The 144,179-nt window shown below is 39.6% G+C and overlaps 1 long non-coding RNA gene across 1 annotated transcript; it reads right to left on the reverse strand.

Moving 5' to 3' along the window:
- Positions 1-9,989: 9,989 nt before the first annotated feature.
- Positions 9,990-79,268, reverse strand: LOC135227787 (uncharacterized). Its single transcript, XR_010317956.1, has 3 exons — positions 78,549-79,268; positions 64,151-64,653; positions 9,990-12,631 (listed from the first exon to the last, which is right to left on the reverse strand). It is a non-coding gene; the product is annotated as an uncharacterized LOC135227787 (long non-coding RNA).
- Between the last annotated feature and the right edge of the window lie 64,911 nt (positions 79,269-144,179).

The following is a 144,179-nucleotide window of genomic DNA, read 5'->3' on the forward strand; positions in this document are numbered from 1 at the left end:
GGATCCACAATCAACACCCATGTAATCAACAGTCAAGAAATCAAGACATGCAGTGTATTGGGCAAATCAGCTGCAAAAGACCTCTTTAAAGTGTTAAAAAGCAAAAATGTCACCTTGTAGACTAAGGTGTGCCTGAGCCAAGCCATGGTGTTTTCAATCGCCTCATATGCATGCAAAAGCTGGATGATGAATTAGGAAGACCTAAGAATTGGCGCCTTTGAATTATGGCATTGGTGAAGAACACTGAATATACCATGGACTGCCAAAAGAACAATCAAATCTGCTTTGGAAGAAGTACAACCAGAATGATCCTTAGAAGCAAGGATGGCCAGACTAGTCTTACATACTTTGAACATGTTATCAGGAGGGATTAGTCCTTGGAAAAGGCCATCATGCTTAGTAAAGTAGACAGTCAGTGAAAAAGAAGAAGACCCTCAATGGGATGGATTGACACAGTGGCTGCAACAATAGGCTGAAGCATAATAAGGATTGTGAGGAGAGCGCAGGACTGAGCAGTGTTTCATTCCATTGTTCATAGGGTTGCTATGAGTCGGAACTGACTAGATAGCACCTAAAAACAACAGGCTTGCAACATTACAGGGGCATAAGTGTTTCTTTTCTGAAATATTCACAAAGAAAAAGTGTGAAAATATTCACTCAAAAAAAATTAAAATGCTTATTCTTTCCTATTGAACATATTTAAATATAATTAGGTCAAAAAAAAAAAGAACTTTAGCATAGGTATATACCCAATGACTTTTTTTTTTTACAAATATATGTTTTAAATATTTTTGTCATTTTATAGGACTTAAAATGTTACCTTTATACGAGGATGTCTTTTTTCAGTAAGATAAATTTTTAATTACATTATTTTAAAGAAAAAGGATGATTGTTCTAATCTGGTTAGTGTTTTCATTCAACAATCTATATAAACCATTGTCCTTCAAAAAACTTTATTACTAACTAAGAAACAGTTCATCCCCAAAGAGGAAGAAACTAACACATAGATAAATCTCATAATCTTTCTAACTATAAACTGATATGTTGGACAAAATATGCTGTCTGTATTGTTTCTATCATTTAGTTTAAATCCATGATTTTAGAGCTGCAACAGAAATTACCATAATATTCAGAAAGCCAAAAGCATGTACATTTGAATCAAATATAAAAGAAGAGTGAAAGCAATGAGAAAAATTCCCTCTTGTCCTTTCCCAGGTTCTTAAAGAACAGTCTCATAGCACTGGCCCCTTCAGCCGCAGCAATGCAGCCATTCAGCTGAGCATAAAATAAGCATAATTTCCAGGTGGTCTTCATCAGTGGAATAGCATTCAACGATGATTTACATTTTCCAAGAAGACATTTCTCAAATAAGAAACTTCCACAACTGAATTTCTGCCAAGGCAACTACGAAAGGAAGATGGGAAGCTGATGTCTATCTACCACCACCATCATGCATTCCAACATTTTTTAAATGAGCAAACTTAATAATAATAAAACTAATTTTACCACATCACACTAGGAGAGGAAGATATTCTATAAACTTTTGCTATTAACGGTTAGGATATTCTGAAACTATTTACCATTAAGAGATAAGCACAATGAGAAATGTAGGTTTTAAAATACAGCACTGAATGTGGAAATAAAACCAGTGATATAACAGAATTCCAGTGTAATAGCATTTGCAACAGTCGCCTTTATATTAAGGTTACAACTCAATTTCATATCCCTGTTTCACTCGCTCATAAAAACTTGGTAGAAAGTTCTTCAACACTGAAACTTTTCACACATGGTTTCCAAGAAAATGAATGGCAAGCATGAATATTTTTCAATTTTAGTAAAGGATTTTTATTTTTTTCTTCTCTTTCTCCAAGGACAATATCCATACAGAGGAACTCAGAAAAATAGAGTAAACAATAAGGAATTAAAAAAGTATAAATCTTCTAATTTAACTTTAAACATTTACTATGGACTCTTTTCTCTTAAAAAGCACCTGAAGTTCAAGAAATTTAAAAACCTCCTGACAAAGCACTAGAACTGGAAAAAAAAAAACTATCTAGATCCCAAAAGCCGCTGTCAAGTCTCTGTTTTTTTGCACCTTTGTTTGTCTCGTCATGTGATCTGCCTAGCCCATCACATTTTCTGCTCACACAGATATTCTATCTTGCAGAAATTCATCAGTGTTCATTGTACTCATAACAAATCTTAGTCTGGCAAATTTTGTTTTCATTTATTCAAAGATTATTCATTGAGCAAAGACATGAAGGAAGCAGGGTAAAGAGCAACATGGCTATCTGTAAGAAAAAAGTTCCAGGCAGAAAGAACAGCAAATGTAAATAGCTTTAAAGAGCATATTTGGTCTGCTCCAGAAACAGCAAGGAGGCCGGTGGGAATGGTCCAGAAAGAGCAAGAAAAGATAATGACAGAATAGGACACCAGAGATTAAGTGGGGGTTGGAACTTTAGATTTCCTTATTTTGAAGTCCTGGAAGATTTTGAGCAAAGAAATGTACACTCTGATCTATGTTTTGTTTTATTTTATTTTATCTTTTAATTTTGGTGAAAATATATATAGCCAAACATACACCATTTCGATGATTTCTACATGTACAATTCAGTGACACTCATTATATTTTTCAAGTTGTGCTACCATCCTCACTATCCTATTCCAAATTATTTCACCACCATCCTCTTAAACTCACTGCTCCCTAAGCTTCCATCCAACCTTTCAAGTTGCCATTGCCAATTTGATCTCACACAAATGATTCTTTAAAAGATCACAATGTTCAAAGCAGACAAACTTTACTAATTAAGCTATTTTTTTGTTTGCTTGTTTGTTTTTTGGTACAAAGAAGACTTCAGGAGATCGTTTTGGTTTAAAGTTTATAGATTATCTCAGGACAATAGTTTGGGGGGTTCATCCAGCCTCAATGGCACCAGAAAGTCAGGATTCCATTAAGTATTTGAATTTCTGTTTTATGTTTACCCCTTCTAATCAGGATTCTTTTATAGAATCTTTGATCAAAATGTTCAGTAATGGTAGCCAGGCACCACTGTGTTCTTCTGGCCTCATGGCAAAGGGGGCAGTTGTTCATGGACTCAACCAGACGCATATTTGATTTCCTCCTCTGATTCCCGACTTTCTTTCTTCCTTTGTTGCTTCAGGTGAATGGAGACTAGTTGTTGTACTATGGATGGTTACTTGTGATTTATGTTTTTAAAGAATCACTCAGGCTGTGTGCAAAGAATGGATTCAAGGGGGCAAGAACTGCAAGAATGAAGACGGTGAGAAGAGGTTATTATAATAGCCTAGCCAAGAGGTGATGGTGGCTGAGACTAGACTGGTACAGCCTAATCTAGAACCCACTGAATAAGGAAGTGGAAGAATGGGTATAAAATTTTTTGAGATATGAATGCATAGTACAGGAGAAATTTGTTGGAGGGCTAAATTTGCAAATTTCAATATTTTGGGGTAGATTATTTTTTTATGTTTAATTGTAAATGCCATGTATAAAAAAAAACAAAAAACAAACCCATTGCCATCGAGTGGATGCCACCTCATAACAACCCTATAAGACAGTAGAACTGCCACATAGGGTTTCCAAGGAGCACCTGGTGGATTTGAATTGCTGACCTTTTGGTCAGCAGCCGTAGCTCTTAACCACTACACCACCAGTGTTTCCATGCCATGTGTATAACTTAAAAGATCAAATAGCCAGAAAATAAGAGCGTGGAATTCAGAGAGGAAAGATCCTAATTTCATTTTTTGGTTTTTTTATTTTAATATTGTCTCTATTTTACATTTTTGTGTCATATCAGTATAAATTGGATAGGAAGTACAGTTAAATTATTTGAAAAATGTTGCCATCTTGAAAATGAAATTTGGAACAAAGCTAAGCTGAAGAACATTTTCATGTGAAAATTCTGTAAAGATTTCATCTCACTTATTGAATTTTCTGAAACTGCCTGAATACTTTTTTCCTTTTAATTTTCTTGAAGAAAGTCATGGTTTTTTTTTTTTTGTTGTTGTTTTGTTTTGTTTTCCCAGCCATTGCTTTAAAAAGAAAGTGAAATCATAGAATTATATATATATATATATATATATATATATAGGGTCACTATGATTTGGAACCAACTCGACAGCCATGGGGTTTTGGTTTTATATATATATATGTACTTATGTATATATATTACAAATATATGATTACATATCCATATATATGTTGTGCCTATGTATTTGGTATGTATTGAATCATGTTGTAAATCCTTATCCCTATAACTGTGGTTATAATTCCATTTGGGAATGGGTTTTCTTTCTTATGTTAATGAGACAATATTAGTGTAGGATGTGTCTTGAATCAATATCTTTTGAAATATAAAAGCTGTAGATTAGGTAAGCAGAGATGGGGGAAGAGAGATGCCAAGCCATATGAAGATCACCAAGAAACAGAAGCTCAAAAGAGACAAGGACCTTCCTCCAGAGCTGACAGAGAAAGAAAGCCTTCCCCTAGAGCCATCAACCCAAATCTGGACTTCTAGCCTCCTAAATATGAGAAAATAAGCTTCTGTTTGTTAAAGGCACCCATCTGTGGTATTTTTGTTATAGTAGCACAAAATAACTAAGGCAATATCTATATACATATATATATATATGGCTATATAGGATATATATATGTAGAACCCTGGTGTTTCAGTGGTTAAGAGTTCGGCTGCTAACCAGAAGGTTGGCAATTTGAATCCACCAGGTGCTCCTTGGAAATCCTATGGGGCAGTTCTACTCGTCCTGTAGGGTCACTGTGATTCAGCATCGATTTGAGGGCAATGAGTTTTTTGTTGTTGTTATATAGGCTATGTAGCCTACATAGTTGTATATATATCCTCCAGACCAATCTTATGTCAGTAGTTTCTTCCCAATAAATATGACTTGAGATTGTCTTTCACTATGCACGTAACTCCTCCTAAGAGAACAATTTTAATTTCACAAAGAATGTGCCTTAGCAGAGGGTTAGATGACATCTCTCTGCCAAAGTTAGTAGCATAATTAAAATGTGTATTGGGTTTTTTTGGGGGTATGAAGCAAATAGATGGCAATCGACTCTCTGTGCTTCTCTCTGATACAGGTTCCCTCAGTCACAGGCCTTGGCTATGACTGGAGCAGTGTGTTGCCTTCTCACTAACTACCTTTCTCACAATCACAAGCACTGTGCCGGTGATGGAGTTTGCCTCATCAGTAGCAGGAAATCAGATGCAGTACAAGGCCTATATGCCATTTTTCATGTTTCCTTTAATTGAGAATATACAATCACAGGGAAGCTCCTAACTCACAGAATCCTCTGAAATAAAATTTAGAAGGTAAAATGATAGAGTCTTCTAAATAAGCTAAAGGTACTCATTTAGCAAAAGCAAGTTGCTTTGGATACCACAGTGTAATGGAATGTCACCCGAACCGAGCTGCGTTGGTGAGAGCTGTCAATTCTTAGCAGAGGAAGACAGACTAAATGTCGATAGTGGAACATGAGGGTTGCAAAGCCAGACTCGCAGAAGCAGAGCAAGAAATTTAAGTCTTTAGGAAGGAGGGAAGTTTGGGTAAATGGCTGGGAAAAACCTGTCTCCGTATTTACTATGGTTGAACAAATACGTGACTCAGTATATCCACTCCCAAATATATATGAACAATAGACATGGTGCTCATCACAGCACCATTCATAACAGCTGAAATACTGAAAACAACCTAAACAGAGAAATAGTGGTGTATTCATGCAACTGAAATATATACAGCAATTAAAATTCATGAATTAGGGCTACATACAACAATATGAATGAATCTCACACAGCTGGGTAAGGGGAAGAAACCAGATACAAAGGTGTTCCTACTGTGTGGCTCATTTGCAGAAAACTGAAAAACAGACAAACCAGCAGTATTGGCAGTTTGGATGCTGGCTGCCTTTAGGGTGGAGGCAAGGGGGTGTGATTGAGAAAGTTTACATACAGGTACAGCTTCTGGGTTGATGCCAATATTTACTTATTGGCCTAATTGATGTTTACAAAGGTATTCCTTGAGTATAATTCAATTAATTGTCCTTTTTTGTTTGCTTATTATTCTGTATGTGTGTTATACTTCAATAATAAAATATTTTAAAAACAAAATAGAAAAGTCTATTTGAAACAAAAACAGTCAAGTTCTATCTAACAGAAATTTTATCTGCTGCAACAACGGGCTCAAGCATAACAAAGACTGAAATTTTTACAGTGATCATCTGTGTTTTATAATTTAAAGCAAACCAAAGCACTTTTTTACAAATGAAAAAGAAAGTCAATCTAGCTATCTAAACTCATTTAACATATATCCCCTGGCCCCATCTTTAAGAATTTTTGGAGAGCCTGCTAGAGGCTGTCAAAGACAAAAATAAAGGAGAAAAATGGCCAGTTTTGACACTGCACAGGACTGGGCAGTGTTTCATTCTACTGTACGTAGGGTAGCTATGAGTCAGAACCAACTCAAGGCACCTAACAACAACATTTACCCTAATTTGTTGTTAGTCCGAAGCTACAGTGACAGAGATAATAATAATAATCCTCTACTTAAGCTAAACTGGAAACCCTGGTGGCGTAGTGGTTAAGTGCTACGGCTGCCAACCAAAGGGTCAGCAGTTTGAATCCACCAGGTGCTCCTTGGAAACTCTATGGGGCAGTTCTACTCTGTCCTATAGAGTTGCTATGAGTCGGAATCGACTCAATGGCAGTGGGTTTTTTTTTTTTTTTTTAAGCTAAATTAATGTCAAATCACAGAAAGGAAAATTAGTTTGTGACAGCAGACATTTTTGCCTGTTAGAAAATGGAGATATTCCTCCAGGAAAAGACAACTTGTTGGGGGGAAAAAATCAGCTGTTTTGGATATAGAATGTGAGACCAGCACTGGGCACAATGTAGAACGAGACAGAGGGAGATGAGCTGCTCTCCCTGGAAAAATATCGGCAATGGAACTGGGGTAGCTGAGAAGCTGGAAGGTGGGAGAGGAAGATGGACTGAGAGACATACAGGATGTCTCTGTCCCTTCAGTAAAGTTTAATATGCATAATGGGGGGATGTATTTCCATTTAGGTTGATATGGAATACAGAAAAGAAACAGCAAGAAGAGGCATAGGATGGTCAATACTAAAAAATAAACAAAGAACAACAGGAAATAATGAAGCTCAAGAAGTAACTAAAAAGAGCAACGCGAATCTTTGGAAAACAAAGCAACAACAAACAAAAATAAACTCTAGCAGTACCAAGACAGGAGTGGGCAGCCCTTCATATGTGAGAGGGGGTTTGAGCCACTTTATTTAAGCTTTAAAAGGCAGGGTGATCTCACCAGGTTAGAAGATTTATTGGCATTTGAGTTATGTAAGAATTTGTATAGTATCTCTGTTCACATAATACTTTTCACTTTTCATCCACACCAAAATCCTGTAAGGTATTTATCTTTGACTTTATTTTACAGATAAAGATGTAGACACAGGTCAAACAAAGAAAGGCCATGCAGTCCAATTATCCATGAGGCTAGTATGAGATGGAGTCTGAAATCAAAATAAGTCTATGCTCTTCCCACTGTACTCAGTTATCTAAAGAAGACCAACAATTTCCTAAGACTAATTTCATGCAAACTAAATTTATCTTTATCCGTGAATATTTCACTGTATCCTTTAATTGGATCCAGGAGTGGTACAAATTTATTTACTCTGGATTCTTTGAGAAATCTTCAGTGTGATGTTTGGTAAACCCAGAAAATAATTTAAAAAAGAGAAAGTCTGTTCATTATTCTCATAATTCAGAGACATTTTATAAATATACAGAAAGACAGCTAAACTATCAATCTAGGTCTCAGCCTCCATAGCAATTTTAAGAAAGCAAGGAACATTCTTTCTCACAAGGTACTACTGCCTGAAACTAAATTAGTAAGAACATCAGTACTTTAAATGTGAAATTTTTTAAGCATTCAAGTTCCCCTGGAAAAAGTAACAGATTAAATGAGCAATCACGTTAATAAGGAGAGACTCAAGCTTTTCACAGGAACATAGAGCAAGGTTCAGGCTTTGGAGCTGGACTTCGGTTAGAAGGCCAGCTCTATCACTTACCATTTGATTTTCAGCAAGATCAATTCTTTAGGCTTCAGTGCTTTAGGTTCCTTAATTACAAAAGGAGAAGAATAATACCTACTTAATGGAGTTGTCATGAGAATTCAAATTTATAATGTAGTAAAGCAACCTAATCTAATACCTGGCATATGAGGGTGGTCAACAAACAGTACCTGTAATTGAACAAAATCATGTGTAATACTGGGGGTTCTCTTAGGGGGGCAAGAAATAGCTCATGGGACAAAATCTGGGCCACTGACTGCTTTTGTCAATAAAGTTTTGCTGGAACACAATTACATACATTTGCCTGTGCCTTGTCTGATGGTTTTGTGCTACCATGGCAGAATTGAGTGGTTGTAATAGAGAACTCATGGCCCACAAAGCTGAAAATATTTACTATCTGGCCCTTAACAGAAACAGTTTGCTCATCCCTGTTCTAGAATATAAGAGTCACGAAGGCTGAGCTCTGCATATATGAGCCATCAATGTTAGAATTGTCCTTATAGAAGTAACATTGCCACTTAAAGGATCAACTGAGACGGCCCTGATTTCTTTAAGAATCATTAAAGTTAGAAATCATAATAATACTCAACCTGCCCAGAGTTCTTGCAAATTTTGGGCACTAGCATAAGAACAATCAGACATAAACTTGAATAATCAAGCAAAGTCATTACTATTACTGAGAAAAATAACTCAAATGTATTGAACATGCAAAAGAAGTGCTAAGCTAAGACTTCCTTTTAAAACCAAGAACGTTGCAGTTAGACCATTTGGTCATTATTGGCAAAATACACATCCTAAAAATAAAGATTCTCTACTATCTTCTGTTTGCATAAAAACATGTAAAATTGTATTATAAAGGTTTACAGGCACCATCAACTTTTATCGTTACTGTTTAATAGGAACAATAATATTAATTAAAATTTATGATACGCTTACTGTTTGGCAGTCTCAGAATTATGCACACATCTTCTAATTTAATAGATTATGTAACACACAATATATCCTATTTGAGAGAACAGTGTCTGATGTTTATTTTCTTTGTGTATTTCTATATCTTCTGAACCTTTCACAGTGATCATCCGTGTTTTATAATTTAAAGCATACCAAAGCACTTTTTTACAAATGAAAAAGAAAGTCAATCTAGCTATTTAAACTCATTTAACATATATGCCCTGGCCCCATCTTTAAGAAGTTTTGGAGAGCCTGCTTGAGGCTGTCAAAGACAAAAATAAAGAAGAAAAACCGCCAGTTCTGACACTGCCAGTGACAGAGAGCAAGAGACAGGAATAAGAAAAAGCAGCGTAAGAGGACTCTACTTAAGAAGAAACAAGGGACTAGAAGAACAATAGACAAGTAGGAAAAGGAAAGAAATGGAAACAATTCATATAAATCACAATGAGTTTGAAGAAGAGAGCCATGAAAATATAGTCGGCTTCATTAGTAGTACAGCAAGAAGCTAAGTGAAAGTAGAACAAAAGGTTGTCAGAAATCATTTTAGTGAGAATGTGATTGATACAACCAATTTGAAGTTGAAAGCGAAATGTATTATTTTTCGTGTTTGTATTTCAAAGAGAACTGCCATGTGGCTAGAACAATGGAATAAGAGATGTGTAAAATATAATTGAGAATAACTCTTATATTCCACATATGTGAGAAAGGAATGGAAGGAAGATGGGCAAGTTCCATAAAGTGTCATCAAGTGCTTCACTATTCTAAAGAAACCACACACACACACACACACACGTACACACATGCGTACATATCTTTTATTTTATTTTTAATTGGAGAAAGATAAATCATGACATGTTTGGCGCAGAATCCACACACAACAAAAAAGCTAAATCTTTTTATCTGGAATGTTCCAAATCACCTTCAATATTTTTTAGAAAATAATCTACTTTCTGTAACTGTCTGCTTGTTTCATTTTCTAGTTCTTGCAAAATCACGAGCTAAAGCTCTGTTACATGTTCATTCCTCCTTACTGAGAAAGTAAAACACTGTACTCAGTCTTCTGCCAACTGTGATCAAATAGGATCAGCAATAATTTCCTGAGCCATTTATTATCTGACCAAGGCTGTGCTCTACATACCACTTCCATTGTTTCATTAAAGCAAACGCACCCACAAGCACACAAGAAAATTAATTTATTATGGTAATTTGGGGGCAAAGACATACTTAGATTAAGTAACTCACCCCTTTTCACAGCTAATATGTGGTCAAATCAGATTTTGAGCCAGGTCTGCCTGGCTCCAAGAGCACCTGGTCTTAATTACTCGGCTATACTGCAAAAGAAGAAAACAAATGAAAAGATCTTTCTCCTTCTAAAACGAGGATTCTCAGACATCTGACTGGGTTTTAAGAAAAAAGATGAGCAAGGAACTTTTCTCTGAAGAGTGTTAGACTCCTTTATAAAGAATTAGTGTTAATAGTGCTTAGTAATTTATTTCTAACGATTAAAATAATGGAAAATTTAATACTTTTATTTGATGAGAGGTACAACTGGGTATTTATCAGAGAATATGAAAATGACTATCATTAAAAAAAAGGAAGCATGAAGAAAAGTAATGAATTCTAATTCAGTAGGATATGCCAAGCACATAACAGGGTTCCTTCTATTTCCCTCACATGGGCATTATTGGGTATTTGATCCATGTCATATAAAAGTTCATGTTCTCAATGAAGCAGTCTTTGACCTACAATCTTCAGTGCTATATTTACCACAGTAGAGAGAAAAGAAAATGACATTTGTTTTTGCGTTCCAGAAGCTTACAACCTAGCTAGGAAATAAAACACACTTGAAGAAAATCTGAAGAGTAACTTTAAATCAACAACATAGGCAAAGTAAGACAATCAGAACATACAAAATAGCTAATATACTAATTGAAAAAAATTCCCCTTAAAAATAATCATAGCATAATTGCCAGTGTAATATGAAATATCGCGCATGGAATTTTCTCAGTCACCAAGTCCATGACCTGCCACAAAATGAACCAAAAAAAGAAAACCAACCAGTTCATGCTTTGGTTCCAGCATAACAAATTCTAGAACTCAACAGCTATCATAAGGGAAATTAGTGATTTAAGTTCTAAAAAGTCAATGGATTTTCAGTGCCATGTTTATAGAGCTGATTAACTGCTTACTTCCCCTTGTCCCTGTGACACACTCACTTATCTAACCTCCAAACCTTTTGATAGTTGTACTGTATTTGTGCATCATTCACTGGAACATGTTTCCATAAATAGTTAAATTATTTCTCCTGAAAGCTTGACTCCTTAATGCTTCCTAAAGCTCGTTCTAACTTTTTCATTCCTAGCACTTTGACAGGTGTAATAAGGATTCAGACTGAAATCAATTGTGTGCTGGAATTATTGGGGTCTTTAGCATATATGTAATAAGTAAATAAGTACTTGAAGAGGTTTCCTGTGAAGGGATTCAAAATAAAATAAATGACAGAACCACATTCGAGGAAGCATATTATTTCTCACTAGGTGTTGTGGGAATATGGAATCACACTGTATTCTTTTTTTTCACTGCTTATATTCTGAAACACAGGGAAATGCCTCAGGAATGACATTAAGGCAAATAATGTATGCTGCACACATTATTAAACGATAAGCAACCTCATTAAGTAGCTTCCCATTGGTAGTCTCAATTAAAACAGCTGGCTTGACTGTTGGATATTGAAGAAAAAATAAAATTCGTTTTGCAACCAACATCCCTTTTCTCAAATACATAATAATAATTAAAAAAAAAAACAAAAAACTGAAACCTGTTGCCATGAAGTCAATTCAGGCTCAAAGCAACCCTCTAAGACAAAGTAGAGCTGCCCCCATATGGTTTCCAAGGAGCAGCTGGTGGATTCCAACTGCCTATCTCTGGTTAACAGGCAAGCTCTTAGTCACAGTGATAAATTCTTATTTAAAGTGACCTGAGAAAAACAAACTAGCCTAATTAAGGCTGACAATTGTAATCTGAGAACATTGCAATCAGATGTATGCTTTAAGAAGGCCTTGGATATTTTATGATAAGAGTAATAATTGCATTTACTGTTTTTTATGTGCCAAACGCTATTCTCAATGTTTTACTTTCATTAATTTATTTAGTTTTTACAACTACCTTGTAAGTATAAGTACATAATTTGAGGGCCTGGTGCAAAATAAAAATGCAGAAAACCTTGTTTAAAAAGGAGAAAGAACGCTTTTCCTTTCTTAAGCAATCTCTCTCCGGACAGGTCATGATGTTTTTTATTTGGTCCTTAATGTCATGCTCTTTTGGACATGAAAGTAGTAGCCTCATTTTAAAGATGAGAAAACTGAGGGCAAAGAATGTAACACTTTCTTCTGAATATAATAATTCATTCACACTGATATACATTACTCAGTCAGGGCCAATTAACATGATGAGACTTATGTTGGTAATCCTTGGAAGATGACTTTGTTTTTCTCATTGGACTTGAACATGGAAGGAGACGAGGTATGGAGCTTCTGCAGCCATCTTGCCCATGTGAGACTGAGCCTAAGAACAATAAAGCAAGAGACAGAACCATAAGAAGGTGACATTAACTGTGTCTATGGTATATTCGAATTCCTGGTAAAGACACAACTTCCTTTGAGTTTCTCAGTTACATTCACCTGTGAATTTTCATTTATAGTTGATTCCGGCTTCAGTTGAGTCTGATGTCTATGATAGGCAGAAGAATGGTCACCCAAAGATATCCCAGTCCTAATGAGGGCTTCGAACTGGGTCTTCCCAGTTCAGTCATGCCCAAGAGAAACCAGAACACATACAAATTGTTACAATTGGGTGAACTGGAACAATAACCAGAAAGAGAAAAATTACAGGTTAAAGCCCTGCTAGAAACCTAATCTTCTTCTTAGAAAACAAGGGCAGAGTACACATTGCATAGAATCCAAATCTCTTGCCCCTTTGGATTTTGAGCAGTGTCCTGCTCTAAGATGGTGGCCATCTTCGCCACTTTGAATGTGTGTCTCTCTCCACAGTCCTGCCAATAATCAAATCTCATGCATCAGGATCCTCAAAAAGCTCACTACACCTGTTGTGAGTCTCCCATCCCAGGGCTTTGGCCCATAGCTTTGCCCATTCCAGTTATTGTTCTGGATAGTAAAAAATTAGGTCTGTTCTGGTTTAGCTTCATTGGTCATGGCTGAACTGGTTCAAATTGATTCAAAGCCCTGGTCCTAATTCTTGGAACCTACAAAGACGTTACCTTACATAGCAAAAAAGACTTTACAGGTGTGATTAAATTAAGAATCATGAGGTAGGGAGATTATACTGGATTATCTCTGTGGGAAAATATAACCACCAGGGTCCTTATAAGAGGGAGACAAGAAGGTCAGGGTCAGAGAAGCGGCTATGAAAGCAGAAGTATAGGTCACTGTGATACAGGACCAAGAGTCAAGGAAAGCAGACAGCATCTAGAAGCTGGAAAAGGCAAGGAAACAGATTCTCCTTAGAGCCTCCAATACGAACCCTGCTGATTGGTTTTAGGCTTTGGACTTCTGGAACTTTAAGATGATATATATGTGTTGTTTTAAACCTCTTAAAAAAAAAAACAGCAAACTCATTCCTGTCAAGCCAGTTCTGACTCATTGCAACCTTATAGGATAGGGTTTCCAAGGTTATAAATCTTTGCTGAAACAGACTGCCACATCTTCCTCCTGTGGAGTTGCTGATGGATTTGAACCACTGACCTTTCTGTTAGCAGCGAAGTGTTTAACCACCATGCCATCAGGGCTTCTTTCTAAGCCACTAAGAAATAACAAAAATAAGCCACTAAGTATGTGTAGCCCTGGTGGCTCAGTGGTTAAGAGCTCAGATGCTAACCAAAAGGTCAGCAGCTCAAATCTACTACCCACTACTTGAAAACCCTGCTGGGCAGTTCTACAGTGACCTATAGGCTCACTATGGATTGGAATCCACTGGATGGCAATGGGGTTTAACTCTGTGGTAATACGTTATAGCAGCAACAGGAAACTAATACATTCCTTGCAGAAAGTCTTAACTAACACATATTTATATCAGGATACAGGCTCAGAGATCATAATCTCTATTTAAATGTAAAAGAAAAGAGGGGGCGGGCTTTCTGTCAGCCACACAGACCTAAGTTTTATGCTATTCCATTACAACATATTTCTAGAAAGATGGTTATATTTCTTGACACTTCACAATTAGAATTTGATTACAATTTTGCCCAATATTCAAGGTTTTTCTGCTCTTCGTGGTGGATGGAATTTATTGTTTGCACCACACTTAGGATAAGCAGTGAAGTCTAGTGATAACATCACCCTAAAAGATTCCGAAGGTTCAGCAACAGGCTCATTAGAACTGGTAATCTCAACCTTTTTCTGCTCCCAACAGCCCTGAGGGGTATAACGCACACATACAAAAAGTAAATTTCAGACACCTTGGCTTCCTGCCTTCCTGCCCCATTTGTGAATCTCATCATTAGCAATAACTGGTTGAATACACTCTTGCAGATTAGAACGAGAACAGAGAGGTCCAGGGCCCGTCTCTGTTAACTTGGTTACAGAAGCAGAAAAGCAGGTTATGTATGCACAGGGATTCTTACATTGAATGTTTACTGTGTGACCTGCTGGAAATATCTGGAGGATTGTTCCTGGAATCCCTGCTGGGACTATATTTGCATGAAGAATACAGAAGACTGCTAAAAAAAAAAAAAAAAAAAAAAAGAACATCCTAAGGAAAGAACTCCCAGCACCAAGTTGGCCATAAAGAGACCTTCTGTGAGTTGCTAGAGGAGAAAGAAATCCTGATGATAGCATGGAAAATGTCACTCAGATTTGTGTTCTGGTCGATTCCCATGGGCTTGGATATGGTCTTGGACAGAAAGAAGCTACAATTCCAAAAATATTGAAATAGCATGGAGTGACTTCAGAGGAAATAAACATGAGAAAGCACTGATATAAACTGGGGCGTTGGTACTGGCACTGGGGAGTCAGTCTTCAGCAGAGAACCTTGTAATACTCGGCTTTGACAAGCTGCAGCCAGCCAGAGTACATCCCCCTCAGAAGAATGGGACCCAGCTTCCAGCATGAGAAGAGACAGACCTAGCACAGCGGGGTGCCCGGTGCTCATTGCCGATAACTTCAACAACAGCAAGACTCAAGATAAGACATTGATGGTGAAGAAGATGCATTTCAGCAGTATTTGATGGGAGGAAAGAGTCAGAAAAATATAACTTGTTATCAGTCCTGTGACTACATTTTAACTCCCAAGGACAATTTAGCTCAAATAACATACACGTTACTGATGTGTGTTGTTTTTCCTTCTTCTGGTATACCTTACCGTATGCACATAAGCAACTCAACCTTGCCATGCCCCTCTCCTCGGCCATCTCTTCCTCCTCCTCCTCTTCATCTCCCTTTGCCTCTCTCAATTATATACTTTCATTTTTACATTCACACACATCCACACAGTTGAGTTGTCAGATTACGTCCATTCATATTTATTACTTCAAGAAGAATTGATAAGAATAGCAGCAGACCCTGGAAATAAACTCTGCCTTCCAATGAAGAAAACTGCTCTATCTGCTCCAGGGATAGGAATGGATAAAGACTGTTGCTGCTTAGACAGGAGAATTTGTTCCTATGTAGTCAGAGACACTTTTTCCATTTCAAGGCAGAGGGAGAAAATAGCAGAAAATAGTAGTGTGTTGTTCAGGGCTGGGGGTGATAAGAAAAGAAAGGCAGGAGGGGATTTAGTATTTTTCCATGTGCAAAATAAATTGATTATTAGTAGTAATAATAAGTTAATACCCCTCACTTGGAATCCATTGAAACAGCTAAGCACTTGACTACTAGCCAAAAGGTTGGCAGTTCAAACACACCCAGAGGCTCTTCAAAAGACAGGTCTGGTGAACCATTTTCCAAAGGTCACAGCCTTGAAAACCCTATAGAGCACAGTTCTACTCTGTGCATATGGGGTCACCACAAGTCAGACTTGACTCAACTGCAACTAACAACAATAACCCCTCATTCAGTCACAAGGGAGCCTGTAGGGCCATGTCTACTGAAAGCCTAGAGACTTCTTACCAGGCAAAGAAGGAGAACAGAAAGCCAAGACCCAATAGTGTCTTAGGACTCAAAATGGTGTGCATTCTGCTCTGATTTGTTAGTAAAATTATCGTTTCCTACATCCTGGGTAGTTTTCGATTTAAAAACAAAAAAAAAAAAGAAGGAAGAGAGGGAGGGAAGAAGGGAGGGAGAAAGGAAGAATCCCAATTCATAATGTGAGGGGTTGGGTCAGACTTTCCATAACCTGGAATCTGCACTCAGTATCTTGTAATTCCTATGTGCTCACTTAATTAAAACATTTTGGGGCTTTAGTCCTATCCTTTTCCCTTAAATGCTAAGAAGTCATCACATTTAGAGTGATTAGAAGAAATAGAATTGGACTCAGGAAGTATTTGAGCCAGGCATGCCCTCAGGCCTCTCCTTTTTTTGTCTTTTCTCAGGCTGTCTGCCTGGTCATCAACCCTCTCCCATTCATTTCTTCAACAAGAAATGAGCATCTACTTTACACCATGTGCTGTAATAAGCCTAGGGTTTTTATTCTTCCATGAAAATCTTAATAAATTCACTCTAAGATGCAAATTTTTCAGGACAAGGACATTCTCTAACCCCTCACGGGGGACATTTGTTTTAAAAAGTAACACATTCCTAATCTAGAGGAATAAAAATCTAGTTGGGTAATTAAAGTGGGGAAATGGAGACGTTGGAGGCACAAGTTGGATAAAATACCTGCCTAGAAAACACTGTGTACACAGCGATGTGCCTGAGCCTTCCCACAGAAGGAAGATACTTTTATACATTATTAAAGATGTCTACATTGGCGGTGGAGCCCAGATGGCACAGTGGTTAAGAGGTCAGGCTGCAAACCAAAAGGTTGGCAGTTTGAATCCACCAGCTACTCCTTGGAAACCCTAGCTGGCAATTCTACTCTGTCCAGAGAGTCAGTATGAGTTGGAATCTACTCGAAGGCAAGGCAAAGGGTTTGTTTTTTAGTTTGTTTGTTTTACATTAGTGACAAAAGGTCTAGAAGCATTTTCCTGTAGAGTCCCACTTTTTTAAATTTATTCCTTTTATTTTCTATGACAAGAAAACGAAGTAGTTGTCAGCTTGGCATTTCCTCGATTAAATCAAATTTCCACATCAATGCAAGTCAAAAATATTTTCCTCCAAAGAAAACCTTTAATAGCCTATCATTCATGTTTAAAGAGGGAAATAAAGAAAAGGAAAAAATAAATAAAACCGCATCTTATAAGAGAAAGATAAAATTCCATTGTGTTCAAGTGTTTCAAGCATTAAACCTTCTGAAATCCATTGTCACCTAATCATTCTGCTCTGTATGAGTAAACTTTCCCTGTTTGGAAAGCAATTAACTCCTTCCAGCCTCAGAGGAGAAGACAGGGCTCTTCATCATTCATCTTCTGGATTAGGTTTGAGGTGTTAGGGCTAGAATTCATCAAATTATCTCTTTGGGTTTGTTTTCAGGAGCCCTGGTGGTACAGGGCTGTAATTCTTCAAATTATTCCTCTGTGGAGTTGTTTTCAGGAGCCCTGGTGGTGGGTGCAGTGGTTAAAGCACTCAGCTACTAACCAAAAGATCAGCGGTTCAAACCCACCAGCTGCTCAGCGGGAGAAAAACGTGACAGTCTGCTTCCTTAAATATTTACAGCCTTGGAGACCCTACTGGGCTGTTCTACTCTGTCCTATAGGGTCACTATGAGTCGGAATTGACTCAGCGGCAGTGCATTTGGTATTTGATTTGAGATTGTTTTCTATCTTTAGGAGGGCATTTTGATGTTTTATGACAGCATTTTCTCCAGGGGAAAAAAACACATTGTAAATATTTGGGTGTTTCACACTGATAGTTTCTCTGTGGTTTCAGCAAACGGGTTTGGCAAGCTTCCTCATGTAATGGCTATATTCTAACACAGAGACTGAACCCACACTACCAAGGACAGTGAAGCAAGAACATGTAAGCTTTATAAAGAGCCCCATCTATTGCTGAAAATCTTTTAGAGATTAAATAAAACAATGTTTTCACCTTTTTGTGTTTTATTATTGCAAGCAACTGCAGCATCAATAAATAGGTAGGTGGGAAAAGTAGTTTAGTATAAAAATTAAGAGCATGGGATTTGGAGTCACACATACCTGAGATCATATCCCAGCTTCATCATTTAATCCCTGTGTGACCTTGGGTAGGTTACTCTCTAAGGCTTTTTTTATTATCCATAAAAGAGGGCTATTAAAACCTACCTCAAAATATTATTCGGAGAAAGAATGAGACCATGCAGGTAGAATGCCTTTTCACAGTGCCTGGCACATTGTAGGTATTACATAATTATCATCTCATATTATTATGTTGATCCAGTAGAGTTGATCTGAGGTTGTCATCATGTCATAAGAGAAATACAAGGTTGGAAAGCATGGCAGGCTACTCTCTTCTTAGTAAAATACTGAAATTCACAGGAAAGCTATTTGGAGCTTTGCTTCTATAACATGAATTAGAATGGGCTCAACAGTTCAGGTCCCTCCTGATATCAGCCCAGTCCTTGAGTGAATTAGGGTACCAGCCAGTCCAATCTGCTAGTACTGAAAACACATGACTGGTCTTGGAAAAATATACTCACGTCAAGGTAGCATTAAATCTCATCACTTAGGACCCTTGGCAAAAACAGCCAGGACAAACATATAAGTTAAAGGAGAAAAGAATTGTTCTATATCTATAATATTCAATATATAAATTCTTTTCTCTACTATGGCAACATGAACATATGAAGTGCTAGAGGACAGATTGAGAATACCGTATCTCCACAGAATAGCGTAAATGGGGTTTGTGAGTGACAGACAAGGTGACCATGACAGCTAAATCTTCTATGGCCTCAGAAGAGAACCCCTATTGCCACCCCTCCAGCCAAAAGAACAGTGTCCCTTTTAGACCAAGAAGTTCCAGTGTACTCTTTTACCAAAGTATGTGTTAATTGAACTCATTTCAGAAGGAGCTTTAAGACAGAATTTAGGGTAGCAGTTAAGATCAAAGTCATACAGTTCCAGTCTTCACTCAGCTTTGGACAAGTTTCCACACTTGTGAAATGGGTAATTAAAAGAAAAAAATACTGATTCCAAAGGATTGTTTTGAGTATTGAATGAGTTAATATAAGGAGCTTTCTAGGAACAGTGCCTGACACATAACAAATGCTCAATCAATTTAGGTAATTTCATCTGCTTTCTTTCTTGGTTCCTCGACTCAACATCTCTTCAACTTCCCTGGCTAAAAAGTGACCAAATCTCCCCGGTCACACCACCTCCACTTCTTTTTCACCTGCACCTGTGAACATCTCAGACCTTCCCCCAAAGGCTTCAATGATCCTCAAATAAGAAATTCTCGACTTTACCCATCACCACATTTCTGTTTGTTTTATGCCCTTCCCATGTTCAGACTTATCTTCAAATCCCCAGTACTGGAATCAGCTGATGAACCAAGCTAATCTCTTACCTATGAGTTTAAACTTCTTCTATTGCTCATCTTGGGCTACCTAATCTTTACCAAGTCCCCATGTAAACAAACTCTAATCAATCCCTCCTCAATACCGTCTCAACATGATTACCCATTTGATAAACATCTATTGAGCCAGGAAGCAGACTAGATGCTGGGAAATCAGAGGAGAATGGGCCTCTCAAGTGTTGGCTAAGAAAGTTAGCATGAGGTATCTATGTATAGGGGCATTGGAATTGCATAGGGCACCCTCAGAATACTTTCAGAGCTACTTCTTCATATAAAGTGAAACTGATTTTTTCATAACTCATACTTCTTAGGAGTATATGCTTTGCATAGTATGTAGGTGATTGCCCAGAGACTGAATCTGGCCCAAGGGCAGCAAATCGCAGTCTGGTTTAAAAAACTAAATAGACATATGTTATACATAAATGTGCAAATATACATAAACATGTATATGTATGTATGTATTCTATACCCTGCAACAAAAAATAAATGATTTGGGCCAATCAGGCTCCCCTGTAAAGCTGAACGATGCGTACTTGAGTCTATTAGTGATAGGAGGTAAGGTGGAAAACGCTATGAAAGAGAGTTTTGGGTCATGGCAAGCTGTGTTAATTACACATTACTCGCCTTAAGTGTTTGACCACTGAAAGGGTTCACAGGACTCAAAGGGTTTACACTCATGCAACAGTTTTATTATAGTCAAAGAATATAGTCCAGCAACAGCAGGAGAAGGATATACATTAAGAGAAGTTTGCAGAGCTCAGGCAAAGATTTCTTTGTCTTGTTGCCAGGCTCGGTTGCATGGGATCTGGTCTCTCTGCAGGTCAAAAACTATCACTAGCTTGCATTCAAAGTACCTGATTACCAGGAAACCCATATTCTGGAAAAAAAAAAAAAAAAAAAAATTGCCTGCCAGCCGATTCCAACTCATGGCAATCCCATGTGTTACAAAGTAGAACTGCTACTTATAGGCTTTTTGTTTTTTCTTTTTTTTCTGTAATCTTTACAGACGTAGATCACCAAGCCTTTCTTCTGTGCAGCTAGTGGGTTCATACCTCCAATCTTCAGGTTAGTAACCAAGTCCAAACCATTTACACCACCCAGAGACCCAGAGATCTTAGAGTGAAGTATTTGACCAGCTTTAAGCATGGAAATATCCCTGACCCAAATCATATACCCAATTATTATTGCTAATCAATGCTAACTGGCTAGTACATCCTGCTTATGGACACCTGGTAACAGAACATCATATATTTTTACTTAACACGTTTACAGGTACCTGGAGATAAGCAAGTGGTAAACCCAGACCAGCTAAGATCAATCCTTGCTATGCACAAGCTTAAAATATAATTAAGTAGTAACTATGAGGAAGCATGGAAACCCTGGTGGCATAGCGGTTAAGTGCTATGGCTGTTAACCCAAAGGTCAGGAGTTGGAATCTACCAGGCACTCCTTAGAAACTCTATGGGGGCAGTTCTACTCTGTCCTACAGGGTCACTATGAGTCAGAATCAACTTGATGGCAACGGGAACTGGATAAGGACGCTTGTGAGGCTTTTCAGCAAAAAAAGAGGAATGAAGAGGAGATGGAAGCTAAGACAGAACAATAACGAGCAAGAGGTAGGGAGTAGATATAAGTCTCTAGAGCTTTCTCCAGCTTTAGTAACTTCCCAGATGGCATTCTTTTTTCTCTGTATTCAAGTAGCTACCTGGACCTTGTAAAACAAAGACAAAAACAGCACTCGAGGCTGGCCTTTCTAGACATGGCAAATACATATCTCTGGTCTGGGGATTCTAAGGTAAACAGTAAGGCTTAATGGAGGCCAAATAAGTCCCTCCCCTTCCACTATGGATTCTGAACTAATTATACAATTAGCAGGAGTAAGAGACATCAAATATTAGTTTAAGAAAAGGTAGCAGGGGAAGTAGAAGATGGAAGAATGTACACTCTTCACAAAATAGTTACAAAAGGAAAATCCAGGAAGATGTGAGTTAAGCATGCTCAGTTCCTTTTGCAAGTCTCACCAATCAAATAAATCAATCCTCCTTTTTTGGAAAAGTGTGAGTTACTAGTAAATAAAAAGACTCAAACTGGTGTAGTAGCTGAAGTCCACTCACAGATACATGAGATAGAGAGATCAACGTTCCCTTAAAAAAGAAATGTATTTGACATGATCAAAAATATCAGTGACCATTAAAATATCACAGAGAGTAGCTTTACTTTGGAATGAAGCTTTTGTTTTCTGCTCCCTGCTTCCCTGAGAACTAGTCCCCTAGAACTTCCTCAAATTCAACAGCATTTAATAGTCTTCTCTAATAAGACATTGAAGAGCACCCCACTCACCCAGAATACTTTACATAGCAAAACACTGAAAGAGAAGTTCTGAATATCCTTTTGGTAGCTAAAGTTCTTTGAGTTTAGACAGAGGCAAGGATTTGCTCGTGGAAATCAATCTGCCACTTTTGTAACAAACAAAAAAATAATTCCAAAGTCAGCTCATTGAACGTTCCATAATTAGTCAGCTTCCCTTCACATTTTCCTCCCACTTATCTCTGTGCTTCCAAGAGTCTTTCTGACACCATGATTAGTGAAGTGGAAATACAGAAATAAAAGCCTCTACCACAATCACTTCTCTCTGGTTAAGAACACAAATTATTAGGGGAAATCTAGAAAACTGTCCCCGGAGATGTGTCTTCCAGTCCCTCGTAACCGACTCTTTACATAGAACATTGCCAGGGACGCTTATGGACTCTCCTAGTGTGCCCAGCCCTGTACCACACCAGAATCCTTCTGGTAATGTCCACAGAAAAAAGCGAAAAAAAGAGTTTTAGTTTCAAAACTGATTGCAATTATTAAGAAATACTCACAAAAGAAAATTTATATAATGCAAAGACTAGTCATTTAAGAACAATGATCTAATACTAAACTCCCAGTGTAACCAAGGTTTGGAAGCAAGGTAGGAGGTTAAGGATATAAAAAAAGGGGTACTAAATAAAGGTAATCCAAATGATACCAGCTTGTTCTTATTTTTTTAATAATTTCAGAAAAACAATTTAAAGATTTTTTTGACTTCAGTATGATTTAAAACAGGATATATAACTTTCCAAAGTTTACAAAGACAAAACATACCCTATAAACCAAATTACAAAAAAACAAAGGAAATAGTAGATGCAGGCTTTCTGACCCACTGTCTCCATAGCAGTGGGCGGTCGGAGTTTAGTTGACCTGCACAGACAGAAGCAGTCTCTGTTTGCAAGAGTGGAAGCACACGCTCTGCATTGCACGCAGAAACAGGCTTGGCAAGAGGGCCCTTCCAACTGTCTGTAACCCACCTTGCGGAGCCCACAGACAATAAAGGTACTTAACAGTTCCACAGTCTCCATGTCCCACTGCTACAAATTTTCAACTTGTCTTCTTCATCTATATTACTCATTTCTTCATTGCCTGCCCTGATTTAGAAATACTGAACTGTGCTAGGTACTTCACCCCCTTCTGCTATTACTTCAATTCTTCTGGAAGCCTATAGTCAAGGGTGCCCAGTGGTGTTACCAGTCCCGTCACCACCACCACCACCCACTGCCGTCAAGTCAATTCTGACTCATAGCAACCCCATAGGACAAGTAGAACTGCCCAATAGAGTTCCCAAAAAGCACCTGGCGGATGAGAACTGCTGACCTCTTCGTTAGCAGCCATAGCACTTAACTACTATGCCACCAGGGTTTCCAACCAGTCCTATAATATATATATATATATATTTTTTTTTCCAACCCAGCTGTAACCCAGCTACCTCATTTACCTGAATATATGCCAACCCACCAACTTTACATCCCCTTACCTTTTTCCTAGGAGTCCCTGGGTGCCACAAATGGTAAAGTGCTTGACTTTTAGCCAAAAAGTTGGTGTTTCCAAGGTCCACCCAGAGGTGCCTTGGAAGATAGTCCTGGTGATCCTCTTCCAAAATGTCACAGCCTTGAAAAGTCTATGGAGAGCAGTTCTACTCTTCAACACATGGAGTCACCACAAGTCAGAAACGACTAGGTGGAAACTAGAGATGGCCACAAAATTTTTCCTAAGAAACTGAAAATTTTAACACAGTGTATTCTTTCCTTTGTTGTGTCATTAATTCTACTAAATTATGACAATCCTTGTGTTCATGTTTTTCTTCTCCTTTCTGTTCACATACTTTCAGATACATCATCTTTTATCGATGTAAACATGATATAATAATTGCTATGATAAGTCTGAATCTCCTCACCACATTTCCAGCAATTTCTCAAATCCCTATCTTTCTAAAACCCAAAACTGTCCACATAGCACCACATCGTTTGGCCCAAGTCATGACTACCTGTCCACATCCATTAGTTTTATCTATTTATTTTATCTTGCAGGTGATCTAGATGCATACAGTAGGACACATGTTCAAGCAAAACTGGAAAGAAGCAGAATATAAAAGTAAATAAAAACTGTACTGAGTTTTAAGATGAAAATGGATAAAGCATACACGGATAAGCATAGAAAACAGACTGAAAAGTAACACATTTAAATATCTATCTTGCTATCTTGCTGGTGAGATGACACTTTTTTTTTTTAATTCTTGCACTTTGTATTTTATCTGAGCATAAAAAAAAAAAAATTTGTATATGAGAGGAAACCCTGGTGGCGTAGTGGTTAAGTGCTACGGCTGCTAACCAAAAGGTCAGCAGTTCAAGTCTACCAGGCACGCCTTAGAAACTCTAATGGGCAGTTCTATTCTGTCCTATAGGGTAGCTATGAGTTGGAATCAACTTGATGGCACTGGGTTTGTTTTTTTTGGTTTTTGGTTATGTGTATGAGTATTTTCTATGAGTAGGTGTTATTTTTACAATATGAAATCTTACACCACATATATATGAAATCTTATACATATGTCTGTGTAGTATAATATATAAAACATACACAAGAACTATAATAAGTAAATAATTTCTTAATAATTCCCAAAATAGGTTAATAAGTAAATCATGATAGAAAATTTATTTTATTATATCAGAAATAGAGTTAGTACATTTTCTAGAATAAAACAGGCACATAACACTGTATAGCTCACAATAACAAAGTCAATCTTACGATATCTCTTGAACATTCATTTTTTCCCCATCAACATTCAGAAAAAAATAATCAAATTTGTGTTTGCTCTCTGCCCAAATGTGAGATGTAAAAATTCTTTTACAAATCTCTTGAAGCTTGTCAAAATGCACACATTCAAAATCAGCATCATGTTTCAGCCTTTTAAATAAAAAAAGCAGCACCCTACACTGAACAGTTTAAACTGAAACCCTCACTCTTTTGAAATGAGGCAGTGTTATTAACTGATACAACAACAAAACCCTGAATTATTGGCTACCTTTAAGTCTAAAGCAAGACATCTCATATTGTGATTTATAATTTTAAGTGGATGGAGCAATTGTCCCTTCCAGGAGAGTTGAAATCAAATCCATCAAAGACAATTAAGGTAACCAATCAATTTTTCTAAGAAAAATACAATTCCCAAAAGTAGGTCGAAACAGTTTCAGGATAAGCACTCAAATAGAATATGTCCACACCTTCTTCTCACTATGACTAGACACAAATCCACATTACCACAGACACAAAATATTTTATCATCTAAATGCCAAGGACTAGCAATCTGTAAAAAGCAATACAAGAGAAGCCTAGTGGTGCAGTCTAATAAAAAACATTAAAAGTAACATCAGGGTTGCACACGCCATCCATTTTTTGATATCCAAGGTAAATTACTATTCCAAAAGGACAATAGCTCTAAATTCCTTCATTGATGAAGAAAGAGAATAAAGAAAAATAGCATTTATTAACACATTATTTATAAATGTGGAGGCACTGTTAAGGTTGGGGATTCATGACATTTCTGAGGAAGTTATCAGTCTTGGAGGAAGTACAGCCAGAATGCTCCTTAGAAGTAAGAAAGGCAAGACTTTGTCTTGCTTACTTTGGTTTGGACAAGTCAACAGGAAAGACCAATCACTATAAAAGGACATCACATTTCGTAAAGTAGAAGGTCAGCAAAAAGGAGAGAAACACTCATGGGGTGGATTGACACAAGAGCTGCAACAATGGGCTCAAACACACCAACGAGTATGAGGATGTGCAGGACCTGCCGATGTTTCATTCTGCTATTCACAAGGTCACCACGAGTGGGAGTCTCAACAGCTGCCAACAACAATAATGAGAAAGCTGCACAAGATTAAGAAATACAGCCAAATAGAAATACTTCCCACATAAACTCAGGCCCCCTCCTGCTGTCAGCCCAGTCCTCTTACTGACTTCTATGCTCACTGCTGCCTCCAAACCTTGGTCCACATCCTTCCATTCACTCTGTGCCACCTATTCAAATCTTACACATCTTAAAGACACACGTTCAGCCTCATCTCTTTCCTGAAAATGTCCCTTACCGCAACAACCCACAGTGATCTCTGCCTTTTCTAACACCTTCCATACCCTCTCATGGGAAGACAGCAGTCAATGCAGATAAAGGGATCTTTGGCTCCTGTGTGCAGGCCGTGTTTACACAGTACAGTTGTCAGCTGCCTGAAAGCAAGGACTCTGAATTCTCCACATTTCATTGTAGGCTACTTCGGACCATGTGACACCTTCTGGCTATAACTATAGCTCCGTCTCTATCGAACTATTCTAATCCGATCTCATAATTATTATCAATTTGCCACCATGTGTCAGAGTCCTGGGCACCAAGGAAGCATCAAGGAACAAGCTGTTGTTGTTGTTGTGAGATGCCGTTGAGTCAGTTCCGTCCCATAGTGACCCTATGCACAACAGAACGAAACCCTGCCTGGTCCTGAGCCATCCTTACAATCGTTGTTATGCTTGAGCTCACTGCTGCAGTAACTGTGTCAATCCACCTCATTGAGGGTCTTCCTCTTTTCTACTGGCCCAGTACTTTGCCAAGCATGATGTCCTTCTCCAGGGACTGATCCCTTCTGACAATATGTCCAAAGTGTGTAAGACGCAGCCTCACCATCCTTGCTTCTAAGGAGCTTTCCGGTTGGACTTCTTCCAAGACAGATTTGTTCGTTCTTTTGGCAGTCCATGGTATATTCAATACTCTTTGCCAACACCACAATTCAAAGGTATCAATTCTTCTTCAGTCTCCCTTATTCATTGTCCAGCTTTCACATGCATATGATTCAATTGAAAATACCATGGCTTGGGCCAGGCACACCTTAATCTTCAAGGTGACATCTTTGCTTTTCAACACTTTGAAGAGGCCGTTTGCAGCAGATTTCCCCAATGCAATTCAACATTTGATTTCTTAACTGCTGCTTCCATGGCTGTTGATTGTGGATCCAAGTAAAATGAAATCCTTGACAACTTCAATCCTTTCTCCATTTATCATGATGTTGCTCATTGGTCCAGTTGTGAGGATTTTTGTTTTCTTTATGTTGAGGTGTAATCCATACTGAAGGCTGTGGTCTTCAAGTCCTTTTCACTTTCAGCAAGCAAGGTTGTGTCATCTGCATAACACAGGTTGTTAATGAGTCTTCCTCCAGTCCTGATGCCCCGTTCTTCATATAGTCCAGCTTCTCAGATTATTTGTTTGGTATACAGATTGAGTAGGTATGGTGAAAGGATACAACTCTGACATACACTTTTCCTGACTTTGAAACAATCAGTGTCCCCTTGTTCTGTCCGAACAACTGCCTCTTGATCTATGTAAAGATTCCTCAGGAGCACAATTGAGTGTCCTGGAATTCCCATTCTTCACAATGTTATCCATAATTTGTTATGATCCACACAGTCGAATGCCTTTGCATAGTCAATAAAACACAGGTAAACATCCTTCTGGTATTCTCTGCTTTCAGGCAGGATCCATCTGACATCAGCAATGATATCCCTGGTTCCACATCCTCTTCTGAATCCAGCCTGAATTTCTGGCAGTTCCCTGTCGGTATACTGCTGCAGCCGTTTTTTAATGATCTTCAGCAGAATTTTGCTTGCGTGTGATATTAATGATATTGTTCTACAATTTCCGCGTTTGGTTGTATCACCTTTCTTGGGAATAGGCATAAATATGGATCTCTTCCAGTCAGTTGGCCAGGAAGATGTCTTCCATATTTCTTGGCATAGATGAGTGAGCACCTCCAGAGCTGCATCTGTTTTTTTAAAACATCTCAATTGATATTCCATCAATTCCTGAAGTCTTGTTTTTCACCAGTGCCTTCAGAGCAGCTCTGGACTTCTTTCTTCAGTACCATCAGTTCCTGATCATGTGCCACCTCTTGAAATGGTTGAACATCAACTAATTCTTTTTGGTATAATGACTTTATCTCTTCCTTCCAATCTTCTTTTGATGCTTCCTGCGTCATTTATTTTTTTTCCTCGTGGAATCCTTCACTATTGCAACTAGAGGTTTGAATTTTTTCTTCATTTCTTTCAGCTTGAGAAATGCTGAGTGTGTTCTTCCCTTTTGGTTTTCTATCTCCAGCTCTTTGCACATGTCATAATAATACTTTACTTTGTCTTCTAGAGCCACCCTTTGAAACCTTCTGTTCAGTTCTTTTACTTCATCATTTCTTCCTTTTGCTTTAGCTGCTTGACACTCCAGAGCAAGCTTCAGAGTCTCCCCTGACATCCATCTTGGTCTTTTCTTTCTTTTCTGCCTTTTCAATGACTTCTTGCTTTCTTCTTGTATTATGTCCTTGATGTCATTCCACAACTCGTCTGGTCTTCAGTCACTAGTGTTGAATGTGTCAAGCTTATTCTTGAGATCGTCTCCAAATTCCGGGGGGATGTACTCAAGGTTATATTTTGGCTCTCGTGGAGTTGCTCTGATTTTCTTCAGTTTCAGCTTGGACTTGCGTATGAGTAATTGATGGCCTGTTCCACAGTTGGCCCCTGGCCTTGTTCTAACTGATGATATTGAGATGGAACAAGCTAGCGGTGATCATATCCTTATAGGTGTTCACAGTCTCATATTAAAGGCTCTCCTCCATGAATGGAGGAGAATAATCAAACAGCATATTTCCAGGGTATCTAATTTAGCACTGGAAAACAAGGAAGGGTTCCTGTGGAAATTAGAAATTTTCTCAGCAAACAGGAAGAAAGTGAGAAGGAAAGAGAATCCCAAGGATAAAAAAGTTTCAAGACACTGAAATAAGACAGAACCCCGCAAGTCTGTTCAGGGAACTGAACGATGATCACCACAGCTAGCACATGAAGCACAAAGATGGCAGGAGCAACAAACAAGATTAGGACAGGTCCTCAGTGTCCAGGTCCTGAAGGACTTTATGTGCTCTTCGGATTTTGAACTTTATCCTAAAGGAAATGTAAAACTACCATTCTACCAACACTGTATGGAATGAATTAAAGGAGAGCAAGGAGCAAATGGGAGAAGGTTAAGAGAAATAACTCGAGGAGAGCATATAAACTGGCAACAGAAGTGTATCTTGGACAGAACCGTAAAGATTGGCAATAATTAAAGATTAAAGGCGCATCCAAAGGAGACTTAGACAGGAGCAGTCAGAAAAGAGGTAAAAGAGTACAAAAGTGTACTGTCACAGAAACAAAGTTAATAGTGTTTTGTAAAACAAGGACAGAGCAACCTAGATCCCAGATCTTGGTTTCTGATACCATTCTCCTGTAAAAAGAACCCAGACTCCCTGAACAAATGTTTGATTTTAGGGTTGGGTCAGAAATAGACAGTATGAGCTTGGAGCATTTTGTTGTGCCAGGAAGTAAGAAAATTCTGAAATAAATAAATACATAAACGAATAAACACACTCATTCATAAACAAATAATAATAAATAATCTCTACATTGTTGGGGTTATGTCAAAATTATACAGGAGCCAACTGAAAGAACACCTAATTGTCAAAGCTGAAAAATTTGATCAAGAAAATAAATGAAATACTTCTGGATTATAACTAAAATAAAGCAGATATCCATGAATCATTTTTTATAAAAATAAACGATTGATTGAATAAATAAATAAATAAACACACAAATAAATAGAAGAGAAGAGACAAATCTCCCATACAGAATTGCAACCATTTCTCTAGATGCTCTGTTCTCGAAGAGGGGCATCATAACTCCTCATTTCTTCAGTGTGAGCTGTGTACTTCCACAGAGTACAGTATGGAAAGGGATAAAACAAAGAGTAATTTTACAGTGAAGAAACTTGACAAACACTTCTTCAGCCAGATGATCAAGGTCAGTGCGAACAGCTTTAAATCATATTGAGAGTGTGTACCCTTAATATGATGTGTTATTTTTTACCCTTAATAGGATGTGTAGAAAATGACGATTTTTCTTTGCGATTTTTCTGCCCAAGCCCATAACCCTAGTCTAATCATAAGAAACACCAGTTAATGGACATTCCACAAAATACCGGACCCATAATCCTCAAAATTCTTCTGTCAGTTTCTTATACTGCCTTGGGTGTTGCTGTGATGCTGGAAGCTATGCCACAGGTATTTCAAATACCAGCAGGATTACCTACTGTGAACAGGTTTCAGCAGGTCCTCCGGACTAAGAAAGACTAAGAAGTAGGATCTGGAGGTCTACTTCTGAAAAAACTGTACTGTGAAAACCTTATAAAAAAGTGGAATATTATCTGACATAATTTCGGAAGATGAGCCCCTCAGGTTGGAAGGCATTCAGAATACGACTGGGGAAGAGAGGCCTCCTCAAAGTAGAGTAGATCTTAATGTAGCAGATGGAATAGTTTCCAGAACTTCATTTGCTGATGTGGCATGCTCAAAATGAGAAGAAACAACTGCAAACATTCATTAATAATCCAAATGTGGAATATAAGAAGTACGAATATAGGAAATTTGGAAGTCATCAAAAATGAAATGAAATGCAAAAAGATTGATACCCTAGGCATTAATGAGCTGAATTAGATAAACTGATATTGGCCTTTTTGAATCAGACAATCATATAGTCTACTATGCCAGGAATGACAAATTGAAGAGGAATGGTGTCAGGTTCACTGTTAAAAAGAACATTTCAAGATCTGTCCTGAAGCGCAACGCTGTCAGTGATAGGATCATATCCGTATCCCTAAAAGGAAGACTAGTTTACATGACTGTTATTCAAATTCACCCACCAACTACTGTTGCCAAAGATGAAGAAATTGAAGATTTTTACCAACTTCTGCAGTCGGAAATTGATCAAACATGCAATCAAGGTGCATTGATCATTTCTGGTGATTGAAAAATGAAAGTTGGAAACAAAAGAGAATTGGTAGTTGGAAAATATGGCCTTGATGATAGAAACAACACCAGAGATCACATGATAGAATTTTGAAAGACCAAGGACTCATTCATTGCAAATACCCTTTTTCAACAATATAAACAGTGACTATACACTTGAATCGACTCGCCGGCACTGGGTTTATACACTTGGAAGTTTCCAGATGGAATACATAGGAGTGAAAACAACTAAATCTGTGCAGAGAAGCTCATTATCATCTGTCAGAACAAGGACAGGGGCTGACTTTGGAACAGAGCATCAACTGCTCACATGCAAGTTCGAGTTGAAGCTGAAAAAATTAAAACAAGTCCATGAAAGGCAAACTATGACCTGGAGTACATCCCACCTAAATTTAGAGACCATCTCAAGAATAGATTTGACATATTGAAAATTAATGACTGAAGACAAGTTGTGAGATGACATCAAGGACATCATACTCGAAGAAAGCAAAGGGTCATTAAAAAGACAGAACAGAAATAAAAGAACAAAATGTATCTCAGAAGAGACTCTGAAGCTTGCTTTTGAACATAGAGCAGCTAAAGCAAATAAAGAAAAGGTGAAGTGAAAAAGCTGAACAGAAGATTTCAAAAGGCAGCTGGGAAGACAAAGTGAAGTATTATAATGAAATATGCAAAGACCTGGAGTAAGAAAACCAAAAGGGAAAAACACACTTAGCATTTTTCAAGCTAAAAAGACTAAAGAAAAAATTCAAGACTCAAGTTGCAATATTGTGAAGGAGTCTATGGTCAAAGTATTGAAAGATGCAGAAAGCATCAAAAGAAGACAGGAGGAATATACAGAGTCACTGTACCAAAAAGAATTAGTCAGTATGCAACCATTTCAGGAGATAGCATATGGTCAAAAACTAGTGGTATTGAAGGAAGAAGTAAAACCTATATCGAAGGCGTTGACAAAAAACAAGGCTCCAGGAACTGACGAAATACCAACTGAGATGCTTCAACAAGCAGATGCAGTGCTGGAGGTGCTCATGAATCTATGCCAAGAAATTTGGAAGACAGCTACCTGGCCAACCAACTGGAAGAGATCCATATTTGCATCCATTCCAAGAACGGTGGTCCAACAGAATGCAAAAATTATTGAACAATATCATTAATATCATACACAAGTAAAATTTTGCTGAAGATCATTCAAAAGCAAGCAGCAGTACATTGACAGGGAATTGTCAGAAATTCAATCATGATTCAGAAGGGAAAGTGGAATGAGAGATATTGCTGATGTCAGATGGATCTTGGCTGAAAGTAGAGAATTCTAGAAAGATGTTTACCTGTGTTTTAATGACTATGTAAAGGCATTCGACTGTGCAGATCATAGCAAATTATGGATAACATCGGGAAGAAAGGAAATTCCAGAACATATAATTGTGCTCATGAGGAACCTGTACATAGACCAAGTGGAAGTTCTTCAAACAAGGGAATTATTTAAAAAAAAAAAAAAAAACCCATTGAGTCAAATCCAACTCATAGCGTCCCTATAGGACAGAGTAGAACTGCTCCATAGGGTTTCCAAGGACTGCCTGGTGAATTCAAACTGCTGACCTTTTGGTTAGCAGCCAAACTCTTAACCACTATGTCACCAGGGTTTCCAAGGGGACATTATCAGGTTTATAATCAGGAAATGTTTGTGTCAGTGCTGTATCCTTTCACCAAATTTATTCAATCTGTATGCTGAGCAAATAATCCAAGAACCTGGACTATATGTAGAAGAAGGAGATGTAAGGGTAGGAGAAAGACTCATTAACAACCTAAGATATGCAGATGACACAACCTTGCCTGCTGAAGTGAAGAGGATTTGAAGCACTTACTGATGAAGATCAAAGACTACAGCCTTCAGTATGGATAACATTTCAACATAAAGAAAACAAAAATCCACATAACTGGATCAATAAGTACCATCATCATAAATGGAGAAAAGACTGAAGTTGTTAAAGATTTCATTCTACTTGGATCCAGAATCAACACCCAAGGAATCAGCCGTCAAGACTTGCATTGGGCAAATGTGCTGCAGAGGACCTTTTTAAATGTTAAAAAGCAAAGATTCAATTTTAAAGACTAAGATGCACCTGACCCAAGCCATGGTATTTTCAGTCACTTCATATGCATGCAAAAGCTGGACAATGAATAAGATTGATGTAGAGTTGATACCTTTGAATTATGGTATTCACGAAGAATATTGAATATACAATGGACTATCAGAAGAACAAATAAGTTCGTCTTGGAAGAAGTACAGGCAGAATGCTCCTTAGAATCAAGGATGGCAAAACTTCATCTCATGTACTTCGGAGATGTTATCAGGAGGGACCAGTCCCTGGAGAAGGACATCTTGCTTGGCAAGGTAGAGGGCCAGCAAAAGAGAGGAAGACCCTCAATGTGATGGATTGACAGAGTGGCTACGACCATGAGCTCAAACACAGCATTGATTGTGAGGATGGCACAGGGCCAAACAATATGTCATTCTCTTGTTCATAGGGTCACTATGAGTAGGAACTGACTGGATGGCACCAAACAACAGCGTCAACAAATTTTCAAAACTGTCAAGGTCATCAAAAACTACCCAAGTCTGAGGAACTGTTGCAACCAAGATAAACCTAAGGAGATATGAATACTCAATGTAATATGATATTCTAGATGGGATTCTGGAAACAGAAAAAGAATATTAGGGAAAAGAAGAGAGTCAATTATGTGAGCCCAAATTGCTATCTTTGGCCAGAACTGCATGTGAGTTCTACCACACCAATTACTGTTTTCGTGTTTTGTCAAGTTGATTCCAATTCAGTGGCTTTCTATGACAGAGTAGAACTGTTCCATAGGGTTTCCTAGGCTTTAATCTTTACAGGGGCAAATCATCAGGTGTTTTCCACAGTAGAGGAGCTGGTAGATTCAAACTACCAAACTTCTGGTTAGAATCCAAGCTATTAACCATTGTGGTATCAGAGTTTCTTAGCAAGTGAGAAGGCTTAAAGATACTTTCAGGTTGTCATGGATTGAATTGTGTCCCCCAAAATAAGTGTCAACTTGGCTAGGTCATGATTCCCCATATTGTATAATTGTCTTCCATTTTGTGATCTGATGTAATTGTCCTCCATTTTGTAGTATGGTATAATTATGTGTGGTAAATCTTAAACCTGTATATGTTAATGAGGCAGGATTAATGAGGCAGGATTAGTGTGGGGTACATCCGGTCACTCTGTCATATAATTCTTTTGGATGTAAAATATTGAACTAATTTTTAAAAGTTTGATGTCCTCTTATCTTCCTTCAAATTTAAGTCCTAAATTATTTCTTAATACTACTGTTTGTTGAAGGAAGTGATTTCCTCATGTCTGAAATTTTCAGTAGATTCTTTTGGAGCAGAGCCACATCTAAAGTCAGGCTAATGGGTTTCCTTATGACATATGATTGTAAGAACGAATAAGTTATTTTTGTATTAGTTTCTCTACAACAGAAACCCTGGTGGCATAGTGGTTAAGTGCTATGGCTGCTAACCAAAGAGTCGGCAGTTCGAATTCACCAGGTACTTATTGGAAACTCTATGGCGCAGTTCTACTCTGTCCTATAGGGTCGCTATGAGTCAGAATTGACTCGATGGCACTGGGGTGGGTTTTTCTCTACAGCTAGCTGAGATCACCTTTGCTGGGCTGCTCCCAATACAGGTTTTCTCAATTTTACGTTTCCTCACCAACAAACTACTGCCTACGAATATGGCTTCTGACACTTTTCACCAAAATGTGTCTAGGAAAATTCCCACCACCAGCCCACCAGTCCAGTTCCTGTTGTTTCCAACAAGGTATAGTTAAGTTTACAACTCGGGGTGAGTACCTTACTTTTAAGAATTTTGTTCTGGCTGGCTTTACTTGAGGTCTGCAGCCATGGCTATTTTTACTTGGAACTGTGTGCTGGTTCACCAGGGAGAAAACTCTGAGACTGAGATTGGTGTGTAGGACGTTTAAACACACATATAGGGGGTAGGGAGGTGAAGTCAGAGGGAGAAGTTATGTTACAGTGAAATCACAATAAAGATTCAGCCAAGTCTTCAGGAACTCCAAAATTAAAATGGACCAGCAAAGATGCTCCTCATTGCAGTGAGGGAGCCAGGTTTTTATACTCCCTTTTCTACCTGTCTCTAGATGCAGCCCCCAGGAAGGGATGTGGTCACAGGTGAGGCAGCAAATTCTGGCCAAGGGCTAATCGGGGAGGGCAGAGAGCTGAGGGCAAACTCCCAATCATTGAGCAAAGAGGCCCTTCAGTGCTGAAGGGAGATTGGGACAGTACATCACAGCATTCACTGTGCTTGGCATTCTTGCCACTCTGATATTTTCTGAACATGTCTGACTTTCCTTATATATCGATGTTGATGGTTGCAGGTGTCATCTAATTCATTTGTTTGTTTAGGATTAAATGTTCGCTTCTGGTTCTCATTCTCTTTTTTGCTCTGAGGTGATTTCTAAGAGTGCATGTAACTAGGACTTTGTGGGCAGTGAGCTGCTGCATTTCCATTAGCAGTGATACAAAAGTACACAGTTCCTATGGGCGCTTGAGGACCACATCGAAGGGCAATAGCCCTATGTCATCCTGAAAAGATTCCACTCAAAAAAAATTTTTACCTAGAAATTAGAAAAGAATTGCAGCCATACTGGCAAATTCCAAAGCTGACTCAGAAGAGGGGCAAGTAATTGACTGGCCAAAAGAGCTCTATACTCATGCCAGAAAACTGCACACAGAATCCCCAAGTCACCTTACTGTAAAAAATCATCCAGCTTTAGTAATCAAGGAAACATTAACAATTATCATCACCACTCCCAAAACAGGGAAAATTCCTCCAGAAAACTCTTCTCTCATATAAACTATTAACTCTGTGTCCACAAGGACACAATGTGCCAAGTGAAGGCACTTAAAACAGTGGCTTCTAGTCCACTCATTGGTACCATGGGCTCCATTAGTTGCATTGAAATAGTAATTTTCTAAATGATACCACAGAGGCTTTTAGAAGTCTATCGACCTTCAAAAAATGAGCCTTCTTCCTCCATTCACTAGCAGATCAGACATCATGTAACATATTTCAGCTCATATTTCAAGGAGAACAGCAGATCTGCACTTATGAAATAGCTTAAATGAGTGAATAGATGTTAAACAAATAAAATTTAGAGCAACATTAAAGGTAGAGGCTAAGCACTAGATAACAGGCTTTAGAAAAATAAAAATTGTTTTATCCTAGCAAAATCAGTGGATTACTCAATACTTCTGCTAAAGCAAATAAAGTGTTTAAGGTGGAGAGAAAAATATAAACAATAGACATAGGTTTGAGAGAGGCCAGGAACAGATGCACGGAAGTACATGAAGCTCAGTTTTGAGGGGTCCACATTGCCTCCCTGCCTGGGGTCCCTCCCAAGGTGCTGTAATTATTTTCAAAATTTTATATTCTTTTTTCATAAAGAGGTACCCCAAAGTTGTAGAAACCTAACCCACAAAAACCTAAAAACATCCCTGCTAGAGGCATTCAGATATACAAAAATCTAACATAACATGAATAGTTAATGAAAACTTGTGACTCATAATGATCTCTATCCCTCAGCCTACAATAGTCACACCTCAATATCCTAAAATACTGTGTCACAGAATAAACATATGGATTATGAAACACCTAACTCAATACTAAAAATGGCGTCATAGCAGGGAAGTTTAATATGCAGGTTAAAAGCTGAATACGTGTGAAGATAACTATGAAAAAATGTTCTATTTTCAAGCCATTATTTTTATCTGATACTCAGTTGAGCACACACTATTGGTCAGACAAAATGTCAGGCCTCCAGCAAATATTCATCAAATAAGTCTAAATGGCCAACAGAGCTCAAACGAAAAAAAATAAATAAATGAAAAGCACTTAATGTTTCAAGTCTGAATAGCTGAAATACAAAAACTACAGCTTTAACACTTGAGCCTATATTTTTGTTGTTGTTAAGTGCCTTAAAGTCAGTTCTGACTCTTGGAATCCTATGCACAACAGAACAAAACACTGCCCGATTCTGCACCATATTCACGAATTTTGTTATGTTTGAGTCCATCTTTGCAGCCACTGTGTCAGTCCATCTCACAAAGGGTCTTCCTCTTTTTCCCTGACCCTCTACCTTCCCAAGCATGATGTCCTCCAGGAAATGGTCCCTCCTGATAACATTTCCACAGTATGTGAGAGGGGCAGTGGAGCCATGATGGCAGACTAGCCAGATGCACTAAGCCATTCTGCTGCAACAAAGACACAAAAAACCAAGTAAAACAGATACAGGATTCAATCCTGGAACCCTGAACCTTAAATGAAGGGATAAAGTATTAGATTGGAAATCACTGAGGAGAAAGAGAAACTGATAGAAAATGGGGAAGGAATAGAGATACAGAGTGGAAGTTCCCAGTCAAATGGCCATCTTGGAATAAAGCCAAAAACCCACATGCAGAAAGACACCTCATAGAATTCCAACAGGAGATAGAGACAGAGCACAGATAAGACCACGTTTGCTGGCTGCAACTCAAGGAGGAGCCCAGACTGTCTCACCTGGTAACAGTACAGTCCTACAACAGCCACCCCTCTGGTGACTAGCAGCTATAACAGCCCCATCTCAGCAACCACAACTGCCAGGAACCACGGTACAAACCTGTCCTAGTGCCCTCCTCCATGTAGCCCCCTCTCTACTTCAAATAGAGAGGAAGTCAAAGTGATACCAAGTTACAAAAGACTAGTTCAAACTTAAGAAGGTAATTGTAAATTTCAAGGTAACTACAAAGAAAATTAACAAGCCTACTCATCAATATAAAGAAGAAAAACACAAAGTCTCAGTAAATACAGGATCTACATTAATGAAAGAAATGAAAGGAAATTTCACAAACAAAAGGCACAGGCAAATAAGAGGAACAAAGAAAACACCAGTACCACACACAAAAAAAAGCCACAAAGCACAACAAAATGACAGCAACAAAGACTGATAATCACACTTAATGTAAATGGCTTAAATGCACCTGTAAAGAGACAGAGAGTGACAGAATGGATTTAAAAAAAAAAAAAAAAAATGACCCACCAATATGCTGTCTACATGAAACACATTAGACAGAAAGACATGAATATATTAAAAATCAAAGGATAGAAAAAATATATATCAAGCAAACAGCTATCAAAAAAAAAAAAGCAGGAATGACAATAGTAATCTCAGATAAAATAAACTTCAAGGCAAAATCGACTATAAAAGACAAGGAAGGGCATTATATAATGATTAAAAGGACAATTCACGGTCATGACACAACCATAATAAATATCTATGCACCCAACAACAGGGCTCTAAAATATATAAACTCTAACAGCAATAAAAAGAGAAACTGAAAGTTTCTCAATAATAGTAGGAGACTTCAACATGCCACTGTCAGTAGAGGACAGAACATCTGGAAAGAAACTCAGCAAAGATACAGAAGACCTAAAGGCCACAATTAACCATCTTGACCTCATAGATATATATCAAACACTCCACCCAACAGCAGCAAAGTATACATTCTTTTCCAATTCACATGGAACATTCTCCAGAGTAGACCACATCTTAGGCCACAACGCTCAACAAAATCCCAGACATTGAGAAAATATGAAGCAACTTCTCTGATCACAACACCATAAAAGTAGAAATTAATAGCAGGAAGAACAAGGAAAAAATATCAAATGCATGGAAACTGAATAACACCTTGCTTAAAAACCACTCGGTAATAGAAGAAATCAAAGATGGGATAATAAAAAAAAAATTCTAGAATCAAATGAGAATGAAGACACATCATAAAAAACCTTTGGGATACAGTAAAGGCAGTGCTCAGAGGTCAATTTGTAGCAATAGATGCACACATCAAAAAAGAAGAAAGGGACAAAATCAAATTGTTAGCCCTACAACACAAACAAATAGAAAGAGAACAGGAAAAGGAGACCACAGCCACTAGAAGAAATGAAATGATAAAGATCAGAGTGTAAATAAATGAAATAGAGAGTGGAAAAACAATAGAAATAATCAACGAAACCAAAAATTGGTTTTTGAAAGGATCAATGAAGTCAATGTGACCACTGGCCACACTGACAAAGGAAAAATAGGAGAGAAAGCAAAGAACCCAAATAAGAAATGAAATGGGGGACATTATAACAGATGCAACTGAAATAAAAAAGATCATAACAGAGCACTATGAAACACTGTACTCCAACAAATTTGAAAACCTAGAGGAAATGGACAAACTTCTAGAAAAATACTCCCTAACTAAACTACTAAACTGTTACACACATATACACATACACAAAAAAAATCCAAACCTGTCACCATCTAAGCTAAAACAAATGGAGATAGAAAATCTGAATAGGCTCAAACAAGATAAAAGATTGAAAAAGGTAATAAAAAAAAGTCCTGGCCCGGATGGCTTCACTGGAGAATTCTACCAAACATTTAGAGGAGAGCTCATAACAATACTACTTAAAATATTTCCATGGGTGTTGATTGTGGATTCAAGGAAAATAAAATCCTTTACCACTGCAATCTTCTCTCCGTTTATCATGATGTTGTATATTAATCCACTTGTGAGGATTTTTGTTTATGTTGAGGTATAATCCGTACTGAAGGCTGTAGTATTTGGTCTTCATCAGTAAATGCTTCAAGTCCTCTTAGTTTTCAGCAAGCATGGCTGTGTCATCTGCACGAAGGTTGTTAATGAGTACTCCTCTAATCCTGATGCTGTGTTCTTTTTCATATACTCCAGCTTCTCAGATTATGGGATTATGTGCTTAGCATACAGATTGAATAAGTATGGTGCCTTAGTCACCTAGTGTTGCTGTAACAGAAATATCACAAGTGGATGGCTTTATCTTATTTGAGCCTATTCAGATTTTCTACCCTTTGTAAGCTAAAAGTCCAAATCTAGGGTGTCAGTTCCAGGGGAAAGCTTTCTCTGTTGGCTCTGAAGGAAGGTCCTTATCATCAATCTTCCCCTGGTCTAGGAGCTTCTCCGTGCAGGCACCCCAGGTCCAGAGGACGAGCCCTGTTCCCAGAGCTGCTTTCTTGGTGGTGTGAAGTCCCCCCTTTCTGCTCACTTCCCTTTCCTTTTATTTTTTAAGAGATAAAATGTGGTGCAGACCACACCCCAGGGAAACTCCCTTTACATTGGCTCAGGAATATGACTAGGGTAAGGGTGTAACAACCCACCTTAACCCTCTTTAACATGATCTAATCTTGCCTTATTAGCCACAGGCAGAGATTAGGATTTATATAACACAGGAAAATTACAACAATCACAAAATGGAGAACAACCACACAATACTGGGAATCATGGCCTAACCAAGTTGACACATATTTCTGGGATACACAATTCAATCTATGACATATGGTGAAAGCATAGCCTGTGAATTTGTAGGCGTCATGGAAACCCTGGTGGCATAGTGGCTGCTAGCCAAAAGGTTGGCAGTTCAAATCTACAAGGCATTCCTTCGAAACTCTATGGGGCAGTTGAATCCTGACCTACAGGGTTGCTATGAGTCAAAATGGACTCAACGGCAACAGGTTTGGTTTTTGGTTTACAGATAAAAATCTTTCTAAAGAACCATCTATAGAATTTGTTGCCTTTAGGGCTCTGTAAACACAGTTCTTATATCTTCTATATGTTTGCTCTTATATAGACATCAGTTTTACTATTCGTTCTGGGGCACTCTTCTGCATGGTGAAAGTGCTAAAGGCAATGGAACGCAAATGGATTAAAAACAAGTAAAACAGACATCCATTTACTCATTTTATTAAAAAAAAAAAATGTATGTTGGGCACAGCATCCACTATGTACCATGTGAATTGTGCCAGGTGCTATAGAAAAACCAAGGTGTAAGAAAGATATGGCCTTCGCCTTTATAGTCCTGTCTGAGAGATAAAATGAAAAGCAATTCCAATAGATTGGAAGAAGCTTTTATAGAAGGAGATATGCAAGAAGTCCTGAAACCATATGTGAGGAGTATGGAAGCTGTGGCCGTTCAAGGAAGACTTCCCAGAGAAAATGATACCTAACATGGACCCAAATAAGGGGAAAGTAAGTGAGCATACGTTTCCCATGAATTGAAAAATAGTCAAAGTAGCCAGATCATAGAATCGGGTGGGAATGGGTAAAGGGATGGAGTAAAACCATAAGCAAGGTCACCAAAAGTCTTCTCTTTCCGTTTCAAGGATTTTGAAATTAACCTAAGGGCTATAAGATGCAGATAGCCCTGAATTTATATCCTCTCTCCAATAAAAATTAGATGATGCGAGAAGGGACACATTATTTAACGTGTCAGAGCCTCATTTTTTTTCATCTGTAATGAACAAATAATAACTTATTATACAATATTTTCTGAAGATAATAGATGGTAAAGCACCGTGGAAAAAAATGTATAGGCATGTTCTACAACTATAAGGTGCCATTACTGCATAAATGATTGTAAAGTGTGCTTAGAAAATGACACCAATATTGAAGACAAAGTGCAGCGATATCCAAAGGCTACTCAACCAAGAGGATCTATGTTTCCTTCAGCGCAGTTAATGTATAGTCGGAATGAAGTCTGACAGCCCAGCCAGTGCAGTCAGCACATTCCACCGCATGGCAATACAACTGCGACTCTGTCTGATTCCAGAAAGGCCCGAGGATATTCAGAAGGACTCTTATTGCTGAATTTGCATGTTTTGCAATGTGTTCAGGCATGTTGGGAAGATTCCATCCATGATCTTATGAAGGTTACTATCATGGATTGAATTATGTCCCTCCCAAAAAAATGTGTGTATCAATTTGGCTGGTGATTCCTGGTATTGTGTGATTTTCCTATGCTTTGTGGATCCTGCCTCTAAGACGTTAATGAGGGAGGATGGGAGGCAGCTGTGTTAGTGAGGCAGAACTCAAGCTACAAGATTGGATTGTGTCTTGAGGCAATCTCTTCTGAGTTTTAAAAGAGAGAAGCAAGCAGATAGACAGGGGGGGCCTCATACCACCAAGAAAGCAGTGCCGCAGCAGAGCACACTCTTTAGGCCCAAGGTCCTCCTGTGAAGAAGCTCCTAGTCAGGGAAAACATTGATGAAGAGGCCGACAGAGAGAGAATGCCTTCCCCTGCAGCTGACGCCCTGAATTTGGACTTTTAGCCTACTTTACTGTGAGGAAATAAATTTCTCTTTGTTAAAATCATCTACTGTGGTATTTCTGTTATAGCAGCACTAGGTAACTAAGACAGCTACTTTTCTGAATTGAAAGGATAACCCCTATGGCCATATTAGGGTACTATAATCATAAGAATAATAAAAAAAATAAATAAAATAGTGGGTATCATTTATTGAGGGCATTCTGTGTATTAGGAAACTTGCTGAATGCTTTACATATATTAATATATTTAACCCTACAGTGATCCTAGGAGGTTGAAATGAATATTAACTTCATCTGAAGAATCTGAGCCTCACATGGGACAAGCAGCTTGCCTAATATCAAACCACCAGTAACTGTTAAAGATGGTATTTGAACCCATGATCATCTGACTCCTGCACCATAAAGACCTTTACCTAATAAGCTACCATACCATAAAAAATATAAGGAACTGTACTTCTGGGTCAAAAGAGTGTCTCCAAACCAGCCAGTCCCAAATTAGCACAATAATGTCAATGAAGACAAGGGAAAATGACAAAACTCTCAATAGTATTAAAAATTAAGATATGTAGAGAACATAGTACTACAATCTGGGAAGAATCTCCATTCAGTATAAAATTATACACACCTTGATTTTAAAAAACAAAACAAAAAACTACCAAGCTATGCCTTATGGCATATAAGGTCTTGGAGCCCTGGTGATATAGTGGGTAAGAGCTTGGTGGGTAACCAAAAGGTCAGCAGTTCGAATCCACCAGCTGCTCCTTGGAAACCCTACGGGGCAGTTCTATTCTGTTCTATAGGGTTGCTATAAAGACCTAGAACCATGAAACTGAGTGTGAGTCAGCCTAAATTCAGACTGGTCTCACTGCCATAGCCTCTTTTGAAGTGTTAAAAATGTATCCCTCTACACACCAAAGCTGATAATTTTCATTTTGAAAGATAAGGTTGATAGTATACTTCCATAAACACAGAGTATTTGGATTTTAGGAAGACATTAGACCAAGCTTTTTATTTTAGCCAGGTAGATATATTGAAGAAATATGAACTAGTACCTATAGTTCACAGCATAAATAATTCAACCATGTGCTCCATGGAAAACATTTAATGGAGCCGGTTTGTATTAGAGTGGCTGGTCTACACTGATATCCCAGAAAAGAAAACATTTGCCGAATTATAAAATGACAGCAAGTGAAGAATGCACTAGTTTTAGTGCTGAGTCAGTGTCTTCCAAGTGTTGGACAATATGAAATGTTAACAGGAATAAGTAAATGTTTCTGCTCTGAGACCCAAAAACTACTCACACAAATATGGGAATGAGAATCACTAACAGGCAATTATCCATATCAAGGGCTGTACATCAGAGAACCGAGTTGACAGGAAACCAATAGGCCTCTGCAGGCCTTGGGGTGAAGTTATTAATGTAGGCAATGACAATACAGTTGCTTCAATACCAAGACAGTGTCTGTGACCTAGAAACAATGATCTCACTCTCCCATGCAATGTTGTACTGTGTTCACCTCTAAAGACACTTGTGATAAATTAGTCACAAGAGAACAGGCTAATCAAGGACTGAAAATCAAGTACATAATTAGAACGTCAAGAAATTCTAGAAAGGAGGTAAAATCTTTAAAACCAGAAGCCAGAAGACCCTACTGCTTTTTTTGGATAATAAACCTACCTTCTCATTATGAATAAAGGGTTGTTTGGCAATGTCGATGTGGTAGCAGAAATTAGGAGGTCTTGGAAAATGCATAGCAATACCCAGTGAGCACCTCCATAAAATCCTCTGAATAAGAATTAGCGCATCACATTGTTTGATCTCATGAGGCTCCTAGGCTTCTAGGGTTCAATAAAATATTCTAAGATGGGCAAATGTGTCTGCCTTTTCCGTGTTACCCTGAAACCCTGAGGAAACCTATGTATAAGAGAAAAGCTCCTCACACGCATAACAAAAGGTATTCCATTAATATTTGATGAATGAATGAATGAGAGTTATTCTGCCAGGGAAATGGACAGAAATATTCATACAAGGCTATCTTAAAATTAAATGGAAACATTAAGATTCTAGCTGAATACTTGTTAAGTATGGTAAAGATGGTGTTTTTGTAAAAGATCAAGGGTTAAACTAGAGAAACTTTCTATGCCAAGATTCTTGGATGTTCCTGATGGCTATGAGAGGAGTTCAGAGAATCTCTTTCTGTCTCTCACACACATACACACACAGAAACAGAATCTGAGCCACTTTTAACTATAGGGAGGCCTCAGAACAATCCTACTCCTGCCGTAAAAATCTCCTCCCTACACAAAATCTCAGACCAGTCTCCAGACTACCGCTCTTGATTTTCCCACCCTTTCATTACCTCCAACTTTGGGCCTGGTTGTGTCATATGTTAAGGTACCCTTCAGCACAAGAGATTTCTCTCTGAAAATGTGTTAAGGAGAGTGGACGCCTTAGGGTACACTTTCTACTTGAAGAGAATTAGAGTAGTTGCTGGCATCGTGTGAATTTTGTGCGTCAGGAAGCCGGATCATTGACTCAAGGGAGGCAAGGGTCTCTCCCAGGATGCTGCTCTTCTTCCTTGGAACTTCCACTCTTCCCCTGTTCAAAATATTCTTTGGGAAAGAAAATTTACTATCATTATTGACAAATTACTTTGATTTGTATTCTTTGGATTGCCTCAGTCTTAGGTAGACAAAGGCTCCTTTCCTTCTGAAAAAGAAAGGGGTGGGGTGAGAAGGCTTTGCTTTTAAAGGAATTTTAGCTCTTAGTTGATTAGAATGTGTTTTATGAGGGAAGGGGTCTCTTTTTTCATCTTCTCACCCATTACCTGTTGCTGACTCATAGCTACTCCATAGGATAGAGTAGACTTGCCCCATGGGGTTAAGAGCTGAGCTCTTAACTGCTGCACCACCAGGACTCCTCATCCTCTCAACAGGGCCTAATACCCACACTATCTGTTGAGTCCTGTCTGTGGATAATTTAGCAGGTTCAAATGGTATACTGCATCAAGAACTCCCATTAATCTCTCATAAATTCTTGTGGCTACTGTGTTTTATTATTTGCCTTTATGTTATAAATCTCTCTGCTTATCCTTGCAGCAGAATTGAAACCGAACCTGGCATTTAATACTGAACACCTTGGTTAAACCTTTTCCCCAAGTTACCAGATCAGAAGAATGACTAGGCTTTAAAATTTCAAAGCCATTTCTGTATAAAAGCTTCCCAACCTGAAGGTCTTTTTTCTCAGCCTAGTTCCAGAAGGACTAGCTTGTAAGTTTTATCTTCCTGAGTAAAAATGACTGCAGAATAAGCAATATCTAAACAAGACATACGGAATTAAAAGAGAAACAAATAGAAATTAACAGAACTAAGAAAAGAGGCTTTCAGAGAAAAAGCTAAATAAAGCCCGCATGTTATTCAAAGAAAAAAAGGCAGTTGGTGTGTCTCAGAAAAAAACCTCTTCAGGAATATGAAAGACATGCCCAGAGCAGTGCATCCCATCAAGAGAAACAAAATACTGTTCGTAAGTTTCCTTGATACTTATTGAAGTAAATACTATTGTTTGTTCAATTTTAAGAGGAAAATTTATTTAATTTTAATTAAGGTTTGTAAAAAAAAATCAATTTAGTGACACACAGCATTTAAATCTGCATAATGTAAAATGCTGTTGCGAGTGAATATTTGGCTCATTATCAGTAATGCTCCAAAACACCATTTATTCCTTAAAGGTGGACTTCCTAAGCAATTAGGCATTGGCACATTCTAAGTAAAAATTACATCCGTGTCCAAATAAATATAACCAAATAGTCACTGTAATCCTCTGAAACGCGTTAACAGCTAGAAGAGTCTCTGGTTTTTACCACATTTTTTAAAAAAAATCTCACCGTCTATACAGTAAAACTTTTCTGAAAATACACTGAGAAATCACCTTTATTGGGAGTTCATCTGAGCAATGCTTTGAATTAAAGCGATGGTATGTATATGTCTTTGTTTTCTTCTTAATATAAGCTGTAAATTACAACAGCTATAAATCAAGCATGGGGATGAGTGGGCTTCAAGGAGGGCCAATGGGTTTGAGGTAGGACTGAAGGAGACAGGTATTAAGGTCCCTTGCAGTTACAAGATCTCTTAGCCTACCTAACCAGAATTACCAGAGAAAGCATTTTAGGTGAAGCAGGGTGGTGTGATTATTAAGGCCATAGAAGACTCTGGAGCCAGACTACCTGGTTTCAAGACTGGGTTCCACCACTAGTTAACTGCATGACCTTAGATAGGTCAGTTACTCTTTCTGTATCCATTTTCTTAGGGGTAAATGGGGATAATAATACAAACACTTCGCAGGGGTATTGTGAGGATTAAAGGAGCTGATTTACAAATACTCAAAACGTTTAAACTGTTGTTTAGATGGAAAGTAGGTTTGATGGCTTGGAAAGGAAGTTTGTGTCCCCTCAAAATACCTGTTGGAGTCCTAACCCCTATACCTGTGGGTGTGATCCTCTTTGGAAACAGGATTTTCTTTGTTATGTGAGTGAGGACATATCAGGGTGCAGTGTGTCTTAAACGTGATCACTTCTGAGTGATATAAAGAGCAGCGTATGTAGCGGGACGAGGGTTCTTGTCTTGTCCCATTAGCCGATGGAAATAAGAGGGACACCACACCACCAGTTGCGAAGGAAACAGAAAGTGGAAGTTTATTGCCTGCACAGAAAAGGAGCAACGTTGTCTGTGGAGACAAGAAGCAACGTGGGGTCTAGCGACCATAAGGCCACGTGCTCCTCGTCTAAGGGGGCTGAGGAGCATTTTGTTTCCAATGGCCTCGGGGGTTGAGTTTGGTACCCAGAACTCTCTGCCCTTAGCCCTTCCATGCCCATACTTGGAGGTCCAGATATTAAGCCATCCTCCATCGGATATGCATGTAGTGGGCCCCCTCACTTGTAAAATGGAATCGGGTGAAATCACGGGCTGGGAAATATCATCCTTTCTGGTGACAATCGGGTCAGGGGTGGGTTGAAGGATGTGATCTCTTCAATCTGTGCATGCTTCAAGGTATAGCTTGGGCTGGTTCAGTGGATGGAGCCACTACCTGCTACGACTTCCTGAAAAATGTTGCTCAAAACAAGCTTGTGGTTAGCAAGACAAAGAAGGGGTGGGAGGGGGGTGTTGACTGGGGTTTTCACATAGAGAAGCCCTGCTAACCAAAACAGGGGTGGTTTGAAACCCCAGCCACTCTGCGGGAGAAAGATGTGGAGTCTGCGTCTGTAAAGATTACACACCACCAAAAAACCAAACCTGCTGCCATTGAGTCAATTCCAACTTATAGTGACCCTATAGGACAGAGTAGAACTGTCCCATAGGGTTTCCAAGTCTGTCATCTTTACAGGTTGGAGTCCTGGTGGTACAGTGGTTAAGAGCCTGGTTGCTAACCAAAAGGTCAGCAGTTCAAATCCACCAGCCGCTCCTTGGAAACCCTATGGAGAAATTCTACTCTGTCCTATAGTGTCACTATGAGTCTGAATTGACAGCCATGAGTTACAGACATAGAGATGAGAGAGCACAAAATGCAGAAGACAAACTCTATCTGATGAAAATGGTGGCAAAAGAATCTACAAGCCCAGGAGCACCAAGGATTGATGGCTACTAGAAGCTGAAATAGACAAAGAAGGACCTCCCCCTAGAGCTACACTCTGAATTCAGACTTTTAGCCTCCTAAACCATGCCACCCACTTGTGGCATTTCTTTTATAGCAGCACAGGGGGCCCAAGACAAGAGGCACACAGTAGAGGACTGACTGGGGTGAGAGTGCAGTCCTGGGCCCGCTGCTCAATCGTGTATGGCCTTGGCAATGTTATTTAACCTCTCTGAGTTCCATCTTCTCATCTTCATTTGAGAATAACCCCAGCATCTACCTCACAGATTGCTAAGAGGCATGACATACTAAGTGCTGAATTCATTACTAGGAGTCAGGCTAAGTGTGAGTGCCCCCAGGAATGGACATAAGCAATCCCCAACAACTGTAGCTCAGGGGTTGGGTATTGTCTTAGCCTGCATATAACAAAGACCTTTAACCAAAGCCTTTGTATTCCTATGTTTCTTTGAATTCTTGAAGGCAATTTTATTCTTTTTTGCATAAAGTTAAAAGCAAAAAGTTGTGCTTCCAAAGATCTCCCAGGAATGTCAGCTGGTTTGTCAAATGCTGCAGCTGCCAGCAAATCATACCGAGACATGAAAGTAAAGAAGGCATAGTCTGTTCAACTCTTTGTCTTGGCTGAGTAAATTTAGAGTTTATGAAAGGTGGTCAAAGGCAAAAGAATTCATTGTGGGTGCCTCATGGGGAAGTTGTGGAAAGGATTTGGCCACCTCTGCTTAGCTGTCATATTGCACTCCTTAAAATGGTGATGTCATTTGGAACTGAAATCACCTTCTCCCAGCTAATGAATATGGCAATAAGTAAAATGTCACTTTATTTAAATTCTGAAGACTAATGTGCCTCCAACCAGACTGATCCAGAAAACACTAGAAAGAAAAGTCTGACTAGAAACACGATAAGGCTTCGGTGTGTCTGATTTGACCTCTAATGAACATAATCTTGAATCATTTCTGAGAATTTGGACACTTTCTCTGCAGAGGAAATGCAGCCAGTCCTTTCTGCACAGGCCAAATACTAGTATCAACCTGGCCAAGATTCCAAGCAGGTTTAAAGCCAAACCATATGAGGCATTTGAAAGAGACTCCCAAGCTGTTTTATCTGGAAGATTAGGCACTAGGTAGTTATTACACAGAACAAAACAGCAGTAGATAGATGAAGAATCAGAGATTTAGCAAATCCAGCTTCCCTTATCTGCAAGTGTGAAGTCATGCCTTCTGCCTCCATTTCTGCTTCCATCACTTACTGTTTACCTGGCTAAAGCCTCTTCAGGGAGAACTTTCCTCTCCAGGACAGCCCTCCCATCTAAGTGAGACTTTCTGTCTCTCTACTCCCTATGGTAAGCAGAATCCTAAAATGTCACACAAGAGACTCACCCCGATATGCATGCCCTGTGTAATCTCTAGGATTGACAAATACGATAATTACGGTTCTGTGGTGAGGGTATGTTATATGCCTCAGTTCACTTTAAGAAAGGGGCCTAATTATGTAAGCCCTTAAAAGGGGCTAAGATAGTACTGAGGAAAGAGATTCAAAGCATGAGAAGGGCTTGATAAGAGTGAGATATTCTCCCTTGCTTACTTGGAAGATGGAGGTGGTCGTTTGACAAGTGAATGCAGGCTGAGAGCAGCCCCAGTTGACAACCAACAAAAAAATTGCTGACTTCAGTCCTGTAACTGCAAGGAACTAAATCCTGGCACAACCACGTAAGCTTGGAAAAGGACCCTGAACCTCAGATGAGAACGCAGTCCAGCCAACATCTTTATTTAGCCTGCGAGACCCTGAGCAGAAAGTTCAGTCACATTGTGGCTGGATTAATGACCTACTGTACTATGAACTAAAAATGGACCTTTTTTTTTTTTTTTTAAGTCTCTAAGTTTGTGGCATTTTGCTATGCAACGCTACAAAACAAATACACTCCCATAGGACCTTGTACTTACCATTTAAAACACTTACCTACAGCATTATTTCTGGCTGTTGTTACTGGTATTAAGTGCCATAGAGTTGATTCCAACTCCTAGCAACCCTATAGGACAGAGTAGGGTTACCCTACAGAGTTCCCAAGGAGTGGCTGGTGGATTGGAACTGCCAACCTTTTGGTTAGCAGCCAAACTCTTAACCACTGCTGTATAGAGATATTAAGGTCCCTGGGTGGTGCAAACAGTTTGCAGTTGGCTGGTAACTGAAAACGAGATGGTTCAAACCTATCCACCAGCACTACAGAAGAAAATGCCTGGAAATCTACTTCTACAGCCTAGAAAACCCTATGGAGCAGTTCTACTCTGTAACAGAAGGGCTTGGTATAAATTGGAACTGATTCAATGGCACCCAACAGGAAGAACAACATCTATCTACCTATCTATCTGTCTGTCTATCTATCTGTCTATCTATCTATCTGTCCATCTGTCCGTCTATCTGTCTGTCTAATTATCTCCCACAATTGACAGAAAGCAGGGGTTGTATCTCTTATTCACCGTTGTGTCCCTAGACCTAGTCCAGGGCCTAGAATATGGTAGATCCTCAATAAATATTTGTGAAATGAAAAAGTAGATATATTAACTCATCTTTTCAAATCAAAATATTATCAGTTAGATAAACCAAAGTGTTCCTACCATGAAGTTAAACAGGGATGTTGCTTTTATTTACAAGAAATTATTTTATTCCATTTACATCCCTCTTTCTTCATCAGATGTGTTTCACTCACTGAATTTGGTTAATTTAAACAGGACTGAGGCTGCTCAAGTGTGGAATCAAGAGTCATGGCCATTACCTACAGGATACACCCTGCACTCATATTTTAACATCATACAGCATGCATATGTGCAAAATGAGTTTACATGGATGGCTAAGGCCACCTCAAGCAAAAGAATATATGATGCTTCCTTTAGGGAAGCCCTCTCCTTCTTTCTTTTCTTTCCCTCCCCTCTTAACTTTCCTTTCTTATCCACCCTGTGATAAGCTCAACACAGCCTGTCATTGCATATGGCATTCTCCTCTGTCCGTAGAGACCTTTATCATCCTCATTACATGAAAAATGTCATCTCATCCATCAAGACCAATATGAAATTCCAACTCTACTTCAAAACTTTGCTAGATCTTTTCTTCCGCTTCTTTTATATATAGTACTTTTGTTTCTACTATGACCATTCTATAATAGTGGTACAGTAAAACTTGTGCAAGCCAGAACCTGTGTAAAGTGGAAACCTGTCAGAGAAGGAAAACTCAAATATTTTCTACTAAAATAAGTGATAGAAAAATGGTAAGACTGCAACCTGCCAAAGATGGAGAACTTGCAAGACCGGAAAAACATGGCAGTCCTGTTGAGTTGGGACTTTCACAGGTTTCAATGTATCTGTTTACACACACCTGAATTCTCTCTGGACCATAATTCATTCAGGGTTTGGGAATGAGACATATTTCCTCCCATTGCCCCGCTACCATACAGCATCATGTCCAACGAAAGGTTCGCATATTCACCTATTTTTATCTTTGTTTATAGTTGAAGGATTTAAGGGTAGATCTTCTAAGAGCACTGATGTGTTAAATAATAATCCTTGAAGGCAGGAAGCCCTTGCTGTCTGGTTTAAGAAGAAATGTGTATTTGGTGACTGAATCTCTTGCTAACCTCCTTCCAAAGGAGGCAAATGAATGGACATTACAGTCTTACCTGACACTGGGATTTGTGTCTGCCTCAGAACTTCTGACAAAAGTCCATCAGTCCAAGAAATACATTTTAAAAAAGAAAAAATCCTCCTTATAAAGAATAGGGCAGCTTTTGCATGTTCATATACCTGGCTGAGGGGAAGGGAAAAAGTGCAGAGACCGGGTTGATTACTGGGACCTGATACAGACTGATGTTAATGTATTTGGGCATTTGATGTGGAATAACAGTTTAATTTTATGTTTCTCTAAATAGGTTAAGCCAAGTTTATTGAACAACAAAAACAGCTAACTTTAAGCACTTACCATTGTGAAATATTTTACAGGTTTTATTTAATGTACTCTTCCCGGCATCCTCTGAGGTGGATAAATGTCATTACTATCATTTAATAGGTGAGGCAAGTGAGACATGGAGAGTTATAACTCGTCCAAGGTCTCATGGCTATTCAATTTCAGAGCTGGCAATCAAATCCAGACCTCATCTCTAAGCCCGTTCTCTTATCTACTATATTACAGACTCACTGGAGGGAGAAAAAACATAATTTTACACTGACAGGTTGAGGCTGCTCCAGGTGCCTGTAACACCTGGTAAATGGTGAAGGGCAACAGAACTTGAACTAATGCATTAGTATGTTGAATTAGGTGCTTGTTGGGCCTCTGGCCACACAGTGGTTAAGAGCTCGGCTGTGAACGAAGAGGTCAGCAGTTTGAATCTATCAGCCACTCCTTGGAAACCCAATGGGGCAGTTCTACCCTGTCTTCGTCCCTAGAAGTCAACACTGGCTATATCGAAACAGGGGTTGGTTTGGAACCTATGCTTCATATCCACTAAAAAAAAATTGGGTTAGCCTCTCTGGGTTAAAAATTGTCATAAAATGAATATTCCATTTCCTTTAATTGTCCTAGGACAGGGTTTCCTCAACTTTGGCCCTACTGATATTTTCTTGTGGGGAGTGGTCCTGTATATTGTAAGGTGTTTAGCAGCATCCCTGGCCTCTATCCACTAAATGCCAGTGCTGTTGTTGCTGTTAGTTGTCATAGAGTCGGTTCCGACTCATAGCAACCCTATGTGCAACAGTCCTGCACCATCCTCACAATCATTGTTATGCTTAAGCCCATTGTTGTAGCCACTGTGTCAATCCATCTTGTCCAGAGTCTTCCTCTGCATCTACTTCAGGAACCATGATGTCTTTCTCCAGGGACTGATTCCTCCTGATAACTTGTTCAAAGTATGTGAGATGTAGTCTCACCATCCTTGCTTCTAAGGAGCATTCTGGTTGTACTTCCCTCAAGACAGATTTGTTCATTCTTTTGGCAGTCCATGGTATATTCAATATTCTTCACCAACACCACAATTGGAAGGAATCAATTCTTCTTCCTCTTCCTTATTTATCATCCAGCTTTCACATGCATATAAGTCGATTGAAAACACCATGGCTTGAGTCAGGTGCACTTTGGTCCTTAAAGTGACATATTTGCTTTCCAACACTTTAGAGAGATCTTTTACAGCAGATTTGTCCAATGTAACGCGTTTTTTGACTTACTGACTTCTAATTCCGTGGTTGATTGTAGATTCAAGTAAACTGAAATCCTTGACAATTTTAGTCTTTTCTCCGATTATCACGATGCTGCTTATTGGTCTGGTTGTGAGGATTTCTGTTTTCTTTATGTTGAGATGTAATCTTTATGTTGAGAAGGCTGTGCTCTTTGATTTTCATCAGTAAGTCCTTCAAGTCCTCTTCACTTTCAACAAGAAAGGTTGTGTCATCTGCATAATGCAGGTTGTTAATGAGTCTTCCTCCAATCCTGATGCTGTGTTCTACTCTACAGAGTCTAGTTTCTCAGATTATTTGCTCAGCATACAGACTGAATAGATATAGTGAAAGGATACAACCCTGACACACCCCTGTCCTGACTTTAAGCCAAATAGTATCCCCTTGGCCTGTTCAAACAACTGCCTCTTGATCTATGCATAGGTACCACATGAGCACAATTAAGTGTTCTGGAATTCCCATTCTTCTCAATGTTATCCATCATGCTAGTAGCATCACCTCCCCAACAGTTGTGACAAACAGAAATGTCTCAAGATATTTCCAAATACCCCCTGGGTGGGGACCAACAAAATCACTCTCAGTTGAGAACATCTCTCCTAGTAGAACAAGCACTGAATAAGAGTCAAATGATCTGGGTTCAAATCCTGTTTCCAAATATTTGTTACTGTGTAGCCATGGAAAATATTATAAATCTTTCTGAACATTTATCTCCTCATCTAAAACAAACTAATGCATGTTCTATCTATATCCTAGGATTTTTATAAGGGCAATGATACAAAATTAAACTCTGATAGTCCCTGTTAAAGCAGCAGGATCTGAGGATCCTTGGTGGTGCGGTGGTTAAAGTGTTCGACTGCTAACTACAAGTTAGGAGGTTTGAACCTACTAGCTGCTCCATGGGAGAAAGATGTAGCAGTCTGCATCTGTAAAGATTTATGGCCTTGGAAATCTTATGGGGCAATTCTGCTCTGTCCTAGAGGGTCCCTATGAGTTGGAATTGACTCAATAGCAATGGAGTTATGAATCATATAAGGAGCCTTGGTGGCTAAATGGTTAAGCTCTGGCCTACTAACTGAAAGATTGGTGGTTCAAACACACCCAGGGGCAGGAGAAAGACCTGGCAATCTGCTTTCATAAAGATTGCCGTCGAGAAGATCCTACGGAGCAGTTCTACTCTGCCACATGGGGTCACTATAAGTTGAAATCAGCTTGACAACACCTGACAACAACAACCACAACATGAGTTATATATAGTTTAGAAAGAGTTGTAAAATGAGAAAAGCACTAGACTGGATATCAGAAATCCTGGGATCCATTCCTGACTGTGCCTGTAGCTACCTGTCTTTCCCTGGAGAGGTCACTTAATCCTTTCAAGATTATAGTCTCATTTGTATTATTATTATCATTATTATGACTAATTTGCCTTGTAGTTTCCATTCCTCATACAACAGTGCCTAGTTTCTTCTGAAGAATTACATCTCCTTCACTGGATGTTGCCATAAATGGAATCTTAAACCCAGGTGCCTGCCTCCTAACACTGAAGTCCAACAACCAGATTGTCCCTCTCACCATCTCTGAGCAGCCATGGGTCCAGAATGTTACCCAAGCTTAGCCTATGTGTCACTCTTGTCTAATCTTTGACTCCTAAGCAAGAGAGATATGGACGGAAATATCCATTGGATCCCACCACTCCCTCCCTATGAGACCATTCCAATGGCTTTGCCTCTTATCCTTCCAGAGTTACCTTTCCATGCCTGGTTCTCCATTTTTCTTTTTGATCTTTCTGTCTCAGATTCTGTCGGTTGTCCCCTTCTTTTATAGTAATAGGACCTTGGTTTTTAGTTGGGCACATTTTTGCCTCAAATAAAACCTGTATTTCTCAGATTCTTTTAGGCAGCGAGGTCAGGCCATGTTCCAGCCAATGGTGTGCAAGCAGGAGTGATGAGTACAAATTTCGGGATGTGTCCTCACAAGTAAGAGCAATGTCTTTCTTTTTTCTTTCTTTTTTCCTGTTAATTGGAAGGTACACATAATGGCTGGAGCTCCATCCAGCACCTTGGATCATGAGGTAGTCATGTAAATGAAAGTTTCACATAGTGCAAAAGGTAGAGTTTCCCTGACCACAGCACCATGACAGATCTGGATTGATTATTTCAAAAATTCTTGAGCCTGAGAGAAAACAAAACAAAACAAAAACCTTCTGTCTTGAATAATGCATTGTTATGGTTGGTATTTCTGTCCCTTGCACCAATCCTAATCCAAATGAATTCACCTCCCTGTTGCTTGAATTAGACCTGGTTCCTGTCTATCGCTTGTGCCTCTTTCAGGTGAAGGTGATAGAAAATCTAATTTAAGCTGGCTTAAACAGTAAGAAAAATTTATTGGCTCAGAGAACTGCAAAGTCCAAAGGTAGTCCAGTCTCTAGGCAGAACTCAATCAACATTTCAAACAATGTCACCAGAGATCAATTTCTTTCCCGCCCTGTCTTCCACAATTTCAACTTCACTTTTAATTTCCATATGTTGGTTTCCTTGTGGGTCCAGCAACTCTTTCTGCACTGGGAAAGTTAGCTAAAGCAGTTTAAAAGCTCACATTTTCCATACCTCCTAGTGGAGTAAGAGAAAGAGTCTCCTGAAGTAACCCCCCAAAGAAAACAGGAGACTTTCAGACTGAAGTAGGATAATCTCACATAGTGTATATAGCTGAGAATGGAAGAGGTGGTTCCCCAAAGAAAAAGGTGAATTGACTTACATGTAAAACAGGAACTATTTACCCTATCTACCTGAAAAGTTTGTTATAATGACTAAGTGCAATGATTCAGTTGAAGGAGTTTTGAAAATTATAAATCATTACATAAATATGAGTTACTATTATTGATGTCTGTATCCTCACCCTTTCTTTTTTGTCTTCTCCCACTGAAATCTCTTAAAGTTTTTGGCACTACGTTAAGTGTAATGGTAACCTAAAATTTTATAGAATTCTTCACTTTTTCAAAGCAAACATTTATGATACTATTTAGTCCTTTTTATTACAACTGAAAATATCCCCTCCATTTCCTTCGATTGCAGTTTCATAACTACTGCAATGGCATAGTCTTTCCCCATCTCTAATGTATTGTGGGCACCTTACTAAATCAAAGGTTTTTAGATAAGAATATAATCTGAGAATGGGAGAGGAGGGGTGGTCCTGGCCTCTAATGTTCTGTCTCTTTTGCATCCAGGAATATTCTTTTAAGATGCAATTCTAACTATATCATGCATACAATTAACACTCTTGAATGACTTCCCAACACATTTAGAGTAAACCCCAAGCATTGTTTATATGGCCCACAGTCATGGGGTGCTGGCTACCCCTCCACATCCATTTCTCATCTTGCTCCCATGTTCTCTCCACTGAGGCCATACTTAGCTGCTCTAGGCTTCTTATATGTTCTATAGTTCCTCTGTGGGCCATAGCTTCAGCATGATGTTCCCTCTCCTTTTAACACCCTTGTCAACCCCAAACCCCTGCCAGTACCACCAATGTCTCTACTTGTTTTACTGTCTCTCATTAGTTCATATGCAACTTAGACATATTCTAGGGCTGTCTTCCCTCTGGATCCCTGAGACATGAAGGTGGTCACCCACATATTATCTGGCTCCTTAGCATGTTATACTTCTACTTTCACAACTCTGGTCATAATTTGTTTAATGCTTGTGTTTCCCAGTAACTCTGATTTCAAGGTGTGTGTCTTCTTCACTCCTGTATCCTCAAAGCTTAGCACGATGTCTGACTCATATGGGACTCAGCAAATACAGGTTGAATTCCATCAGTTAATTAATGAATCAATGAAGGCCAAAGAGTTTATTCCTAGAAGTGAGCACTATAGAATTCTACATAAGGAAATGCAATGTTGTAAACGGCAACCCACTAATGGCTAGAAAAAGGAATAGACATTTTGATAAGAGCAGAGGGAATATTTGCTTACCAAATTATATTCCTACATCTTTAGTTTGACATGCTGTGTTTACATCTGTGACTCTCACCTTGTAGGATTTGAACATGTTACAATTTGCTCAATTTTACAATAATGTCATCTCTCATAATTTTTTTTTTTTCCTAATGCAAGGGATTTAGGATTATTTCTTCTTTTGATAACATTTATCAGCATTCCCTGAGTTAACTGGTAACTCCATGAGCTTGAAAGTTCAGGACTGATAGTCACTCAGTGAAAGCTAATGAGACCTGTGATACGAGGAAGTCCAGCCCTGGGAGGTGTTGCTCAGTGTCTTGGTTCTTCTGTATCAGACCTCTATGCGTGAGCACAGCAGTGAGACAAGGATGGGAGGGTAGGAACAAGCTGCATGGGACAGATCCTAAAAGAAGTCCAGGGTGGGAACAGATCTTGAAGCTGTCATCAACTCCTGTTCAAAATAAATTTTTATTTGTCACATTCCTGCCTCTAACATGGAGCATCAGAGGTTTTGAACCCCAGGACAGGAATTCAACCATGATGGATGGGCGTCCCTGAAAAATCATAGATGGACAATCTGAATAGTAAGGTTGACTCTGAGGCCGATCTTTCAGGAGTCTCTTGTGACCCTTTAAATCTACTTTGTAAGAGGAGCATTTTCAGTTGATTTAATGAGACAGTTAAAACTTAATTAGTTATCAGATAATTACCTAACAGATCCTTTTTGAGATATACGGTTGAGCCATAGCTCTAGCCACAATGCAATTAATTTTAAATTTTATAAGCCACAAATGCTAATCACAGCCCTACGAATCAGCTAAGGTGGGAGACAGTATTTAGACGCGGCACTGACACCAAGACACCTAAAGCAGGTTAATTGGGTGGCAATTAGTAAGAAGAGTGTTAATTACTATACTAGTCTATATTATGCAAATGAAATTACATTTCAATTAACAGTTAAGAAACCAAACAATTCCAAATGCATGGGCAATAATAGCAATCTGCCTGTTTCACGGAAGCCGAAGAAAATCTCCTAAAGGAGCAATTTTGATCTTGTCCTCAGTTCAATAAGATTGTGATCAATTTCTCATTTCTGTGCATAAATGTAGAAGTGTTGCTCAGATTTTTAGAGCTTGCACTTGCCGTACCAAAGGTAACTTATAAAATGATTTGCTAAGGTTATATGTGAGAGAAGAATCGCATGGTTCATTTAGTTCAGTTCTGTCCCTTAATATGAGAGGAAACCAGGACTAAGAAAGTATAAATGAATGATTAAGTTCAAAAAGGTAATTAGGACAAAGCCAGGTCAAGATTCCAGGGTCCTGACGACAGGATACTTGAATGCCAAGAGTAAAATCTTACTTTCCTTCAAAGGAAGGGTATACATTTTAAGAGCCTGGCATTTGGGATCAGGCCAACCCGAGTTAGAGCCCAGGGTCTTTCACTTATTAACTGTGTGAGTTTGGGTAAGTTACTTAACCTCTCCGAACATAAATTATGTAATATGTAAAACAAGAAAATAGTACACTCCTCATAGCTTAGTTGGGAATATTGATTCAGAAAAAAAAAAAAAAACTATACAGAGGTTGGCTTCATGACTAGCACATAGTAAAAACCAAACAAAAACATTGCCATAGAGCCGATTCCGACTCATAACAACCTTATAGGACAGAATACAACTGCCTCATAGGGTTTCCAAGGCTGTAATCCTTATAGAAGCAAAACGACACATCTTTCTTCTGCAGAATCACTGGTAGGTTCAAACCATTGACCTTTTAGTTAACAGCTGAGTGCTTAACCACTGAACCATAAACACTCTCTAATAATTAATTAGCTGTTGCTATTAGCACTGGTTTTACAAGAAAATAAATTAGTATAATTTGAGTGGTGCAGAAAAGCAATTTCTTTCCCTCCTATGAAGTCACACTGCTTAAAATCCTCCCATTGAAGATTCTTCATTTTTTTATTGTTAAATGCAAACAGCACTGGAGGCAATAACACTTGGTGCCATTTTCAGCTAATACCTTAGCCAGAATTAAGGTTCTAACAGGAACTGTAGACTTCTGTGATGGAATGCAGGAGTGACTTAGAGGGAAAGAGAAATGGGGCAGGATGTTGTTGGAAAGGGTAATAGAGGACACAAAGCAAATATCTCTGTCTTTATCATTTTGGCCAGGGTGTCTCACTGGAAAAATCTAGGTGGAAAGCTTGCCTCTAGGGCTATAAACCATGGACAAAGAAATTATTGGTTTTGGTGGTTTTGTTTTCAAGCTGTATAAACATACACAAAGATAAATAGTGATTTTGGGTTATCTGGACCAATATAAATTACTTGGCTAACACATCCACAGTTGAGGAAGAAGGAATGCGGTTGGTCATGCTTCTCTGTTTTAGCCTGATTTATCAGTATAAATACAGTTTGCACTGTTGGCAGTGGCCTGATGCTTTATAAAGGACTCTGCCCATGAGTGAAAGTGACAGAGGAGAAATGAGCAGCTGGGGCTTTGCTATGTTTTCTCTGCCCAACCATTTTAAAATCTTGTAAAAACCGTGACTTAGAGCATTATACCAATGGATCAGGTTCAAGGAAGGAAAGAGAGAAGCTGCACCAAAAACCCTTAAAGACAACACCACGTTTTGAACAATGCATCTCTACTGTACTTTCATTTGACATTTCTAGTGCTCCATACCAAATCAAAGTGGAGGTTTTAAATGTTCTGTTAATAAGAATTCAGTATTGGTTACTTCCCTCACTCTATCCTCCTTTCTCAGCTTCCTTCAAATCCCACATCAGACCACCAGTTATTTTAAGAGTAATTCTTCAAGTGAGTGCCTCATGTCAACTTCCTTTCTAGAAGTCTGCTGCAACAGATAATCTGAACAACCTTCCTGACTGAAACAACTAGAACATGGTGGCAGCGAACAGGCTCTAAGATGATGTCTAATTATCCCTGCCTCCTGGTATTCATACCCTAGGTAACCTTCTTTCCTTCGATGTGGTAAGGACTTATGATGTGCTTCTAAATATAGAATGCAACAACGTGACAGGATGCCTCTTAAGGGATTATGTTACATATGAATGTAACGTCAGTTTTGCTAGGAGACTCTCTCCCTTGCTGACCTTGATGAAGAAAGTGGCCATGTTGGGGAGGACTATGTGGAAAAGAACCAAGGGCAACTGCTAGCCAACTAAGGAAGTGAGGGTAGGCAACGATCACTGCAAAAATGAGGACCTCATTCCAATAGTGTTAGAGAACATGAATCCACTAATAACCACATGAGCTTGGAATAAGATCTGCCCCAGATGAGTCAGATAAGAACCAGCCCTAGTTGACACCTTGATTGGAGCCTTAGAAAAGATCCAGAAAAGCAGGACCTATAGAAACTATGAGATAATAAACATATGCTGTTTTAAGTCATCATACTGTAGCAGACACACCAGAACAAGACAGTGCTATACATTATTTTTAAAATCATATCTTGAAATGTATTGCTCAGCTGCCATAAGATTAAATAACCCATAGATCAAGAACAAACAAAATGAAAAAAGGAAGCTTCGGACATCAACTAGTCTTAAAGATAGATTTCACCCTGAGAGTCTACTTCAGACTCTAGATATGCTGCATTTTGTTTTGTCTGTGGCATGAGGCACTGAAAGAAAAATAATAACAATGAAGTCAAGGGCTTTGCTACATAAGAAAATAAAATGACACTCTTTTAAAAAAGATAGGAGTACAAAAGGTTACACCTGTTATGTGAGGACGAATAAGAAATAAAATACAAAAACAGAAAGGTACAATAAAAAATCAAAATGAAAAAAAATTATTGTCTCACACATGGCAATGAGCAGAGGAAAAACAAATAAGCTCTCCCAAGAATTAAAAAATGTAAGCCCAATTTCACATGGGCTTTTAGTCCAAATTTATCCTATTTTATATAGCCTAAAAGATTTCAAGTGGAGACTTTAGTTTAAAATAGTCTATCTAGGTTATAGGAGATTGGCAGAAGTAAAAGTTAACCTCACTAAGTGGAAATAAACTTGAACCCAGGCATCGAAGAGTTCCAATAGGTAAAATTCTAAGGCAAATGAACAATTCATGGCCCCAAAATAAAATAAAATTATAAAAGTCCACAATGAAACAAGAAACAGTGAGGGAGAATCAGCAGAAACGATAGCAGTATAAACATAAATACAAAATTCTCAGACGTAAAGATGGTCAGTTACAGAATATTAAATAACAAGGTTTAATCTGTTTTTGAAAAAGACAGTATCAAAATGAGAATGAAAACAGGTACTGGAAACCATAAACAAACAAGCAGATTTGAGAAACAATAAAAAAGAATTACTAGAATTAAAGCATAGTAGACAAATTAGATAAACAGAAAGTCAGTGACTAGAAAATTGGTCTGAAGAAATATCCAGAATACAACACAGGCAAAGAGAAGAAACATGTCAGGATAGCAACTTAAAGAAAGAGTGAGAAGTTCTACCATATTACTGTATTGCTGAAAAAAATGATGTGAAGTTAAAGCAGTTGTTGTTAGGTGTCATTGAGTGGTTTCCGACTCAGAGTGACCTGATGTACAATGAAATGAAACACTGCCCTGTCCTGCGCCATCCTTGCAATTGTTGTTATACTTAAGCCCATTGTTGCAGCCACTGTGTCAATCCATCTCATTGAGGGTCTTCTTCTTTTTTGGCTGACCCTGTACTTTACTAAGCATAATTTCCTTCAGGGACTTATCCCTAGTAGAGTTGCAAATATCCTAAGGAATATACTGACATATTGTAGCAAATACATCATTACTCAAAAGCAAACTCACTGCCTTCAAGGGGATTCCAACTCATAGTGACCCCATAGTGTTTCCAAGGCTGTGAATCTCTACGGAAGCAAAATGCCCATCTTTCTCCCAAGGAGCCACTGGCGGTTTCGAACTGCCCGACCTTTTGGTTAACAGTCGATTGCTTTAACAACTGCACCACCGGGGTTCCTTACATTGTTACCCAGTTGCATTATCTTAAAGAATCCAAGGATGATTTAATATCAGAAAACCGATTAAGGCAACTCACTACATTAATGGACTAAAGGAAAAGAAGTATATGATCATTTCAACTGATATGAAAAAATAAACTTTTTAAAAAATAAATTTCAACATCATCTCCTGAAAAAATTCTTGAGAACTGGGTGGAAGAGAACTTCCTTAATCTGTTACAGGTTGTTTACCAAAAACAAAGAACCAAACAAACAAAAAAAAAGAAACAAAAATTGCGTAGGCAATGCCAAGCATCACTTCTAATCGACATTATATTCAGTGTTTAAACTAATGCAGTAAAGAAAAAGAAAAGGAAAAAAAAAACTTTAAAATGGCAAACAAATCAGTCACTGTCTAAAGGTGACTTCTTACACAGAAAACCTAAATGAATCCAGAGATAAATTTTGCAAATTTATAAATGAATTTTGTCAAGTTGCTACATTCGTGGCCAATGTATAAAAAATGTATTCCATTTCTATACACTAGCAACGGTGTGTTACATATAAAACAAAAATAAATTGAACAAAAAAGGCCAATCTTTTATTGAAAAAAAATACAAAACTTACATGAAAACATTAAAGAAGACTTAAGAAATTGCAGGTGTATGACAAATGTCCTTGTATAGAATGTCTAAATAACATAATGATAAAAATTCTCTACCACATGATATATGGAATCAATGAAATTCCAATCAAAACATCAGCAGAGTTTCAACAAGTTGAATCTACTGTGGTATTGTTGCAGATAGGGCAAAAGATTGATGGAACAGAATAAAGAGTTTCAAAACAATTCCACACGTTTGGAAACTAGATTTAAACAGAGAAAGCATTCCAGGCTAATGAACATAAGATGAACCTTTAACAGTGTGTTATATTTGTAACTCATTTGGAAACAAAACAACATGAACTTGCACTCCTACATTGCACCAGGCACAAAATAAATTTCAGATTAATTAAAAACTATAAAACATTTTGAAGTCTATTTTACTTTCAGAGTGTGTATTATCAGCTCTAGAGAGAGACAGCTTTCTTAAACAATACACCAAAAGTGTATAGCCATAAAAGAAATTATTGATAAATTCAATTAGAGTAAATTAAGAACCCTGTTCATGTAAAAACAGATAAAAGAGCCAAAAGGCAGGAAGAAAGTATTTACAATAGATATAACTGGATATATACAGAACACCTAAGAATAGAAAAAAATATATATATATATATAAAAAAGATAGGAAAAAAAGAGAGATTCTAAGAAATACATATAATCTATAAACGTATGAAAACTGTTCAAACTTATTTTTAAAAAGTTAGTCATCCCTAATAACCACCACAATGAGATTTCATTTTAAACCCATTAGACTGACAAAAATTTAAAAATTAACAACTGAAGTGTTGGCAAAGATGTAGAGGAATATGAAAACTCACCTGCTACCAATAAATGTACAAATTACCATCACCATTTTAAGATTACCACTTAACTTGAATAGTGCATATCGTAAGATCCAGTTATTCCACTGACATGTATGTACCTTAGAAAACATCTATTATATATGTATCTGGTGACGTGTATAAAAGTATCCATAACAACAGTGTCATAAGTACAGAAAAATCTTGAAATTATTCAAATTACCATCAACAGTAGAGTGAATAAATAACAGGGAATTTGTTCAATGGAATACTTTATAGCACTTTAAATGAATGGACTGTTATACATCCATGAATCTGATTAATATGTTCATAAATATATTTTAAACAATATTGAGCAAAAGAAGCATATCTCAGAATAATAAATATAGTAAGAAGGTTTAAAACTTAGCAAAACTTTACAAGCACCAAACAGTATGTTGTTTAGGAATACCTTCAGAGGTGTGGAAAGCTGTAAAATGTAGCAAGAAAATGGCTAACACAAATTCATGAGTGTGGTTAACTCTAGGATTTGAGGTGGGAGAAGTATGCAGGAAGGACTAAGTTACAAAAAATGTGTCATTTCTTAATCGGCGGTGTGTCAGAACCAAATGGTCAATTTATAATTATTCTTTAAACTATCAAGATATTTTGCAATCTCTTTTCTAAGTTCAATCGGTTTTATAATTTTAAAAAAGTTGCATCTACTACCACTTAGAGACAGTTCTGCTCTTCCTCTCCTGCTCCAGACCCTCGGGTTATATTACGTTTGCTTCCTTGTGCTAAGCTCTCTGGGAATGTATATGGAGGAAAAGTCTCACCATGATCCTGGATGCTACAATGAGCACTTCTGCCATCTCCAAGGCTGCTGTTGATGTGCTGAGGCAGACAAGTACCAAAGGTGCCTCATGGACGCTGGAATCTTCCGCACCTACAGCACTGACGTGCTCTAAACAAAGCTCAGAGAAGGTTTTTCTCCCCTGCTTAGTTATTCTCTGCATCTCTGGAAATTCAACACTGTTGTCTGGCCACAGGCCCACTGAGTTTTAGTGAAAATGACTCCTCCATTTGGTGCTAACGATATCCCCATCCATGGAATTCAACTCAAGAGTCCATGGGATGAGCTAGGAGAAATATTTGAGTCCAAAGAACTGAATTTACTCTGATTTTTTTTTTTTTTTCATTTATCTGAAATATTTGTTTTTAATTAGGCCAAACCTGTCTGCTTCACAGTCTTCTTCCTTGGGTTCCATTTTCTTTCCAGGGATTTCCAGTCTCTTCTTGACTTGTACGTTCTCTTTCCATCAAAAATACCAAGAGTTTTCTAGATGTTGAAAAACAAGCCTTTGGTTAAAAATAGGGCCTTGAAATACAGGTAAAATACCTTGGCTCATTATTGTCAAAAATAGTGCATCAAAAAACATCGTAAACTTCAAAGAATAGAGAACCAGCGAAATTAACTATGGTTTAAGAAAGTTAGAATCTCCTGGACAGTAGTGGGTTTTTGATTTATGTTCAGATAACAAAATTCCACCACATTAAGTACTATGCTAGAGGAACTTAATTAAATTGAAGTATATCAATCATATAAATTTAAGTGCAAATTATACAGTGTGAAATCCTATGTGTGAGGCTGTGTGCCTGCATGTGTGTGCATGTTTGGAAGAATGTACACTGTTACAAATTGAATTGTGTCCTCCAAAAATGTGTGTCAACATGGGTAGGCCATGATTCCCAGTATTATGTGATTGTCCACCATTTTGTCATCTGATGTGATTTTCCTAGGTGTTGTAAATCCTACCTCTATGATGTTACTGAGGCAGGACTAGCAGGAGGCATTAATGAGGCAGGATTCAATCTACAAGATTAGGTTGTATCTTAAGTCAATCTCTCTTGAGATACAAAGGAGAGAAGCAGGCAGAGAAACAGGGGGACCTCGTATCAAGAAAGTAGTACCAGGAGAAGCATGAGCCCTTTGGACCTGGGGTCCCTGCATTCAGAAATTCCTAGTCCAGGGGAAGACTGATGATAAGGACCTTCCTCCAGAGCCAAAAGAGAGAGAAAGCTTTCCCCTGGAGCTGACGCCCTGAATTTGAACCTCTAGCCTACTAGACTAGGCTAGAGAGAATAAACTGCTCTTTGTTGAAGCCATCCACTTGTGGGGAAACCCTGGTGGCATAGTAGTTAACAGCTACGGCTGCTAACCAAAAGGTTGGCAGTTTGAATCCACCAGGCTTTCCTTGGAAACTCTATGGGGGCAGTTCTACTCTGTCCTACTTGGTTGCTATGAGTCGGAACTAACTCCATGGCAACAGATTTTTTTTTTTTTTCCACTTGTGGTATTTCTGTTATGGCACTAGACAACTAGGACAGAATTAAAAGACATTATTGCTGTTATTAGCTGCCTTCTAGTCAACCCAGGACTCATGAGGATCCCATGCACAATGGGATTGGACCATTGCAATCCAGAGGGTTTTCATTGGCTGATTTTCAGAAGTGGATCACCAGGCCATTCTTCCTAGTCCATTTTTGTCTGGAAGGTCTACTGAAACCTGTTCAGCATCATAGCAACATGTAAGCCTTCCACTGACAGAGGAATGTTGAATGTGCTCAAGGTGCAGTGGCCTGAAATGAAACCCAGAGCTCCCGAATGGAAGGAGAATTCTACTACTGAAGTACCACTGCCCTCACAGAAAGGTATTAGCAGTGCTCATTTCTGCATAACGAGAGTATGGGTCATATCTACTTTCAGTTGAAGAATAAGATATAACCAGTTATTTTTAAATTCCCTTTTACCAGTATCATTTCTTAAAGATATTAAAAGTTGAGTTGCAATTTCTTCAATCTGATTTATATAGTCGGCTTTAATAAACACATAACAAGCTTAACTTGTTTATTTAAATACAGGCCCTGTGTTTCTGCATATTTATTGGTAACATAAAATTTACTGCCAATCATATTCACGCAAAAGCTTTGACAGTAACTGATTTTGGAGTTCCTCAATTAAAAAAAAAAAAAAAGGATCTTTTTCAATTATTGAAAAACAAAAGCCAATCAAAGTGAAGGTATTGAGATTAGAATGACAGCTTCACTTTTATTTTTTCTTATTTGAAAAAAGGAAAACAAAGAATAGTTGTTCATAGCACAAGAGTATTTTATTTATGGTATTAACACTGATAATCATATGCCATTGCTATTATCAAATATACACACACAAAAAAAATCATTAATTGGAATTAAACAACTCTCCTGCATACCAGCCTTGCCTAAGCAAGACCATTTATATTGTTAACATTGTTTTTTATCCTTGTTTCATTTTTCCTACTTTTATTTTGTTTGTTTTATTATCACAAGATATTAATCAAGCCAAATACACAAAAGATTCCATACCAAAAATCACAGCTGCAAACCCACAGCCAATTGCATCTCCTTCAGGTCCAGTGGAACCAGGGTGAACTTGAAAACCTTGGGAATATGCATGGACACGTTTTTGCCATTGTGCAAGAGTAACCAGTGTCAAGGTAAAATACAAAGAGAGGAAAAAGATCAAGAATTTTGAAGTTTTGCCCATGGATGTGCATCCAAGTAACAATCTATTTTGGAGCAGCGTATCAGATGTTTGAGCCAAGCAGGTGGCACATGTCCCATGATCCAGGAGAAGCCCTGCCAGAATCTCCTACTAAGCTGTCAATCATCATACACTAGGTGTCAGAGAGGAGAATGCTACGCCTTTTGTTTCCTAATATACTACAAAATCACAGCATAGAATGTGCCCCGAACCATACGTGTCTACTGACCATGATAAAAAGTCACCAAATTTGTCAATGGATAGGCAAACATATCAGAGAAACACGTGCAATTAGGGAAGTAAAACTGTAGCTCTCTGTCGACTACAAATATGTAAGTATTAAACTATAATAAAAATAAACAAATAATACTGTTCTCATCATGTCCTGACAACTAAATCCCAAACTGAGATGAATTTAGATATGGGACATAAGCTGTTTACCATTATAACTGTTATTAGGAAAGACATTTTAAAAGAGGAACAAGAAGTAAGACGTTCAATACAAGACGTAGTTGTTACACAGAGAAAAAAAAAAAAACAAAACCCCGTGCCACCGATTTGATTCCAACTCATAGCAGCTTATAGGACAGAGTAGACCTGCCCCATAGGGTTTCCAAGGCTGTAAATCTTTAAGGAAGCAGGCTGCCTCATTTTTCTCCCACAGAGTAACTGGTAGGTTCGAACTGTGCAAACTTCTCAGTTAGCAGCTGAGCACCACCAGGGCTCCTACACAGAGAAGTCATCCCATACTTATTAAGGCACTCAACAAAACCTTCTTTTTGTCAGGCACTGTGCTAAATACTTGACATACAATGGTAGGAATAAAAGAGATTGTCCCTGCATTCAAGAAGCTTAAAGTCTAGTGGGGAAGGCAGATTACTTCAAATAAATGGATCAAAATCTGCAGTAAGTCTATACTACCAAACCAGTTATGGTTGAGTTGATTCCAACTCATGGAGATCGCATGTATTTCAGGTGCAACTGTCCTCCAGAGTTTTCAATGGCTGACTTTTCAAAAGTAGGTCACCAGGCCTTTCTTCGGAGGTAGCTCTGGGTGAACTTGAATCTCCAACCTTCTGGTTAGCAGCTGAGCGCATTAGCAATTTGCACCATCCAGCAACTCCAATAATTGTATTGTAGGATGGCATTTGTTCTTTCTCCCTTGACTCTTTCTTTGCTGTCCCATTCCCATTTCCCTCTTCTCTGCACTTATTTATTGATTCTGAGAGGGTATATTTGATATAATAGAAAAAAGACATAGAGACTGTATTATGGTATAAATAGAGGTCAATATTTAGGAGAGAAACATTATTTCTCTTTAAATTATTCCACCTGAAAAATCTGGAAGACCTGCACCTCCTCCTACCATGAAGTCAAGGGGCTACAGCTGTCCTTACTCCCTGGGGAGAAGAATATGGAGCAGAGCAGGGATATGTAAAGAAAGTGTTATGGTGGGATGGCGGCAGAGGAAGGAAGGCCTTAGAAACAGACCCAGAGATACCCAACAGAGATGTGGGAAACCCAATGAAAAAAAAAAGTGATCTTTTGGGACCATCCTCTGGTTTCCTTGCAATCCCCTAATATAATGTTTTTTTTTTTTTTTCTGGTTATAAATCAAGTTCTGAGGGCATAACTAAAGGTATAGAATGTCTACTCAGAAAGTAAGTAGCCAAAAACAAAAACAAAAAAAAAAGAAACCCATAGCTATTGAGTCGATTCCAACTCACAGCGACCCTATAGTACAGAGTAGAACTGCCCCATAGGGTTTCCAAGGAGTGGCTGGTGGATTTGAACTGCTGACGTTTTGGTTAGCAGCTGAGGACTTAACCACTGCACCAACCAAGATAGTATTAAACGGGAAACAGCCAGAAAAAAATCAGGGAGGGTCTCCCGTAGAAGGCATGTTTTACCTGAGACTTGAAAGCTGAGTTAGAGTTCAACAGGCAAAAAAAAAAAAAGCACAAAGTATTTTTTTTTGTACAAGTCAGAAGTAAGAGGGAGAGGGTAGGATTAACTAAAAAATGCTGAATTAGGAGAGCAGGAATCCGATGAGGTCACCGATCAGGCAGAGGCAGGACTATACAAGGCCTTGAGGGCTACACTAAGAACTTCATTCCTCGCTGTAAGAGTAATGTGAAGGCTGTAACGAATTAAGGAGAGGAGTGACAAGATCACCGAGACAATATATCAATATGTCCACCTGCAGGTGAAAGCACCTCAGAGAGGGTAAAGACTAGAGGCAGGTACACAAGGTGGAAGGCTATAGCGTTGTCCAAAATGCTAAACATATGAGCAGTGGAAATGAAGGAAAATAAACTCATGAGCTATTTGGAGTTTTAATGGACCCACACGAGTAATGAACTGGGGCTATGAAAGGTAAGAGAGAAGGAGGCCTGAGAACGAGCTGTCACTCCTGGCATGTGAATGTGGATGAATGTGGATGAACTATGGGGCAATGTGGGAAAAGGGGAACAGACTGGGTTGGACAGGGAAATTTCAGGGCAAACTTGGACACGCTGAGCTTGAGGTTCCTTTGACATAATATATCCAAATAGAAATGGTATGTTCACAGCTGAATATTCAGATCAAGAGTTTTGTGTGGAGGCCAACGGTGGAACCAGTTAAACTGGGAATGGCATGAGACACAGCAATTGGCTACTGTTGATGCAGCAGTTGCATAGCCCCGTGCTCAGACAGCAAGGAAGAGCCAATGGGAGTCACAAACCAGCTTCTGCTCCCGCGCCTCATCCCTCTTGCCTCCCTACAACCCATAGAAGGTCCTGCCGAATCATTAAGGGCAACTTGGAGAGTGTTTCCTGAGACTTCCAAGGTTCTATAAAAAAAACAATATCTGTTACTTCACTTAAAGTAAGAGGCTGGACACCTCTGACAAATCAAAAAAATTAGACCAAACGTGCAAAAAATTTGCTTAAGGCCTGAACTACTTGGACTTTTCTCTCTGTTCCTTTAGGTTGTTTTTTCCCCATTCTTGGGTAGTTTCCACTCACACATGCACTGATTAAAACTTGACGTAAGAAAAGAAAGAAAGATCTATGGAACAGAACATAAACCCCAGGAAATTTCCTGTTGTTGTTGTTGTTACTAGGTGCCTTCAAGTCAGTTCTGACTCATAGCAACCCTACGTACAACGGAACGAAACACTGCCTGGTCCTATATCATCCTCATGGCTGTTATGCTTGAGCCCATCGTTGCAGCCACTGTGTCAATCCATCTTGTTGAGGGTCTTCCTCTTTTTCACTCACCCTCTACTTTACCAAGCATGATGTCCTTCTCCAGGGACTGGTCCCTCCTGATAACATGTCCAAAGTAGGTGAGACAAAGTCTTACCATCCTAAAACAGTCCCTAGTAGAGTAATGGAAATCCTTTTTTGGTGGGATAGCAGTTAAGAGCTACAGTTGCTAACCAAAAGGTTGGCAGTTCAAATCCACCAGGTGCTCCTTGGAAACTCTATGGGCAGTTCTACTCTGTCCTACAGGGTCACTATAAATCAGAATCAAATCAATGGTAACGGGTTTAGTAGAGTAATAATGTAATGCAGAGTAAGGGTAATATATCATGAATGTGTAGAGGATGGATTATTTAATAAATAGTGCTGAAATAAATAGTTAAAAATAAAATTATAGCTCTGCTACATACTGCTGCTCAAAATGAATTCCAGGATGAATAATGTAGTTAAATTTAAAATACTTTGAATTTAAATTTAGTGAATTTTAAATATAAAGAAACTAGTAGAAAATATAGATGAACGTCTGTGATTATAGTGGATAAGGAATCTCTAACCAGAAACACAAAACACAAAAGATACAATCATAAGGGAACATGTTAATAGGTTTGAAAACATTAAATGATGTTTCCTCCATTTTGAAGAACACATCTATAGAATACAAACACAGATTACCTAAGAAAAAAATGTAACATGGCTAAGAAAAAATATTTTTTATAATAAAAGACAACTCTTATAAATTAATAATAAAGCTATCAAAATATCAACATAAAATCGACCAATGTATATTTTCAACAACGCATATTATTAGAACTACAAATAATTAATGAGCATATGAGAAATATTCACTGTTATTTGTAATGAAACATGCAAATTATAAAAACAAAAAGTACATAATCATCTAAAAAATTGTAAACCTTAAAAACAGTATTTCCCAGATGGGTGAAGGTGGTGGAAAAGGCATTAAGTATGTTGCTGATGGAGGTGAAAAGTTTAAGTCATTTTGGACACCAATTTGACAGTATGTATTATAAAAGCCTTAACAATGTTGTATCATTTAATAATTTAAATCATGTTCTTAAGGCACACTTAAAGACATAGAATACTCGTAGTCTTAAATGAAAAGAGAATAAAAAATTTAAGTCCTGTTTAAGAGACCAATTTAATAAAAACAATACCAAAGTATAGCTAGTAGTTATGTCTAGATGATGGCAGTATGGTTCATTTTTATGAAACAGTATTATTTTTATCATCATAAAAGAATTCGACACTTACTTTTTAATCTATTATTTATTCTTATTACAAGGCAGGCAGTCCACTGAAGTGGTGCTAGCGGCTTGTTCCTATCAGAGAATGTGGAATAAAAGTAACCAGGCCCCAGAATGCTGGCACCCTTTCTGGGGTGGCAAAGACTCTTTAATAAACTCTGAGGCCAAAATCATTTGTCTTTCTCTTTCTGTCTCTGGAAATTTGTCACTGTGAAGTTGAATCCTTCTGCTGATAGGCAATTTCATACTAACTTATCAAAACTGGATGGGGACAGGGATAGAATGCTTTTCACTGGACTTCTGTTCCTTATTATGTCAGTCCCTTTATAGGTACTGCTTTGGCAGTGACCTTGAAAGGAAACCCCCTGCAGAGCCAGGAGCTGGGTACTCTTCACTAGAGACTGTGTTGTGGAGTTCAGTGTGTAAGAAGTTATTTTATTTCCTGTAGGTTGTGCAGTATACTCTCTGTGCCTGTAAAATGAGCAGATATACCTGGCTATCCATATGCCTTCAGAACAATTGTCACCACTGCAGAAAAATGGGGGTCAACTACATAGGGGTCTCATAAGCGCATATGCTAAACAATTAATAAGTGGATGAACAAGGAATGAAATACAGGTAGTCCCCGACTTACAATGTATTCGAGTCACAACACACCTCACTTATGACTATCCGCTTTCTTTTTTTTTTTTGCACATCTTATCGTTACTAATATGTATAACATACAATGTTGCAGCGCCTATTTTGCTGATGTCATCATTCTCAGGTGTTCACTTCCAGATGTTCAAAGGTATGATTAACTGTTCAAAACACTGCTGTGTAGCAGGCAATAATGAAAACTAAAAAAAAAAGAGGTATTCGACTTACATCAGAACTGAGTTACTGTGGAGTTGTTGGAACAAAATCTTGTTGTAAATTTGGGACTACCTGTACAGAAAGCTCCTTTGCCTGGTGTCTGTTTCAGAGATTTCCATCAGTATCACCTTGGGAATTTTTGGTTTTTTCGTTTTTGTTTTTAATACAGCTTCCCAGGTTCCACCCCTACAGGAAACAACTTCATCTGATTAGAATAAGGAAACTGACAGGGCTTTCACAGACACTGGTATGAGTTGTATGCTATACAAGAGTACGTAGCCAAGGAGGCAAGTGGAGCCTGAAGTCCATCTTGGGATTTGGGGATAGAATAAATTCCCCCAGATTAAAGGATGTCTTTTTCTAATTCACACAAAAATGTGCTTGATGGCCAAACTCAATGCCCAGGGCTACACCTTCTCAGAGGGGAAACCTTTTTCTATTCACACAAAGATGCAGTATAGACTAAAAAAAAAAAAAAATGGGTAGAAACAAAGGAACTCACAATGAATGGCTAGTGGTTGTCTCTAGATATTGATCTCTTCGTTTTTGTTGTTTTGTTTTTTTAATACTTTTATGTGTCTTTGAAACATCCAAAAGGGATAGGGATTATTTTTCTCTAATTGGCATAAATAATAATTTCATAAGTTTGTAAGGACACAAGGAGAGAAAAAAGATGGTACAGAGATAGGAATAGCCACACTTGGAAATTACTCTCAGTGTTATTATAACCATAGTTCTTTTTTAAAGAGGTAATATGACATTTCCTCAAGAGATACATTCTAAAGGGTTTTCTTAAGAATAAAACTGTTCATACATGAAACACAACAAACAATGAAGCGCAACTCCGGGGACTGTATTTGACGCTGAGTGTCTATTACAAGAAGAAATTATGTGAATCGCTCGATATGATTAAACCAAATATTAACAGAGACAAACAGAAGCTCAAACTCAGGCTCACTCACACAGGCTTAGAGGTGGAAATGGGGAGAATAGCAAGGGACAGACAGAAACTAGTGCTCCAGCTTTTGTTCTGGTCACCTGTGCTCTGCTCCCTTGGCCTCACTGTAGGGTCTAGAGGACAGATGTTGGTGACAGACAGCAAGAAGAACATTATGCAGACAATGCCACTCAGAACCATATGAACGGGACAGTGTGGAGACCTGAATTGTTCCGTCCCTCTAATTATTAGGAACTTAATTGAAACATCATGAGTGGGGGGCGGGGCGGGGCTCAGATCAACTCCAGGAGGTCAAGCTCAACTCCAAGCAGCCTCCTCTCACCTACTGAGGTAACCTCTGACTTAGTTTTGACGGATTCAGGGGGATTTGTTTGTTTCAATCCTATGCGCTTCTAGGCGAGTGCAAGCATCAAATGAAGACCAGCAATCATGCCATCTGTATTAAGGCCACAGCTTTTTTTTTTTTTTTTATATAAATTATCTCATTTCTCTTTCTCCTCTCATATTCTATGTTTTTCAACAGACTCGCAATATTTCCTTATGGGCAGGAAATAGAATCTTGGAAGCTGTGTTTCCAACCCCTTTCCCATATGACCCCAGATAAAGTACAGAACAAGATGGGGCGGAGGCCCACCTGGTCCTGGTCCATGCAGTTCATAGAGAACTCAGCCTCCGGCTGACTTCATTTTCCTAATCACAACCTGCAGCCCCATAAGGCTGGGATTTCCCAGGTGTCAGAAGTGACAAGATTTCATAGAGCCCAGGGAGCATGTCCCTGGAATAACAGTGAAAAAAATAAATCTTTACCAATTAAACTATTCTGTGAAAACAAAAGGAAGATCATCATTTAAGAATCTTTTTTTTTTCTCACTAAAAAGTAGACATTTTGTAACACAAATAAATCCCTAACATAGTCACACATTCCGGCTTTCAGATGTTACGATTTCTTACCGCAAGGTCTACCTGTATTTAAGGATGCAGGTTACTGCAGGCAAATCCCACCTTCTCACATCAAGAGGAGAGAGAACAAGCTCGCCTGCAAGCACCCCAGCTGTGAACTCCAGTATCCAAGGACACATTAAGGCACCTGTCTGTTCCGAAGACAAGCAATAAAATATTCTATAAAGACACCCAGTTAAATTTCCAATTAAAATGATTTAGTGTCTTCATTTTTTAAGTTTTCCCAAGGTTTGCTGATGACTAAAATTATGTAATGAAGCTTTCAAGATTTTAAATCTGCTAATTAATCTCTGCACCTTTACAATAACCCAGAGCAATAAAATGCACGACTAAAAGGAGCAGGTTAATGCATGAGTAGATTAACCCCTGGGCTGCTGGTCTGTTCCAGCCTTGCCGGCTGGTGGTTTAAAATGGGTCAGACTATCATTTGGACAGGCGGGTAGGAAGCAGTCGTGTTGGAGCAGCCTCATGGCATAGTGGTTATGTCAGAACTGATTCTGTTTCTACCACAATCCCTGCTGTGACGTCTGCTGCGTGCCAAACCTCTGAACTCCAAATGCTAGACGAGAGGGCTGGGGTGAAGACAGTGGCACTGTGGAGTTGTGAAGGGTGGACATTTCAGACAGAGAGTTCAGTGAGCAATTAAAATGATTCTAAGCTTGAGGGGCAAAACTTAAAGGGAATTCAGGAAACCACAGTCTGTGTGTTGAACTAGTGCATATGTGAAGTAGAAAGCCACCTTTAGCTGGTCAAGCACTTCAGAGAAAGCCACTTTGGGACTAAAGAGTGTTCTAAATTTGTGACATAAAGCTGAGTTGTACATAGAGAGAATGTTTATTACCCCAGACTGGAGCAAGGGGCTTTGATGTATTTGCTCAACTGCGTTACTTCTATTTACAATGGGTACATAAATGTGCCCAATATTTATCTATTGTCTCTCAGCCCTAAGCCTGCCTTTCTCTGTACTATGCTCTGGATGCTGGGGGAGGGGAAAAGGGGGTAAGGGCAAGGGAACCACAATCTATTTTTTCCCAGACTCCCTTGCCAGAAGCTTCTGGCTTCCGCTTAGGTTCTGCCAGTGGAAGGTACTAAAGAAAGACCGAAAAGGGGAAGAAAAAGAGAAGGAAGCTCCTCCTTGTTTCCAATTCCTGTTGCTGTCATTTAAGCAGCAGCAGCAAGCTACTTGCTAATTCCTCCTAATAAGAGGCAGAGCTGAGACTGAGACTCGATTCTGTTTGACAGTAAACACACTGTCTCTCGGGTAGGAAAATTGGGACAGCGCAGCATTAGGAAACCCTAAGAAGGATCAGTGAGGGTTCCTTGCCATTGAGGGAGTAAGAACTGAGAAGAGGCTGCTAGACTTGGCAATTAGGCCACCACTGGCCCCTCTGACAATAGTTTAGGTGGAGTAATGGAGTAGGCAGAATTGTATGCATGTCCCAGTCTATAGGAAAGAGTGGAACTGCCCTGTAGAGTTTCCAAGGAGTGCCTGGTGGATTTCAACTGCTGACCTTTTGGTTAGCAGCCAAGTTCTTAACCACTGCACCACCAGGGCTCCAGTATATGACCTCCTATAATTCCATCCCTTGAGCTCTAGCAGAACCTGTAATTTGCTTCTAGCCAATAGAATATGGCAAAGAGGAAGAGACATTGCAGGTGTAATTAAGATCCCTAACCAGTTGGCACTGAGTTAATACAGAGGGTTATCCTAAGTGGGCCTAAGTTAATTAGGCGAAGCTTTTACAGGAGAGTTAAGCATAAGAGATATTCTCCTGCTGGCCTGCAGGAAGAAAACAGACTGCTATGCGTGAACTGCCTGTGAACGGGGGTGGCTGCAAGGTGCTAAGGGTTTCAGTCCTACAACTGCAAGAAAAAGAATTCTACAAACAACCCCGTAAGATTTAAAAAGCGTCAGACGAGATTGCAGCCCCAGCCAACACACTGATTTCATTTGAGACCCTGAGCAGAGGACCCAACTGACTTCGCTTGACTCTTGACCCACGGAAACTGTGAGATAATAAATTCATGTAGTCTTAAACCTCTCAATTTGTGGCAATTTGTTATGCAGCAATAGAAAACTAACACGGGCATAGAGCCACACTTCATGAAGTCAGGCAAACAGACACAAACCACCAACACACTCACCAGTCTGCCAGTCATGGGCTGAGCAGAATCCTTTTACCAGACAGATCCATCATTTGCAATCAGGCCATCATTGTCCATCTACCTGAAACAGGCTACTGCTATAACCCAGCCAGCAGACTGGATCCCACGACAGCGATCTCAGCCCAAGTCATAACTGCGTTCACGGGCCTTTCTGAAAGCCTGTGCTGAATTTCTGGCTGCATCCTTCCAAATCTCAGCTGCATTTCTTTCCACTACATTTGCTTAAGTGGGAAAAGTGGGAGAGGGGGAAAAAAGGCCGTGAGTGTGGTCTGAATATTTTTATCTCTGTTGTTTGATTGTAGACAGACTAACAAACTCCTTTAATTCAGTTAAGGCACAAAAAAAAAAAAAAACAAAGCACTCATTAAATAACAAAATAAAACCTGTGAAAAGAGAGTCAACAATTAGCAATATGGAAACAAAAAAGGTCACCATTAGAATTTGGAGATCTCAGCAATTGAAATGGAAATGAATGGTGATCATGAAGCTTTCCTAGGCAACTGGTTACTTTGTTTTCCCTACGAGGCAGTATTTCTCCCACGCTAGAAAAAAAAAATTTTTTTTTTTTCTTAGACAGTGATGGCAAAAGCCTCCACTACAAATTTGCAAGGGAATACACAGGTATCCCTGTAATAGACAAGCTGAGGCAGAAAGTGGGAGCGTCATCACGTACAGCTGAGCTGAACCTCCTTAAGAAAGCAATCTGAATAACCTTGTCACATCCATTTTCCACACCTTTCCTCTGGCAAGTGCTCTATGTCCCCGTGAAGCCTCATTTCCCCATCTATTGCCAAAGGCTACCATTTCATATCACACATCAAAGCGTGAGAAATGTCAAGGTAATGAAAACTGACACCGTGGCAAAGAGAAAGTAAGCCACAGCCATGGTGGGGAAAGCTGGGTCAAGGTCCTTCTCAGCAGATCCCTGCATCACCCCGGTGCTATGCAGCTGTGCTCACCCAAGAGCTGGACTCTACAACACAAATACACCTTTTGAACAGCCGCCGCAAAACACAACTTGTGATTCAAAACGGAATCCAATGCCAAGGCAGGCAAAATGGCTTCTCTATTCAAAACTAAAACTACCCTTGACCTTGAACGGTTTCTTATGGTTTCCAAATATCGCTGGCTTAACTTAATAAACCTACTTTTCAGCTTTTATCCATGTGTTTGGCCAAACCTATTTAAATTTTTCAGAGAGCAAATTATACTTTAAATCATGAATTTCGCTTACTAGCCACCTCTTGCAGAAACAGAGCCATCTAATTAAAGACATTGGGAGTCTGAAGGCTTTGGTTCTCGTACAGATCAGATGCTGATGTATACTGGGTCTTTTGCCAAGTCACGGAATTTCTTCCTTCAGTTTTCAATTTCAAGGGCTGAATTTTATTTCAGACCTTGAACTTATTCCTAGCTCTACTGCCAGGGATTCTCTTTTGCAAATAGGGATGTTGGCACCTAGCCCAAAAAGGACACAAGGACTGGTGATGTACCCACGGCAATCATACATGGTCATTTGGCACTTACAGATTCCACTGGTGAGCTCATACACTGTTTCAAAGGTTTCCAATGCTGCACAGATGCTCCAAGGTACTGTTTAGATGCTTATGTTTTCTTAGAGGCAAAATAACTCTGAGAGAAGGATAATTTTAGGGCTAAGGAGGTTATTGTTCTTTTCTAGAGCGAAGACTATCTTCTGATTGGACATTTAGAGTTCTAATCTAGATAAAATAGTATATAGCAGTACAGGAGTGAAGACAGAAAACTAACCAGCCAGGCAGTAAGGGATCGTAAAGCCGGGTCTCATGTCATCCCTTTCATTAGTCTTATCTTCCAGTATTGTTTGACCCTTTATCAGCATCGTAAATAGATACACATTTCCTGTCTTAATACCTTCCTTTATTCTGTCTTGGGTTCTGTCACATCTCCACATCTCTGGTACTGGATGTAGACCAAAGCACTGGAAGTGCTCCATCCTCTGCACCAATTTACAATTCTTCTGTTCCCTGCCCATGCTTGGTCTACACTTCAGCAGCGCCATATACAGCCAAATTTAACATATCCCTCCCAGTTCTGAGTTTAATTGCTCTTACTAAGCACCAAGACTCTTTAATCAAGCAATCAGGTGTTCCGCTGTGACTCACAGTACATGCAGCATAATAGAAAAAAAAAAAAAAAGAATGGAATAGTGGTGCTTACCAAAATACTTTGAGGGGGAAGCAGGGCACGGTTGGAAAAAAAACGGAGAAGGCACACGTTATTTTGGTAAAAAGACAGTAATCACCGCTCCAGTCTAATGGCCTGTTAGTGAACACTCCCCTGGGTTTCTCAAAGATTCCATCTGCATCTGCTGCTGTAGCTTCTTCTCCAGGCCATGACACCACCCCGCTGCTGAATGTTCCTCTCTCTGCTGCAGAAATCACTGCAACTCTTACTACATCGGTATACTGTTTCCTCTTTTCCCTCTTGCCTCACTGATCTTCCTGTCTCTTACCTACATGACCATATGAGGTTTCTAGTTTGGGGAGGTAAGCTGCCAATGAGCACTTAGACTAAAATTCTCTACTAGAGAGTGTAGTGTTTTATCCAAGTACACGGTGTTTCTAATGTATAGAGACGATGACTACTGACTTAGTCATTAACCAGCCAGAAACAGGGCACAGGAAACAGCTCTTGATAACTGATTCTTTTCTTTTTCTCCCCTCGTTATTTCACAAATTTGACTAAAATAGAATAAAGCTTTGGATACGTGGCCATTGAAAATATCTGTGGAGTCCCTTTTTTTGCAACTTGTGCTTGTGAGTCCAAAATGCCATTGAAAATATCTGTGGAGTCCCTTTTTTTGCAACTTGTGCTTGTGAGTCCAAAATGCCATTGAAAATATCTGTGGAGTCCCTTTTTTTGCAACTTGTGCTTGTGAGTCCAAAATTCTCTGTTTTAATTATCATGTGTGCATTTGTCAAGCACAACAGCGAAAATATACCCATTAGCTGAGACGGATATGACCCCAGATGTAATTAAAGTTGTGACAATCCCAAAAGCGAGTATGCTCTTTCCTCCAACCCTATATGAGTGCACCTGGCCCTTGATGGCTATGGGGAAGGGCCATAGCCCCCTCCAGACTTAGGTACCAAAGGAGTACTCTGAGCTAAGCATCTCAGAATAACAACCCAGTAGAGGTTTTTGAACATGGTCTCACAGATTCTTGAAACTCCTTTCATGGATTGATGGGGTCAAGGGCTCACCCATAAGAATGTGGGCACCATTCAAAGAGTAAGTTTAGCAGAAGTCATGTTATGTGACTTTCAAAGCTAGGTCATAAAGTTCATGCAGGTTCTTTATTGATTGTTGGAACACTAATGTTTGGAGCCCTGAGCAGCCATTTAAGAAGTCTGACTACCTTGAGGCAGCTATGCTGCAAATTCCACAAGTAATGGCTCTAGTTGTCAGTCATCCCTGAGCCCAGCCTCCCAGGCACTCCCCACTGAGGTGTCAGACCTATCAGTCAGGCCATTTTGGACCCTCAAGATCTTGCCATCCACCAGAAGCAGAAGAATCCCTCAGAAAATGCCAGGCAGACTAGAATAAACCCCCAGGCAAGCTGTGTCAAAATCCCAGGCCCATAGAATTGTGGAATATGATAAAATGGTGGGCATCTTAACTCTCTAAATTTGAAGATGTTTGTTAGGCAGCGATATATTTCTGGAGTAGATATCCAAACCTACACATAAGAAACACTTAGGGAAAATTAATACCTAGGCCCCAACCCAAATCTACTAAATCCTGGTTGTCCAGAATATGTTTTATCATAAACTCCTCCCAGATGATTCCGATAGCACCATCCCACAAAACTTCACTAGGAATTTCTGCCCTGGAGGACTGTTCTCTGCCCACAATCACCTTCTTTTCTGGTTGCCCCTATATGCCTGTACTGAACACTGCACACAGACACAGCAGAAGTTAAATTCTGTCTCCTGTTCAGTGCTGTTACAACAGCACTATGGAACTTCTAAACGATATCCCAAATATGCGAATCCACTTTCAAATGAGGCTTTCTTTTCTCATTTCCTTGTAACATCTGCCATTCTTTCAAGGCAGAGATGCCTGGTGCTTACCAAGTGAAAATAATAAATAAACCCCAGTTTAGGGATTAAGATGCAGGGAAACGAAAATGTTGATAGACCAAAAGGATATAGGCTTATATATTTTATATTAGGTTCATTTGAGGTTGAGTACAATGTCTTAGAACATGGCCAGATAAACTGATTTTTTATAGGGGAGCCCTGATGGCGTAGTGGTTAAGAGCTATGGCTGCTAATCAAAAGTTGGGCAGTTCAAATTCACCTGCGTCTCCTTGTAAACTCTATGTGGCAGTTCTACTTTGTCCTATAGGGTTGCTATGAGTCAGCTCGATGGCAACAGCTTTGGTTTTTGGATTTTTGGTATTCTTTTTACATTGTGTGATAACTGGATTGGAAAACACTATATTGAGTTCTGCCTCCAATCATGACAGGGAAACTGGGATAGAGCTTATCTCCACATAGTAAATAACTAGAAAACTGGACAAATAAATGAAATATTATGTTTGGACAACAGATAGTACAGTTCAGTATGATGACGCAGATGAGCTGGGTCTTACAATCCTCTGGCTTTCTGCCTAGAAGAATTTGCCAGCTGTGGCACAGGGAAAAGTAGTCCAAGAAGATCACAACAATCTCTTTGAGCTAGGGAAACAAGTCAAAACCTATGAAATCACAAAAGGACAAATGTTGTATGAGACCACTACTATAAAAATGCATGAAAAAGTTTACACACAAAAAGAATCTTTAATAGTTATGAGGGAAGGAAGGGATGGGAATGGAAAACACTAAACAGACAATAGATTAAGCTCTAATTTTGGAGAAGGGTAAAAGAGTACACAACACTGGGGAAGCCAGCACAAGGCAAGCTCATGGAAGCTCCATAGACACATCCAAACTCCCTGAGGGTCCAAATTGCTGGACTGAGGACTGTGGGGACCATAGTCTCAGGGAACATCTAGCTCAGTTGGTATAACATAGTTTATAAAGAAAATGTTCTACATTCTACTTTGGAGAGTAGCGTCTGGGGTCTTAAAAGCCTGTGAGCAACCATATAAGATACCCCACTGGTCTCACCCAATCTGAAGCAAGGGAGAACGAAGAAAACTGAAGATACAAGGGAAAAATTAGTCCAAAAGCTAATGGAACACAACTACCACCGCCTCCACCAGACTGAGTCCAGTACAACTAGATGGTGCCCAGCTACCACCACTGACTGCTCTGACAGGGATCACAATAGAGGGTCCCAGACACAGCTGGAGAAAAATGTAGAACAGAATTCTAACTCACACACACAAAAAAAGACCAGACTTACTGGCCCTGACAGAGACTGGAGAAACCCTGAGAGTATGGCCTCCAGACACCCTTTTAGCTCAGTGATGGAATCACTCCTGAGGTTCACCCTTCATCCAAAGATTAGACAGGCCCATAAAACAAAACTAGACCAAAGGGTCACACCAGCCCAGGGGCAAGGACTAGAAGGCAGGAGGGGAAGAGGGATCCCAAGGTCAAGAAGGGAAAGCGTTAATATGTTGTGGGGTTGGTAACCAATGTCATAAAACAATATGTGTACTGTTTAATGAGAAGTTACCTTGTTCTGAAAATCTTCATCTAAAGTACAATAAAAAGAAAAAAAAAATTATGAAATACTAGGTGGCTAAAAATTGTGAGGTGGAATAATAGAGAGGAGTGAGTTATGCAGAAAAAAAGGAGTTCTAGAAATCTTTGTACGAGCTTCCTTGCAGTTTTGCTGAATAGAAAAATGCATGTTTGGATGACACTAAGGCTGAGTAAGAGAAAAACACTGGGAAAATAACTACCAGGGAATTGTAAGCTGAAACATTCTCATGGCTCTCAGAGGGCTAGAGACAGTAAAGTTTCAACTAATTAAAACAGAAGAACTTTATGAAACACCCTGGGCATTCACTGGGGATGCCAGAAGTCACACTTTGGCAGTGGTGTCATACTAGTCTAAGAGTAAAGGACTTCCATATCCGCCCTAATAAACCTTAACAACATTTTGAAATAATCAACTTAATTGCCTTCCAAAGCAAAATAAATATATTTTACAGGAAGACAACAAAACCCTGACAGTCATTTATGTAACAACGATAGTGTCCAGCATCTAAAAAATAATGAGCAAACATGTGAAACTTCAGGAAATAAACAAAAATGAGGAGAAAAATTAAAGAATAGAAAAAAAATAAAATTTTATAATTAGGAGATGAGAAATTTATAAATATGTAAGAATTTAAATAAAAGCTTGAACAAAATGAGAAGAGACACAGATATAACCAAATCAAATGGAAATTCAACATCAAAAATCAAATATCTGAGATGAAAATTCACTGTATGGGCTTAATAATACATTAACCCAAAACAAACCTGTTGTTGTTGAGTCGATTCCAACTCACAGCAACCCTACAGGAGAGCAGAACTGCCTCATAGGGTTTCCAAGATGCGGCTGGTGGGTTCGAGCTGCTGACTTTTTGGTTAGTAGCTGATTTCTTAACCATAGCGCCACCAGGACTCCAAAAGTATATTACACACTGCACGATAGGAGGTCAGTGAAACTGAAAAACATAGTAATAAAAACTACCCAAACTTAACAGAATAAAACAAAGGCTGAAAAAATGAACAGAACCTCAGAGAAAGGTGGGGTGCAGTAGAGCAGTCTCATATACCTGCAACTGGACCCCTAAGAAAGGAGGAGAGAGAGAGAAGGAAATATATTTAAGAAATAATGGCCAAATTTCTACCAAATTAGATTTAAAAAAAAAACTATATAAACTCAGAATAAAGAAATTCAGAAAACCAAAGCAAGGTAAACCACAAAAAAAAAGCCACTCCAATAATAATTGCTGAAAAAAATTAAATAAAAAGAATTGTTTTTAAGCAGCTAAGCAGGGGGAGAAGGGGAGAGGTAGGAAGACAAGTCAAATTCAAAAGAATAAAATAAGAATGACTGATGCATCATGTTAAATAATACAAACCACAAGGCAGAGAATTTTTAAAATGATTAAAAAAAAAAAAGTCAACCTTCTATACCATATCCAGCAAAGATGTCCTTTAAAAACTGAGAGGCCTTTGCTGGTAGGCCTGCACTATGCAATACGTTACCAGATTTTTTTTTTTTTTTTTTTTTGCAGGAAAATTATACCAAATAGAAACTCAGATCTACATGAAAAATTATGGGGACTGGAAATGGTAAATATGTGGGTAAACATAAAAGACTTTTTGTATTTCTATTTAGGATAATTAATTATTTAAATGTAAACACATTGTTTTAATTTCCTTACATTATACAGGAAGTACTATAAGAGTATTTGAGGACAGACGTCAATGTATTAGAACACTATAAACCCTAGAGTAAACATTTAAAATATAAAAGAAAATAGTAAGCCTTAAAAAAGATAAAAATATGAAAAAAATGGTAAAAAATAACCAATCCAAAGAAAAGCCTGAAAAAAAGAAATAAAGAAAAAAATAGACAGGACAAAGAAAAAAAAAATCAGCCAAAAAATGATATTTAAATCCAATCATATCAATACTTCGTTAAAAAGCAAAGATGTCACTTTGAGGACTAAGGAGAGCCTGACTTACACCATGGTAAAGAATATTGAATATACCATGGTCTGCCAGAAGAATGAACAAATCTGTTTTGGAAGAAGTACAATCTAAATGCTCCTTAGAAGCAAGAATGGCAAGACTCCATCCATCTCAAATATTTTGATAGACCAGACCCTGGAGAAGGACATCACTTTTGGTAAAGCAAAGGGTCAGCGAAAAAGAAGAAGACTACCAACAAGATGGATTGACACAATGGATTCAACAATGGGATCAAACATAGCAAAAATTATGAGGATGACACAGAACAGGGCAGTGTTTTGCTCTGTTGTACATGGGGTTGCTAGGAGTCAGAACCAACCTGACTGCACCTAGCAACAACAAATCTATAATTATCTCAAATAAAAATTGTCAAGTATTTCAATTCTAGGGGAGAGATTTTGAGAGTGAATTGAAAAAAAAAAAAAAATGACAACCATATGACCTCTACAGTATATATATTCCAAATATAAACACACAGTTTAAAAGTCAGTATATGGGAGGCGGAGCCAAGATGCCGTAATAGACAGACACTTCTGGCGAGCCCTCTTTAGAACATAGACACAAAAAAACAAGTGAAACGAGTATATTTGTGAAAAGCTAGGAGCACTGAGCATCAAAAGCAAGCTTAGACAACGAAATGAGGGGCAGAGGGAGGAAGAGGCCATTCACAAGTGGACAGGAGTTACCGGACCTGAATCATGCGGAGCCCTCAGGCACGATTCCCAGAGTGGTGGCGCCGGTGGTAGCGGGCTGGTAATACCGCTTGGCCACAGTTTCCTCAGGGAGAAGAAGCCAGCCAGCCAGCCTACTCACATCTCAGGAACCTGAGGGGAACGGCGCTCTTGGCAAAAGCTAAGTACTTGCATATATTTTACCGCTGCCCCCCACTCCCAAGCCAGCTTAAGTGGCTGAATCCCTGGGCCTGAGATAGACCCTGGTGAGCACCTAGAGCCATCCTCCCAGCCTTGGGGAAGGAAAAAATTTGCAATTGGGTGGAAAAGATAATTTGCTAGCTCTATTAACAGGGGGACCTCAGGACAGAAGCACCTCCTGTCCAGGCATAAACAATCCATGGACCCTGAGCACCTTTCCCTTCTACGTGGAACTGTGTGGGCCTATTTCGGGAGAATAGGCCCTTGTTGGCAAACTCCAACCATTTCAGCTGTGCAGTGGAAAGGTGGGTGTTTGACGTTCAACATAGCTTTGCCTGTTAAACAAGGTCCTCGCCTATGCACATCAGAGACCTAGGAACTGGTAGCTCCACTCGGGTCACCCAGCTACCCATGACAGGGGTCCAAAGATAACTGGTACCTCCCAGTCCTTACAACCAAAAACTTTCGGTGCCCATGGTCCCTCTGCAGAACCCATCCACCGGCATGCTCTAGGGAACAGAGATGCGTTTTCCTCAGAGACACTTGGGAGTCGGTTCTCAGTCCCTTGAATTGTTCAGAGCATGACCCCTACTGCAATCAGATACCAGCATATACACCAATCACCCCTGCCCCTCTAAGACTGTAGGACAGAGCCTGTACCACACACTTGATGATCAGCCATCTGGAAACAAGACCTGAATTCATACAAGAAAACTGAATGGACTCCTAGACTGATATACCTGATAAGAGCTCTAGCCAGCTGAGGACAGGACACCAGAGTTCCAAAGGTGAAAATAATCAAGCTAGCTCACTCAAGCAACCCATAGGGTATACCAAAACAAAACAAAGCAAGCAGCTACAACACAGTAAGCAAGCATAAACTAATACAATAACATATAGATGGCTCAGAGACAACAGTCAGTATCAAGTCACATAAAGAAACAGGGCATGATCGCCTCAACAGGCTCTCAAAACAAAGAACCCAGGGATCTTCTAGATGAAAGTGCATTCCTGGAATTACCAGACGCAGAATACAAAGGTTTAATATACAGAACCCTTCAAGACATCAGGAAGGAAATGAGGCAATATGCAGAACAAGCCAAGGAACACACAAATAAAGCAACTGAAGGAATTAGAAAGATTATTCAGGAACATAATTAAAAGTTTCATAAGCTGGAAAAATCCATAGACAGACAGCAATCAGAAATTCAGAAGATTAACAATAAAATAACAGAATTAGGCAACTCAATAGAAAGTCAGAGGAGCAGAATTGAGCAAGCAAAAGCTAGAATTTTTGAACTTGAAGATAAATCACTTGGCACTAATATATTTCAAGAAAAGTCAGATAAAAGAATTAAAAAAAATGAAGAAACCTTAAGAAACATGTGGGACTCTATCAAGAGAAATAACTTACAAGTGATTGGAGTACCAGAACAGGGAGAAATACAGAAAAAATTGTTGAAGATTTGTTGGCAGAAAATTTCCCTGGTATTGTGAAAGATGAGAAGATACCTATACAAGATGCTCATCGAATTCCACACAAGGTGGGTGTTAAAAGAAAGTCACCAAGACATATTATAATCAAGATTGCCAAAACCAAAGGTAAAGAGAGAATTAAAAGAGCAACGAGGGATAAACAAAAAGTCAACTACAAAGGAGAGCCAATAAGAATAAGCTCAGACTACTCAGCAGAAACCATGCAGGCAAGAAGGCAATGGGATGACATATTTAAAAAATTGAAGGAAAAAAATTGCCTGCCAAGAATCATACAGCCAAGAAAACTGTCTCTTAAATATGAAGGTGAAATTAAGACATTTCCAGATAAACACAAGTTGAGGGAATTCCTAAAAACTAAACCAAAACTAAAAGAAATACTAAAGGGAGTTCTTTGGTTAGAAAATCAATAATATCAGGTATCAACCCAAGACTAGAACACTGGGCGGAACAACCAGAAGTCAACCCAGACAGGGAAATCCAAAAAAACAAAGCAAGATTATAAAAAAATAATAATAATAAAGCCCAAAACAGGCTAACAGCGATGTTATTATATAAAAGAAGACAACATTAAAATGATAAAGAGGGACTAAGAAATGCAATCATACACCTTCCATATTCAGAGGAAGATACGAAGATACAAAGAAATAAAAGTTAGTTTTAAATTTAGAAAAATGGGGTAAATAATAAGGTAACTACAAAGGAGACAAACCCTCCTACTCACCAAAATAAAATACAAGGGAAAAATACAGACTCAGCAGAAACAAAGTCAACAACAACAAATGAGGAAAGGGCAATATATAAAGGAAATCTACTCAGCACATAAAATCAAGGGAGAAAAAGTAACCGTCAACACACAAAAAAAGACAGCAAAATGATAGCACTAAATTCATACCTGTCCATAATTACCCTGAAGGTAAATGTAAATGCAAGAATAAAGAGACAGAGAGTGGCGGAATGGATTAAAAAACAAGATCCGTCTATACGCTGCCTACAAGAGACACACCTTAGACTTAGAGACACAAACAAACTAAAACTCAAAGGACGGAAAAAAAGTATATTAAGCAAACAACAATCAAAAAAGAGCAGGCGTGGCAATACTAATTTCTGATAAAATAGACTTTAAAGTTAAATCCATCAGAAAGGATAAGGAAGGACACCATATAATGATTAAAAGAACAATACACCAAGAAGATATAACCATATTAAATATTTATGCACCCAATGACAGGGCTGCAAGATACATAAAACAAAGCCTGTCAGCATTGAAAAGTGAGACAGACAGCTCCACAATAATAGTAGGAGACTTCAACATACCACTTTTGGTAAAGGACAAGACATCCAGAAAGAAGCTCAATAAAGACATGGAAATCTAAATGCCACAATCAACCAACTTGACCTCGTAGACTTATACAGAACACTCCACCCAACAGCAACCAAGTATACTTTCTTTTCTAGTGCGCATGGAACATTCTCTAGACTAGACCACATATTAGGTCATAAAGCAAGCCTTAGCAGAATCCAAAACATTGAAATATTACAAAGCATCTTCTCTGACCATAAGACCATAAAAGCGGAAATCAATAATAGGAAAAGGAGGGAATAGAAGTCAAACACTTGGAAACTGAACAATACTCTGCTCAAAAAAGACTGGATTATAGAAGACATGAAGGATGGAATAAAGAAATTCAGATAATCTAATGAGAATGAAAATACTTCCTATCAGAACCTTTGGGACTCAGCAAAAGCGGTGCTCAGAGGTCAATTTATATCAATAAATGCACACATCCAAAAAGAAGAAAGGTCCAAAATCAAAGAATTATCCCTTCAACTTGAACAAATAGAAAGAGAGCAACAAAAGAAACCCACAGGCACCAGAAGAAAACAAATAATAAAAATTAGAGCTGAACTAAATGAAAAACAATTGAAAGAATTAACAAGACCAAAAGCTGGTTTTTTGAAAAAATCAACAAAATTGATAAACCACTGGCCAAACTGACAAAAGAAAAACAGGAGAGGAAGCAAATAACATGAATAAGAAATGAGAAGGGGGATATTAAAACAGACCCAATTGAAATTAAAAGAATCATATCAGATTGCTATGAAAAACTATACTCAAACAAATTTGAAAACCTAGAGGATATGGATGAGTTTCTAGAAACCTAAACTAACACAAACGGAGGTAGAACAACTAAATAGACCCAAAACAAGAGATTGAAAAGGTAATCAAAATCTCCCAACAAAAAAAAGCCCTGGCCCGGACGGCTTCACCGCAGAGTTCTACCAAACTTTCAGAGAAGAGTTAACACCACTACTACTAAAGGTATTTCAGAGCATAGAAAAGGACAGAATACTACCCAATTCATTCTATGAAGCCACCATATCCCTAATATCAAAACCAGATAAAGACACCACAAGAAAAGAAAATTATAGACCTATATCCCTCATGAATGTAGATGCAAAAATCCTCAACAAAATTCTAGCCAATAGAATTCAACAACATATCAAAAAAATAATTCACCATGACCAAGTGGGATTCATACCAGGTATGCAGGGATGGTTCAACATTAGAAAAACAATTAATGTAATCCTCCACATAAATAAAACAAAGGACAAGAATCACATGATTTTATCAATTGGTGCAGAAAAGGCATGTGACAAAGTTCAACACTCAATCATGATAAAAACTCTCAGCCAAATAGGAATAGAAGGAAAATTCCTCAACATAATAAAGGGCATTTATACAAAGCCAATAGCCAACATCTCCTTAAATGGAGAGAGCCTGAAAACATTTCCACTGACATCAGGAACCAGACAAGAATGCCCTTTATCACCACTCTTATTCAACATTGTGCTGGAAGTCCTAGCCAGAGCAATTAGGCTAGAACAAGAAAAAAAGGGCATCCAGATCGGTAATGAAGAAGTAAAAGTATCTCTATTTGCAGATAACATGAACTTATACACAGAAAACCCTAAGGAATCCTCCAGAAAACTACTGAAACTAATAGAAGAGTTCAGCAGATTATTGGGATAAAAGATAAACAGACAAAAATCAGTTGGATTCCTCTACACCAGCAAAAAGGACGTCAAAGAGGAAATCACCAAATCAATGCCATTTACAGTAGCCCCCAAGAAGATAAAATACTTAGGAATAAATCTTACCTGAGATGTAAAAGACTTATACAAAGAAAACTATAGTACGCTTCTGCAAGAAACCAAAACAGACTTACATAAGTGGAAAAATATACCTTGCTCGCGGATAGGAAGACTTAACATTATAAAAATGTCTGTTCTACCAAAAGTGATCGATACAGTTAATGCAATTCCAATCCAAATCCCAAGGACATTCTTTAATGAGGTGGAGAAACAAATCACCAACTTCATATGGAAGGGAAAGAGGCCTCAGATAAATAAGGCATTACTGAAAAAGAAGAACAAAGTGGGAGGCCTTACTTTACCTGATTTTAGAACCTATTATACCGCCACAGTAGTTAAAACAGACTGGTACTGGCACAACAACAGATACATGGACCAATGGAACAGAATTGAGAATCCAGACATAAATCCAACCACATATGAGCAGTTGATATTTGACAAAGGCCCCAAAACAGTTAAATGGAGAAAAGACAGTCTTTTTAACAAATGCAGGCATAACTGGATATCCACCTGCAAAAAAATGAAACAAGACCCATACCTCACTCCATGCACAAAAACTAACTCAAAATGGATCAATGACCTAAATATAAAATCTAAAACGATAAAGATCATGGAAAAAAAAATAGGGAAAACGTTAGGCGCCCTAATACATGGCATAAACAGTATACAAAACATTATTAAGAATGCAGAAGAAAAACTAGATAACTGGGAGCTCCTAAAAATCAAACACTTATGCTCATCCAAAGACTTCACCAAAACAGTAAAAAGACTACCTACAGACTGGGAAAAAGTTTTTAGCTATGACATTTTTGATCAGTGCCTGATCTCTAAAACCCACATGATACTGCAAAAACTCAACTGCAAAAAGTCAAATAACCCAATTAAAAAATGGGCAAAAGATATGAATAGACACTTCACTAAAGAAGATATCCAGGTAGCTAACAGATATATAAGGAAATGTTCATGATCATTAGTCATTAGAGAAATGCAGATCAAAACTACCATGAGATTTCATCTCACTCCAACAAGGCTGGCATTAATCCAAAACACACAAAATAATAAATGTTGGAGAGGCTGTGGAGAGATTGGAACACTTATACACTGCTGATGGGAATGTCAAATGGTACAACCACTTTGGAAATCAATTTGGCGCTTCCTTAAAAAGCTAGAAATAGAACTACCATACGATCCAGCAATCCCACTCCTTGGAATATATCCTAGAGGAATAACAGCCATTACATGAACAGATATATGCACATCCATGTATATTGCAGCACTGTTTCCAATAGCAAAAAGATAGAAGCAACCAAGGTGCCCATCAATGGATGAATAGGTGAATAAATTATGGCATATCCACACAATGGAATACTACGCATCGAAAAAGAACTTTGAGGCATCTGTGAAACATTTCACAACATGGAGGAACCTGGAAGGCATTATGCCGAGTGAAATCAGTCAGATGCAAAAGGACAATATTGCATAAGACCACTATTATAAGAACTTGAGAAATAGTTTAAACTGAGAAGAAAACATTCTTTTGTGGTTACGAGACGGGGGAGAGAGGGAGAGTGGGAAAGGGGCATTCACTAATTAGATAGTAGATAAGAACTACTTTAGGTGAAGAGAAAGACAGCACACAATACAGGGGAGGTCAGCACAATTGGACTAAACCAAAAGCAAAGAAGTTTCCTGAATAAACTGAATGCTTCAAAGGCCGGCGTAGCAGGGGCAGGGGTCTGGGGACCATGGTCTCAGGGGACATCTAAGTCAATTGGCATAATAAACTCTATTAAGAAAACATTCTGCATCCCACTTTGAAGAGTGGTATCTGCGGTCTTAAATGCTAGCAAGCAGTCATCTAAGATGCATCAATTGGTCTCGACCCACCTGGGTCAGTGGGAGAGTGAAGAACACCAAGGACAAAAAGCAATTATGAGCCCAAGAGACAGAAAAGGCCACATGAACCAGAGACTACATCATCCTGAGACCAGAAGAACTAGATGGTGCCCGGCTACAACTGATGACTGCCCTGACAGGGAACACAACAGAGAACCCCTGAGGAAGCAGGAGAGCAGTGGGATGCAGACCCCAAATTCTCATAAAAAGGCCAGACTTAATGGTCTGACTGAGACTAGAAGGACTCCAGTGGTCATGGCCCCCAGACCTTCTGTTGGCCCAGGACAGGAAACATTCCCGAAGCCAACTCTTCAGACATGGGTTGGACTGGACAATGGGTTGAGATTGGACTGGACAATGGTTTGGAGAGGGAAGCTGGTGAGGAGTGAGCTTCTTGGATCGGGTGGACACTTAAGACTATGTTGGCATCCCCTGCCTGGTGGGGGGGGTAAGAGGGTGGAGGGGTTAGAAGCTAGCGAAATGGACACGAAAAGAGAGAGTGGAGGGAGGCAGCGGGCTGTCTGATTGGAGGGAGAGTAATTGGGAGTGTGTAGCAATTAGCAAGTTGTATATGGGTTTTTGTTTGAGAGACTGACTTGATTTGTAAACTTTCACTTAAAGCACAATAAAAATTATAAAAAAAATGTATATGGAAGATGTACCAGGCAAATACTAAAGATAAGAAAATTGGAGAAGTTATATTAACATCCAACAAAATAGATTTTAGAACAAGAAATGTTATCGAGTGTAAAGGGGGTATGCCTCTATGATAAAAGAACCAATTCATGAAGATTTAATACTAAATGTGTATTCACCTCACAACAAAATTTACAAAAAACATGAAGAAAATCTGAGAATTGAAAAGAAAAATAGACAAATCTTACAATTAAAGTTTGATATATCAATATCCCTCTCTCAGTAATTGACAGACAAGAGGACAGAAAATCAGTAAGGATAAAGAAGACTTAAAAACATTTTCAGCCAATTTGATTTTTTTTTTTTTTATTGTGCTTTAGGTGAAAGTTTACAGCTCAAGTTAATTTCTCATTAAAAAATTAAAAAATGTATATGTATACTGTTTTGTGACATTAGTCAAAATCCCCATAAGGTGGCAGCACACTCTCCCTCTCTATCTATCCCAGGTTCTCTGTGTCCATTCAACCAGTTCCCGTCCCTTCTTGCCTTCTCATCCGGCTTTCGGACAGGAGATGCCCTTTTGGCCTCGTATATCTGATTGAACTAAGAAACACATTCCTCATGTGTATTATTTTTTGTTTTATGGTCCCATCCAATCTTTGTTTGAAGAGTGCTCTTTGGGAATGTTTTCAGTTCTGGGCAAACAGTGTGTTCGGGGACCGTAGTTTCGGGGGTTCCTCTAGTCTCTGTCAGACAATCAAGTCCAGTCTATTTACATGAATTTGAGTTCTGTTATTGATTTCTAGGTTAATTTTGTTGTGGTCAGAAAATATGCTTTCAAAGATTTCAATTTTAAAATTATATATATATATTAAAAAATTGAGATCTGTTTTATGACCAGGTGTATACTCTACTTTAGAGAATGTTTCATTTGTACTTGAAACAATGTATATTTTGACACTGTTGGACGCAGCACACAACAAATGTCTATTAAATCAAGTTGGTCCAGTTGTGCTGACTTCCTTTGACTTCCCACAACTGGATCAAAGCAAAAGCAATGAAGTTTCCTGAACACATCCAAACATTTTGAGAGACACAGTAGCTGGGGCTGGGGCCTGGGGATCATAGTTTCAGGGAACATCTAGGTCAACTGGCATAATACAGTTTATTAAGAAAATGTTCTGCATCCCACTTTGGTGAGTGGTGTCTGGGGTCTTAAAAACTTGTGAGCAGCCATCTAAGATACATCAATTGATCCCATCCCACTTGGAACAAAGGAGAATGAAGAAAACCATAGACACAAGGAAAATACTAGCCCGAAAGTCTAAAGAAACAAATGAGCCAGAGACTCCACCAACCTGAGACCAGAAAAACTAGATGATGTCCAGCTACAACCAATGACCGCACTGACAGAACACAATGCAGTGTCCCAGACAGAATGGGAGATTAATTACTTTTGTGTGTGGCCTTTCTAGCCATGATGTTCTAACTCCTACCCAGGTGATTATGTGATAGCGTGAATGTGGGCTATCAAGGGGATTGGTCAGCTTTGCCTTAAAAAAAACAGTCAATTCCAGAGCAGGAGAAGGAGCCTGCCACCAAGGAAGGAGAGATCAGCAGGAAAGACCCAGCAGCAGAGACCTGGCAGGAGGTGATGGCATAGCAGAGTCCTGGTCCATGGAGAGAGGAAGCTGAGTGCCTTTGGACAGAAACTGAGGGTGAGGGACAGGTGTGCCTACGAGCACTGCTGAGAAGAGACTATCCTGATGGAAGAACTGTATTTTGAGAGTTATTTCCCTAATAAACCCCATAATCATGTGTGTGGTCTGTGAGTTCTGTGTGGCCATTGCAACGAATAATCAAATCCAGCAGAGAAGTAGAGAGTGGCGTGGGAGGCACGGTTGGTGTCAGAGTTGGTAAATATGGTGGAGAGAGGAGGCACATCTGACTTCCACCTCATAGGAATCAGCCTTAGACTGTTGATCTTGGGTCTCCTTCCCCCTTGTGGGGTTGGAGGAGGTCAGACACTGGTCCCAAGCTGTATTTACATCTATTAAGTTCCTCTTGTATTTGGAAATAAGCAATAAATTTTTAAATAGCCCATGGTATAAAGCAGAGATCTTAAAAGGATATGAAAAAAATATGATGATTAAATTAAAGTGAAACACAACATACCAAATTTTGTAGGATGTAGGTAAAGCAGTGTGTAGAAAGCAATTTAGAACTTTAAATATTAGTACTAGAAGATAAGAATGGTTTAATATGACCTAAGTTCCCATCTTAAGAAACTTAAGAAAAAGAGAAAATAAAACCCAAATTAAGGAAAAAATTAAGGTGGAGGGCAAAATTCAATGAAATAAAAACTGGGCATAAAATTGAGAAAAATCAATGAAAACAACAGTAGTTCTTTGAAAGTATCAATAAAATTTAGAAATTTTTATCTAGACTAATCAAGAAAAAATTACGAGATACAAATTACCAATATCAAGAATAAAAGAGGATATATCATTATATGCCATACAGATGTTAATAATAATTATGTTTTTGTTGATAGTTGATGTCCAGTTGTTTCAGACTCATGGACAGTCCATGTGTGCAGAGTAGAATTGCTCCATAGGGCTTTTAAAGCTCTGGCCTTTTGGAAGCAAATCACCAGGTATATCTTCCAAGGTGCTTCTGTATGGGTTCGAACTGCTAATAGTGAATAGTTCAACCATTTGTTTCACCCATGGGCTCCTAATTAAGTGTAGTAGTTAACAATACTGTGTAACAAATTACCCTAAAATTTAGGGTTTGTATTATCTCAGAGTTTTTGTGGGTCAGGGACTCAGGCATGGCATAGCTGGGTCTTTTGGCTCAGGGTTGTTCACAAAGCTGAAATCAAGGTATCAGCCAGCGCCATCATCTTGGGGCTCAACTGGAGGAGGATCTACTTCTAAGCTCAGACTTGAAGCTATTGAAAAGATTCAGAAAATTGACTTCATAACTCACTTCCATGTCTGTTGGCCAGAGACATGAGTACTTTGGCATCTGGACATTTCCACAAGACAGTTCAACGATGTAACTAGCTTCAATCAGGGCAAATGAGAACAAGCAAGACAGAAAACAGAGTCTTTTAAGCCCCTTCTAAGAAGTGATATACTATAATTTTTGTTATATTCTATTCATTAGATGTTAGTCACTGGATCTAGCCTACACTCAAGGGGAGGAGAAATTACAGAATAGTGAGATGACCAGGGTTTATTGGAGACCATTTTAGATGTTTTCTGTCACATAAGGCAATATTATGTACAATTTTATGCAAATAAAAGCAACAAAATATATTCACTGAACAAATTTCTTGATAGACACAATTTATGAAAACTGACACAAAAAGAAATGGAAAATCCGTATAGTCATATGTCTATTAAAGGAACTTAATTTGTAATCAACAAATCTTCTCACAAAGGAAAAAAAAATTTCTGGCCCAATTAGCATCATTGGTAAACTTGTATACATTTAAAGGAAAAATAATATACAAATTATACTGGAAAACAGATGAGGAAAGGACACTTTCTGATGCCTTTAATAAGGTCAACATTACCTTGATAGCAAAACCAGACAAAGACACATCCCGAAAAAGAAAATTATACTTGACTGTCTCTCATGAAGAGATAGATAGGTGATTGATAGATAGATGATAGATAGATATAGATAGATAGATAGATAGATAGATAGATAATAGGTAAGTGGATAGATAGATAGATAGATAGATAGATAGATAGATAGATAGATATATAGATAATAGGTAAGTGGATAGATAGATATACACAAATATTCTTAATAGAAAAGTTAGCAAATGGAATTCAGCAATATGTAAAAAGGATAATATATCATGACCAAGTAGGGTTTATACTAAGTATGCAAGGCTAGTTTAAAATTTGAAAATTAACCAATTTCATTCAAATACTAACAGAATTAATAGAATGATCATATGATTCTCTTAGTAGATGCAGTAAAAATATTTAACAAAAGTCAACATACATTCATAATTAAACCCTGAGAAAATTAGAAAGAGTAAATAACTTTAATCTGCTAAAGGGTATCTACCAAAAAACTCTATAGCTAACAACATACTTAACAGCGAAAGACTGAGAAAAAGTCATCAATGAGGCAAAGGGATCCACTCTCACCCTTCTTCTTAGCACGTTACTAAAAGCATGTACATTAAAAACTATAAAATATTGCTGAGATAAATGAAAGATGACCCACATAAATATAGAGATATAACAGGTCACAGACTGGCAGACTCATTATTGTTAAGATGCTAATTCTCCCCAAATTGATTGATAGATTCAACAAAATTACAATCAAAATCTCTGCAGGCCTTTATTGAAACTGATAAGCTAAATTTTACGTGGAAATGGAAAAATGACCTAAAATAGGCAAAGCAATTTTGAAAAAGAACCAAATTTGAAAATTTGCACTACCTAATTTTAAAACTTCTAGTTCACACAGTGGTATCTCAGAAGAAAGGTGATGTATTTCAAAAAAAATCAGCCATTGCAAACCCTATGGAACACAGCTCTCCTCTGACACACACGGGGTCAGTGTGAGTCATAATCAACCCCACCACAACTGGTGAATTTCAAAACTTACTATAAAGCTGCAGTAATTGAGACAGCGTGGTGTTGGTAGAAGTTTAGAAATAGAACCGCACATACACAGTCAACTGATTTTCAACAAAGGTGTCAAGATTATTCAACTGATAAATGATATCACCAAGTGTTGCTGTAATAATTGGGGAAAATGCACCTCAATCCTTACCTTACATCATAAAAAAAAAACCTCAGAATGGATCATTGGTCTACCTGTGTGAGGTAAAACAATACCTAGAAGAATACACTGCAGAAAATCTTCATGGACTTGGAGTAGGGAAATAATACATAGGCATCACTGAAAAGCATGCATATTTTTTAAAAATCTTGAAAAAAATCGGGACTAGTCAAAATTGAAACCTTTTTCTCTTCAAAAAACATTTAGTAGGCCAATGAGTAAGCCAGAGACTGGGAGAAATATTTACTAAACATCTCTCTGACAAGAAATCTGTAGAGAGACTATACAAAGAGTAAAAAAATATAGCAAGAAAACAACCTAGTTTTAAGAAATGAACAATTGAAAAGACGCACCACAAAAAAATAAATGACATTAGGCACATGAAAGGTACTCAGCACCTTAGTCACCAAAGAAATGCAACCACAATGACAGAATTCTACGAATTCACTAAAATGGTTAAATTTTAAAAGCATTACGAATACCCAGTGTTGGAGAGAACTTGGTGCAATTGGAACTGTCACGCATTGCAGGTGGGCATTAAAAATCAGGCAGTATTCAAGGTAGGACAAACCACACTTACAACTGTCCTTTTTTTTTCATCCTATCATTAGTAATGTGCTACATACAATGTTACAGCACTTAATTGGTTGATGTTATCATTCCCATAAAAACCCTCAAAGATAAATAAAGATCATATTTACAAAGATACTAATAATAAAAGGTAATAATAAAGAAAACTAAAAAAGAAATGAGGTATTCGACTTATGACAGAGTCATCAGAAGGGAGCCCGGTCATAAGTCCGGGATTACCTGTGGTACAAATACTTTGGACAACAGTGTGGCAGTTCCTTACAAAGTTAAATATACAGTTACCTCATGACTCAATAATCCCACTTCAAAATGTTTACCCAAGAAAAATAAAAATATGTATGAACACAAAGGCTTCAACATTTTATTCATAACAGTCAAAAACTGGAAATAACGTAAATGTTTTACAACAGGCGAACGGATAAACTAATTGTACTATAATCATACATTAAAACGTTATTCAGCATTGAAAAGGAACAAAATACTGAACCATGCCAACTCATGAATGAAAGACAACAATTTTATGCCAAGTAAAAGAAACCCCCCCCCCAAAAAAACCCCAAACCCAGTGCCGTCAAGTCGATTTTGACTCATAGCTACCCTATAGGGGCGAGTAGAACTGCCCTATAGAGTTTCCAAGGAGCGCCTGGCGGATTCGAACTGCCGACCTCTTGGTTAAGTAAAAGAAGGCAGACACAAATGAATACGTATTGTATGATTCCACTTATCTGAATCTCTAGAATATGAAAAACTGATGCGCAGTAAGTAAAAAGCAAATCAGCAGTTGCGTGAGACTCAAGGTGAGGGACTGAATGATTGAAATCCGGTGTGTGAAAAATATGTCGGGTGACAGAAATGTTCTGTGTTTTGACGGGGGAAATGGTTACACAGAGAAGTAGTGGCCATCATATGTATGTATGTGTTAATCTTATCAAATTGTTCACATGCATTTTATTGTATATAATGTATACCTCAATAAAGTTAATTTTAAAAGTTAAAAAACAAACACTATATTGTCATTCAACAATGGTATGTAGCTCAGTTCTGGTAAAATACTTCATGTGAGTGAGCAAGTGAGTGAGTGAGTGACTGAGCGAGCAAGTTAGCAAGTGAGGCAGTGGCTTGACTTTAAAAGACAAGGTTCCTTCCCCGCTTTTCCCAATGGCAAACGCATTTCCAAGTGGCCCTTGCCTCATAGGTGAATATAACTTATGTGTTGCTTTGATGCTGGAAACTGTGCCACCAGTATTCAAATACCAGCAGGGCCACCCATGGCAGACAGGTTTAAGCTGAGCTTCCAGACTAAGATAGACTACGAAGAAGGACCCAGCAGTCTACTTCTGAAAAGAATTGGCCAGTAAAAACCTTATGAATAGCAGTGGAACATTGTCCGATATAGTGCCGGAAAATGAGCCCCCCAGGTTGAAAGGCACTCAGGAGATGACTGGGGAAGAGCTGCCTCTTCAAAGTGAGTGGACTTTAATGACATGGATGGAGTCAAGCTTTTGAGACCTTCATTTGCTGATGATGTGGCATGACTCCAAATGAGAAGAAACAGCTGCAAATATCCATTAATAATCAAATGTAGGATGTACAAAATATGAATCTCAGAAAATTGGAAATCAGCAAAAATAAAATGGAATGCATAAAGGTCGATATCCGAGGCATTAGTGAGCTGAAGTGCACTGGTACTGGACATTTTAAATTGGACAATCACATGGTCTACTATGTTGGGAATGACAATTTTGAAGAGAGATGGCATTGTATTCTTCATCAAAAAAGAACATTTCAAGATCTATCCTGAAGTATAATGCTGTCAGTGATAGGATAATATCTATACACCTACAAGGAAGACCGGTTAATATAACTATTACTCAAATTTGCACGTCAACCACTAAGGCCAAAGATGAAGAAACTGAAGATTTTTACAAGCTTCTACAGTCTGAAATTGATCAAACATGTAATCAGGATGCATTGGTAATTACTGGTGACTGGAATTCAGAAGTTGGAAACAAAGAATAAGGATCAGTAGTTGGAAAATATGGCCTTGGTGATAGAAACAATGCCAGAGATCACATGGTAGAATTTGCAAGACCAAAGACTTCTTCACTGTAAATACCTTCTTTCACCAACATAAATGGCACATGGATCTCTCCAGATGGAATACACAGGAATCACATTGACTTTATCTGTGGAAAGAGACGATGGAAAAGCTCAACATAATCAGTCAGAACAAGGCCAGGGGCTGACTGTGGAACAGACCATCAATTGTTCATATGCAAGTTCAAGTTGAAACTGAAGAAAATTAGAACAAGTCCACAAGAGCCAAAGTATGACCTTGAGTATATCCCACCTGAATTTAGAATCTATTCTCAAGAATAGATTCAACACATTGAACACTAATGACTGAAGACCAGATGAGTTGTGAAATGACATCAAGGACATCATACATGAAGAAAGCAAGAGGTTATTAAAAAGACAGGAAAGAAAGAAAAGACCAAAATGGACGTCAGAAGAGACTCTGAAACTTCCTCTTGAATATTGAGCAGCTGAAGCAAAAGGAAGAAATGACGACATAAAAGAACTGAAGATTTCAAAGGGCAGCTCAAGAAGACAAAGTAGAGTATTGTAATGATATGTGCAAAGAGCTGGAGATGGAAAACCAAAAAGGAAGAACATGCTCAGCATTTCTCAAGCTGAAAGAACTGAAGAAAAAAATCAAGCCGCAAGTTGCAATAGTGAAGGATTCTGTGGGGAAAATATTAAATGACGCAGGAACCATCAAAAGACAGAAGGAATACACAGAGTCATTATACCAAAAAGAATTGGTCGATGTCCAACCATTTCAAGAGGTGGTATATGATCAGGAACCAATGGTACTGAAGGAAGTCCAAGCTGCTCTGAAGGCACTGGTAAAAAACAAGACTCCAGGAATTGACAGAATATCAATGAAGATGTTTCAACAAATGGATGCAGAGCTGGAAGTGCTCACTCATCTATGCCAAGAAATTTGGAAGACAGCTTCCTGGCCAACTGACTGGAAGAGATCCATATTTACGCCTATTCCCAAGAAAGGTGATCCAACCAAATGTGGAAATTATAGAACAATATCATTAATATCACACGCAAGCAAAATTTTGCTGAAGATCATTCAAAAGCGGCTGCAGCAGTATATCGACAGGGAAATGCCAGGAATCCAGGCTGGATTTCAGAGGAGCATGTGGAACCAGGGATATCATTGCTGTTGTCAGAAGAACAGTGACTAAAAGCAGAGAATACCAGAAGGATGTTTGCTTGTGTTTTATTGACTATGCAAAGGCATTTGACTGTCTGGATCATAACAAACTATGGATAACATTGCAAAGAATGGGAATTCCAGAACGCTTAATTGTGCTCATGAGGAACCTGTACATAGATCAAGAGGCAATTGTTCACATAGAACAAGGAGATACTTCGTGGTTTAAAGTCAGGAAAGGTGTGTGTCAGGGTTGTGTCCTTTCACCTTGCCTATTCAATTTGTATGCTGAGCAAATAATCCAAGAAGTCGGACTATATGAAGAAGAATGGGGCATCAGAATCAGAGGAAGACTCATTAACAACCTGCTTTGTGCAGATGAAACAACCTTGCTTGCTGAAAGTGAAGAGGACTTGAAGCATTTATTGATAAAGATCAAAGACCACAGCCTTGAATATGGATTACACCTCAACATAAAGAAAATAAAAATTCTCACAACTGGACCAATAAGCAACACCATGATAAATGGAGAAAACATTGAAATTGTCAAGGATTTCATTTTACTTGGATCCACAATCAACACCCATGGAAGCAGCAGTCAAGAAATCAAAAAATGCATTTCATTGGGCAAATCTGCTGCAAAAGACCTCTTTAAAGTGTTGAAAAGCGAAGATTTACTTTGAAGAATAAGGTGTACTTGACCTAAGGCATGGTATTTTCGATCACATCTTATGCATGGGAAAGCTGGACAATGAATAAGCAAGGCTGAAGAATTGATGCCTTGGAATTATGTTGTTGGCAAAGAATATTGAATAATTGAATATTAACTGCCAAAAGAACAAACAAATCTGTCGTGGAAGAAGTATAGCCAGAACGCTCCTTAGATGCAAGGATGGCCAGACTACGTCTCACGTATTTTGGACAAGTTGTCAGAAGAGATCAGTCCCTGGGGAAGGACATAATGCTTGGTAAAGCAGAGGGTCAGCAACAAAAAAGGAAGCCCCTCAATGAGATGGACTGACACAGTGGCTGCAGCAATGGGCTCAAGCCTAACAACTATTGTGGGTGAGGTGCAGCACCAGGCAGTGTTTCATTCTGTGGTACATACGGTTGCTATCAGTCGGAACCGACTGGACGGCACCTAACAACAACAACAATGTATTGTATTAAAAAAGGGGGGGCGGGGCCATTCAGTTGATTCCAACTCTTGGCGACCCCATGCATTTCAGAGTAGAACTGGACTCCATAGGGATTTTGATGTCTGTGATCTTTCTGATCACAGGCCTTTCTTTGGAGCCACTTCTAGGTGAATTCAAACCATCAACCTTTTGGTTATTAGCAAGCGTTTAACAATTCATGCCACCCAGGGGCTCCTGAGTATTACATTAAGCAGCTGTCCTATGGCCTGTACTGTTCTTAAAAAAAAAAAAGACTCATAAAAACGATCTCATTCAATCTTGTTTGAAACTGGTGTTATCATCCTCACATTGCATAAGGGAAAGGAGATCCGAAATGACACATGAGCTCAAAGAGCTAATGTGTAACAGAGGCCCAATCAAATTCATGCCAATTCCAATGCTGTGTTCTTTTCTACTCTGCCTTTTCTGATTTGGGTGTTGCAAGGAATAAAATACCAAGCTATACGACTCAGTCTCACTTAGAATAAAAGGAGAGAGAGATACAGGGTACTCTTGGTGATGCAGGTTTATGACAAGACACCCAGAAATGTGATTTAGTACACAAATATGACTTCATCTGCAGCATACTCACCTTGGTTCCACTAATCATCCTGGGTTGGGACCTGAAAAGCCACTCAGAGTCACTGGCATAACAAGCTGAGACCAAATGATCCCCTTTCCTCAGAAATAAGATTCATCTGGGCACGATGACTGCCATTCAGCGTTGAATTCCTTATTGGGAGGAGTTAGCTCCAAGGCACCTCATAGGTGACTGGGCTCCTCTATGTGGTAGCTTCCACAATCTAAGTCACCACGGTCTTGATATCCCAGGATTCATTTTACGCACAAAGCACACTGCATGAATTGCAGTGACTAGAACCTGGGAAAATGGAGAGTAGCTTCATTTCCCCCAAAGGGTGCCCCCTCCCCCCACAGTGGAGGTACAGCTGATCACTGGTTCAATGCTTTCAGAGAGTTGGCCATCTTGAACTCACAGAACCAGGAAGTATGGAAACTAAGAGAGTAGTATCAATGTTCCTTTAGGGAATATGTCTTATTTTTATTAAATAAAACTAGATACTTCAATATTTCATCCATTAATCCATCAAAACATTTAGTGAACACCTATTATCAAACTAGAAGAAAATATTTTTATGGCACAAAAAGACAGCTGTTACTTAAAAGCAATAAGTGGTATGTGACTGATGAAGGGACAAACCATAAATAATACGTTTGTTCAAAGGAAGAAGCATTTTAGGCTGGAGTACTCAGACAAAGTTCTGTGGGAAGATTTGAGTATAAAAATGAGATTGGGGAATGCACTCCACAAAGGGCATTGATGTTTGCAAAGACAAAAGATGAGCCAAACCTTTGGCTACGGAGACACAAATTCTTCTCAGGCTTTCTCCCCTGCTCAGTGTTTCACAACTCTTGCTTCTTTTGCAGGTGTGAGACACAAATTCCCACCACCCCTAACTAGCTGAGTGACCTTGGCCAAGTCATTTAACCCCTCTGAGCTTCAGGTTCTGAATTTATAAAGTAAGAGTAACCTCGGCTAGCAGTTTGATCTGAGCATTAAGGGATTAAATGTGTGCAAAAGAAACAAGCAGAGTGGCTGGAACATAGAAGTGAATCTAGAAATATTATTTCCTTTCTTTTTTTTTTTTTTTTTTTTCCTTAATGCCAACCCAAAAGGCATTGTAAATGTATGGAGGAAAGGAGTACTCGCCTGGGAGGGAGGCTTGAATTCTAGTCAAGGCTTCATCACAGAACCAGCTGTGTGAACTGGAGGGAGCCTTGGTTTACCTCAGTTTCTCTCCGTGAGATAAGGAGGGTGGCCAGGAACGCTTAAGGCTTCTACGAGAGCAATGGTTCACAAATTTGTATTGTGAGGCTCACTCAAAAAGCAAAATCGAACCAGCTGCCATGGAGTCGTTTCAGACTCATAGCGACCCCAAAGGACAGAGAAGAACGACCTCATAGGGTTTCCAACGAGCGGCTGGAGGACTCCAGCTGCCCACCTTTTGGTTAGCAGCCGTAGCTCTTAACCGCAGGGACCGTTTCATCATCTAAAGCAATGAAGAGAAATAAGCTGCTCCACCAGAGGTCTTTTGCTCCCCTATCACCCTTTTCATTACCGGGAGAGCGTTCTGGAAGACACGGTTTTTCCGGAGAGCACACTCTTCCAACTGGCACAGCTCTAACTCGGGCGTCAGACCAGGGGCCTCTGGCAAAGCTTTCCAAAATCAGCCCTGTGAAAAGGCAAAGGAGTTCAAGGCACGCAGGAAAATCCCACCCCAAGAGGGAAGGATTCTGGGATAAGTACTTCACCAGCTCTCTGCAGCTGTGTAGGGTAAAGAACATGGTTGATGAATTTTCTTCTTTCTCAGAGCAAAGAAACATTTCTCCTGTTACTTGTTTGCAGCCTGAGTGAGAGCTTTTAATAAACAAGACACTCTTCCACCTCACAGGCAGGGCCACACTGCCACCTGCTGGCTCTCTGCTTCATTACAGCAAGGAACGTTTTCCAAGGCTAAAGCCACGGTGACTTTCCCAGACAGCCTATTTGGATATATAAGAAAATATCAATAAGGTCTAATATATTAATTCAGATTCTATGATAAAATATTGACAGCCTTTGGGAAGTAAAATGTTCAAGAAAATCATTCCTTCTGTGGGTGTTCAAAGTCACCCACTTAAAATAAATCTTGACTAAAATTAGTACCTGAGGATATTTGAGGATTCCTTCAGCAATGTAAGCCATTCACATATGTGCCCTAGGCATTTTTTAACATGTAGTAGTATTAGCAACACATTACATTTTGTGAGGTTGTAGAAAGACCTTTATTTTGTTTAGAACTTATTCACTTAACTATTTGTGTATACTTTATGATCTGAGCCCTGGTGGTGCAGTGGTTAAGAGCTACGGCTGCTAACCAAAAGGTTGGCAGTTTGAATCCATTAGCTTCTCCTTAGAAGCCTATGGGGCGTCTCTACTGTGTCCTATAGGGTCACTATCAGTCAGAATCAACTCGATGGCAACAGGTTTTTTTTCCACTGTGTACTTTACGGGTTTTACAATAATAAAACCGCATTCCTTTTAAATACTTCTGGCATTTGGTGTCAGTAATTCAGATTTGCCCTCATTAATTCACACAGTTAGGATCTGTGATTAATCTACTCCTAAATTTTTTTTTTTTATTGGAATAGTGCAGAGGTTAAAAGTTAATGCAGATATAAATGGAAAAGGCTCTGTAATTTGATCAGGAAAGTGGTCTGAGGCTAAGAGTTCAGGAACACTTTATTTGAAATGGCTGTCGTTCTTCTCCAGCACTGACCGTGCTCTTTGGTTCTGGAATCTCTAATTGCTTTCGCTCTCTTCCACCAACTGCTCAGTGTGCATGTTCAGTATGTGTGTCTTAGCTAATAAAAACCAAAGCCAAACCTGTTGCCGTCCAGTTGATTCCGACTTATGGTGACCCTATAGGACAGAGTAGAACTGCCCCATAGGGTTTCCAAGAAGTGGCTTTTGGATACAACTGCAAACTTTTGGTTAACAGCCGAACTCTTAACCACTGCGCCACCAGGGCTCAGTGCCTACACTAGTGCATAATATTTCATAGTGAAGTAACCAACTTACCTTTTCACCCTGAAATTTGGTCTACGATACAAATACTTTTTATATTCTTACAGCAAATCATTTAGTTCCATATCGTCCTGAATTTCTCCATTTTGAAGCTCGATGTTGGTTTTTGGTTTACATATCCAAAGGGTCCATTAAAATCTTGTATTTGGCTCTGTTTTTCACTCCATTCCTCCAGCAACAAGAAAAAAAAAAAAATTCTTGCCATTTCCAGCCAACAAGGCTTTTAAAAATATTGATGTCTAGTTTCAGAACACCCCATTTCATAAGCCTAATGGGGCAAGACACAGAGCTCGCCCATATCCAACTTACCCTCCCCTTGGTGTGCCCTTGTCCTTTCTGTCAAGATACAGGGCTCACCACAAATACTGAAATGTAAAGTCAGATTGATTGTGCTCATGACGTGAATAAAGAGACCAGTTATGTCAAGATCCCGCCTACAGTAGGGCAGGACCTCCCGTAAGTGTCTCAGCCAACCAGAGCACTCTCGCTTAATGGTCATACTGCTCCCTAAGCTCACACACTTGCCTTGTGTGTGAACTAGGCCACACTCTGTCTGGGAGGAAGAAGTATGGTTGAGGGGGCATAAACCAGACTTTGGACAGCTTCCCATTAGTTTTGCATCCCAGTTCTGCCACTTACCAGCTCTGTCCATCCTGTTGCCATTGAATCAATTCTGACTCCTGGCAACCCCATGAGTTACAGAGTAGAACTGAGTTCCATAGAGCTTTCTTGACCGTAATCTTTGTGGAAGCAGATCGCCAGGCCTTTCTTCTGTGGCACCACTGGGTGGGTTCAAACTGCCAACCTTTCGGTCACCAGCAGAACCCAAACCACTTGCGCCACAAAGGGAGCCCTAGAGAAATTGCATAACTCCTTTGAGCTTCTGTTTCCTGCCTCAGCAGTACCTGCCTCATATAGTTACTGAAGGCACAAAGGTAATAATGACCCATCCCATCTATGGAGTACTTGTGATGTGTGGGCAATGTACTAAACGCCTCACATGCATTAACTTACCTGATTCTCACAATAGCCTGTTTATTATCATCATCCCCACTTTACAGATAAGGTACTGAGAGAAAAGACAAGCTAAGTTATTTCCACAAGGTCACAAAGCTCAGATATGGTACCAGTGGGACTCACACCTAAGCAGATCTGACTCCGACAGAGAAGTTCATTCCATGACATCATCCAGGTCATGCCTAGTACATAGTAAATGAGCAATACATTATAAGCATTCTGTTAGCCAAGCATACAGATCAAATATCAGATACCCTACTTTCCCTTCATCCTTGGCACTGTACACTCTGTATAGCAGGCTTTAGGGATTATGTATTGCTTGCTTTCTTGTGTATACAGTTACTTTTTATGTGTATAGATATTCCAATAATAAACACATGCACACTTATCGCAAGAGAGCCCTCTCACTCTATCCACACCTGGATGCTCTCAATGAAGTGACTGAACTCAGAAAACCCAGAATCAGACCTCGGTTCACACAAGTTGTGTGTCCTTGAGCAAGTTGCTTAAGTACCTAAGGCTCAGTTTCCTTATATATAAAATGAGGGTAATAACAGCACCAATGACAGCAAGTTCCTGTGAACTTTAAATGAAATAAGATGTGCAGAACACTGAGCACAGCACCAGGCACATGGTAAGCCCTCAATCCCACCAGTAGGCATGGACACATTTTGCCTGGTGTTTCCACTGAGAAGTAACGCTACTGAAAGGGCTCTAATCCTCTGTGTAGACTGATTTCCAGAGCCTTCAGTCAGGCAATCATATTCTCAGCCCTTCCTTCAGCCTCCTCCTGCTCTCCTTTGAAAAACAGCTAGTGACATCTGCCTACCCATAACACAGAGTCAGAATAATCACTCTGATTTAAAAGTTAGAAGTTTCACTAGCTTGGCATCACCCTTGGAGATTTAGCAGCCAGACTAAGTCAACTTTGCCTCTCATCACTGTCAAACATGGCTTCTGGGCACCCCACCGTGTGACACATGAATTGGCTGCAGTGTGAAGGTGTCACTGGAGCCACAGCAAGACAAGGGCAGTGAAAAGCAGTGGCTTCAGATATGTCTACTGCAAAAACCAGCCCAATGAAAATTTACCCACCTCTTTAATCACAATTTTACATTCCAGAATCTTCACCTGACAGAAATGATAATCATTTGGTTCATTGATTCTGGGATTAATCACTGAAGTTAAGCTTGGCATGTATTGATTCCATTTCTGCTGGCTGTAACTAAAGTGTTCCAATTACTTATTCCAACTCTGACAGGAATGGGTTCCCAAAACAAAGAAAGTCAAAGATGAGCTATTACACCTGACAGCTCTGCACAGCACTTAGTGACAGCCTGACTACCCAGCCCTGGGTAAGAGGGGCCCCTAATAGGGAAGAATCAAGCACCTGTTCTTGCTATTATACACTGGCGTTTTATAAAGTTGATCCATCAGTGTCTTGAAGAATTGGAGGTAGTTTTACCTCTTTCTTTTTTTTTTACCTCCCAGAATCTGAACTCAGAAATTTGGCTGCAAAGGCAGGAAAATCATGTAGGCAACACAGTGAAATAGGTCCATTTCTCCAACTTGACTTCTATCAGAAGACATCAGCATGTATTACCTTGCCACCTTCCAAACAGAGTTTCACGATGCTGACTTTTAGCCAGCAGAAGCTTCATTACAAAAGTAAAATTGGCAAAGTGACAACCCAGTGAACTGTCCCCTTTCTTAACTTGTCAAACAAACGTCATAGAACTACTAGACTATCTTGTGACTAATTGCAGTGGAAAAAGCTGCTGCATGCAAAAGGCCTATTTAAAGTGTTGAAAGGCAAAGGTGTCACCTAGAAGACTAAGGTGTGCCTGACCCAAGCCATGGTGTTTTCAATCGCATTATGTGCATGCAAATACTGGATAATGAATAAGGAAGGCTGAAGAAGAATTGATGCCTTTGAATTGTGATGCTGGCCAAGAATACTGAATATACCATGGACTGCCAAAAGAACGAAAAAATCTGTCTTGGAAGAAGTACAACCAGAATGCTCCTTAGAAGCAAGGATGGTGAGACTGTGTCTTACATACTTTGGGCATGTTATCAGAAGGGATCAGTCCCTGGAGAAGGACATCATGCTTGGTAAAGTAGAGGGTCAGCAAAAAAGAGGAAGACCCTCAACAAGATGGACTGACACAGTGGCTGCCACAATGGGCTCAAGTATAATGATGATTGTGAGAATGGCGCAGGACCGGGCAGTGTTTCGTTTTCTGTTCGCTGTGAGTCAGAATCGACTCAACAGCACCTGACAACAAAACTATAAGTTAAGTACCTCCTGAAATGAGGCAATAAGAAACACACAGAGCTACCTACAAAACACTCCTGCCCAACCATCAGAGTTGGATCTAGATTTAACTTTTAGTTTATAGGAATCACACAGAATAGGGGGATACATTAAATAACACCATGTGGATGCCATCAGCCAAGTACAGAATGTTAGAAATCTACAGAACAAGTGGCATTATTTCATCAACATAAAAATGGCAAGGGGAAAAAAAAAAAAAAGAGGCAATGGTCTCTGATTGCTCTGCCTGATTCATGGTGGTTTCAAGAAATTTGACTCCACTCTTTACTGCCAGGATAGAATCCTCAACTTTGGCTAAGACAGTCAGCCCAATCTTTCCCCCTTCCTCCAATGAGTGGTTAACAGTTGGTCATGTGACCTGAGAATTCTAAACTAATACAAAGTAAATTTCAGGACTTCTGCTGCAAAATAGGAGTCCACACCAAATGGGCACACCTGTCCAAAAGAAAAGAAAGGAAGGCAGGAAGGGACAGGAAAACTGGACCAATGGAAATGGGAAACCCAGGGTGAAGAAGCGGAGAGTGTTGACACATCGCAGGGTTGGCAACCAATATCGCACATAAAGAATTTGTGTATTAACTGTTTATTGGGAAACTAATTTGCTTTGTATGTATATGAATGAGTCAACAGCATGATCTATCTCCCAGAACTTTTCAGTATGCACATGTAAGATCTAGAATTTCTGTAAATTTTTGAACCGTAAGGGGAGCAATTCTGAGGATTACGTTAATACAGAGAGGCAGTCAGAGCTAAGGGCGTCACAGAAGGAAGGTGCTAGAGCCTTAAAGAAACTGTCCTGGGATCCTATAACTCTTTTAAGTTATGTTAATTAATAAAAAAAAAAATTAAGTTACCCTTGAGTCAATTCCAACCAAGACCCTATGTATTTTAGAGTAGAACCGTTCCATTGGGTTTTTGACATTGTGATCAGAAGTAAACCACCATGCTTTTCTTCCAAGGCACCTATGAGTGGATTTGAACTGTCAACCTTTTGGTTAGTAGCCAAGCATGTTAACTGTTAGCACCACCCAGTGAGTCCCATGTTAGCTAATACATCTCCTTTACTCCATATACCTGTATGGCTTGAGAGGTCCCATAATTTGCAGAAATCCTACCACTGGGATTTGAATATAGGTAGTTTGCTTCTGGAGACTGGGCAATACTAGGCGATTCCACCTTTCCAAGGAATAGGTCAAGAAAGAAACGAGTCAGGCACAGCACTTATCAGATACCAGTTTTCCTAACTGATTGTGTCACTCACCTACTTTAAAGAGAAGGAAAAGAACAGGCATTCAAGCCACGAAAGTCGTAGCTAAGCAATGAGACATTAGACTCATTTTTTTGTTTGTGTGTTTGTTTTTAACGGATGCATGTGTTTGACAACTTTTAGAACGCTGATATTTCTTATGATTCTGGTAAATTATTGTATCCGTTCTTCTGGTAGTTTTTTTTTTTCCCCCTCCCTAGTTAGTCCTGTTTTCTGATTAATTCAACTCTTTGGGTCAGTAAATGTATATTGCTTCCTACTGTGAGGGAGTCCACACTGTTCGAAGTGATATTGGTTCAAAGACAAATATGATTGGTCTCTTCCCTGAAATAGCTCATGTCCATTAGAGGAAACACATACATACCAAAAATAAAGAAAAAGAAGAGAGGGTGGGAAACCTGATGAAGGCACAAACTGCGACAGTTTATGCCATTATTTTTCCACAAATTGGACCATCAGCAGATCCCAGCAAAAGGCATTAGAAAAAAATATATGACACAGATTACATGTCATTTTTCATTTCGACAAGAGCAGCAAATAGCCTGTATTGCCTGCAGTAGAGATTACAAAATTAAGGAAAATAAGCTTTTACCTTAAAAGTAAACAGGAAAAAGAAGAGGCAACCACATAAAAATGGCCTTCATGCTCAAATTCCGGTGTCATCAGTAGCCTCCCTGACCCTTTGGACTGAATTGTTATGCTCCGTCCTTAAAGCCTCTGTATTTTCAGTTACTGGGCATTGGCTTTGGCTCCTGCTCCCTGATGTCAGAGAACACGTGGTCTTAGAGTTCCATTCAAGCTAGTAACAATACAAAACTCCACCCCACCTTCTGAAAAAAAAAAAAAAAAAGGCCTGAGTTTTCTTGGATCTCTTATCCCACCTCCTCTACATTTGTCTATTCAAGACGCTTCTGAATCGTCAGGCCATAATCTATTCTGTGAAGTTTGATCAGTTGATTCATCTGTAAGAGTTTTTTTTATAAATCCATTGTAGATACACTTTACATTTTCCTGTTCTCCCTGAGTGTTCTCTGTCTAACATATTTTAAATGATAATTTTTCAGATTTTTTGAAAAGTCACAATAGGACATTCACTTTACATGGTAACGCTATATAAAAACGCAGACGCACACACACCCACATAGAACTAAAGCAAAAGTGTCATAGAACATTTTCCTTACTAGTGTTTGCTGTCTTATTCAGTTTTTTTTGTTTTTTTTTTTTTTTAATTCTGGTTGCAAATCACCAAACTGATTCTGCCATCCGTAATGGTCGGACGATATAGCCCTAACTGTGGGTGTCTTGTCAAACTTTGTAGCTTCTGATTTCAGCTTGGTTATTTCTAAATATTTCTATTTTCAACCAAAGGGTATATGAGATCTCCCTCAAACAACAGTTAAAAAATCTATCAAGAAGGAAACCCTGGCGGCCTGGTGGTTAAGTGCTACAGCTGCTAACCAAAAGGTCGGCAGTTCTCATCCAGCAGGCGCTTCTTGGAAACTCTGTGAGGCAGTTCTACTCTGTCCGATAGTGTTGCTATGAGTTGGAAACAACTCGACAACAACAGGTTTGGTTTTGGTTTTATCAAGTAAAGGGCTGGCATAGTAATACTTAGTTCTCCTCACCATGCAATATAACCTATATATTTAACAAAATTTCGTTCATTCTATTAATTTTTTTTACAAATATTTATGATGATTTCCAGTTACCTGTTACTCCCAATTCCTCACAACAATAATTCACCATCCCTTGCTGCTTCTCATTTTAACATGGTTGGTTTCTTCTGCTTGCTTTCCTCGATGCCAACATATCATTAGTGACACAGACAGGAAACCCAGAGGGTGATTTTCATTTTTGTCATCCTCGTCTACAGTTGCAAATATTGCTGTCATAAATTTAATCTACAAATATTTCAGGAATTCTCCAATTCGCAAAGTGGCTGCACTTTTCTGTTTAGTTTTATCTAACTAGATGTAGATGTATATACAGTCCATAAATCTAACAAAGCACACAAAATGAAATATTCATTAGAACCCCAAGCAGGGTGCCAAGCTTTGGTTTTTAGCCATATGGTCCAAAGTCTCTGACTTCTTTAGCATTCAATGTTCATGCAAATTCCAATATTCTATCCAAAGAAATCTGCCAATCTACTCCTAAATTAAATTAAAAAAAAAAACAACTTTGAACTTTTTCCTAAGCTTGCAGGCCTGCAGAATAAGTCACAGTCAGGCTGGCTTGCAGCTGATTGCCTTAGCAAAGGCTCAAAGGGCTCTTGTAACCACCAGGGATCCAACAGATCCCAAGATCCTGGTGCCTAAAGGAGACTAGGAAGTAAGGCACCTCCAGGAGCAGGTTCAGATGGGCATCCTGTTCTACCTGCCAGTTTTTCATTGGCCCTAGAGGGTTTGTTCTTCCATTCATTACAGCATCTTCCGAAAGGTTTAGCTTTCTCTTTCAACTCCAATTCACTTCTGCCAATAACCCTCTTAGGCTGCTAACTCCAAAATATGCATTTCTGCCCTGATTGTTCATCTGAGCTCAAGACAAAATGATATCAACTTCCTCTGGGGGAAAAAAATGCATTAAGGTGTTCTGTAGGCAACTCAATTTCAAGGATAAATCAAACAGACTCCCCTCCCCAAATGCTCTTTCTCCTGCATTCTCCATTGCCCTAATGGGATCACCATCAATCACCAACCGCTTTATGCCAGTAACTTCTTCTCTCTCTTACTCGCCCTTTTCTAGATAGGCTTCATCTGAAATATCTGTTGAATCAACCCTCTTCTCACTAAGAGACTCTTAAGTAAATAAGCAGTGGTGCCAAAAATAGGCACTGTTTCTGACTCCTACTCTTATTGCCTCTTTCACGACTCTACACCCTAGCAGTGGAAGCTCTTACTGTGTGCCAGGCGCTGTGCCAGCCTCTTTGTAAGCCTTATTTTATCGAATCCTCCAAACAATTATTAGTCCCCTCTTATAAAAGAAGAAGAGAGTCTCTGGGCTGCAGAAACAGCTAATCACTCAACCACTATGCAAAAGGTTGGTGGTTTGAAGCCATCCAGAGGCAACTCAGAAGACAGTCTTTGCAGTCTGCTTCTGAAAGGTTACAGCTATTATTGTGTACACATGCAGTAGCCATGAGTTGGATTAGCCTTGACGGCAACTAACAACAACAGCATAAACCTGGACACCCAGGATAAGAGAAAATAAGTGTTATTTGCCCAAATCATACAGAGCTGGAACTCCAGCCTAGGCTTATCTGATACAAACACTCATTCTCTTAGTTACTAAATAATGATACTGCCTCCCACACTGCTAGTTAGAACTTTCAGCCACATTACCTAAATCATGGAGACCTCATGGAACAGTGGTTAAAAGCCAAATGGTCAGCAGTTCAAATTCACCAGTCGCTCTTTGGAAACCCTACGGGGCAGTTCTACTCTGCCCTATAGGTTCTCTATGAGTGGGAATCAACCCCACAAATCCATTCTTCATTTAAAAAAAAAAAAAAACTTGTTGCTGTCTAGTAGATTCCCACTCATAGCAACCCTACAGGACAGAGTAGAGTTACCCCGTAGGATTTCCAAGTCTGTAATCTTCACAGAAGCAGACTGCCACATCTTTCTCCTGCAGAGTGGCTGCTGGGTTGGAATCACTAACATTTCGGTTAACAGCCAACCACTTAACCGCTGTGTCACCAGGGCTCCTTCCATTCATCATAGTGCTCCACAGTCTTATAAAAGAGATAAAAGACAAAGCATAGCTAGTTATAGCCTTTTGGAAAAAAAAAAAACTTTTGATCCTTTCCATCTTACAGAACAAATTTCAAAGTCTTTGGCCAGATGTATCTTCTCAACACCATCACCCCACCTTTTCTCCCACCCTTTCCCTCACACTTCAAGTTCTAGCTCTAATGAACTACATCCCATTTTCCATACCAACCACATATTTATTCTTCTGTGCTGTTCCTTTTCCTGGAAAATTCCCACCCACAAACTTTTACCCCCACTCCAACTGGCTCCGTTCATCCTTGGCATCTCTAGGGTCAAGCCATACCCTGTGCCCCCTTGGGCTCTGTAACATCTGGCTTGCTTTGTTCATCCCTGTACTGATTCATGTAGCACACCTACTGCACTCAGCTTGAACATCTCTCTCCCTCACTGGTTTGCTGTCTCCAGCCCCTAATTTAAGAAGAACACACTGTAGATTCTCAAGGCTTTTAAAATGAAAGGATGCAAAACGAAGTGATCCCAGTTGAAGGAATTAAAAGGACAATGGCCAGGTTGTTAAGCTGACACTGGAAACTTGCTAGAAAGGTTGCCATCTACTCTAAATTCACCAGAGAGAGAAAGACAATATGCAGGTGACCCAGTGAGAGCACTGTCTCACCTGTGCAGGGTGAATCTCCACGCTCCCTGACACAGAGGGCAGTAGGAAGGGCAATAGAAAGGAAATTCAGAAGAGCTAAGGGCCTATTTCCCAGGTCATCGCTGATCATCTCCTTGTGAAAGTCATTTACTGTGTGATCCTCGGTTTTCTCATCTGTAAAATGGAGCTGTAAAGCCTACAGCACCTTCTCAAAGGGCCAGGCGAGGATGGCAGGGGTGAGCAATAGTGTTACGGTCCGAAGTCATTTTCACTGGTGCTTTGGACAAGGACTGTGAGGAAGCAGTCTAGAGCACCCATCACTGAGACACAAAGTGTGTAGAACACTGAGCAGAGCAGCACTGATTGGAGAAAGGCAAAGGACCCCTGAGTCCACGCAAGAGAAGAAGAAGCAACCCCACTGCCTCTCAAAGCTGCCCTCTTGTCAGGGCAGCACTCCCCTCAGGGCCTCCCTCTCCTCCCAGGACTGAGTTCTCCTTTCAGTTCCGCCTTCCCATCTCAGGCCTGTGTTCTCTCAGCAAATCATGGCCTGGGGAGCCACTTCATTGTGAAGGAGGCTGGGGAATGGCTGCGTGTTTACTCTAGCCTGAACCCTGAACTGAATCAAATGGAAACTATCTTTTCAAAGTGCCCCTCCCCCCCAGTACTACCCTTATTTGGTCAAAAAGTATTGGAATGAAAGGCAGATGGCTGACACCCACAATTTCGTGAAAATGCCACTTCGGTTGGCAACAAAATCTCCACTCATTTGTTTTACAGATACTACAATGTGGGTGCCAGTTGGGGATTATGGAGTGGTTTTTACAACGCCTTGTACACATTTGGCTATTTTTCAGAAATAGCCAGGCTATTTTTTTTTTTCTTAATTTTATAATTCACTGTCAGCCAATATTCTGACCTATGTTGTGTGTAATAGTTACAAAAAAAAAAAAAAAAAACTCCTCTTCTTACAGCGTGTCCCTGCAGTACAGGGAGGGCGCTGGATAGGGCTGACCCTCAACCTAAAGTCTCTTGCCCTGCCTGCTTCAAGCCAGCTTCCCCAGCTAGCTGTCTCTCCCCTTCACCTCGTAGCATTCCTTCCCCATAGTCCTCCCTTAGTCTCCGCCTCTGTCCTCACCCTGTATGGCTCTTCTTTTCTCTCTGTCTGTCCCTTAATTTCATTTTGTTTTAATAAAATTTTGTGCCTTTGGAGTTTGAAGATTGGAAATATTGCTGCATTCTTCCAAATGACCACCAGAGGGGGCCCTATAATCGAAGCGATCCAGTCTCCGCGGCTCTGAGCAGTCTGAGGAGCGTCAAAGGACTCCTGCTTAGGAAAGCTCTCAGCACTTTATCTCCTTCTTAATTCCCTTTCGTCTACCTCCCACACACAAATCACCCTGTTGCTTCTCTAAGCCCCCTGTAGTCTCCCATCAAGGGATGTTTTTGCACGCCTGTATACACAGGACCCGTCCTTGTAAGATGACTTGTGACAACCAGGATGCCCCTCTACCGGCACCAGGTTGCTGTCCTGCCCCTGCCAGCCGGGGCTCCGGGGCTGCTCTAAGTTTCTCTGGAGGAGGTGTCCCCGGGTTGCACAAACAGTTAAGCACTCAACTACTAGCCAAAAGGCTTCCTCACCCTTTTCTGTGCCTCCAGCACCTCGAATATCCTCCTCCACATCCCTCTGAGATTTTCTAAGCAACCCTAGACCCTCCTGCCCTACCACTTGATCGGCAACTAAGTCCCGGGCCCACCTGGTGCTGGTCCTGGGCCAAAGGACACGCTCTGCCATCACCTAAAGCCTTGCCCAGAGGCACCTTTCCTGCCCAGGGAAGGCCAGTGAGGGTCAAGGAGCTAGGGTGGGGTGGGATGCTTTTACAGGCTCTAAACCCTGCCCCACAACTAGTCAGTTTGTCCCACTGTGTTGGTTTGGGTATTGCTTTCATACTGGAAACTTTGCCACTGGTATTTCAAATACCAGCAGGGTCATCCATGGTGGACAGGTTTTAGTGGAGCTTCCAGACTAAGACAGACTAGAAAGAAGGACCTGGATATTCACTTCTAAAAAAAAATGTCCTGTGGAAACCTTATGAATAGCAGCCTTGCCTGCTGAAAGTGAAGAGGTCTTGAAATAGTTACTGGTGAAGATGAAAGACTACAGCCTTCAGTACGGATTACACCTCAGCATAAAGAAAACAAAAATCCTCACAACTGGACCAATAAGCAGCACCATGATAAAAGGAGAAAATATTGAAGTTGTCAAGGATTTTTTACTTGGATCCACAATCAACGCCCATGGAAGCAGCAGACAAGAAACCAAATGATGAATTGCATTGGGCAAATCTGTGGCAAAAGACCTCTGTAAAGTTATTTAAAAGCAAAGACATTATCTTGAGGACTAAGTTGTACCTAACCCAACCCATAGTATTTTCAGTTTCCTCATACACATGTGAAAGCTGGACTATGAATAAAAAGGACCAAAGAAGAATTGACACCTTTGAATTACAGTGTTGGTAAAGAATATTGAATATACCATGGACTGCCAAGAAGAACAAGCAAGTCTGTCTTGGAAGAAGTACAGCCAAAGTGTTCCCTTGGAAGGTGAGATGGCAAGACTTCATCTCACATACTTTGGACATGTTATCAGGAGTGACCAATCCCTGGAGAAGTACATCATGTTTAGTAAAGTGAAGGGTCAGCGTAAAAGAGGAAGACTCTCAATGAGATGGATTGACACAGTGGCTGCCAGAACAATTAATTGTTCTCCTGCGAAGGACAAGCTACCCTACCCTTTTCCCGAGTCCCATCCATCTTCATCAGTGTCTGAAGGTCTGCTGTCTCTCCCTACTCTTCCCTAAAAGGAGAAGGTATCAGGTTCCCAGGTCTGGTTACACTGGAGTGGGTTATTTTAAACACCACCTCCTCCAGCTGGCCTGCTTCTAAGACCAATCCCTGTCTTAGGATCCTCCTGGGCTTCCCCTTCTCAACCCCTCTCAGCTGCTGTCATTCCACGCTCTGACAGCCTCCACCCTGAGCCCGGCCGCACTGCTGCGCTTTCGTGGGGCGCTCCTGAATGTCCTGATCGCACCACCACACCTGTCCTCAAACCTCGCTTGCTGATTATCCTGACCTCATCATTGATGTCATTTTAAACTGCTTTTAAGACATCCTCCACCCCTAAGAAGAAGCCCTCATGGCACAATGGTTAAGCACTGAAGGCACTGATGAAAAACAACCCTCCAGGCTGCTAACCTAAAGGTCAGTCGTTTGATGTTTGAACCCACCAGCCCCTCTAAGGGAGAAAAAACCCTGGCATTTTGCTACTATAAAGATTAGCCTTAAAAACCCCATAGGGCAATTCTGCTGTGTCCTACAAAATAGCAACGAGTCACGATTGACTCAATGGCACACAACAAGGACAATGTCCCGTAAGATGTCGGTGTACTGTGCTGCCCTCTCCCTGGGTCCCCATCCCAAGGGATCAAATTTCTCACCTGCAAAATTGTATGAAGATGACTCCTCCCTTACAAGGTCTTTATGTAGATTAAATTGGATAATTTACATATAAGGCTTCCAACAGCCCCTGTAGCATGAGTTGACTCCCACGTACGGTGACCTCACATATGTCAGAGTAGTACTGTGTTCCACAGGATTTTCAGTGGTTGATTTTTCAAAAGTAGATCACCAGACCTTTCTTCTGAGGGGCCTGAAGCCTAGCACATTAACTATTTGCAGCACCCAGGGACTGCTGATAAGTGCTTAGCTTGTGTTAGTCATCAGCATTCTATTTTAAAACCATCGCCATTCAGTCCATTCCAACTCACAGAGACCCCATGTGTGTCCGAGTAGAACTGTGCTCCATAGCATTTTCAGTGGCTGATTTTTTGGAAATAGATCCCAAACCTTTCTTCTAAGGCACCTCTGGATGGATGCCAACCACCAACCTTTTGGTTAGCAGCAAGCGCGTTAAGCATTTGCACCACCTAAGGAGGCCCTAAAAACCTGAAGGATAAACCTCTTTAAATTTCTAGCTCCAGGGGATGCCGTGTTCTGCCCACTTCAAGTTCTCTCTAAAGACACCATCTCTATGGCTACCTCACTGGGTTTACAAAATCCTAAGTGCCCACCTGCAAGAACACTTAATCTAGGACTAGGAAAATTACCGTGCTTCAGAGGAGAACTGGGGTACAGCCATCTGGAGTTATCTGATTCTGATTCCAAATCTGATTCTAAAGGGGTCCGCCCCTTCAATGTCTTTGAGCTATTTTACAGCTCTACACATTGTAGATAAATGACAGAAATGCAAGTAATTTTTGTCTATAGGCATTCCAATAAATTTTGTTGAGACGATACTCTCTCCTCAAAAAAAAAAACAATCTTGTTGTCTTGGAGTCGATTCCGACTCATGTTGGCCCCACATTTTATAGAGGAGAACTGCCCCGTAGAGTTTTCTTGGCTGTAATCTTTACAGAAGCAGGTCACCAGGCCTTTCTTCCACAGCACCTCTGTGTGGGTTCTGACCACCAACCTTCAGGTTAGTAGTAGAGCGCAAACCATTTGTGCCACCCAGAAGCCTCCTCTCCTCCCACCCACTGCAAAACACCAGTTTTGGCACCATTTACAAATCCATGCCAGCCCCCCGATGGAGAAACAGCTTGGCTGTAGGACATCTTCCTTTCAGCTGGTTGTAACTTATTCTTGGCCTCACTTAATAATGACTTAAATAAAATCTTTGAGAAATATTCATTTTATGTCTGCATGAGTCATGGTTTTACCTTTTGAAATATATCCTTCAACAAAACCCCTGGGCCCAGTACTATTTTTTTTTTTTTTAACTATTTTATGAAGAGAAAACTGAGACTGTGATTCACTGTGTAAGGCAGCTCTACTTGGTTGACTGTAGGGAAGACCCTCCACTTGAGCTTCAGCAGGAGCCCAAGGTTACCCTAAGCACAGCTGCCTCCAAAGGACCCTCCAGAGATGTCCTCCCGGTTGTCCCCCGGTCACTATGGGAAGGGAAAGGGAAACCCTGCTTGGTGCTCTGTGTCCCACCTAACCCTGCTGAGGTCTCCCTGACATTTTGTGCCGTACCTGGTCTTCCTGAAGGCTGCCCTGCACCCTGGCACCCTAGAGGAAACCTACTCTCCTTCTGCTATCCATGTACACCCCAACTCACCCACCTTCAGCTGCCGAACGACTGCAGATCCCAACCTCCAGCAGAGGGCGCTCTAGACCATTGCCGCATGTAGTCACCAGCCCTAGCCGTGGCTTCTCCCAGAAGAGAGGGCTCTTTTTGCAGCTCTGCGCTCTCTCCTTCTCTGCTGCTTTCACGCGCACCCCACTTTTTGCTGGCTTTCTTCTCTGTCCAAGCCCAGCACCTGTCCTCCCACACTCATCTCCTGTGCTGACTTTTTAAGCCCTACCTTTTTTCTCTCCCCACTCCACTCATAACTCTGGATTTGAAACCAGGTCCATTTTCTTTTCTCTGTGAAGCCTAAAATTTGGGGGCTAGTCGAGTTTCATTAGTGGAGCCTCTAAGATAGCAAATAAGCATGATAATGATAGTAATAATAGACTGAGGGTCTGGGAGGTAGTTCTCTGGACACCGCCACAGCCTTTAATATGAAGAATATGAGTATTTAAGCTGATATCCATGTTGGAGGCCCTGCCTCACCCTGAACCAAGTGTGGACTATAAGAACTTTCCCTGATAAACGAATGAAACCACTAGGAAATGATGAAAAAGATATATCATTAACCTGCGAAAACCAGAACCTGTGTAAGGTGGAAACCTGTCAGAAGGAAAACTTAAGTATTTTCCCCTAAAAGAGAGCAACAGAAAAGTGACAAGACTATACCGTCAAAGGCAGAATATTTGAGAGACCTGGTAAAACAAGGGCATCCTGTCAATTTCCGGTTCTCACAGGTTTCACTGTATATATGGTAAATCAATACATGTACTAAAGGTTCAAGGGGACAAGTTAGTAAACCATCTCCTTCATTCCTGGCTGCCCTTCCTTTGGATAAGGATATTGTTATTACTTTCAGCTTTATGTCCCAGGCATTGCGAGAACATCACACTCCTTGTCTCAAATGGACTGAGCAAATGCCACTGTAATTGATCTGAATTGCAAGCCTTCTGCCTGCTGCTCCTTCCTCAGATAATTAAGGTGCATGAGCTTGGGCTGGCCTGCTGGTTCCTAAGTCCAAGTTGCAGGCATCCCTTGGGAGACAGTGAGCAAAGACCCCTTCTTTCTCTTTCCACACCTTCTAGCTGAGCCAAGAATTTGGACTTCACCTCAAGCTTCCTTTGCTGAAGAAGGCAGTTCACCTGGCCTATTTTAAAAAGATATCACCCCTTATCCTTCAGCCTTGAGGTACTTGAGAATAATTCCTGCCAGATGAGGCCATTCTTTGACCAGAGGAGTGACATTGGGTGTACACCAGGAAGGGGTTTTAAGACTCACACGTGTGTTACACACACACACACACACACACACACAAGTTAGTTCTCAGGACAGGGATTCAGATACATGAATAAAGACAGTGACCTCGGTTATAGAACTGGGGAGAATGAAGAGGTCTTCCAGATCAGGCAAAAGCACAAGGTCAGAATTGGATGAAGAGTCAGGCTGACTTCTGATACGCTGTCTCATGTTAACCCCTATGCAGACAACATCAATGTAGTAGGCTTGCCACCGAAATCTGAAAAACCGAAATCTGAGCGAGCGTTAAAATCAGAAGGCAAAGGCCTAGCCCCACGTGCTCGTTAGTGTGGGCTTATGGTGCCCTCTTCTGTTCACTTCTGAGAACTGCAGCCTTCTGTCTCCAATGGGCTGTTTCCTCAGCAGTCTATTTAATTGACTAGAAGCCAACATTTTTGTTTTTGTTTTTTATATTCCCATTTTTAATGTTTGTTTGAGCTGCCTGATTCAGTTCCCAGCAAAACCGAAGAAAGCAAAACTTTGTAACAGCAAATCTCAGCCCAATCTCAGTCTCAAATATACACGGTATTTTAGTTCAAACACGTCTGAAAAAGAGGCCATGCAGGTAGTGACTCCATTTGGCAAAGTGGAAACAGGTCCAGGGAGGCAAAGTTCCTTTCCCAAGGTCACACAACTAATTCATGGCAGAGTAACTAGCTACAGTACCCAGGGCTCCCGGATGCACCAAGTTACCTACCTTTCGTTGGTTATTTCACAGGACGTTTCAGTTTGAGCACGAACAAACTCCAGCAGGACATCGCCAGACCATGCAGGGATCAGTTGTCTCAGGAGAGTGGCCTCCGACACTCACCGCAGTGTGACATAGGAAGCCAGTCACAGAAACAAGGCTGAGGTAGAATCCCGTACTACAAAGATGGACTTCCTCCTTCCCACCACAGCTGAGTAATTGGCTAGCAGTTACCATGGAGCAGAGACAGATGGGCCCAGCATTCATCCTCTGTGCAGGTAAATGGCCAGGAGTCTGGATCAAGGACCCCGTTATAGAATGAATTATGAATTGTGTTCTTCAAAAAGATATGTTGAAGTCCTAACCCCTGTACCTGTGAACATGAACATGTTTCGAAATAGGGTTTTTGAAGAGATTATCAGTTAACGTGAGGTCATATTGAAATAGGGTGGGCCCTAATCCAATCTGACTGGTGTCCTTATAAAAGAGGAGACAGATAATGGGAAGAACACCATGTGATGATGGGGTTATGCTTCAGCTGCAAACCAAGAAAATCTGGGAGAGACAAGAAAGATTTTCCCCCTAGAACTTCTGGAGAGGACCCAACAGACAAGTTCATTTGAACTTGCAGATCTCTGAGACCTCCCTAGTTACTTCAGTTTTCCTCAGCCTGTCCGCTCAGGTCATCACCCCATCTGGCCAAGCCTAAATTGGGCATGCCTCTCAAATCCCTCCTTCTTCTCCCCATCCTCACTGTCACTGCCTGAGGCCACGGCTGCTCACTTTTTCCCTGTACCTGGCTGATCACCTGAGGGTGATAATGCGGCAGAGGAAACACAAGGAGTGGTGTCCCAAGGGTAGGGCAGGACCATAGAGGTACAACTCTAAGTGGCCAGGAGCTGGAAGCCACATCTGAAGGCCAGGTTGGAGGAATAATCAAAGGGCTGGAAAATAAACACAAATCAATGAGGTAACGAGGCAGGTTGACAATGAATGGAGTAGAGGGGAGTAGAAAGACGGACTGGAGTGAGACAACTGCTACAACTGGGTCTGGGGAAAGAAAAGCATCATATTCTGCATTTTTTAAAATTTTTTGGAGGCTACCATCTACATGGCAGATGAGTGGGCTGGCCTAGAGGTCGTTTGGAAGTGTCTCTGCTTGTCCTAAACATCACCATCGACTCCAGGCAAGACCTGGTCTCTAGCCACTGGCTTCCCATAAAAAGCCTGCACATTTCTTTGATCTTTGGGAGTTCCTGAGCGGTGCAAATTGTTCAGGCACTTGGCTGCTAACTGAAAGGAGGTTTGAATCCACCCAGAGGCAACTTGGAAGAAAGGTCTGGTGAAAAAAATCAGCCACTGAAAACTCTATGGAATACAGTTCAACACAGAGAATCACCATGAATTGGAATTGATCCAATGGCAACTTTTTTTTTTTTTTTTTCATTAGTCATTAGTGTAGAAATTACCCCAGGTCTTACCTCCTTCCCATCATTTCAGGTCATTTCTCCAGTCAGGGCTTCTGAGCTCCGCCTGCTGATGATGCAAGTGGACACTCTTTTTCTAATCAGTTACCTCCATTGATCTGGCTTATGACCCAGTGATCTCCCAGATGGGCTCCCTCTCAGATGTCTCTCCGGATGCTGAGCACAACCACATGTAAGTACACTGTTCCCCAAGCCCAGGCCTGGCTCTGCATTGAGGATTCTATCCCTAGTTCTGGCTCAGAGCACAGGCCTCTGTGCCCAAGACATAGTTCCTGCATCCTGTAGCTTCCAGGGCTTTCCACTGTTCTGGTTTCCAAAGCGATGTCAGAAAAGAGATGACTTAGGGAAGCTTTCCATGCCTGAGTACCACCTTCTTGCTGCAGAAACACTGGGCACATCTGCCAGAAATAGACATACTCAAGACCCCCATGGCACCCAGCACACCAGTGAGTGCTACATTTGCTCTTGCTTGCTCTTTTGAGGGCTGGCCTCCTCTGGCCCTGGAGATGACCAAGTCTCTGATCTAATGAAGAGGTGAAGTGCTGGTGGGCTCCAGCTCACCTTCCCTTTGGGTCTTTATACATTTCTGTCTTTTTCAACTATTCGTAATGAATACTTATGGCTTATGTAATTAAGAAAAAAGCAACCAGAATCATTACAAAGACCAATATACTTACAAAAACAACCTGCTCCTGGAAATGTTCCCAGATCTTCTCAAAAAATACACCCAGATTATTTTCTAGATTCATCTCTCGATAAGCTCACAAGTCTCAGGGATTTCATAGCTGAGCAACAGCCCCTGACAGCCACTGGGGATGGGGGGAGAGGCTGACAACAGGACACAGGAGGTGAGCAGACAGCAACGGGTGAGAGCTAGGAAGGAGTCCTCACGCCAGCACCTTGTCTGATTTGAGAAGTCAGAGCTGCAGCAACGGAAATATTGCTCAACCAGAGCTTAAGCTTTAAGCTTGCCCTTTGAGGAATACCACAGAGATGAGGATTTTTTTTTTCCTGCAAAAACAACCACAAACATTTATTGAAGGTTTATTATGGATCACGCATTCTACTAAAATATTATCTTATTGAGGAATTTCTATCCTGTGAAGTAGGTACTCCTTAGCTTAAAAAGGCAGAGCCAGGATACAAACACTGGTCTGACAGACTGCAAAGCTCATGCTTTTAAACAATAAGCTATATTGTCTCTGGCGTGACAGCATTTATATAAGAAAGGGCCTCAGCCAGCATGAAGCCCAAATACACACACATACCCTCACTAGATGAATACATGAAGAAAAAAATTAATTTTTTTAGCTAGCTCACTAGTTAACCAGGTAGATATACAGACAGGCAGACACACACACACATTGAGAGAGAGAAAGTGACTGAGAAAGAGAGAGATGATAGGCAGATAACACAGCCTATGTTCTATCTCTCATTGAATCATTAAATCCTAGCCAGTCGTTCAAATAACTGCTCCAGATGGGCTTCATTCTTTAAAAATGAGCTATTAACTCACGTTAAGATAGTAATGATTAAGGTGTTGTCCTTTCAGAAGTGTTCGTTGTTCAACATCTGAGGATGCCTTCCTGGCAGGAACACAGGGCTTACATGGACTGTCAAGCACCATGTTAGGCCTGGGGAATACACCTTCTTGGGACAACCGACAGGCAAACGTTTTAGGATCCTAAAAGAAATCTCCAAATTGCTAATCCTCCCTCACTGTTGATATGATCCCTCCATATTGTACTTTGAACCACTTTACCATCAAAGTTTTCCAAGGTGGAAGAAACCTTATTTCTAGAGTTGATTTTCAAAGGAAAAACTATCAAGGGAGAACTCTTTTTTTTTTTTCACTTGGAAAATGCCTTTATTCACTGGGTTGAGGCAATGTTTCTAGTCCTTGTATTAAAGAACCAATTGTCCATTTGATTACAAGTATTTATCTTTTTTTTCCAAATAACCACCAAGCCATGAATCAGATGTGCTTTGCCTTTTTCTTTTCCGTTCCTACTTTGTCTTCATTAAAGGCAACACATTATGAAAAATACATATTTTCCCCACTTGGCTCCTCATGCTTAATTGAGTTCCAGCATGAAAAAAACAGCATTAGCCAGGAAAGTGAAACCAAGCAGTGCCCTCAAACCCCATGAGCATTCTCTCAATAACCATTTAATCTTAAATTGTGTTCACAAATGCTAATTATAAACATCCTTAATTGTGCCTACCACCCACCATGGTTGAATACAGTTCAATTTCTTGGACTTTGACAGAAAGTTCTTCTACTAAATCACCATCTAAGGAACAGACTGGAGTTAGGTCTTTTTTCTTTCTACTCAGGAAAGTAAAAGGAGTCAATAGTTTAAGCCAAGTAAATCAGTATCCATCAGTGAGGACCATGTCTTGGGATGTAAGAGGTCTTGCCAATGAATGGGATGGGATCACGTGCAGCACCAGCTTGGTATTAATGAATAAATCAATTGAATTAGTGAATTGAATTAGCATGTGCAGAGAACTGGGGGTAAGTAGTTCTGGATATGTGATGATGAGTTAAGATACAGCTCCTGCCTGCAAACACAGTTTACATTAGGAAGAGACACATTTCTTAACTCATGATGGTGAGCTATGCTAAGAGCTGTGATACGGGCTCAAGTCAACAGTGATGGAGGGCAGAGAACAATTCAGGCAGAATAGGGGCACAAGGAGAGGGAGAAGGATACTCTAGGCAGAAGGCAGAGCATGACTAGCATCTTGGAGGCGTACACTTGTTTGGGTATTTGGGGAAGGGCCGGTAGCCACATGGGACTGTAGAGAAGGCTGTGCCAGTGAAAGTTACTGGGATCTCAGGGTGAGATCAGATTTGAGAGGACCAGTGGTGTTTTCATAAGGAGTCTGGACTTCATCAGTCTAGACCATGAGGAGTTTACTAAAGGGCCCTGGAAATGAGAAGGTGTCTTACCTACAATTAAATGCGACCATGCTCCCATTCACAGACCCTTAAGACTGACTTGTTAGCTTAGTTGTGTAGGTAATGCTTGTCACTGAAGCCTCAAGGCTCTCCTTCTTCCCTTTTTGTGCCACCTGTCCTCAGACCTGGTGCCTCTGCCCCCTTTCAGGATAGCCCTTTTCGGAGTAGGTGGTCTCTCGGCAGACCCCAGCCAATCATCTCCAAGACAGTAGCAGAAAACAGCTTAGGAGTTCCTTACTTTTCCTCCTAGAGAATGCTTTCATTTCCCATTCAGGAAGTAAGCAGCTCGGGCAGCAACTACCTGTGTGTGTGAAATCGGGGAGCCACAAACCACTCTCCAACCCCAAGGAGAGTGTTTTCTTTTGTCCACAGAGGCAAAGCTAGAACTGCTGGTGTGCCTTGAGCTGGGACTGACAATGACCACCACATTGGGGGAAGGGGACAAGATTTGAAAGAGGCAGCTGCAATAGACTGAGCAAAAATGGGTAAGAGGTGGGAGACTCAAAGAAGAAAAGGGCTAGAAAAGAAGCCTGTGGAGTTATTCTGCTCTTCAAAGTGTGGTAGGTTTGAAGTTTTATGAAATAAAGCTTGGAAGTAGAAAATCATGTAGCTTTCTTTGTAGATAACTGTTTTCATCTTGCTCTTGACTTCCCACTCCCAATGACAGCAGGAAAAAAAAGAGAGAGAGAGAAAGGAATTTTAATCTGGCCAATCAAAGATATTGCATTTATTTCTAGTTTAAAAATTCTCTTCTAGGTAAATAGGCCATGAAACTGTAATAAGCATTTGCTTTTGAAAATATCCATTTTTCTTATAGATGAATAAGTTTTGCAAGTATATTAAAAATTAAAATCTCTTAAAATGGAAATATTATCTTCCATAATAGAAATGTTTTAAGTTATGTTAAGTGTAGATAAGTGGTTAGTAAGTAGAGCATGTGTGTGCTAAACATAGATAGGAAGGGTTGGAAGGAGCAAAAGATATCTCATATTCATGAGGCACCTGGATACTAAATATTTGTTATACACTGAATATGTATGAGACTTTTGAGGTACTAAATATACAGAGGCACTAAATATCTAGAAGGCACAAGATATATGAGCGCTTCATGAGCATTCGGCTGTCCGTTGGAGACACCCATTCCGCTACATGTGTCCTAAACCCAAGAAACATAAACAAAACAGAAATTAGCCAGCTGTTCTTCTGGCTAATTGGCCAGCTACAGCTATTGGCCATGTGTACTTGCCCCTAAATCTCTGTGATAGAGAAAATGTGTGTCATTGGCCCAGGGCGCCTTCCCTCCGTGGGCTTCTTGCTCAAAATAACTCTGGTCCTCATAACCACATCATCAGTCAGCAAGGCCAATATAGTAGAGACGACAGACATATGGACATCATGCACCCCAGGATTCAGGTGGTGGTGCCCTCCATGCCAACTGCACCTCCTCAAAGTGTGTTACTTACTCCATCTCTTCCCCCCTTCTTCTCACTGGATGTTTCAATTGATTTAATGAACATGGTGATTCCAATACTTAAATTTGGTCTGTGAGTCTTTCTGTTTCACGGCCTCTGGGTTAGCCTGGTGGTGCATGTGAAGACTGCCATTATATTAATTTCTCACCCAATGTTAGTCAAAGGTTAAATAAATTGTGCTTTTTCAACTGTCTCAGGGACTCCCTTTTTATCCTCCTTTTCACAATGCATCCTGGGTATAGGGGAAGATTGAGCCTACAGTCTCTGTAATGGCTACCAAGGAAGAACCACTTGCCCTCATGCTGCCTTTGGTTTTGCCTTGTCCTCCATTGGCACAGCCATTGTCTGGGAAGTGAGTGCCCTATTCTTGTGCCTGGTAGCACATGGCTGAGTCTGCTTGGTCTCTTTATAGTTATCTTAGCTCCAGCTGATGGTGACCCTGTTCTGGACTTTGCCATTTTCCTCCAGCCATGAGATTGCCACACTGCAGCATCCTCACCTTAATCCCAGGCCCCCTCTGAGTCCCCTTTGCACATCTCTGTTTTTCCCACAGTGCACAGAGGGACACCCAACCAATTCCTTGTACATTACCACATCAAGTGCACCATGTGATTTTCAGCCACCTGGATGCCTCATTCTTAGAGCGATGTGTGATTGTTCCTGTACCACATAGGTCTGGGCAGGAAAGAAAGCACCAAGTTTTATAATCTCATATTAATTCTCATCCACCTCATTTTCCTTCAGAGATTTTATTATCTTATCTTCAAAAACAGCCCAGATCAAGGCCTAGAAGACTGGGTTCTTAGTGCCTTCTCGGGGCCTAGATATCATCATAACTTAGCCATACTCTTTACTCCTGACTCTGCTTGAAGATTTGTAGTTTTGGAGAATGTTTTGATGTTATATTCTGTATCCCACTATGCTATTTCTTAGAGTAAAACCCATCACTTAAACCTCCAAGCTTTGCTTTTAAAATTTCAACGTTAGAAAATTCTTTTTCTCTTTCAACTAGTCTTCAACTTCAAGACAGTTTACTTGCCGTGGACTTTGATCCTCCAAGCTAAGTAATGGCCTCCCTAATTGTAGCGCCAGAGAATGCTACTGATTTACCTTATTAGACAACTAAGCAGAACAAAGGATTATCAGGATTGCAAATACATTAATTTAAAATTCCTCCATTTATAAGGCAGCACTTGTTGGCATTTCCGACAGACCCTATTACCTCAACTCTTTTTTCAAATGTTCTTTGAGGGCCTAATATATTCTAGGAAATGAGCTAAGTGTACAGTGATGAACAAGATGCTCAGGACTTCTACCTTGAGGGGCTTACATTTCTAGTAAGAAAGACAGACAACAATTAAGTAAACATATAAATACACAAGATAATTAAGGATTGTGGGAGATAGACAAAATTATTCAACAAATAAACTCAGAGGTTCATTCCCAATAGCCTGGAAAGGCCCTAGCTGAGGGAACTAGCTCCCCATCCCCGTCGCGGGGAGGGATTGCTTCCAAACCCCTCTGATAAATTCCATCAAGCCAGGAATCCCTGGGAAACTGGAATTTCACAGCCCCCCCCCGCCCCCCGCCAAGGAACGCACACCCATGTTCAGACTACGTGTTGTCAAGCCCAAAGGCTTTATTGAACACTGTGCAGTCACCCTCATACCCATTCCATAAAAGAGAAAAATAAGAGGTGGGGGAACTTAAAGAGGGCTGAGAGAATAAAGAACTTATGAACCTGCTGAACCTCCTGTTTTTGAATGCCAGTCTGTACCAAACAATGTATTTGTATCTACTGAGCCTTTTACACAACTGTTTGAGATAAAGAACTACAGTAATGTGATAAGAAGCACAATAGGCAGCAATCTAAATTGAAAGCCATTCCTCACCGTATGGACGCTGGTTTCCTGCAGCCCAAGTAGCAGAGGACTCAGGGCTAGCTAGCCAATTGCTCTGCTCTCCCCTGCCATCCCCTGCCTGAGAATTGCTGCCAGCAAGTGATTGAGTTCACATTTAAATCTAGAGCTGTTTTCATTGTTTCCTTCCAGGATCTGGGAGAGGGAGAGATACCAGGATGGAAAATAATAAAGAATTGCTACACACCCGGTATTTATGAGGTTCCTCTTGCCGAGAATTTCCCCCAGAAGTGGTCTCCCCTCCCTTTATATGACCCCCATTTACACTTCTGAGCTAGGTGACCCAACTAGGGCCTCACCTTTGCCAGGAAATGTGTTACTAATCACTCTTTGATTATTTCCTAGATAAATCCTTTAAGTATATATAAATACTTATTGTCGGCAAGTTCAAGCCATAACAGTCCATGCTGGTGATACCACAGTGAACAAGATTGACAGGTCTCTGCTCTCATGGAGGAGCTCATGCTCTAGTGGTCCCCAGGCCATAAATAAACAAGCAAGCAAGTAAAGATGATCTCAGATAGTGATGGACACTATAATGGAAACAGGGAAATGTGATAGGCAGAGGGTGGGATGAGGCAGTGCCATTTTAGTTGAGAAGGAACTATGGAGCACAGCTCTGGGGGAGTCATAGGGATAGCAAGAAACCCCTCTGTTAAGTTCAGAGTGTTTCTGTTCTAGGAGCCTGCTGAGTGGTGGGAAGAGTGGACGAATGTCAGGTCAGAGGGCTGGGCAGGGCCAGATCATGTCTTGATCCTCTGCATGTGTTTAAGACACCCCATGACAGAAATCATCTCATGTATTTGACATTTTCCCCCATAGGACTTAGCCTGGGAAAAAAAAAAAAAAAAAAAACCAGTTGCCATTTAGTCAATTCTGATTCACAGTGACCCTATATCTGTCAAAGTAGAAGTGTGCTCCATAGGGCTTTCAATAGCTGATTTTTCAGAAGTAGACTACTAGGCCTTTCTTCTAAGGCATTTCTGGGTGAATTTGAACCACCAACCTTTCAGTTAGTAGTTGAGTGTGCTTAACCTTTTTGGCTACAGAGGGACTCCGAGTTTAGCACAGGATTAGGCATTTAGGAAGCCTAAAGGACATTTTTTTTTTTTTTTTTTTAAGGACATAGCTGGGATGGAATTGAACCAGACTGAACTGGAATTGGAAAGGATTGAGTTAGGCTAAATGACAACTGATGGAACTTCATATTGTGTATTTCAGCCTCAGCACACTGCTTGTTGCCACGTACACAGACCTACCTGTGCTCCAGAAGTCTCTCTGCTTGAAAAATCTCCCTGCCCGGTCCTTTTTTTTGATAAATAACTCCTTCTTATCCTTTAAGACTTCTTTCAATACCATCAGTTCCAGGAAGCTTTCTCTCGGGGAAGACACCAGACTCAGGGCTCCCACAACCCTATGGGCTTCTCCTCTGTGGCTATTGCTTGATTTTATTGTGAAGTGGTGAACTTCTCCAGGGTAGAGTGTTTCTCTAATGCACAATTGAATCTATAATTTTCAGACCTAAAAAGGGCACACGTAATGGTTGTTCGAAAAAAAAGGATCAACTCAATGGAATCAGAGTGCCTCATACTGAACCGTCCCCTCTGCTTCTAGCCATAACTTGACTTAGGAGTTCATAACAAAACATCAGGGGAAATACAGTAATACCTCTGCTCACTACTCCCTCTTCCCCATGGAAAGCAATCTTCCACTTCACAGATTCTCCTCACATCTCGGCCAGAAGTGTAATGGATGTGACTGTCCACTACTGTAGAGTGGGATCAGGACTGGAGCCTAGGCCAGAGTATTTGTCTTGGACAAAAATCTTAACACGAATCTCAAACCCGGTCTTTCTTATGACCTATTTCCTCTCCTTTATTCTCTTCTTGCAGCACTCTGCCACCCTCTATTCCAAGGTTTCCCTCTATAGGCCTTTTGAGCTCCATAATTCTTTGTTGAGGAGGCACTATCCTGTGCATTTTAGGATGTTTAGCAGCATCTCTGGCCTCCTCCCACTAGACATCAGTGTTACTGTTGTTGTTGTTAGGTGCCATCGTGTCGGTTCCAACTCATAGCGACCCTGTGCACAACAGAACGAAACACTGCCCGGTCCTGCGCCATCCTTACAATTGTTGTTATGCTTGAGCTCATTGTTGCAGCCACTGTGTCAATCTACATCATTGAGGGTCTTCCTCTTTTCCGCTGACCTTGTACTCTGCCAAGCATGATGTCCTTCCCCAGGGACTGATCCCTCCTGACAACATGTCCAAAGTATGTAAGACCAGTCTCACCATCCTTGCCTCTAAGGAGCATTCTGGCCGCACTTCTTCCAAGACAGATTTGTTCATTCTTTTGGCAGTCCATGGTATATTTGATATACCCCCCAAGTCATGACAACCAAAATATCTCCATAGAGCGTCAAATATCGGGGTGGGGGGTGTTGGTGCAGAGAATGGACTCCAGTTTAAAATCACTGCTTTATTCCTGCCTCCCACATTCTCCTCTCCATTTAGAGAGAAAGAGAAGGAGAGATGAAGCAATGTGTTAGAAACACAAGCAACCATCATCAAATGATGTTGCATTACTATAAAACAGTCTAGGTTAAACACAGCCTGCAACATTTCAGGTGCATAAAAGGCATTAATAATATAAATTCAGAGAGAGACCAGGAGACTCATTTGAGAACTGAGAATATGTTTTTATGACCCATCACTGCAATAACACCGTTAAATTTCAGGTTGATGAGGTCAGGACTACATTAAACACATTATTGTTGCTTTTTAATTATTATCAATTACTACCTTGAACATTGGTTGATTCAATTTCCTCAAAAATAAATGGACTTTGCTACCTAACCCTGATAACATTTTTGCATTTATAACTTCTTGTCAGCCCATGCTCTGGGTAAATTTTTTTTACCCACACCTGTGTCTTACTTTTATGGCCTCAGAGAAGTGGGTCCACCACCCTAGAAGGAGCTGTAACTGTGTTGAAAGGCCAGAATCAAGACCCCAGGTGCAGTCAAGGACTCTAGGGATCTGGCCCTGGAGATGGGGTAAAGCAGGGCATTTAGTTCAAGCAGGACAGGAACCTCCATGGGCTATGGCCAAGGCTAAGCCACTCACTTCCTCCTCTTCTTCCTTGGAGAAAAAATGTGTCCTCAGCCAAAGGTAACTGGGTCTTCAGAGCCGTTTTTGCAAAATATCACAGATTTGTCAACATCGTGGTGTTGGCGAGTTCCTTGCTGTGTTCTCCAACCTGTCTTTTTTCTCCATTCATTCCACCTCCAGGCTTTTCTCTCCTCTAGGAATTTATGATTATATGCCCTTTCTACAACCTTTCTGTCCCTCAAAACCCATTTGCAGGAAGAGCTCTGAGGTGCTAATTCCATAAGGAGTTAAGAGGTACTTCTACTCCCATGAAGATTGTTGTTGTTAATGCTAGGTGTCATCGAGGCAGATCTGACTCATAGCAACCCTATGTACAACAGAACTAAACACTGCCAGGTCCTGCACTATCCTCACAATTGCTTTTATGTTTGAGCCCATTGTTGCAATCACTGTCTATTCATCTTGTTGAGTTTCTTCCTTTTTTTGTTGACCCTCTACTTTACCAAGTATGTTGTCCTTCTCCAGGGATTGGTCCCTTCTGATAACATGTCCAAAGAACATGAGACGATGAAGTCTCACCATCCTTGCTTCCAAGGAGCGCTCTGGCTGTATTTCTTCCATGACAGGCTAGAAATCCCATGAGGCAGTTCTACTGTGTTTTATAGGGCTGTGAGTCAGAGTCAAGTTGACAGCACACAACAACAATCCTTAATATATTGTCCCTCTTAAGGGGCAGTGGTTGTTTAGTGGTAGAATTCTTATTATCCATATGAGAGACCTGGGTTTGATTCCTGGCCCATGCACCTCATGCACAGGCATTACCTGGCTCTCAGTGGAGGCCTGTGTGTTGCCATTATGCTGAGGAAGTTTCAGTACAGCTTCCAGGCTAAGACATCTACCTCTGAAAATCAGCCAGTTAAACCCTTAGACCAAGCCAGAGCAAGCCCACTGCCATTGAGTCGATTCCAAGTCATAGAGACCCTATTGGAGAGAGTAGAACTGCCCCATAGAGTTTCCAACGAGTGCCTGGAAGATTCAAACTGCCAACCTTTTGGTTAGCAGCTAAACTATTAACTACTATGCCATCAGGGTTTCCAATTAAACCCTGGCTAACAACAATGAGAACTCATGAATTAGTCCTCAGTGGAGGAATTTCTCATCTGGTTGGAGAAAGAAATTTTCCATTTTACATTTTTTTTTTTAATTTTTATAATAGCCACCTGATTTTGTCAAATTTATATCTGTGTTTGGGCCTCTGCTATTAAAAAAAAAAAGTAGAATTAATAATCATATACAGCTGTGCTGTCCAATATTGTAGCCACTAGTCACATGTGACTACTGAGTATTTGCAGTGTGGCTAGTCTGAATTGAGAAGTACTTTAAGTATAAATTACTGAATTTTGAAGATTTTGTGTAAAAAAAAATTGTAAAAGTCTCATTAATAATTTTTATACTGATTTCATAATGAATGATATTTTGGGTCCATTGGATTAAATAAAAAATTTTTCTAAAATACATTTTAACTGTTTCTTTTTTACTTTTTTAGCGTGGCTACGAGACATTTTAAAATTTAAATTTGAAGTTTTCATGTGTGATTCACATTATATTTCTGTTGGACAGTGCTTTTGTAGCCATTAAACCTGCATGGTATTGATCATTACCCCATCTTACAAAAAAGTGAAACTGAGGCTAGAAATTTGCTCATGATCACACAGCTAGTGGCAAAAAAAAAAAAAAAAAAAAGATCTTGAGTCCAATAATGATAAAACTCTCCCTTGGTGTAAAAATCCAAGGACAGTACCATCTGTTTTGCTAAAGCACTGGACGTAGGTCTCAGACAGGCATATTTCAACACAGAGCTTCCTTCTTTTTCTAAAACGTTATTTTCCCTTAAAGAATTATTTCATTTTTTAAGTTGGAGAAACAGAGACAGATGGAAAGATAAGGAAATCTTGTTTCCCTCAGAGGGCTCAGAAGATATCTTCATGCCTGGTAAGGGGTGCTGAGGGGCAATGAGGCAAAATGCATCGATAAAGGAAGCTCTGCTGTTAAAAATAATAAAAATAATAATTTTTTTTTTTTTTTCAGAGAAAATAATTTAACTGAGCTGGTGGCCTGGTTATTTTGCCTCAAACTCTCCTCCCTTCCCCAAGCTTGACAGAGATTAATTACTCACGTCCTGCATTTTGCTGCAACAACAGACTCTGAGCAGAGACGCTTTGCCGTGTGTTCTCCAGCACACCTGATACGTCCTGCCACCATCCGCTGTGAAGAGTCTAAGACTGGGCTGTAGTCATCCCTTCCCAGTGTCATTCCTCTGTGTCCTTCATCCCCAGCCAGTACTTCTACTCCGGGTGTTCTATTCCAATGTAATGGGCTAGCCCAGACTGGGGGGCAGCTAAAAGTTGGAACTGGGAATCAGAACACTTGGCTCAGGTGAGAGAGCAAGTTCCTTATCAATGGAGATACTCAGGCTTTGCTGTTGTTGTTAGATGTTGTTGAGTCGGCTCCTAACTCATGGGGACCCCATGCCCAACAGGTTTGAACCATTGTGATCCGTAGAGTTTTCATTGGCTGGTTTCTTCAGAAAATGGATCACAGGGCCGTCCTAATCCATCTTACTCTGCAAGCTCCACAGAAACTTGTTCATAGCAACGTTGAAGCCTCCACTGATAGAAGAGTGGTAGCTGCACTTGAGGAACATTGACTCAAATGGAACCCTAGTCTCCCACATGGAAGAAATCTACCACTGAACCACCACTGCTCTCTCCCTCCCCCCATTACAGGCTTTGTTGTTGTTGTATATGATTGAGTAGAACATGACTCATAGCGACCCTATAGACCAGAGTAGAACTGCCCCATAGGATTGTCAAGTCATAATTTTTACAGAAGCAGACTACCAGGTCTTTCTCCAGTGGACCTGCTGGTGAGTTCAACCTACTGATCTTTCAGTTAACAGCCAAATGCTAACCATTGCACCACCAGGGCTCCTTATTCAGGTTTTTGGGCAGAGTTAATTTACATGAAATTTAGGGTAACTAAGTTTTTTTTTTTATTTAAGAGTCAATGGTTCTATGCCAAAAGGAGTCTCTGCTTGGGAAAGAACCCCTTTTAGACCTTCCTCCCCAGTGGTGGCCCCAGCCCGGTCCTCACTCCCTCTGCCTTTTGTCATAGCTACTGAGATGACCACCTCCACCTCTGTGGAGGTATCTCTTCCTGGTTCCAGGATAATTGAGTCTCAAGGGAGTAAAAAAAAAAAAAAAAAAAAATGCAGCAACCCAGGCTTATAAATAAGCATCTGTGATAGTAGGACTCAATCAAGACAACTATGCCAGGAAATATTTAGGTATTGAATGTAATTTCAAAGGTCAGTAAATTGCCAAGTAAATGCAGCCTGGAGCTGAACATACTGATAACAGTGTGAGAACCTTGGGATTTTTTTCCACCTCCCTTGCTAAGAGTTTAACAGTCCACCTTCTTCAAGCTCTCATTGTATTTCTGCATTTTTGCTGCAGGCTAGCATCTGTTTTTTTCATATATATATGATTTTTGTGGCAGAGCATGACAGGAGCAATAAATCACACAGCCTTTAAACATATTTACATTACGTACGTTACGTTACGTGTCACAAACAGTTGTATCTAGAGAGAATTTCCAGGGACCCAGGAATTACCAGGACTTCTATTTTCCCTATTTTGAAGTCCTCTATACCCAACCTGATGCTAGTCACTGTGACATATATAAAAGACAAAGACACAGTCCCTGTACTTGAAAAGTCATAGTGGAGTTAGAGAGACCTGAACAGGTGAAATTATTAACAACACAGTATAAATGTGGAAGAGAAGAATACAAACAGTCCTTCTGCCTGCACCATCATCATCTTCCATACCTTCTCACTGACTGTAGGACCCTGGTTGTTTCACTGTTGTTTTTGTTAGTTGCCTTTGAGTGAGTTCTAACTCACTGTGATCCCATATACAACAGAATAAAACATTGCTCTATCCTGTTCCATCTTCATTATCATTGATATGCTCGAGTGCATTTTTGCAACCACTGTGTGTTTTGAATGCTTTCTAGCCTAGGAGGCTCATCTTTTAGCACTATATCAGGAAAATGTTCTATTGTGATACATAGGGTTTTCATTGGCTAATTTCTTGGTCTGTCTTAGTTTGAAAGCTCTGCTGAAACTTGTCTATCATGTTGGTATTTGGAATACCAGTGGCACAGCTGCCAGCATGGTAGCCATATGCAAGCCACCATTATATAACAAACCGAGAGGCGGATGGTGGGGCTATTCCAATACTGTCAAATAAAATACAAATCCAAATTTAGTAAGGAGAGACTCATTCAAAGGAATTATTTCAAGAAGGGAAAAGGACCACAGCCACAGCAGGAGGGAGACTATTGCAACAGGGAAAGAGGACTCTTAAAACAGGGAGAACATTCAGATCATAAGATCTGCCAAGTGTCTTGAGGGTTAGACAAAAATAGTTTTTCTCTATAGAGAGAATTAAATAAGACTAGAAAGAATGGGCTCAAGGAAGTGGGATGAAAGCATGGTGAGATGGGATGGTAGGTCAGGAAATGTTTTACCCTGAGGCCAGCATATTCTCAGGAGGGGCTATTAAGGAGAGGTTGCATACTGACCAGAATTCATGAACCCAAAGGAAGGAGAGAATCTTACTAGAGTTTATTTAACATCCACTTTGTTGTGACTGGCCAGTGGGCATAAGCAGTTTAGGTGATCACTGATGAGGCAAAGAATTGGAATTTGCAGGACCTGTCAAGCCTGGCCTTATCATAGGTGGACAAGGGGGCGTCTCTTGAAAATCATCTAAGTCTTACAAGAAAGGGTGGTTCTTTGCAGTAAGCTATTTTTCAGAATACAAGAGGGTAGAGGGTAGAACACATTCATAACTTTCCCTCTTTTCCAGGATCACAGAGGTTGGCTAAAGTCCAACATTGTCACTACTCTTGATTAGTTCCCTTCTTTCTCACTGCACAACAACAGATTCAGGAATCATCTAAGATAAAGAACTGTGCTTGAAACTGTAAACTTGAACTTGTTCCTAAGCTTCAGTTTCACATTTCCACTTAGAAAAGTGGAAACTTTAATCAATCCAAAACCAAAATTACCTCCACTTCCCATAATCAAAATTGTTCTCTAAGTACAAATATTATTGTTACCTAGATCTTAACTAGGCTTTGTATCTCACCAGATATGTGCACTTGAATAGGTCATGTGTCTTTTCTGAGATTTGGCTTCTTCATGTATAAATCTGGACTACTAAATCCAATTGACTATATTGGTCCTTTATTTGTATTGTAAGGAATCAATGAGAAAAAAGAAATAACGAAATGAAGTGCAAATACCAAGTATCACTAATATTATTGTGAGGTTTTAGATAGACATTTTCTCCTGCCTGTATAGCATTTTTACTCCTAACTGGTCTCTGCCTCTCTAGCAGCTCTCCCTGCATTTAAATTCCTATTTCTGCCATTCCTCTACCAAGGCAAGTATGTAAAATTTATCCTGGATTCTAGGTTGCAACTTTATCCCCCAAGTTTCAGATTGAGCCCAAGCTGTGTCTGTACCTTGGGTTCAGATGTGTCTCAGGATCTATTTGCAATTGCTCAGGCCCATCCAAATCCTACCTATAGTTGATGTCAGGCCCAAGAAAGCTGAAGGTCATATTTAATACTGTGCTTTTCAATTTACATCAGAGTGTAGCACCGTGAGTGTGTCATTCACAGCCAAGAAGAAGGCAATCAGAGAATTTATGTGGAATTAAAAAAAAAAAAAAAATCTCCGATGGAACTGGAGATATTTGGCTTATAGGGAAAAAAATCTTATGGGAGCCCTGGTAACAATCTTTATTTAAAGGACTTTCATGTAGCAAAAAGAATAGGTTCAACTTGTATTGTTCTGACAGGTGGTAAAAATTGTTATAAGAATGTAAAATTCAATTCAGCAGGAAGGACTTTTTAATGGTTGGGACTGTCAAAAATTGGAATGGAAAGTCTTCAGAGGCAATGACCTCTGTGATTGTTAGTGTTCCAATGTGTAACTGACAACTCTCCAGGTAGAGATTCTTACATGGAGGAAAAGTTGAATTGAACGGCAGGGTAAAGATTTCTCCACCGCTAAGGTTTCTCAGGTTATACATTCTGCCCTTTTGTTTACTTTTTAACTTTGAAGCCTATCTTTTAGTATCTTAAAGTTATCCTTCTGGTATTACGAGGTGCCTCAGTGAAGATACTAAAGAGAATCCATTGGTCACTAATGTTCAGGACATCATACGTGAAGAAAGCAAGAGCTCATTGAAAAGACAGGAAAGAAAGAAAATACCAAGATGGATGTCAGAGGAGACTCTGAAACTTGCCCTTGAGCGTCGAGCAGCTAAAGCAAAAGGAAGAATTGATGAAGTAAAAGAACTGAACAGATGATTTCAAAGGGCCTCTCGAGAAGACAAAGTAAAGTATTATAACGACATCTGCAATGTGCTATGGTAAGAAGGTCATAAATGTTTCTCTTTGATTCTCAGAAGGATCTTGAGATACTGCACCCAATTTACCACTGATAAAACAGAAGTGTGCTGAATCTTACACAAGCAGAAACTGTCAAAATTAATATTTAAATATTTCTGATCTCTCAACTCAGTTCTTTACTCCTCTTCAAACCTTGGGTAGGACCTATAAATTAGGCTGCTCCCCCAGAGAATAACATTACATCACTTGCAGGTTGGAAATAAGTAGTGAACATGCTCCTAAATAGCAGTCCATGGCTGCCCTGCTTGCTGCATCCATGATTGGATGGACTAAAAGGAAGAATTCAAGCCTCCACTTAAAGCACATATAACTAAAAAGTATAACTAGAGGAACAAAATGACTTAAATCATCACTGTGACAGGGTTAAAACTCATTTTAGAGTAACACTCAGATGTTGCTTATGGTGAGGCAAGGGCTGATTAATGTTTCTAATCACTGCTTCGAGAATCTCTTCTTTCGCCTTGAGCTTAAGCCAAAAACACCAAGGTAAGCATGCTCTGTTAAGTAATTCAAACACTTGGAACTCTTTCTGCTGCCTTCTTTATTTGAAGGCAATGTCCCTGGCTGCCCTTTAATCTCCATTAACAGTGCTGAACTGTGAGTCATGTCCACAGCAGAGGGGAAAGCTTCATTGAGTCACGCACTCTTTCTGCCTTTATGAGCCAGCTGGTGGGATACAAGGTCAGATTCTAGGCTTTCTTCAGACCAAATGAACTAAATCACAGGAGGCTAAGAAATAAATGTCCAAGGACTCAAGTCCCACTGCTCTCTCTCCTTAATAATAGAAAAAAAAGTGGTGCTGACTACCTCCTTCCATTTAATAGGAAAATATATAAACGTTCCCCACAATGAGTTCTGCTAAAATGTTATATAAGAAAAACTTTTTTGAAGGAATTAGAAGCCAATCGCAGCTCTGCTGCTGACCTTGAGCAAGTCCTGAACTTGCTTGGACATCAGTTTGTTCATCTATCGAAAGAAAGAAAAAAAAAAAAAAACAGTTCTGAAAATCCCAGCCCAGCTGACCTCATAGTAGTGGGGTGATCCTTGAGATACAAAGCACTTTGAAAAGAATAATGTCATTCATATGCTTGTTCATGGTTATATGGTTATATCATAATGCCCCCAAAGCATTCTTGCATCATGGGTCTCACTAGATTCTCGTATCAACCTCTGAGCTAGAAAAGGTCAAAAGAGAACCATTTCTTAGAAGTGGACAAATGAAATAAGAGAAGTTAAGCAAGTATAAGCACATTGATTGTCCAAGCCAAATGGTGAATCTGAATTTAGAATATCAACTTCCCACTGCAGAATTCTTTCTGTTACCTACACCAAAACGCCACTTAGTTAGAACTCAGGATTCCCGGAATCTACATTATGATATAACCATGAACAACAATGATATTCATATGACTTTGGGAAAAATCTCAATTCCTGAGTCTCAGTGGCCTCAGACTCCATTGAAGCTGAGGGTGGCAATCTAATCAGTTTCTCCCTTTCCCTCACAGGGATGTCATAGGTTTCCATTGGGTCCTCAGGAAAGGCAGGACAATATTTCAAAACTGCAAAAAGTTTTACTTACAATCTCTGATATTCAAGACAGTGTCATACTGGCATAAGGATAGACATGTAGATGAATGGAATGGAATTGTGAGTTCAGAAATAAACCTTCACATACACATTGAATTTATTTCTGACAAGTGTACCAAAACTATTCAGTGGGGTAAGAACCATCCTTTCAGCAAATGGCTCTGAGACAACTGGATATCCACATGTAAAGAATGAAGTTTGACCCCTACTTTACACCTTGTACAAAATTTTAATCAAAATGGATCAAAGAGCTAAATTTAAAAGCTAAAATTACAAATCTCTTATAAGATGTCTTAGGCTGGGTTCTCTAGAGAAGCCAAACCAGTAAAGCATACAAATATCTGTATGAAGAGATTTATATCAAGGAAATGGCTCACAGGGTTGTAGAGGCTGTAATGTCCCAAATCCATATGTCAGGCTGGAGACTTCTCCTGATTCAAGTAGCCGCAGTGGCTGGTGAACCCAAGATCAACAGGTCAAGACCAGAGAGCTCTTGCTCACAGTCTGGGAAGACTGATGAAACCCAAGATTGGCAGGAAAGACCTCAGGTAAATTGCTAGCTCAAGTCCCAAGAACTGGAGGTCAGAAAAACAAGAGCAAGCTGCAGGATTCAGAGCAAGCAAAAGCCCACGAGCCTTGCCAGACAGTCCACTTATCTTGGATGCAGGCCACATGCCCAAGGAAACTCCCTTTCAACTGATTGGCTACTCACAACAGATCCCATCATGGAGGTGATCACATTACAACAAATCTCATCATGGAAGTGATCACATCATCATATGACTGCCAAACTGCATCATAACTGCCAAACCACTGAGAATCACGGCCCAGACAAGTTGATACACAACCTTAACAATCACAGAAGAAAATGTAGGCATAAAACTTTGTGACCTTGGATTTGTCCATTTTTAATTTTTTTTTTTTTTTTAGTTATGACACCAAAAGAATAAACAAAAAATAAATGACTTGGACATAATGAAAATGAAAACCTTTTATGTTTCAAAGGACACCATCAAGAACATGAAAACATGGTTCACAAAATGAGAGAGAATTTTTGCAAATCATATGTCTGATAAAGGACTTGATCTGAACAATGTAAAGAACTGTCACAACTTAATAATAATAAGATAACCCATTTTAACAACAGGCAAAGGATCTGGATAGACATTTCTCCAAATAAAATACACATTGGATCAATTTAAACACATAAAGATGCTCAGCATCGTTGTCTGTCAGAGAAATACAAATCTAAACCACAATGAAATTCCACTTCAAACACCCACCTAGATGCGTGTAATCAAAAAAACAGATAACAGCAAGTGTTGGTGAGGATATAAAGAAATTAGAGGCCTCAAGCACTGTGAAAGTAACATTGGTACACTCAGTTTGGAAAACAGTCAGTTCCCTTAAAAATTAAACATTGAGTTACCATTTGACCTAACGATTACACTCCAAGGTGTATACCCACGAGGGATGAAAACTTATGTCCCCAGCATTACTCATAATAGTAAAAAAGTAGAAACAATCCAACTGCCCATCAACTGATTCATGAATTAAAAAAAAAAAAAGTTGCATACCTATACAATGGAGTATCATTTTGCCAAGAAAAATAATAAAGTACTGATTCATGGTACAATACGGATGAACCTTAAAAACATTATACAATATGAAAAAAAAAAAAATCCAGTCACAAAAGATCACTTGTTATATGATTCTATTTATGTTGTATGATTCTATTTATATAAAATGTCCTGTATAGGTGAATCTACGGGGAAAAAAAGTAAATTAGTGGCTGTCAGGGCTTGAGGGTTGGTGGGAAATGGGAAGTGACTGGTGATGGGTAATGGGTGTGAGGTTTCTTTTTGGGGTGATGAAAGTTTTCTAAAATTGATTGTTGCTATGGTTGCACATCTCTGTGAATATGCAATGATTGTGTGCATGGCGCAGGAACGGGCAATGTTTTATTCTTTTGTACATAGGATTGCTGTGAGTTGGAACAGACTCTATGACACCCAACAGCACAACAATATGGTTACACATCTCTGTGAATATATTAAAAACCATTGAATTGTACTCTTTGGTGTACTGGTATGTGAATTATATCTCAATAAAGCTATTAAAGAATGCCCAAAAACATATGAGAAGTTATAACTGCATGATCTCTATTATCATTATAATAAAAACAACTAATATTTTTGAGCAGTTACAATGAATAAGGAATTTGTTCAATATGATTTCCAAGGATTAAAAAAAAAAAACCTCAAACCTGTTGCTGTCAATTCCGACTCATAGCAATCCTATAAGATAGAGTAGAACTACCCAATAGGGTTTCCAAGGAGCAGCTGTGGATTTGGACTGCTGACCTTTTGGTTAGCACCCAAATGCTTAACCACTGTGCCATTAAACCAAAAAAAAACAAAAAAAAAAAACAAACCCGTTGCCTTCCAGTTGATTCCAATTCATAGCAACCCTATAGGACAGAGTAGAAGTGCCGCATAGAGTTTCCAAGGAGTGTATGGTGGATTCCAGCTGCTGACCTTTTTGGTTAGCAGCTGTATCTCTTAACCACTACACTACCAGGGTTTCCACTGCTCCATTAGGCTCTATAATCCAAGGATTATGCCATGGTAAAACATCATGACAACTGTATGAGGTAGGATCTACTGATATCTCCAATTTGCAGATGAGGAAACCAAGACGAACACATTTTATAAGTCATTCAAATCACAAGATAAAGTGGTAAAATCTTGATGTAAACCCAGCTGTAGCATGATCCAAGGATCAAAATCTCGTTCCAAAGCTGCTCTCTTCTGATGGGATAACTGCTTTATGATAAAACAAAGAACCAGAGGAAATAGAAGAAGAAAAGCCCACCTTGGATTTCACACCCTCCTATAAAATCCATATAGCCTGATTTACAAAGCACATATCCACCTGTCCATTAAAGAAAGTTGCCTAGAAGGCAGGAAGATCATTTAGGTGACAACTGAAAGAATAGGCAAGTATAAACAATATTTTTATCTTTGCTGTCAAATTATATATTATTCTGGAGTTTTCTGACCTAACAATGGGAAATTTAAGCTGTCTTGTATTTAAGCTTTTCTGGTTAAAAAGAACAGAGACCCACTGAAGTTATTGCAAGAGAAGTGAGATTTATTCTAAGGGTATGTACTAGACCCAGATAGAAAATTGGCAGCACACGGAGGTAGCCCTGAGGGCCACCTCTTCTCTCCAGCTCTGCCTCTTTTTCTCCTGTCTTTTGTTCCTCTCTCCTCTCCATTCATTGGCTCCTTCCGCTTCAGTATGGCTTCACTCATAGATTTGACCTAAAGGTGCCTTGCCTGGCTCTGACCCTTCAACACATGAACCTCTAGC

The sequence above is a fragment of the Loxodonta africana genome, chromosome 15, assembly GCF_030014295.1.
Source record: "Loxodonta africana isolate mLoxAfr1 chromosome 15, mLoxAfr1.hap2, whole genome shotgun sequence".
In the NCBI taxonomy this organism is placed as follows: Eukaryota; Metazoa; Chordata; class Mammalia; order Proboscidea; family Elephantidae; genus Loxodonta; species Loxodonta africana.